Source organism: Corapipo altera, unplaced genomic scaffold (genome assembly GCF_003945725.1).
Source record: "Corapipo altera isolate COAL_440 unplaced genomic scaffold, ASM394572v1 60, whole genome shotgun sequence".
Taxonomy (NCBI): domain Eukaryota; kingdom Metazoa; phylum Chordata; class Aves; order Passeriformes; family Pipridae; genus Corapipo; species Corapipo altera.
Window position 1 is genome coordinate 61,824 of NW_020884912.1, and position 144,179 is coordinate 206,002.

General features: G+C 41.8%; 1 protein-coding gene across 1 annotated transcript; it reads right to left on the reverse strand.

Annotated features, from left to right (window-relative positions):
* Window positions 1-33,962: 33,962 nt before the first annotated feature.
* Window positions 33,963-95,103, reverse strand: F13A1 (coagulation factor XIII A chain). The gene is made up of 15 exons (XM_027654093.1): window positions 95,057-95,103; window positions 93,965-94,113; window positions 88,069-88,257; window positions 76,644-76,895; window positions 69,980-70,098; window positions 64,269-64,376; window positions 61,629-61,803; window positions 56,617-56,755; window positions 50,253-50,356; window positions 49,361-49,449; window positions 48,365-48,518; window positions 47,505-47,792; window positions 43,367-43,527; window positions 40,246-40,382; window positions 33,963-36,283 (listed from the first exon to the last, which is right to left on the reverse strand). The coding sequence occupies exons 2-15, from the start codon at window positions 94,110-94,112 to the stop codon at window positions 36,139-36,141; spliced, it is 2,208 nt and encodes a 735-aa protein (XP_027509894.1). The 5' UTR covers window position 94,113; window positions 95,057-95,103; the 3' UTR covers window positions 33,963-36,138.
* Between the last annotated feature and the right edge of the window lie 49,076 nt (window positions 95,104-144,179).

The window sequence follows — 144,179 nt, forward strand, 5'->3', positions numbered from 1 at the left end:
AAAGGAACCCATAAGGATTATCGAGTCCAACTCTTAGCCCTGCACAGAACTATCCCCAAGAGTCACACCACATGCCTGAGAGTATCATTCAAAAGCTGCTTGGACTCTGGCAGGTTGGTGCTGTGACCACTTCCCTGGGGAGCCTGTTCCAGTGCCCAACCACCCTCTGGGTGGGGAACCTTTTTCTAATATCCAACCTAAACCTTCACTGGCACAACTTCAGGCCATTCCCTCAGGTTCTGTCACTGGTCACCAGAGAGAAGAGATCAGTGCCCACCCCTTTGCTTCCCCTCACGCAGAATTTGTAGACTGCAATGAAGTCTCCCCTCAGTCTCCTCCAGGCTGAACAGACCAAGTGACCTCAGCCACTCCTCATACGGCTTCCCCTCAAGGCCCTTCACCATCTTCATTGCCCTCCTTTGGACCCTCTCTAACAGCTTAATATCTTTCTTATATTGTGGTGCCCAAAACCGCCACAATATTCAAGGTGAGGCCACCCCAGTGCAGAGCAGAGTGGGACAATCCCCTCCCTTGACTGGCTGGTGATGCTTTGCCTGATGCCTCCCCAGACATGGTTGGCCCTCCTGGCTGCCAGGGCACTGCTCACTCATATTACACTTGCCATTGACCAGGACTCCCAGGTCCCTTTCTGTGGTACTGCTCTCCAGTATCTCATTCCCCAGTCTGTTTGTACATCCGGGGTTGCCCCATCCCAGGTGCAGAATCTGGCACTTTCCCTTGTTGAACTTGATATGGTTGGTGATTGCTCAGCACTCTGAGGACCTGTTGAGGTCTCTCTGCAGGGCCTCCCTGCCTTTGAGAGAGTCAACAGCTCCTCCCAGTTTTGTGTAAGAGGTGCTTATATCCTTTCCAGTCCTGCATCCAAGTAATTTATGAAGATGTTGAAGAGCACAGGGCTCATGATGGAGCCCTGTAGGGACAGTATCGAATGCTTTACTGAAATCCTAACAGATTACATCAACTACCTCTTGATCATCTAGTTACCTTAACTTGTCATAAAAGGAAATTAGGTTTGATAAGCAGGACTTTCATGAAGCCATGCTGGTTGTGACCAATGACAGTGTTGTCTTTCATTGTTTTTCAATACTTCCCAGAATAATCTTCTCCATAACTTTACCAGGCACTGAAGCGAGACTGACAGGCCTATAGTTTCTGGGGTCCTCCTTCTTGCCCTTCTTGAAAATCAGGACAATGTTTGCCAGCTTCCAGTCACCTGGATTCCCAAGACAGGTCAAAAATCATCAAGAGAGGTTTTGACGTTACATCAGCCAGCTCTTTGAGAATTTTGGGATGAATTCCATCAGGCCCCATACATTTGTAGGGATCCAGCTGAAGCAGCAGACCCCACACAATTTCAGGGTCCACTGAGAGTTGATGATTCCTGCAGTCATGGTCCTCCAGCTCAGGGCACTGAGATCCCCTTAGTCCATCATCTGTGTTGAAGACAGAGGCAAAGAAAGCATTAAACATCTCTGCCTTATCTCTGTCCCTGTTTGTGAGGTGACCATCCTCATCCTGGAATGAGATGATATTTCTATACTGCCTATTGCCATTAATTTATTTGAAAAAACTTTTTTTATTGTCCCCCACATTTCTGGCAGCTTCAACTCCAGTTGAGCTTTGGCTGCATGAATTTTCTCCCTACAGTGCAAGTAGCATCTCTGAATTCCTCCCATGTCACTTGACCTTGCTTCCATTGGGCATACAACTTCCTTTTTTGCCTTATTTCCAAGAGAAGATCCCTGCTCAGCCAAGCCAACCTTCTGCCTCACCTGCTTGAGTTCCAACATTTGGGAATTGCCTGAGCCTGTGCCTTGGGAGGTGGTGTTTGAAAAGTGGCCAGCACTGATGGACTGCAGCACCCAGGGGACCTTACTTACTAATTCCCTGAGCAGCCTAAAGTCTGCTCTCCTCATGTCCAGAGTTGAGGTTTTGCTGGCACTTTTCTTCCCATCAACAGAGATTTTAAACTTTATCCCTTTATGGTCACCGTGGCCAAGACTACCCCTAGTCTCCACTCAGGAGAGGCTCTCTGTTGACAAGCAGCAGATCAAGGAGGGCATCTTTTCAAGTTGGCTCCCTTAAGACCTGTTTCATAAAGTTGTCATCCATTTTTTTTAGGAATCTTCTGGCCCTGATTGTACCAGATATGTGGTCCTCCCAAAATCCTTCTAGAAAATCCATATGTTTTCTTTCTCTTGCTAATTTCTGCAGTTTAATGCTAGTTAAACAGGTTGCTAGATGTGCTTGTATGGCTGCTGTTGCTAAATGTGGGGGTACAGGTGGCCTCCAATGGCTGGAAGCCTTGGTGATGTGTGTCCAGTGAGGGACTGTGCCAGATGAGAGGCACAGGGGAGATGCTGGTGGTTTCAGGGTTGCTGCTGATGAGATGATGACAGCCAGCAAGGGCTATTTGTCGTGATTGTCAGGAGGCCCCAAAACAGATTCAGCCCCTCCCTCCCACTCTGTGAAGAGACAACAGAGGAAATGTCATTGTCTCCTCTCTGTGGATGACTAAGGAAACTCTCCCTCCCCTCAGTCTTGTTAGGAACATTAGATGTGTCTTTGTGCTTCTGGGACATGGTTGAGAAGGGGAGTCGACTTGCCCAGCTCCTTTGGACAGTCAAAATAATCTTCATGCTGGACTTCCTAGTTAAAAAATAGAATTAAATTATATATTTTATGCAGTAAGGTATATAGTTTGTCTATTACTTTTCCAAATAATTAAGTTTTAAATTTTATTGATTAGCATACCTTTTGCTAGAAGCTTTTGATGCAGGCACAGTGCTGGGTTGCAGGCAGCTGGGCACTATTAGCACCAACATCACCTTATGGCTTGTTTCCTCTCAGTATCTGCTCAGGTGACCACACTCCCACCAGCTTTGGTGTGACTCAAGTCTGGCATTGAAAGCATATTTGGGCTCAAGAGCTGTAAGTTGTAGGAGCTTTGCCAGCTCTATTCAAGCAGAGAAATCCCAGATAAAATGAAAACCAAGCTGGCCTTTCCTTCTTGGTGTTCAGTTGTCTTACTGGCAGCAAACCACACCAGCATCTCCGGAGAGCTAAATAACTTTCTCTCTTACTGCTTGTTTTGGTAGGTAGGAAAGATTTCTATTTCACATCAGTGAGACTAAAATGCAGTACTGTGAAGTGGAAGATAAATCTGAAGTGCTATCAGATTTTTCAAATCCTAGCCCATGTTCTGCTCACTGGGGACCCCTCCAGCTCTACAGCTGGCCTACATTTAACCTTGTATTTCTTGGCTTTGCAGCTCCTGGGCTTAAAAAACAGATCTCCCTGGATATCATCCTGGTTCTTTCTTTTACTTTCTTCATCCCCAATTTCAGACTGTTGGAAGAATAGTAGATGGAGCTGGTTCTTTCTTTCATGTGATCCATTGTGGGAATATGTCTTGTTTTCCCTTGTACAGTAAGAATCCACCATCAAGAAATAATATTTCTGGTTTTCTTCTCTATGTTGTTTGTTTTTTTCCCACCCAGAAACTTACTTTAAAATAGTGGGGTTTGTTTACTTATGCCCCTTTCTCTCTTGTGCTTTTCTTCCAGTATTTATGACATCCTCTTCCTTTCCTCCTATTTTCTTGCTGCTTGTGTTCACAGACATGTACTTCATCACAATTCACTTTATAAAGCATTGCCAGCCACACCATGTGACTTTTCACTGGCCACGATGTGCAGCCTCTGTTTTGGGTGATGGTCCAGGTTGTTTCAGCTATCACTCTTCAAGATAGCTAAATCCAGTGTTACTTTCAGGCCAAGAGGTTATAATCTCACATCAATCACAGCAATGTTATTTAAATTGGTAGGGTTGAAAATTATGACTATACTTATGATTTATTGATTGGTTTTTAACCTTTACAGGTTTTTTAAGGAACCATCTTCAGGTTCACTCACTGTACTATGCTTCCTTACGGCAGCAGCTGCCTGAGCAACACCTGTCAGAGGTCTCTCATGTCCTTTCACATGTGAGTTGACTGGAACCAAACAGGGCATCTGCTGCCGTTAACAGGGATCCACGTGGTATCTCTCTCCATATTGGACTATGAAGTGGGCTGACCCTGGCTGGATGCCAGGTACTCACTACAGCCTCTCTCTCGCTCCCCTCCGCAACTGGACAGAGGAGAGAAAAAAACAGTGAAGGATTCATGACTTAAGAGTTGGGAGAGGTTCACTTACTGATCACCATCATGGGCAAAACAGACTCAAAGAGGGGTTATCAATTGAATTTATTACTAACAGGGTCAGAGCAAAAGAGTGAGAACTAAAATAATCTTAAAAACACCTTCCTCCCACCTCTCCCTCTTTCCGTGTTCTCCCTCCTCTACCCTCCAGTGGTGCAGGGGAATGGGGAATGGGGATTACAGTCAGTTGTTGTTTCTGCCCCTGCTCAGGGAGAGGAGTCCTTTCCCTGCTCCCATGGGGTCCCTCCCACAGGAGACAGTCCTTGATGGACCTCTCCAGCATGAGTTCACCCCATGGGCAACAGTTCTTCACAAACTGCTGTTCCGTGAGTCACTCCTCCACGGGGTGCAGTGCTTCATGAATGAGCTGTACTGGTGTGGGTCCCCCAAAAGTCCTACCTTGGAAAAACCTGCTTCAGCGTGGGCTCCTGTCTCCATGGGCTGCAGGTCCCCAGCAGGACTCTGCTGCATCTTGGGCCTCCCACGGCGTCACAGCCTCCTTCTTGCATCCACCTGCTCCAGTATGGGCTTCTCCATGGGCTGCAGGTGGATCTCTGCACCCTGATAGTCCTCCATGGGCTGCAGGGGCACAGCTGCTCCACCATGGTCCTCACCACAGGCTGCAGGGGCCTCAGCTCCGGTGCCTGGAGCACTTCCTGCCCCTCCTTCTGCGCTGACCTTGGTGTCTACTTTGTTGTTCCCATGTTCTCACTCCACTATTCCCTGGCTGGAATTCTTTCTATGCAATACCTTCTGTTCTTAAATATGTTACCACAGAGGCATTACTATTACTCCTAATTGGCCAGCAGCAGGAAGTCCATCCTGAAGCTGGTTAGCATTGGTTTTACCAGACAGGGGAAGCTTCTAGCAGCTTCTAACAGAAGCCACCCCTGTAGCCCCCCTAGCCACAGAAACCTATGAGAGACTACATTTCATTAAAAGCTCCCCTGATAGCTCATAGAATCATTTAATCATGGAATATCCTGGGAGCAAGGTCCTGCACTGGGGTTGGGGCAATCCCAAGCACAAAGAGAATGGACAGAGAATAGATTCAGAGCAACTCTTAGGGGACGGACTTGGAAGCGTTGGTGGATAAAAAGCTTGACATGACCCAGCAATGCATGCTTGCAGCCCAGAAAACCAACTGCATTCTGGGCTATATCAAAAGCAGTGTGGACAGCAGGCCAGAGCAGGTGATTCTGCCCCTCTACTCCACTCTTGTGAGACCCCACTTGAAGTACTGCATCCAGGTCTGGGGCCCCCAACATAAAGACATGGACCTCCTGGAGTGAGACCAGAGGAGGGCTGGGAAGATGATCAGGGGGCTGAAACATCTCTCCTATGCAGGTAGGCTGAGAGAGTTGGGGTTGTTCAGCCTGGAGAAGAGAAGGCTCTGGGGAGACCTTAAAGCATTATTCCAGTACAGAAAGGGGGCCTGCAAGAGAGCTGGAGAGGGATTTTTTACAAGGTGACAGGATGAGGGAGAATGACTTCAAACTGAAAGAGAGTAGGTTTAGATTAGATATTAGGAAGAATTTTTTTTATTGTGAGGGTGGTGAGGCACTGGAACAGGTTGCCTGGAGAAGTTATAGCTGCCCCATACCTGGAAGTGTTCAAGCCCATGTTGGATAGGGCCTTGAGCAACTTGGTCTAGTGGAAGGTGTCCCTGCTCATGGCAAGTGGGTTGAAATTGTGCGATCTTTAAGGTGCCTTCCAACCCAATCCATTCAATGATATGAATCTATGATCCTGAGTTAGAAGGGACTCACAAGGATCATCAGAGTCCAGCTCCTGACTCTGCGCAGGACCAGCCCCAAGAGTCACACCATGTGCCTGAGAGTATTGTCCAAACACTTCTTGAAATCTGTCAGGTTGGTGCTGTGACCACTTCTCTGGCAAGCCTGTTCCAGTGCCCAACCATCCTCTGGTGAAGAATCTTTTCTTAACATCCACCCTAAACCTCCACTGAAGCAGCTTCATGCTGTTTCCTTGGGTCCTGTCACTGGTCACCAGAGAGAAGAGATCAGTGCCTGCTCCTCTACTTCTCCTTGTGAGTAAGTTGTAGACTGCAATGAGGTCTCCCCTCAGTCTCCTCTTCTCCAGGCTGAACAGACCAAGTGACCTCAGCCACTCCTCATAAGGCTTCCCCTCAAGGCCCTTCACCATCTTCATTGCCCTCCTTTAGACACTCCCTAGTAGCTTTATATCTTATATTGTGGTGCCCAAAACTAGTAAAGCCTCACCAGTGCAGAGCAGACTGGGACAATCCCCTCCCTTGACCAGTTGGCAGTGTTTTCCTGATTCCCCCCAGGACACGGTTAGCCCTCCTGGCTGCCAGGGCACTGCTGATTCATATTACACTTGCCATTGACCAGGACTCCCAGTTCCCTTTCCGTGGTACTGCTTTCCGGCATCTCATTCCCCAGTCTGTACAAACATTCAGGGTTTCCCCATCCCAGATGTAGAATCTGGCACTTTCCCTTGTTGAACTTCATATGGTTAGTGATTGCTCAGCCCTCTAATTTGTCGAGGTCTTCATGAGGGGCCCTCTCCGCCTTCAAGAGAGTCAACACTCCTCCCAGCTTAGTATCATCAGCAAACTTATAATACTTTGAAGTTATATATGCAAGTTATTTATGAAAACATTAAGGAACATTTGCCCTAAATGGAGCACTGCAGAACCCCTCTAGTGAATGGTTGCCAGCCTGATGTTACCCCATCCACCAGAAACCTTTTTACCTGACCTGTCAGCCAGTTGTTAGCCCAAGAGAATCTGTTTTCCCACCATAGATCTGGAAGCGTCATACAGAAAGGACAGTAGTGAGAGCAGCAGAATGTTCACTTCATTATAGGAAAGGTCAAACAATTAATGTAATGAGCTCCACAAAGTGTATAAGGGTGCAGATTCTGTCGATGCACAGGCTTAGAAGTCAGCAGTGTAATAAATTCCTGGAGCAGTTTCACTAACTTAAGAAAATTCTGTGATGACACTTGTCACAAGAGGCAAAATCTCCTCCCCCAACAAACCGAAAACAGACATCTCTCCTGTGTATCCTGTTCCAGGACCTTGACTGTGGAGGACTGCTAGGCACAGAACTATTAGTCTTATTAGCTTGAAATTACATCTTGAGAAAGTGACTGAACTTGGAAAGCTGGAAAGAAGAATTCCACTGAGGACCCACAGAGCTGGTGGGGGACATAAAACTGTTCATTATTCTTCAGGTCTGGGGAAAGTTATGGCAGAAGTAAAGAATTTATTTTGAAATACATTCTGGTTATTTCAGACACTAAGTGAAATTTGCAGCAGCTGAATTGTTAACATACTGTTTTTTCTTAAAGGGAAGAAAATAGTGTAAAGTCATGGCACACATGGGTGCACTCTTTTTTTCTTTGGAGTGAGATCTGAATTAACGTGATTTGAATTAGTCTGATAAACTTAGGAGAAAACTAGTCTGGGCTTTTGTAACTGGGAGACATACCCTATACAATGCAGCAGACAACACACACGCCATCTCTCAGGAGCGGTGATTAAGGATGTGGGTAGTGGCTCATTCCTGTCCCAGAGCTGAGCCCACCAGGAGCTCAGAGAGTTAGGAAGGAAATGCTCTTAATTGATCCTGGGTTTCCATCAAGCTGATTTAATCGCTTGAGTTGAGAATTGCTCTGTCTTTGTCCCTAATTTCTTCAGGATATCTGGATGGCCTCAGGAGACAGAAAAGTAATATTTGCATGGAAGATCATAAAAGAAGAGCTACTCCAGGCTAAATTTTGCCCTTTGATGCATATTTTGATGACAAAGGAGTGTCCTGGGCTAAAGAAAGAATCGGGTTTACATCTCATGTAAAGACTTGGGTTTACTGCTGCAAGATTAAACAATCAGCTTTAAATCAGGAGTTTATAGCAAATGATTGTTGGTTTGTTTTTGTAGTAACAACCATCATTAAAGAACTATTCAGTTTCTTATTGAAGACACAAAAAGGGCGAGGCAAGCGGCTAAAGCACTTGATATATAAGGTAGTAAATTTTATTGTATGAACATCTTTTTTTTCTTCTCCCTTACCAATTAGAGGGGAAAATTTAAATGTTATTTTATTGTTGGTGAATGTAGGGTTGGTCTTACACTGTCCTACTCTGATAGAGGAAGAGTTGGGAATCCTTCTTGATCTATGGGAGTGGCTATTCATTCTGCTTGATCGTTTAAAGAGGCAACATGCAAACCGCATACAAAGTGAAAAAAGCAGACCAAATCCCATCTCAAAGATTACTGGCTTCCGCACTAATTTTTTTCCTAGCAACCTGTCTGGAAAAACACAGATTCATTGCAGCTGCTTCAGGAACTGGCAAGCTTCTACCTATGTTTCACTGCTACAGGTATTACTTTTAGGATGTTTTTTGGATCACATATGATAAAAGGCGACTTTGACTTAGCTGGTTATTAGCTAACAAGCACAAAAAGCAACATACAGAAGAAGAGAAATAAGGCAGTGAATGAAAATTATGTAGGAGGGAGAAAGTGACTGCAGGAATCATTGAGTCATATTCTAGCTGCTGCTGCTGCAGGTGGTGTTGCCAACCTGTTGTAGTAATATCTTGATGACTGCTGGAAGATGCAGTCAGGGTGGTGATATTTACTTCTTGGAGAAGGCCACACTGTACCTTTCAGTTGGCCTTGAAATAAAAAATACTCCTCTAAGAAGTATTGTGGCTTCATCCTGTTAATGTAATCAATCCATACAGTCAAAGTTTATGACTCATGTCAAGCCTTGATGTTGGCAAGCCTAGTAGTGTATTGTCTGATCTACGGTGTCTTTAAAAGAACACTTTACATGCGTGCATTTTCTCATTTTGTCTCCTCTTGTTTTGTTTTGGGTTTTTTTGGTTGGTTGGTTTCATGGGGATTGTTTGTTTGTTTGTGGTTTTGTGTTTTTTGTTTTGTTTTGTTTTTTAACCTTGTCAAGTATCAGACTTGATTTAACTTTGGTTACTTTCAGAACTGGCTTCTTTGCAAGCATGTACCCATGCCCCAAGAGCTCCACTGAGGACAGTGCTAGACACAGGCATGCATTAAGGCCCAGACTAGACACAAAGACACTGCATTGTAAGATGAGTTATGCCTCCACAGCCACCCCTTTTCAATTACATTGCTCTTCTTTTCGCCAGGTAATCCTGATGTCTGCAGGTGATGTCAGTCCTCCACGGCCTGAGGATTCATCTGATTTGTGTCCAACCAGTGCATGCTGCTCTTTCTTAAAGTTGAGGTCTCAGCCATCACCCTTGTGGGTTATGGTGATTGGGAGATTAGTGAGTTTACCCTTGAACACAGCAGTATCACAAGTATCCCAGAGAGAGAACACAGGCAGCTCCACAGTAAGCTTTCCATCATAAGTTTTGCCACAAAAAAAGCTTTGGATGACTTGCATACAAAAGTAATTGTCATCTCTGTGTGTGCAGCTGCCTTGAGCCTGTGTGGAAGCTCATACAGCTTGACCACCATGACAACATCAGTCTGAATTTGCAACTACAAATTAGCTGTCACTGTCAAGAGCTGGTGGCTCTTCCAGCCATGGGTCCAGTAGGCATCACGGTGGTGCTTTGCAGCAGCAGCTTGGCTAATATCTAATCCTCTGTTCCCTCAGGGGCTGCAGAACAGCCTTCTTTTGGTAACATCCTACTTAAAATTCCTTCATATAATCTTACAGTAAATTCGGACTTCTAAAGAAAACAATCCCTTAAGCAGCTGTCCATAGTTTGTTTCCATAAAGATTTCCATTTAGGAACTTGTCTCCTTGTTTATCTTACAGAAAATAGTTTTCCAGTGCTTCAAATTTTCAGGGGATCTTGAGAAGGTGAGGAGGAATTTTGCTTGTACACAAGCTGTGGGAGAACATTTGGCATTTCTCTTCCCACTGATGTGTTTCTGCCTCCAGTTGGGATCCATTAGAGTTTCTCCACTTGGCTGCTGCCCTGCTCTCTTTCACATATAAGCAGCAAGACATCCATTTTCACTCTTTTCTCCAGTTCAAATAATCTTGTAATCTGATAAAAAGGGCCATTATGGGGACTAAAAAACAAAAAGTGGCAAGTCTTGTCCCCTCCTGACTTCTCTGACATTACCTTTCACTCAAGCTGCCAGAAAGTAGCATCTGCTTCCCTTGTTACCCTGGCATTTCCTCTGCGTGATGAAGAAAAATCCTCTTCCTCATTACCAGCCATGCATTGCCTCCTACTTTGCACCTGCATCTTGTTTTCCCCAATTATTTTCTTCACTTTAGTTTACAAGTCTTGATTTAGAAAGGAGTGAGGAAATGTAATTCTTCCCGGACACAGTTATTCTCCTCCTTACCAATCCACTGAAATGCTGTAATAATTGGCTCCTTCCTCTTCTCTTTCTCTCTCCTCAGATTCCCTTCTTTTCCCAGCCTTTGCTATTTCACCTCTCTTCCCTCCTCTGCTTCCAGCTTGTCCCATCTGCTTTGTGTTTAGCAGTGGGATGATCAGCTCTGCTGTGTGGTGCAGGAAGGGCTTGAACCAGAGGCTCTGTTTGACACCAGGAGCTTGGGGTGCTGCAGGTATTGGCCAGGGATGCCAGCCAGCCCCAGACAGTGTTTGGCATTGCACTCAGTGTCCCCTTTGGGACTAACTTCTTTGTATTCCAGAAGAAACCAGTGGGTGACAGCTCACAGATTTGATGATGATGGGGGAGGGGGGGGAGAGGCCAGTGCAAATAACCAGCTCTGTTTTTAATTCCTAAAACCTGGAGGAAAGGATCATCACAGAAATTGCCTTTGGATCACTAGCAAAATGCTGTAAATTCAGAGTGAATTGTAAGCAATCTCAAATGCCTCCAACCCCTCATTCTGTGTACCTCCTCATAACATGCTGGTGACACACAGCTCTCATGTGACAGTGGCCCATTCCCTGTGAGAGTGGCCCATTCCCTGTGACAGCTTGTCCAGGCACTAATAACTGCAATTAAATTGGCTCAGAGCCCAAGGCAAATGTTTTCTTCAACATATACCAGCGCAACTTAATACAGATAAGCTGCCTGTGAAACACATAACTTTGAAGGAGTTGCCATTTCTATCTCAAAATTTCCCTTCAGTTGATGAGAATAGTTAGTGACAAGTAGGGCTCACTGTGGAGATTGGAGGAACAGGTACTGAAGTTCAACACTAGTGCAGGTGGTGAGGTTTGACCTCTAGCTTCTATCGAGTGCTCAGATTCATCTCCAGTCTTTGGCCTCTAAGTAAAAACCTGCCTGATGCGGCTGTGATTTAGGCAAGCACTGAATGCAAATGTGCCTTCCTATCAATTGAGCAGGAAGAAACATTCATTTGACTGCAAATATCCTGACTGTTAAAGCAAGCAGTTTAATTACTGAATCTTGCTGAAATTCAGCTTCATTGAGAAACAAAGTATAATTCTCTTCCAGTGGGGGGTGACTGCACTTCTGTTCCCTTAAGGAGTGTGATAATTTCTTGGTTGGTGTGGTCCTTATGGTTGGTTAAAATCAATTTTCTTTATCCTAATTCTATCCACATAAAATCCTACTCTGCACCAACTGCAGCCACCTCTTTGAGCCCAAATGGACACTGTGATGACTTTTCTTAGGTGAATTTTACCTCATAAGTGTTGTGTCATTATTTAACATGATCAAAAGCTAGTACAATGGGTCTGTACAATTAAAGTGATTAATTTAACTTATTACCTTTTTTATAAGGAAAACAGATATATGTAATAAAATAATGCTCTTGTCTTAATCTTCTCTTATTCCTCTACAAATTGAGCCTCCCACATGTGGACCTTTTTCTCATTTAGTAAAAATAGAATAAAGCAATTTAACAGGATCTAGAAATTCTCCAGGACATGTAATTAAGGGCTTGGTCTATTTGTCTGCCTAGCTTTCATAATCTGCCAAATATACTTATATTGCTGCTTCTGGTCTAAAAGCTGGGGGATGTACTCTACTAGAAGGTCTGTACTAGCTTGGATTGCTTTCGACTTAGCACACAGCAAAATGTCTCGTATGCAAAAATTTGGGATTTTGACACTTTACATGAAAGAATAATAGAGGTGGAACTTCTATTAAGGAAAACTATTTACTTGGTTTTCATTATTCACTCCACCTGTTGCCTCGAATGGTTCAAATCAAAATGTTTTGACACCCAAATCGTAACATCAACCTGTGATTGTAAAGTTAGTGCATTTTTTAGCTGTTAAGGAACAGTGTATTGTCAGTTCCTCACATGCTGTAAATTGGCACATCGTTATTGAAGCCAGTTGTACTGTCTTGACTTCATGCAAAATGAATAGCTGGTCCATTGTATTCTGAGTCTTCATCCAATTCTAATTCAAATCAAATAATTCTCTTGCCAGCTTCATAGAGAGCTAGATCAGACTCTAGGAAACAATGGGGAAAACTGTAATTTGAATGATTTTTAAATACCATACCCAAAGAGGATATTTATGCAAATGTCCTTGGCTAAAATCCAATAAACAGAGCTGGTGACTTCAAACGACCTTCATCCCCCCACCTTGAGGGTCCCAGAACCAATGCAAAGAACTCTATAAAATATTTAAATTTTAGGTCTGGGGTCACTAGTACTAAATGGCTCCAAATGCCAACCAGCTGACGAGAGAGAAAAATTTAATGATCCCAATCTCTGATAGGATAGGAAAACTCTAGTTTAAAAGTTTAAAATTAGTCCTTTAATCTTATCAGCAAGCCACAATGGATGAAAGTAACTTCCTACATGATTCCAGTTTGTGAGAAGAGGGGAAAGAAGTGTGACAATGAGTCATCTGGTACAAAGCATCAGAATTCAGTAAATAAAGTAATTTTTTTTCCAGGCAAACTGCCTTTCATCTGATAAGGTCTGCATGACAGCTGTGTATTTCCAAGAGTGCCATTCTCTAGAGGCAAGAGAGTTTAAGAATACCAGTAACTCATGGGTAACCTTCTTCTCTTGTGTATTACCTCACATGCTCCTTTTTTCGGAGCTTCTATCTCAGCAAACGAAGGGAATCACGGGCAGTGCACATACTTATAAAGCTGTTCACCTCCGAGACTGACCCCCAGACTCCAACACAAGTCCTTGGACTGCTCACTTACAGATTTACAATGCCCTCAATCAGTCCTACAAATAAAAACAAGGAACAGGGACTGTTGTTAATAAGAGGCTTTGAATTAGAAATCTTGTGATTTGCTGCTGGCACAGACAGACTGGCACAACCTTGTCAACCCTGTTAATAAACTTCTGTCACAGAGCTGACCTGCTGACAGGCTCCACAAGCTGATGACATCTTGCAGCTCTTGAGCAAAGATTGTTTCACAAGTCAATGTAGAAGGCTTCTCTATTATATTATTTTTAGATTAATGTTTTTTTTAGAGAACTAGAGTGAAAAGAGAAGAAGGGAGGGCTGTGACATCAACATTTTCAAATGCTTCCCCCTTTCCCCCTACCCTTAATCTATGCTGAATTCCCATTCAGTGGTTGAGCCTTTCAACTCCACTCATCTTCCAGCAAGAAAAGGACCACAACATGGCAGTACTGGACATTGAATGAAATACATTTCGTGGAAGGAGGTCCTAAGACCAGGAACCAGCTGTTTCAATAGAGGATGAAAGACAATATATGACTGTTGACAGGCAGGGAATAGTGAACTAAATGACTATGGGCTCAGCATAACCATCTTGGCACTGTTCTACACAGGGCTGCTCACTGACACCACTCTGTCAGTGTCCTCACCCCTCACGAGCTGTCTGTCCCAAGTGCATCCACACTGCACATCACAAGATACACCTGCTGAGGAGGCACCTGCCTTATGCTGCACCACCTCTGGAAAGATCATAGAATCAGAATCATGGAATATCCGGAGTTGGAAGGGATCCATAAGGATCATCGAAGTCCAACTCTTAGTCCTGCTCAGAACAGCCCCAAGAATCACACCATATGCCTGAGAGTGTTGTCCAAACGCTTCTTGAACTCGAGACAGGTTTGGTGCTGTGACCACTTCCCCTGTTCCAGTGCCCAGCCACCTAAGGTGAGGAAGCTTTACTTAACATCTACCCTAAACCTCCCCTGACAAAACTTCATGCCATTCCCTTGGTTCCTGTCACTGATCACTAGAGAACAAAGATCAGTGCCTGCCCCTCTGCTTCCCCTTGTGAGGAAGCTGTAGACTACAATGAGTCTCCCCTCAGTCCCCTCTTCTCCAGGCTGAACAGATTAAGTGTCCTCAACCACTCTTCATCTGGCTTCCCCTAAAGACCCTTCATAATCTTTATAGCCTTCCTTTGAACACTCTGTAATAGCTTAGTATCTTTCTTACATTGTGGCCCCCAAAACTGCACACAGGACTTGAGGTGAGGCTGCCCCAGTGCAGAGTAGAGTGGGACAATCACCTCCATCGACTAGCTGTTGATAATAGAGATGCTAGAACCCTCTAGTACTGAGCCTGGGTGCTGCCCCTCAGCACACCCACTGCTACCACTGCATTAGGACACGGCATCGGGATGGTGCCTGCCTGGCATTAGATGGCTGACACCCACTGTGTCTTGACAGATTTACACATCCATCATGCAGACCGTAGCTGACAGATGTGAGGGGGCACCAAAGAAACAGGTGGTAGCAAGAGTCAAACGAAGCAGTAGGGGCAGTTCTTAATGCAGCAGTGATTGGACCTGGAGGACTCTTTACCAAAGGAAACTGAAGCTCCTTAGATGGTTTATATGAATTCATTAAAAATTGAGGTAAGCATTTGATAACTGTTGGAGGTTGTTAAATATACATAGAAGCCTCAAGCTCAGAAAGGCCATGGCAAAAAGTAGTTGAATCCTGGAGAGATATCAGTAGAAAATATCATATACATTTGCCCTGGTCGTATACAATCCTTAGGCATCTGTGGATCACTGTCACTGGTCACCCACTGGAGATAGAATATGGAGGAATCTATACCTTTGTTACTACATGCTAGAGCACCCTGCATCTGCAGAAGCATCTGCAGTGGCCCATTGCTATCTGGATGTGAAAGGTTGCCTTCAGAGGTTCTTGTGGTCTGTACTTTGGGAAGTAAGTGTGTGTATTCATGCCCTCTTCTGGGTTCAAGGCAAGGTGAATTTTGCAGAGATCTGCAAAACTGTGCACTGACTGCCCAAGTCACATGTTGTGGCTGTTAAAGATGTCTCGAGTGGCCACTATAGCATGCAGGAGGTATGACTCCATCTATGCTTGGACCACCAGTGGGGCATGCTATTCTCTCCAGTGGTGATCACCACTCCATCACCCAGTGGGACAACACTGATGGGTGCATGAAATTTATTTGCACACCTTGGCCATACTGGTCATGTACAAGGTATCCTTGGGGTATCTCAGTGTTGTCTACCTTGGAGATAAACTTGATGCCAGGTTGGAGGAGGCCAGTAGTCTGCCTGAGGACATCCAGGTCCTTCACCCAAACTGTGCCAAGTTAGTAGTGAGCCTGAAAACCTACATCACTGTGATCCCCACATTGGTCAAGAAGCACATGTTATCTTTGCATACATCAGCAGAGTCCTCTGTCTCTATAACCTTCTATATCACTCTGCACCACGACTAGTAACACCTACGCTACTACCTGCCCTTGAGACGCCTCTTTCTCTTTCTATCATTTCCAACTCCATCCTTTCTTATAGTTTTCCTTGCTCTATCACCTCTCTTTTCACATGGCAGACTATTCTGTCCCAGCTCCACCAACCTGGCTGGATTTGCCAGCCTCTCTCACTGAAATTCTCTCTCTGTGAGAAAAAATGTTACTTCTCTTTTGGACTCTTCATTGTCTGAAGCAAGAGATGTACCTCTAAGCTGTGATGACCAGCTGCCCTCAAAAAATGCTCCAGTGTCATCTCGGAGGACACACATGGCAGTTTGCCACAATCTGGACGTATTTTCCTGACACATGAAAGTCCATGTTAAGAGGGACAGAATCTGCTTGAATCATCCAATCAATCAAATGTGATGTGACCTTCTATCTCAACCAAGTATGTTGTATCAGCTCTTAACTGAGCTTTTGGCTTGGTCAAGGCTGAATGTGGTGAGGGGAAAGAATAGCCAAGCACCAGTATAACAGAATACAAATTCCTCTCTCATATACCTCCTAGATTTTAAGGCCTGTCCAGCAGCCCTAGATAATGTGCTTTTCTACTTACTATTATCTTCTGAGCATCATCTGGAGACCTGTGCAAATTGTAGCAGAGTCTTCACAGCTTAACCCAAGTAGCAGCCTTGTAAATCTCATGTTCTGCTGACAGCTACAGCCTGACTACTCTAGAGTGCCTCAGGGTCCCTTGATCATGATTGATGATCCAACAGCACTCAGGCTTCTGTGCTACACAATGTCGGTGGTGCCTGGCACACAGGTGATGCTGTTCAATGAATCATTTATTGAACTGGACACAGCTGGACATTCATACAGATAAGCACAAGGTTTTGAAGAATACAGTGGTGCTGGGACTTGTGCAAAGGGTATGACAAAATATTTTCCCTTGAATTATCACAGAACTCCAAAATAATGAAATTTGTTCATTATTAAGGCCTGCATGGATGCCATGAGATATTTCTAAAGATCTGTACACTTGTAATGGTAGGAAGGTCCCTCCAGCAGTTGCAGGGCACAAAGAAAATGCTAGCTGCAACTATCTTGTTGGCACTCTCATTGCTCTGGGGCTAGGGGATCTCACATCACCTCATCTTTAGAAGATTCTTACTGTTGACTGACCAAGACATCCAAAGATACCTCTCCCCAGCCAACACTTCCAAACGTAGGTTTGGTTCCTTTCATGTAGATGGTCCATCATAACAGTGAGCAGGAAACCAGGCAGTTTGGCTACTTCATACAGCCTCCATCACTGGTGGGTAGCTGATTAGACAATTGCAGGAGTACCTGTATATATCTTCATACAGACATTTCTGGAATCCTAGGTAGCTTTACATCTAATTCACTCTCTCAGACCCTTATTGAAGTATTCCTTGTTTTGCTACAAGCTGAAGCCATGAGGAGAGTGTTTGCAGGGCCACCTCATGCTGCGGTGTAGAAGCCCTTCCTTAAAATGGACCCTTATGGGCCATAATGTCTACATGTTCTCCGATCTTTGGAGAAACTCCTGATAGGTGGTTGCCATTCTACCACGGAAACCAGATTTATGGCATGCCCAGCCAGAAAACCTGAACACTTGTTGACTGGTGCTGCAATATCCTTTACATTAAAGACAGCGTTGTGGTCTCAGTCCTGGTGTGACCATTTAGATTTGTGCAGTGAATGCCTCACCTCCCTCATTCCTCAGAGCTTGAACACTGTCCTGTTACACCAGGTTACTGGTGACTCACTATGGTTCACCAATCTGACTGGGTCAGGGCCCGATGGAGAGCAACAAGGAGGCTCTCCTGCCTGTTTAAAAGAGTGAAACAGGGAATGGTGGCTTGGGGTGCTTAGTTGGCGTTTGCCAAGCAGGGGTCTAGCCCTGCAGATTTTTACAGGTGCATCAAGACAAGTTGTTGTACTGGAAATAGAATAAGGAAGGCTCAAAAGAAATATTTACCTGGCAATATCCCTTTAAACCCATGACTCATTGTCGCTAGCACACTTCTGATTCTCTTTCCATTTATGTCTCAAGGACCAATACCTCAGTTCATGAAAATTTTAGGCAGTTGTTTTTCTGTGTGGTGTTTAAAACTCTGTCTAATGGATGTAGGTAGCACTGACTTTGTTATGAGGGAATGGTGGTCCAGTGAATAAGTCCATGCACTTCTCCAGCTCCTCATCAGAACATGTGAGGCTGTGAGTGGGTCTGACAGGGTCAGACTTCATCATCTGAAATGGAGCAATGATGGAGGAAATGCTGCTTCATATCTTCTCAACCATAGCCTCGGAAAGCAAAACAACTTAAATTTCAGGGCACTGTTTTAGGGAAGAACGTTTTGAATCAAGGTGCAGGTCTAGTAATAATACAAGGTCTCATCTCACATTATTGCATTGATTATTGTAATTATGTCCTTTCTGAACACTTTCAGGCTAGACTCTACCCAATTATAGGTGTTTTAAATATGTTTGTACTGTACATCGTGTGGTGATGGAGAAAGAAGACAGTATATGTATTTTATTTAGTTTCCTGTTCTTAGAATAAGGTTTTTTATGGATAAGATAGTTGGCATTACTAATATTCTTTATTTCACTGATGGCTATATATAAAGCTATCTTCCTGTGCATCATGCCAAAAAGGTACTTATGTGTGTTTCTGCAGTGCAGAGTGTCCAGGATGAACATGCTTCATCTGTTGGCATGTCTGTGATTACTTCATATGTACACATTATCAGGTGCTCTCATGCTTTACTGAACCAGACGTAGTTTTAAAACTGAAGCAACAAGTGTGCCTATCAGATCTAGTTTTACCTCTGCTTAAGCACCAGTAAGCTAATTCTGGGTGCTGCAAATTACTCTCCTCTGCTCTGATCTGTTATTCCTCCTTCCCAAACTGAGACCCTCTGACCCTTCTGCCCTGATCCTGGCAGTCTCCGGCAGCTCTGCCAGCCTCTCTGAACTGGGCCTCTTGGTTGCAAATGCCTGTAACCTCCTAGCTGCCAAGCAGCTGACTTGCCAGGCAGGTCTCCCACCATGGCACAGTTTGAGGTATTGATGGTTCCCACTGGGGCAGAGAGAGAAGAAGAAAAGTAGGCCTGTACTGTTTGGCAGCCTGCTGGGTCAAGCCTGCTGGTTTAACAAGGGAAAGAAAGGGAAAGAGATTATTATCCACCTTTTTTTCCCCTCAGTTTTCCCTGTGTGCTTTCAAAGAGTGAAGGTCAAAACTGAATGCCAATGTTTCCTGTGCATTTATCAACTGTCACCAGGAAAAGGAACCCCAGGTGAGGGTCTGCAGATGTCCCATGCTCCCTGCCGGTCCCACTGTTCAATTGTCAGCAGTTGTGGCCCACCATAGCTATTTTATGTAATGATTTCCCCCAACCATCCCAGACTTCAAATTGTGTTTGGGAGCATCAGTATCATGGTTTGTGTTGTTATGAGTTAATGTCTTCTGGTCTCTGAGTCACTGCTGATGAATATTCGGATGTTTGGAGCCTCATCTCTTGCACATATGAACATTTTCCAGCAATGTTAATGAGCTTTGCAACTAACTGTTGTTGACTAGAGGATACCCAGAGTCAACCACAGCAACGAAAGTAGGAACAAAGTAGCATACTGCCATAATCCAAACATCCTGATAGCTAAATTCTGACCTGCTGACCATAATGCTTCTAGAGTCAAGTACTTCAAAATTACATGAAGCTTTTATTTGTCCTACATAAAAATACTGATTTCTAGTCAAACCCAGAAAAACAAAAAGCCCTACAACATCCAAAACCTATTTCTGTACCATATCTGAAAAATATTCACTTAAGGCTTCTTATGCAGCATAAATTTAAAGTTTCAGTAATTCAGGAAGGGGATATATGATACTAAAATGTTCTAAATCCCTTGAATATGTTTCAATATGTTTTTTTTTTCAGAAAGTGACCTCAATTGTGATAGATTTTTATGTCTAAGCTCATACAGACCTACTAGTCTCAATAGCTCCTCTTCTTATAGTAGCAGGCACTGAGATCCTGCATGTAAATCATGTTGCAGACTCATTAGTGTTACTGCTGCTTGGTTGCTAGCTGAGACATCAGTTCTGATTTAGGGTATTTTGACACTTAGCAACAAACTAAGCTTTGTGAGCAGGTGGCTGAGCCAAAATAGTAGCAGAGTTCGCAGTTAGCTGAAATAATAACAAGGAATTGCTGGTCAGAATATGCTTTCTTTCTTGATTTATTAAAACAGCCTACGAAAAACTCGTTTGTGAAGGATCCACTCCCACGAGACACCTGCTTCTAAACCACCATAATACAGGTGTGCTGCTTTTGCACACAGAGGAACAGTTGCCACACTCAGATTGTCTAACCAATAGACCCATTCACCTGTGGTGGCCAAAGCAGTCAACAGTGTGTGTTTCTTGCCTACCCAGGAGATCTCTAACAGCTCAGTTCTAAGCTCTCTCAACAGATTCTTGCACCTGCAGCTCTAAATCTACCCTCCTTTCCAAATTGACATTACCATGTTCTCTGCCTGAAGAATTGGAAGTTGTCTCAATTGTTCTGTAGGACAGTCTCTCCCGGCTCTGGTGTGGCATTTCCCTTTCTCTCACTCCATTTGGGCTGTACAGAGAGGCTAAGGATATCCACTTCTTAGTGATACCTTGGAGCAAGGACCTCCTCTCACTGGTTTCCAGCCTGGCTGTCAAAGTTGACCATCACCTGCTCAACTTCACAGGTAAAACAACTTTCCAAGCACTGGAGACATCATGAAGCTGCCACTTCGCTGAACAGTGTCCACAAACTTTCCCCTTCTGAAAGGGAAGGATACAACTGTTCCTCACAGTAAGACCCTTTCAGTGTGTCAGACAGCCACATTAAAACAGAAGAAAATCAAAAAAAATCTACTCTTCACCAGCTCTCCACTTAGGACCACGCGTACTTGTACTCTCTGGTTGCTCTTTATTCCTTTATGCTGCATGTTTGCAGTCTAATGCAGGATTATGAAACCCATGGCTGACAGTCAGACACAACCTGAAAATTAATCTCTCATGGTCTGTGGCCACTTGGTTTTTAAAGGCATGACCACTGGCTCACCTGAAGGCCTGAGCTCCTGGGGTGGCTTGCCAGCAGTGGTTCAAAGAGCAGAAGAGCTCTTGTCAAGAAGGTGAGTCCCATCCTGGCCTTAAGACTGGAGGAAGGTGCTTGGGGAGGTCCGAGCATCCGTCTCTTCATTGCAGCTTGATGATTTCACTGCAAGGCTGTGAGCAAGTCTCTTCCAGAGTTCTTGTGTTCTGCAAAATGGGGCTAGAAATAGAAATTTGTCTTATGCGCGAGACTTGCCATCTGTTTGGGAACCTTGCTAGCAGGTTCACCAGCTGAAAGTTAAGTGTTGAAGGCTTTGTATGGGAGGATGAGAAGGTGTATGTGTGTGGGGGGGGCAGGTTGGGGTGGTAGCCTTGGAAAGACTCATACAGCAATTGTGTAAGCAGCAGAGGGGACTGGAGGCACAGCCTTGGTAGAGACAGCTGTGGGTTTTTCCAGTGTGCTGTGCTGGACACGAAGCTCCACGCTCAGGCTCATAGGCCACATAGTAAGTGGTGGTTAATGGGTAGCAGGCATCCATTTTTCTGGTCCCTTCATTATGGGCATCCAACCTGAACCACTTTAGAGGGCAAAACCTAGTTTCAGAAGGCAGAGGAAAAATAAGCTTTCTTGCAGCATCTCACTTTGAACTTGCAAAAATCGCTAGTCACTTTCTAAAATCCTGACAGTTTACATTTACAGATCCTTATGTATAAAGAACTAAGTTTTATTAACAGTTCCAGAAGAAATCAATGAAGATATTACAGAGAATTGTGATCCCAGTGAGGAAATTAGCTGCAGGAGAGGAGGAATTGTTGACAAGCAAGAAGCTTTTCCCAAAAAAATACCACTGCCATTATTAGGAAAGCATGAAATAAAAAGATATATATAACTCAAGACATGAGTGAGTTGTCTGGCTTAGGGGAGAAGGTAAAGGAGAATTGTTTTCTAAGAAGTTATTTTTAAGATGTAAGCAGGTCTTTAAAACACAGGCAAGAATTCTGCATATTACATTCACTAGCAGAGGGAATTCAGCAAATGAGAACCAAACCCAAAGGGTTCCATCCCAGATGATAATTTTCATGCAAGGGGTGTTTGAACATACCCTTGGAGCCACATGGAGAGATTGGGCAGGGACTTCTGCAGCAAGTGCACTGCAGAGAAAGAGGAAGAATGATGAGCAAAGGTCATGGTATAGACTGGAGTTACCAGAAAAAAAGTAACCCTGTAGTAAGAGGTCAGATCCTGTTACTGCTTTTATGAGCACATAGCCTGATTATTACCATGTGCTAAATTAGATTATTTCTTAACAGTAGCTCTTGAATAGCCCTTTACACTTTCACATCTGAGTGCTTCAAAGATGCCTGAATAGGAGTGTGCATGTGTATGTGTGTAATGCTTGTGTGTGGAGACCCTGAGGGCACTCTGGTTGATGTGCCAAGGTCTAAGCATGGACCATGGATACATGGTCCAAGCATTTAACTGGAATGACTTGAAAGACTTTCTAAGATAAAACAAAGGCAGGGAAAGAGTTCTGGCAATGGAGAAACAGCAAGTGAGAAGCATTGAACTTGCTTCTGGTGCTCTCACCTTTACATCTCAGTGCCTGATTTCTGAGTTGGGAAACTCAGAAATGTACTCAGTTTGGGAACTCAGTAATGTACTCAAGGCTACTGAGTCAAACAGACCGAGGCTCAGACCTCAAAGGTGTTACAAACCTTCCTGTCAAACCTCCAGGGGACCAGGCTAACATTCAAGCTACAGGATGTATTATGTACTTTACCACAAAGTTGATTCATTTTCACATCAGCAGTCTGTATACGTGCTAATATTTAAAAAATCAGTGGGTTAGTTTAAAGGCAAAACAATTGGTAATGCTTTAGAATCAATATCAGCTGAAGTGACTGACTCAAAGGCAATAGAAAACCATTAAGATTGTAGCAATAGAATGAAACAAGCTTTTACGGAGATAGAGCTAATTTTGAATGATAGGCGTCAAAACATGACTGGATGTTCTTCTAAGGTGCTAAAAATCGTGTTACTGTGCTGCTCCATATGACTCTGAGTGACTCTGGACCAGCCTTCAGTGTAATGATACACTTAAAATGACTTACAAATTTGAGAGAGAAAACAGGTGAAAAGCGTTTTCAAGGCTGATGCAGTAGAAAAAATGTTGGTCTCTGATAAAATGAGAAAACCTGGCTGGAGGATGGGGATGTTGTTTTACTGCACTTGTCACACAAAAATTCTCAATTGATGTACTCCTCAAGAGAAATTTCTAAGTCAAAGATGACACATCTATGGCATGTTCAGTATTTGCACTAGTATAAATTAAAAGTATCAAAAACTCATGGTACAAGCATCCAAACTGGGCTAATTAAAAGTAGATCTCGTTGCAATCAAAAAACCTCTTAGTCAATAAAGAGCACAAAGCCAAACCAAGGCGTGATGTAAGCCAGTCCAACTCTGACACAACAGCTGCTTTTGGTATTACTTTAACCTGTCTTTACAACACAACAAAACATAGTTAATATTGATTCTTTTAGAAGTTGGCACATTATCGATGCTTTTGTATGTGTTCTGGTAAGACACATCTCTTCCTGGGAGGGACCATGTGCTTTCACTGAAGACAGCAGGAGCCAAGAACTTTTTACTCAGTATCTTAAAAAACAGCCCTGTACCTCACTGCAAATCAGCCCTCACCAAAAGCAACCATCTGGGACATTTGTTGCTGAAGCTGTTACATGTGGAATAACTTTAATTCCTCTATCTACTTCTGTGTTACATATAGGATTTATAACAATCTGGAGTAGTAATACCATGTTTCTAATTTTTTTTTTAAAAATCCACAGTTCATGTTCAGTCTTTGGGAAAAAAACCCCAATATATAACTTTCTGATCGTCACGTGGTTTTTCATTTGAAGCTGAGTAAGAATTACCCTATACTATAAAAGTTTGTTTATTCTTATAATTTCTTCCCATTTTTTTGTTTCCCTGCAAGTGTGAAGTTTTTGTAAAAACAAAGACAGCAGTGGTCATTCTGAGGATCACTTTCTGGAGTCTGTGGCTCAGCATTGGTCCTTGGCTCCAATCAGTGCTTGCAAGAAGTATGAACCCTTTCCCGTTGTAAAACCAGGACATAAAATAGAGAGCAGACTTGCACAAGGATGCCCAAAAGTCAACTGCAGAGCTTATTTATCCTGAATCACCTTCCAGCTCTGTCTGGTTGGCATCATTGCCCCCTTGGCAAATGACTGATCATCAGAAATGTTTCCCCCTTTCTCTGGCTTCAGGAGTGGGTTTTGTTAATTCCTACAGTAGGGAGCTATGGTTCCTGTTCAGGTTCTCTGATTTTATTCCCACTATTCCCCTTGATTTTCTGGTTAATTTTTGGAAATCCCCTAAAGTCAATATATGTGACAACAAGAGAAGCAACAGCCAGACTTCTGAAGAAGATTTACCAGCTCCTCTTTGTGTTACTGTTTATCTTTTCTGGTGTACACTAGGAAGACCAGTGCTGTTCCTGGAGTGGACTTCATTGCCCATGTCCTTTACCAGGAACCTATTAGTGTGGATTGCAATAGTAAATAGATCTACTGGAACCCAGCCAGACATCAACAATATACATCAAAATTAATGAAGTATTGAAAATAAAAAGGAAGAGGAAAAACACTGTTGCCTTTTAATTATTTGGTGTTTCCCCATGTGTATTACTTTATTTTCAAGCTTGCAGTCCAGGTTGGAAAAATGCTGTTAACTGTGCTTCTGTCGAATGTTCATAGCATCAGAACCTTTGGGACAGTAGGAGATATACAGGTGGGCACAACACCGCAGAGTGCAGTGCCACCAAAGCAGATAAGTGAAATGCAACACTTTTCGTCCCCATACTCATTTTTATTCTATGAAGTCTTAGTTCATTCTTTCTTCCAATACCATTAAATGCTGCTTTTCATAACTGCATAATTGTTGAAGGTCTGATCAAGCAGCACCTTATTTGACAAATCAACCCACTGAGTTAACTGTGGAGTGACACCTTGATCAGCAGGCACAAGTCAGGTTCTCATCAGTTTCTTTGACATGATGGCAAAACCAGATCAGAAGCAGAAAACCCAGAAAAAAATCAGAAGCAGAAATTACACAATCTGATACAGGAGTTCCCAAACAAAGACCTAATAAGAATCATGAAAACCAGGTAAAGAAAAGCTATGTAAAACTTTTCTTTCCAAGGAAAGGCAGTTACATAGACAAAAGAAGAATAATAACTCCCCCTTACTTTTCTGTCTAGATTGGCCCATTGAGATGTGATACCATTGGTACTGCTACATGTGCTTCTTATTAATTGTATGGTGCTGCTCTTGCTCTAAAAGCCAGAGTGATCTCTCTTGGCAGTTTTTGCTCAGAGCTTGAGTAATATCCCTTCTGTGTTCAATACAGAAGATGTGATAGAATAAATTCACACTGCTCTAACATGCTACTCACTTCTGGCTGCAATGATCCCAACCAGCCCTTCCCAGGAGAGGGAAATACCTCTCTAGAGGAATCTGGGTACCTCCAATGACTGTAGAGCCATTGAAGCTAATCCCCACACCAATATCCAGAAATATGAATCCAATAAATTCCTTATATCAGAGTTTTTGTCCTGGTAGCTGCCTAGCAACTCTCCTGAGTACTAGGAGCCCCAGCTTTGACCAAGGAGAACGATAATGCCAGGGTGGATAACTTGCCAGGGATTTCCATAAGACTGGGAAAGAGTTTTTCATCATTCCCCAGTCGAAACATGTAATGTTGAAGCACTCGCTACAGCATTTTGATGAAAGTATGGACTGAACAGTACAGAAGGTAACAGAGATGTTCTTGTTACACAAGCAGGGGTGTGAGCCATAAGTCCCTTTCCTGTTCCAGGAAGAGAGATATTTAGCCGCTGTTTCTTTGAGTAGTGACATAAAGGAAACAAGATCTACTTGGTGACAGGAATTACAGATGTCAGAAAGAAAGCTACATGGCCACTTTGCCTGCTGGCATATCTGTGTTATTCTAGATATAGCCCCTCCTGCTCCTCTCCCTCACTATTGTCCCTAGTTGTTGTATTTGTTCTCTGGCAATCAATGTCTAATACCTAAAAATCATATGTAGAGATTCTCAACATTGTGCCCTAAAGGTTGTAACAGCCAAACTGCCAGGTATAAGAAACAGACATGTCAACAACTAACTGTTTTTTGAAACTTTAAAAATTGGCTGATCATGGAATGATCTGTTTGGGATTATAGGTTAGCATATGGTGACAGTCAGAAACGGATCTCTAATAAAAAGGCACTGAGAAAGATCTTCTAAGAAGCATTGAGGCCATGCTTCTCTAACAATAGCTGTAAAACATGTGAGGCGTTGTAGGTAGGTGCACTATCACACAGGACGCCCTCAACCTACTGTGCTCCAGGGTAAACATGGCACCGGCTGCATAATACTGGAGTGGCCTGAGGGCCACACTAAAGTGGCAAACCACAGATGGAGGAAGCTGTGAAAAATATGATGATGGAAAGAGAAGCAGCTGGCATCTTTGTCTGCAGTAGTAAGGAGCTGAAGAACTGCAAACATGAATGCAGTGTCATGATCTGGTCCATTTGATCAGTGTGGTTTCAGAAGTTCAGCTAACAAAAAGCTGAACAAAATAAATGCCATTTCCCAGAAAAACTAAAGTCTTACAAAAACCTCCTGATGTTACACAGCTTCCTTAGAAAGTCAGCAGTAAGACACTTAAGATTTTACTTTCTTATATTCTGACAAACCCCAGTCTGAAATCTGCTCCTTTTCCCCCTTTTCCTCAAAATGAGGGCCTTTCCCATTCACTGAACCTCTCATCTTTGGTTGTAACCAGTGTAAGTTAGCTTGCAATTTGATGTTGACACTTCCCTGATGCTCAGTGTCTCTGAATGCAAAGGTATTTTTTTTCTTAGGCACCAGTAATGCTGATGAGGTCAACAGAGCTTTGGGAATAGGTTTTATTACTTAAAAACTCTTCCAGAACTAGCTGACCAGAGCACAAAGTATTGTTTTATATTGCAAAAACTGTGGCTACCTAACTTAACCAGTTGCAATGCAGAAAATAATTCATCAGCATGTTGCAGTGGGGTTTATAATGGCCCTGTGCAAAGCTTAACTTAGTAGGGAAAATGTCTTCCTACAAATTAAAATGTTTAGGCAGCAAAGGCTTTGGAATATCATCTTTATAACAGTCCCTAAATTAGCTCAAGTTGTTTGTTTTATAAAGGACAATAAACTCAAAAACTTTTAAGCAAACAGCAGGGCAAACTTTTACAGCTGCAAAGGGGATTTGGAGCCTGTGTGCATCACTAGTGAAGAACACTGCATTTGGTTAAAAGAAGACCAGTTCCCAAAGCATGTATCTTGGTACAGGCACAGATACAGGTATATCAGCATAAAAATACTTCTGGGGATCACATGGGATCAGTGTGCCACTCTATATAGAGCACCAGCAATTCCTGCTGATAGGAAAGCAGACCTGCTGGAGACTAGATAAGCTTTTCCTTAAAGCTGGACTATTAAGTATTCATACTTCTTGAGGTGCACTTTGACTATGGCTTACAGTGGACAACCTACTTGCGCCTCCTATAGGAGTGCACACCACAGTAGTGGTGTGAGTACTTTTGTACCATTACACCTACACAGGGAAAAACTGAATGTTTCAGTGCTCTCAGATTGCATTGCCCAAGCAGATCTTTGCCATGCAGCTGTCACAGATGCTGAGATCTTGACCATCCCTCACATCTTCTGACTAGGAACATGTTTATGAAACAACAGCTTACAGTGTTTTAGTTCATGTCACAGAGATCTCAGAGTACACATTTTTTCTGCTCAGTTTTGTCTGAGGGGGAATTGAAGAGTGCATCAAAGGCTCTCGAAGCACTCATAGCCATTCAGATCAGAGACGGACACTACTATAAACCCTCCAAAATACAGTGTAGCTATTGGGTACTCAATACCAGCTGCTTTACTCTACAGATCTACTCCTGTAAAACTGACTAATGCAAATATAGCTAAAGAATATTAAAACTGAGCTACGGCTCATTAGATCTACCCCTTACTATGCGAGGTTTTTTCTGTACAGTTGTCTGAAGTTCACAGCAGAATTCCACTATTATTTTGCGGGCTATTTTCAAACAGAGGAATTTTGTAGTCAGATAAAACAACAGGAAGAGCACTGCATAACCACTGAGACTCTGAGACATATGTACTTTGAAGAAGAGCAGCATGCAGATAACATTAAAGAGCACCTCAGAACCCTATGAATCTACATAGTGATGAAAAAATTAGTTGGTTTTCAAATGTTAATGCCCTACTTATTATCAGTAAACTGTTGTAGAAAGATGATCCATAGTCTTTTCAAGGGCAGTCACAGTGGTGGTTGTAGGAGAGAGTAGAGGATTTCATGAAACAATACATGCAAAAGCACAAAAAGTGTTCAACCTTTACTGTACAGAACTTGTAAACAGGGCAGGTTTTGAATCTGTTTCAGCTGCAGCTGGACCCAGGTTTAACCTAATGAATCTGGATCCCAAGAGACCAACATTCGCCCTGCACAGGTAGGCCATTCACTCATGAGCAGTGTCCTTTCAAAATACAGATGCTTAAAACAGCTGTATTGGCTTTAGATGATACTTGCAGTGACATAATATTGGGAGGTGTTTAGAGGAGAGAAACAAGCATGGAAGAGTTTCTGTGGCTGAGCTACAACTTCTAGATCTGAAAAATATGTGATTTGGAGGAAACACAGTACAGAAATCTATGAAATTATAGTTCACATGTTATAGATTGAAGTTCTTCCTGTTTCTCCCAGTAGCAGAGATACATACTGTCAAAGAAGGTCAGTAGGAGAATGAGATTCAAAATAAGTATAAGATGTTTCATTATATCTCTTGCTAGCACACCGGGGGATCTCCTTGCAAAGCAGGTAATAGATGCTAAAATCTAACAAAGCCATTAAAAGTCACAAAAGAAAAAGCCATCAAAGCTACCAAACAGAGAGTCTACATTGCATTTATGCCCAACCAGGCTGCTCCTGTAGCATAAGCAAAATACTTGCATCTGCAACACAACTCATTTCTACTACAGCTTTAACTAGACTCATTGTTTCCCACTTCTTCAGTTAGGTGTCATGAGGCATTTGGATTGCTCAAATTTACAGGACAATGTAATTTAAACTTTAATTTATGAGCACACTAGGAAAGGAAACAGACACTTCAGACTTTGTACAAACTAGTCTAACGTGCCAATTCACTGATTCATTACGTAATTTGTGATGTTTCAAACTCGCAATTCTCTAATTCATAACTCACAACTCATGCAGCAATAAGCAAAACAGTTACCTAGTTGACAGTGAGAGTGCTCATTGTTCCTCCTTCATCACCTTTTGGGTGTCCCCTGTATCACACCTGTCAGCACAAAAACCTCAGCAGTCTGGCTGCTGTTAGATCTGCCTCAAAAGCTTTTTGGGTAAGCTCCTGTATTTATAACTCACAGCTTGGACATTTGATCTACACTTTTTCCTTAAGTTAGCGGATTCTGAAGAAACTGTCATACAATCAGTACACCAGGATTGTGGCTGCAGGACACAGCAAGCTGCAGGTGATAGCAGCTGCGTAATGACCTCTACCCCTTCCCGTCCATCATGTTCTGCCTGTGTGTAGCCCTAGCTTTGACCTAACAGTGCTGTATCAGGCCCTAGTGTCAACTCTGTGTTAGCCAAAATCCAAGCAGGAGTTCAGTGAGCAGTAACAAGGAGTCCCTGGATAATAATTCCCATAGTAATACTGCGGAGATCACGTGGGCACAACCACGTGTGAGTTGGGCTGCGGGTGACTTGAGGAAAAGGCCGAGTCCAGCCTGATCTCCTCATAGTGCACACTCAGCTGTGCAGTTGGTTTTCAACTTCTGACTGGCTCATAGTGCCAAGTTTTCCATCACCCAATTTAGCTTGTGACTTTCCCTTCCCCATGACTTGCCGGCCTTGCAGATGAAGCTTGCTCCTGAGCCTACCCGAGGTCCTCAGCACGGGCTTGCTCACCAATCTATGGAGGGGTTGAACACCTGTTCTGCCAGTACAGGTCCAGCCCCAGTGATGGCCAGGAGGTCTGCCTTTTGCCACCACTGCTAGTGTCTCCTGTCAGTTCTCTATGGCAGGCAAAACAGCCTTGAGGCCTTCCTCTCTTACAGCTTTCTCTTCCTCCCACCTCTCTCCACCAGGAGTCTTCCCTTTGCATCATTTTGGCCATCTTTTACCTCTTTAGCTTGCAGTCCTTGTTTTCTTTCTTCAATACTCAACTCAAGCTTTTCAACTTTGCCTTTAAGCACTGAGTAAATCCCTTTCACCTGCACATCAAAGCCTCTCAGTTTCTTTTAGTCACTGTCTTGCATTACAGGTACTACTCAAATATACATTTCTCTAACATGCATATCTCATCCTTACTCGTTATCAGCTATTGAAACAGAGCAAGGCCTGAAAAGTTAATGTAGTGTAGCAAAACAAGGCCTGAAGAGTTAACTCTGAATGCATAACCTGAGCGAAGAAATGAAGAACTAAAACTCAAGGACTAACAGAAAATAACACATACATAAATCTGACACACTGACACAAAGAGAACATAAAGTAAGGAAATAACAGAACATTAAAAATGCTAACATACAGATAAATAGATATATGGAAAGAACACAGGAAGATAAGAGGGAAAAGGAGGGCAAGGGTCCAGAAACTCTTGCCAAATATCAAGAAACCCCTGCCAAATACAGGTTAGAGTCAGCCAAATTAGAGGAAGTTCAAAAGTTTACTGAGGGAGACAAGTAAGAAAGAGGCCGAAGTAACCGGATGTACCATCGAGATTCTCCCCAAAATGAAGACCACGCCCCTGACTCCGCCCTAACTCCGCCTGTTATGAATATTATAACTAGATGCTGCAATACTATGAATATTCATGTAAAATGATGTAATCTCTCACAAGAATTGTATAAATAGTTCAGCTGTTCACTGCCTGCTTTGGAACTCTTTGTCCAGCGCAAGCTGGGAGTTCCCCAATGTTGCTTGAATAAACACCTTGTTGCTAAAAGACTAAAACTTTGTCTCTGAGCAGTTCCTCTGCGCCTTTTTTGGGGCACAAATTTGGCATCACTATCGTTCCAACTCCAATATACAAGACAATCCCTCTACTTCCATCAACACTCACAGTATACTTTTGACTTTCCTCTTTCATAACAGGACTATTAATTTTGGTTTGAATTAGCTCTGATAGTGTTCCCACACCCTCTGATCTGGTCATCTTTGTCTGTTGCGCCATCACTCAAGTTCAGAGGGTAGCACCAGCAACCACAGCCTCCTCCTGGGGAAAAACAAGAACAAACATGAAAGCAATATGCTGAGGAAAGGGTATAGCAGGAAATCAAGTCCCCAGTAGCAGAAAACTGCAAGGGGCCAGGCGTGCCACCCGTTTGGCAGAGCATTTATTGATTAGTTTCAGTTCAAACCAATTATCACTGGTAGTACCAGTCACTAGAAAAGCCAATGCTCAGTCACATTCTCTTTTTTTGGTCCACAAATCAGATGCTGCCGTTGCTTGTGAAAGGTCACAGCCTGATGATAAGCTACTATCACAGACACTGGGACTTGTTAGGCTTTTTAGCTGTAAGAGCAATTATCTAATGACCTGGTATCTACTACTGACTTTGTTTTAATTTTTACATTGCTTTATCCAATTGCACGGTGAAATGTTTGTTGTTGTATGTACTTTTTGTAACTAGTAGATGGTAATAGTAAATAGTTATTCTGAGTAGAATGAACTATTTATGACTGCAAAATAAAATGCAGCATGAAAGTTCACTAAGATGGTCTGATAACAGGGGCCCTGACAGTGTAGGTGTTGGATGCTGCTGGAGGCTGCAGACTACAAATAGCTCACCAGTGGTTAATTACCGGTTGTCAAAGGGTGCAACATTAGCAGGTAGGTAGGACAAATCCTAGGTGTAATAAAGGAGAACAAACAACGTATACCCAACACATGTAAATTGTTGGGTGGAGAACAATTACTTGGTGGAGAACCTGGGACACTGGTGACTTGGCGTTACACAGGCCCCCACCCAGACTGAAGACATCATAGGGGCAATATAGTGGTGCAGAAAAAGGCAGAGAAAGAGGAGTATGCTAGAAAGTTTATGTGTGCCAGTTTTACTTGACATAATTTCAACTGTACGTGTTGGTATCATTGTAATAAAAATATAAGAATATAATTCTATCCTAATTATTTCACCTAATAATAATTCTTTGATTAGACTATTTTTAGCAAGGGTAACAATATGTTCTTCCTAGATGTGCCTGTAAGGTGTGCTTTCTTTTGATCATAACAAGATTTCGAATGTCAGAAACTGATGGGTACTGAAGCAACCTGCCTTGCAGCTTGGATGCAACAAGTTGGTAAGAAATGAAGTGTGCTTTCAGGAATTCACACAGACTTTTTTTGTATTTGACTTCTCTGACCTGCTGGACTGTGGGATCTGTGGAGGAAAGGAGGTTGGTTTTGGACTGTATCCTCCCCAGTGCATCTCTGAGATGTGATGGTTGTACTGAGGACACAAGTTCAGCCAACTCGAAAAAGACCCTCAGCTGAAGAGTTTGAAATCAGAAACTTTTTCATGTTCGAAGTTCCTCCAGATCTGAAGTTGCCAATCTGACCTTATTATTGATTGATTATGTCCTATGTGTACATAAAGTGCAATCACAGCACTGTATTAGAGAGGGTTCAAGACATGCTGAATCTCGAAACCATGACACCATTAAAAGCTTAACAAAAACCAATATTTATTACCAAGAGGTGGTCAACAAAACAAACAAACCCAAAAGCGAGGAAGAAGGAGAGAAATAAGCCCCCAGCATGACCTCCCTAGTTACCCAGCTGTTGCCCATAAAGTTATCTTACCGACCTAGCATGCCTATAATTACCCATAGCAGAAGCTGCATCCTTGGAGAGTCAGTAAGTTCACAAACCGGCAGGCATTTCTGCCAAAAGGCAACGTTGTCCTTGAAGTAAAGCTAGCTCTCCTCCAAGAAAGCACTGTCTGCTTTTATACAATTAACTGAGTGACCACAACCTCCCAGGTGTGGCCAGCACCGCCCTGCCAGAGGCCCTCAGTCCCACCTCCCGGTTATGTAAGTGCATCTCTTCTGCGCATGCATGAGAACTTTGGAAATCCCCTCACACACGCTTGGGGGGTCTTTCTTAATTGAGGCTGGGGGTGCTACTTCATCCTCCGCCTCCTCAAATTCTCCTTCAAGCGACCTTGGAGGACAATTAGCCAAACACAGAACACCAATTAAAACAGTTTATACAAGAAGCTCTCTTCAAGGACAACTTTCCCGTTTATCAGTGCTTGTTTTCCCATAACTTGGCAGGGAAAGAGTAAAACTTTCACAGGTGGTAGGGCCAAACACAGACCAAAAGAATCAGCATAATTAACCCCTGATACAAGCACTCACCGATTCTTCAGTCACGTTTTGCTCATGATTCATGTGACAGTCCATGCACAGGCTGACAAGAGGCTGAAATCTTAGAGGCTATCCTTATTTTGTCCTTAGGCTTTTGTGAGCTACTCTGTACAGAGTGAAAAGGTTGGTGATGCCAAGGTCTGTTGACATCCCTGGTCCCTATTCCCAGCCATCACTTCTTTTTGTTTTAATATACCCCTCTATAAAATATAAATAAAAATACTTCCCGTTTCTTGGTAAATGTCACTTTAGAACTGGGATGTAGGTAAGGTTTCATTAGGGGTAAAATAGCCTCTTAATGGGCTCTGACCTGTTAAAGCAATTTCCAGAGAAATCTAGGGATTCTCTTTGCTGGTACTAGTGATGTGCTCTGGAAACTATCACCTTCTCCAATGCATTAGGTAGTCAGTTGTTGAAATGGAAGGAAAACCAAAGGAAAATAGTTAAACTGAGCCTGTAATTTTATTTTACGTTTAAATAAATATAGGTTTTTCTCATTAGCAGCAAAGAAAACACTTTTATTAGCGAGGCTCAGAAGTGAATTTTCTAATTTTTACAATTAAAATGCAGCAGCTGGTATCTATAGTGTCACTAGGTAGAAGAAGTATTTGACCAAAATACAGAACACAAGAGACAAGTGCAAACAGACACACTTTATTTTAAATTCTTATTACACTGTATTTATAAAATGTTTGGAATGGAAAGCAGCTTAATATGCAAGAGCAAATGGATAATTTTATTAGAAGATGTAGACCCTGGTAAAACTGCTTAATTACTTAATATAGATTGTCACCTTGCACTTACAATAGTCTCTTGTACCCCAGAGGACTTATATGGGAGGCTTCGACATTGCAAAGTTTCTAATGCGGTCACATAAGCTGTATAAAATGAGAGCGTGCCCAGGCCTGACATGAAAGCCCCAAAAAGTCTGATTTTCCTGGATCCAGGGGTACTCCCTGAGTATACGAGGTGTTATAAATTTTTGCTTTGTTCCACACACTTTAGTAAAATAACAGCCTGCAGTTCTCCCCTCTCCAGGACTTGCTTATTTTTAACAGCTGGTCACAGGTTTTGCAGGAGGCAATGTGGGCAACGTTTGGCAACAAGGGAGCTTTTCACCGAGACCATCAAATGCCATGGGTCATACATGGTACAATAACCCCCCCGATGTTTAAAGAGCAAGAGGTTCCTTTTGGCTTCTTTAGAAATTCAGTTAGCTCACCCGTGCTGTTAGTACAGGATATGCTCTTACACACTGTGCCCAGTGGAGAGTAGTTGCACCTTTGTCTCATGGGAAAAAGATCCCAAAAAGTATTTTAGGGAAGATGAGAAATGAACACCCACCCCCACCCCTGGTGCCCTAGCACAGTGGGGTACATGGCTTAGTATGGAGCAGTACTCTGAATGGAAAACTACTGGAAATGACAGATTCAGAGTAGTTTCTGGGCAAGAAGGTCCTCAAGGGAGGAGTGATGCCTTAGGAGGCCCCACTGCACCTCACAGAGAAATATGCCATGAGAAAGGCAGGAAGCAGATCCAGCTTGTGGAATTTCTGACTCTCAGGATACATCTTTTTTCCTTTTCCAGCTGAGCTATGTATTTCTGGGGTTACTCTTGTAACAGGACTTCACTTTGAAGTAGCCATGATTCCTGGGAACTTTCAGGCACTTTTTAATCTAAACTCATCTCCAAATTTTTAGTCTAAACTCACACCCAGCTCCAGTGCAGGATATTTGTTAGGGTTGTGGGACTGGCAGGAGAAGACTCGCAGGCTTCCCCCTCCACTCCTCTCTTCTTCACCTCATTTACCAATCTGAACTGCTCTGGGGTGATGAACACCCCCAAAATACATGCTCATGAGGGGAAATGGGTTTACAGGGTGGGTTCGGGGGAGGTAAAAAGACAGAAAAGGGTGAAGAAGGGAGAACACATCATACACAAGAGATGTGATACACCAGGAAATGCAAGTTTGGTGTGATGAATTCTGAGCAGGGATTTTCACCAAGCAAAGAAGAGGAACAGCATATCAACAGCACATGGGGTGGGATGAGGGTATGGAATACAGAAGTGAGTATGTGTGGGTGGCTGCACACATGCAAGAGTAGAAGAAAAAGCATAGGGAAGCTGCAAGAGGAAACAAGAGGCTGAGAATATTCTGGAGATAACACATCCTGAGATACTTTCAGCAAAGCCAGCTCTCTGTGAACCTGAACATTATTACATTGTAAGATAAAGTAGATCCTTTATCTAGAAATACCTGTTTCTACTGCAGCCTGAATGATCTACCATAATGTTGTGTAATTCAGTCTAAGAATTTATAATATTGGGTTCTTTTTTTTTTATTCCCTTCTCAGTGAAATATCAGGCCTTAATTAAAACCTGAATGAAGCTGAATGGAGCTTTTCAAATTCTCTTGAAGCAGTATTGCAAAAGACCATAAATACAGGTGAACTATAGGAATAATATGACCTAGAATTGCCTTTAATTACATGTATCTAATTTTAAATCATTCACTATCCAGGTGCTTTTTCATGCTCTCCCCAGCCTTGCCAATTAGTTTTCTATATCATTTTTTTTTCAATGCAAGGATGACCAAAATAACACTAAGCATTTACACCTCTTCCTCTGCCACGCCCCTACCGTGTTTTGAAATACAGCTAAATGGGTGAAGAAGACAGCACCTTGGTTCATGGTTTCTGAATCTGGACATTCAGCTCACCATATACATGCCTCAAAGCATCACAATTCAGGCTTGCAATCAGCTTTCGTAACCCTGGTCGCATTGGGATGCATTTTACTTCCCAGGTCAATGTAGAATTCATTGGGATACTCCTGCAGAAAAAAAAGAAAAGTTACAATATTGTGATCAGTTGGCCAGTGCTCTCAACATGCCACACAACAGAGAAGCTGAAGGTGGATAGTATAACATGTCCCAAATTTTTTGTTTCACTCAGTCTCATAAACGTCCAATAAATTACTCCCTCTGTCTTCTATTCCTCTAATAACTGACTCTGTCAAAGCCTTTTCTAGCCTTTCCTCCAGGCTAATTTTAAATTTCCAAAATTAATCCATTTTCTTCTGCCTCCTGTCACTTCTGTCTCTTCATCATCTTCAGAATGACCTTCTTTATATCTAACATATATTTTTCTACTTTATAATTCCATTTTTCCTGGTTTTTATAGCCTATAACCTGTTGCTGAGTCCTTAAATGGTTAAACAAATTCTTTTTATGAAGTGTTCAGGGCATTCCCATGCAAGCCTAATGCAGCACTGATGAGATGTTGAACCCCTCTGCCAGCTCCTGCTCTGAACCACCCTGCACCAGTTGTAATATCAACAGATCTCCTCACTGGCCACTTCAGATGACTCCTTCAAGTCCATACAAGTAAGTAAAAGTGTTCTTGGGACTCCTGCTGTTAACAGTTACTCTTGCATTTTACATTTTACATTATGTATGACTGTCAATAACTCATACTATAAAGCAACTGTATTCTGCACTGCTTTTGATTTTCTATTTTTTGCTATGATTAAGATGCATGGAGAGCCTCAAGTATTGGGGTTTTGTGTGTTCTCAGTGCCTTCACTAAGTTCTGTGCAAGGATTTTGAAGTCTGATATTGATTGATTGTGTTTGGGAGGTGTCAGGATACAACTGCTCCAAAGGAACCAGTGCAGAAGGTAGTGTTGTGGGGAGCTCTTTATTAAAATGAATGTTCTTTTCCTCATCATTAAATAAGAGGATTATAAATTTAGGCAGTGTTCTCATCTCATACGACTATAGTATTATGCAAACAACTGAACAAAGTGAGAGCAAAGTAAGCCTATACTTCAGTCACTGTTTAAAATTCTCATCTGATAGGATTTGGTTCTCAGGTTCCATATCCTATGCCAGGGTCAGGACAGAAATGACTGCCCAGTCTTAGCACAAGCTGCCACAAGACAAGAAACCTTAATTAGCTCTAAATGAGCTAGCCTGGAATCCTCCCACCTGAATATTTGTCTCAGTGCAAGTCTGCCCCTGGTAAAACGAGAGGTATTCTAGCTCCTTGGAGGTTAGGTTAGCATGGCACTGCACTGCATTTTACATATATGCTCATAGGTACCTTGGGGCATGTACCCAGTTTTAGGAAAAAAAAGCAAAGGCAGATCATATTTTTGGTAAGAGCATGTGCAGAGTGCTTCCAGAAGGTGTTTATCCTCTCTTTATCTTTGTTATTAATGAGAGGTATTCTGTTCCCCTTGGCTGGCCTGCCTGCATCCACCAGATGCCCAGTAAAACAGTAGCATGAAAATGCAGTGACTTCAATTGCTGCAGAAGGTTAAATATATTTTAATATGTAGATTTTATGGGAATTATCTGCAAGGGATTATCTGTATGGAAAGTGAAGAAGATATTACGCAAGTCTGCTGTGCAGACTACACTTCTTGAGCAGTTGCGGGGGGCCAGATTCTCTAGGGATGAAGGTTTTTGGGCTGCATCTTTACAGTGCTTCAGTGAGAGAGGGTGGCACTTCTATCCTTGTTTTATGGTGCTATCCTCTCTGTGTATATATATACACATATATATATATATACATATGTGTGTGTGTGTGTGTATGCGTGCGGGAAGACAACAGTTGTGCTGGGAAACCAAACCCACCTTTTCCTGTCTCTCTACTGTCCTATTTCTAAAAAAAACTTGCTTCCCTCTACAAATGCTAATACTAGCTGAGCTTTGATGTGTAGAAACACCCAACGTGACTTACCTGCTAGTGTGAAAGCATGCTTGGCTGTAATCCTTTTAACACTATCCATCATGGCCTGGTTAGTTCTCATTTGTCAAGCAAAGACTATGCCCCGTGTAGGGATTGCTGCTGCCAAAGGCTTTTTCATGTCATGCTCCTCATTTGTCTGAGGCTAATAGCTAAATATTAATATCTATATCTATACATAGATTTTATGAATGGTCAAAATTGAAGCCCCCAGGCCACTACATTCCCAGAACAATGTGATATCTGCTGGATCACACGCGACATGTTTTGTGGAGTCGCACAAGTGGTACAGAAAAGCTACCTTAAAAATACAGAGGTCAAAAGCCTTATCCTCACAAAGAACTGGAATAAGCTACATTCCTTATAAATATAAATAAAAATATATAAATATTCCCAGATAAACAGGGAAGTGATGGAAGCATGGGGAAAGTGTAGAATGTGTTTAATTCTCCTTGCAAATGGAGTAAAGCCACTCTGATCTGATTTTTCCAGGGAGAGAACTCAGTGATGAATGGTTCTGCATAATATGCTGAGCCATCACCACACCAGAACCATTTATCACTTCGAATGCATGGAGACAAATGTGATTATTATTTAAATAAACTACAACTGCCCCCTGCTCTGTCCTCTGTGTGTATCACCTGCATCCTACATTCATCTGAGAGAAGTTAAATCTTAAAATGACTAAGCTGATCCATTTCCATTTTAAATGATGCCAAGGGCATTACTGAAAAGGGGAAAACATGGTGACAAAGGAAAATGACGTCTGTTCCATGAGTCATTTTGGACTGTGCCTTTGATGCACCTGACAATTTTTGCATCCTTGAAGATGAGAGCAGCCCATATCAGGTTTTGGATTGAGAAGGATGCAGAACAACAGGGGGGGCTGGAATGGCTGGGCAGCAGTGAAGGCTATTGCTTCAACTTGTGTAACTCTTGTGGACCATGCTGAGTCATGTTCAGCAGTGCCTGTGACATACCACGTGCACAAAGCAAGCACAGTATGATGCCCTTTCACAGTCATTTTTCTATCAGCTCCACTCTGGAGACCGGTTTTGATCTTTTTATTCCTGTCCCACGTGCAGTCAGGCCCAGACCTCCCCTACCAGCTGCAGAGGATGCTGACAATTTATGCAGGTCCTGAACACAGGCAATTTTTCAAACTCATTTTGCACACACCTGTGGGGACCATCAGCTCAGGTAATGATAGATAACACTGCTTTGGCTGCCCAAGACTAAGCAATGGCCACAAAATTTTCCAAGGATCTCCATTATATACCCTGGAACTAGCTAATGCTAAGCTTATAGCACTCAACTCAAATGGAGAGAGGATTTAGGAAACAACTTGCTTAGTATACAGGTACCATGGCGTCAGCATGTGGTGTGACTGAGAAAAATGAATGTAGTTTTCCTTTTCCTCAGGCCTAGGAGCACCCTGTGCTGGGAATGCTCCTCTGTGCCAGGGCAGCCCTGTGCAGTGGTGCTACTCGGGGGGAGCTGTGTGCTCACATACACACCACAGCTATACCAGCAGGCTTTGCATCCAGTGCACATTTTGTGTCTTGACATAAGCTTGAAAAGATCATCTGAGGTACCTGAACATCTTGTATAATCATGATTAACATGAGCAGAGAAAAGCCCTTTTTGAAAAACAGCACAGGACTTGATTTGCACATACTGAGCGAGTGGCAGTAAACACTTCATGTGTAGGATAGCAGCTGTGATAGCGGCTTGTAGGTGCTATTGTCAAGTGCTAAAAATAATGTAATACAGGGAAAAAGTAAACTTCAGCTGCACTAGCAACTACCCACAATCACTACCTTTCCTCCAACCCTGGTACTGAACAGAAGAAATGCTGTTTCTCTGGACAACCTGACCTCTTTCAACTATTGAGGCCTATAGCTCCCCTGTGCATTGAATTTTAAAGTACAGAGAGAGTGTTTGAATTAAATAACTCAGCACAGCATTAGTTAGACGTCTCGTGAACTTCCTCCTGTGAGTAAGCAGGGGATGAATTCCCAGCTAGTTGTGCTTTCTTCCCTACCTGAACTCCTTTTTTATCGTTCTCAGAACACCAGGTCCCTCGAGGCGGAGTGTGACATTCTCCAAAGTTTGTTTCAGAGGATTGGTGAATTCCACAATCACAGACATTTCTTTACCAGCTACCAGCTCACCTCTGGTCTGCAAGACAAGGAAATGACAATTCTCCACAAACTGATAGTAACAAAATGTACCATAGTGAAATCTGCAGGGTTAAATACGCAGTACTTGCAAGGCAGAAGAGGAAAGGCAATGGAGCACCCAGCAAAACAGCATGAGGCAAAAAAGACTAGTCAGAAGAAAATTGTTGCATGAGCTCACAGGTACCACTGCACATTTTTCTACCCACTGCAATTTTCCCTAAAGCTCCATGGCAGTCAGGAGGCAGGCCCTCATTTCCATAGAAAATCAGAAGTCTACATGTTGACAGTTCTGGAGCTGAGGTCCAACAGAGGGTGAGTCCAGCTAAGGGGGTCTCTCTCCCAGACTCTGCCCCACTCTTTAGGCTCCCCGCTGAAGTGAAGAGACCTGAAGCACTGAAGTTCATGGTCTGCTCAGGCTCCCCGCCAGCACTGAAGAGCATGATCTGCTCAGGACATAAGCTCCAGAGAAGGGCAGGTCTTACTATCCTAAATTAGAAACACCAGGCTACATTGCCTACACCTCTCAAAAGCGTTGTGCCCATCTTCCCCTTGCTTTGCAACCTCTTCTCATGCTCTGAAGGGTTTCTAACTCTGCACATGTTCTCTACAGAGACATGAGGGCCAGTTTTCCTCCAAATGCCTATGGAAGCAAAAAAGCAACACATTTTGCACTGGAAAATATTAAACTGTGAGACTAATGAACAGTGATCACATTGACTTCCTTGTGTATTACAGTACATAGCTGAAGGGATCTGTCTGTCCCTTTGGATCAGTGCCGGTAGTACAGCTGTCTGGAAAACATCTCCAAATGAATGTGGTTTTAAACAAAGGCTCCATGTGTAGGGATTTGGGGTTTTTTTCCCCATGGAAATACAGCACTTCTCACAGAATATGTGTACTTGTTTTGCTCAGGCATGGGTTTTCAGCTGGTGGCTGGCAGATCTGTCAGCCCAGTTCATGGTCCATGAACTGATTTGAAGGGCCTTGAGAAAGGCAACTAAGAAGAACAAGTATCCTGTCAATAAATTTAAATTGCTCTTTTATAGGAGTATGACAGTTGCAAAAAGCTGCAAAGACTCTGGTCTAAGGGATCGCTGTGCACCAAATACTAATACATTGACTGGAATAAAGGAGGGGATACAGCTAAGCTCTCAACAGCATTTGGGCACCTGAATTTGCAAATGACATCAGCGGCATCAGTCCTAGTCCAATTAGAGATCTTACATCCTCCTTGTTTCAACTGACTATTTAAGAGCACTGTTACTTGGAGGGGATTCAAAATCATCTTGAAGTCTCACATATGCAACTGAGACCATGGTATCTATTTGCTGAGCTGATTTTTGTAATCTGCTCTCAAACTATATTAGAATGTGGTGTAATTTCTTCAGCTGTTAAGTCTGACAATCTCCTTAGACCAACAGAGAAAGCTCAAAGGTATATTCAAAGACGTGAGGGGAAATACGTTTTTTCATTCTTCTCTCTCACTCTCACATTAAGAAATCTAGCCTGTCAGTCACATTCAGTGAAGAAATCTGACAAGAAAACTTGGGAGATAAACTTTCTCAGATTTCTTTAAAAAGCAATAAAGGGTTTCCTCTATCAATACATGGATATATACACATGCACACACACAATTAAAAAAATGCAGCTATTAAAATTTCAGCATATTTTCACACATCACAAGGAAAGAGTGAAGAGACAAACTCACTTTTACTAGAAAACATGGTTATTGGACAACAGCCTATCCTATATACTAAACATCCTTCCTTCATATCAGCAGGGAGGATAAACTATTTGGAAGCTGAAATTTGAAATGCTGTATAAGATGTTCTGTTTAAGTATTGAATTGAATATTTAAATTTAAAATATGGCTATTGAAGACAGCTATTTGAAGTAACGTTTGTCTGTCTTGTTTACCTCCTCTCTAGAATGCTCAGTAGACCAAAAATATTTTGTTTGAAAATAAAATTATCTGATCAGAACACTGTGACATTTCTGAAGACCACGAAATGGAATGGATTTTTTTGCAAATTTCACTGTAATTTTGATCTACATTTTTAAAAGCCTTTTTCTGCAGGCGGTTGCAGTTTCTACATACATTATTACATGGAAACTTGAACATTGGTTCAAATAAATATGTAGGGGAGAAAAGGTACATAAACTTTTCTTTCAAGGTCACTCATTCATGCTTCCTGAACAGGTATTTTAATTTCTTTTTAGTATTTGAAAAAGCAGATCCAGTTTCCAACACTCAAAGCAGATGAAGGCTTGGTGCTTTTGAAAATGAGACAATTTGTTTGCATGCTCAGTTATACATGGAGGAGTCTAAGTCTCAACCCTGTCTTTGCAGTGCAACATAGGCTCCTTATCCTATCACAATCATTACACTTCTACATTTTCATAGGCACCATGTAGAAGTGCTTCAGCTTTCAGGGAACACCACTGACATTCACAGAGTGGCAGCAAAGCACTGAAATACAAAAAACATTGTCCTTAATCAGTGCTGCCCATCCAAGTTTGGAGAAACTTTCCACTTTCCTGCAGAAGCTCTCCAAGCAAAATCACTTTAACTGCAGTGTTCTTCATTCTTCAGCAAGAGACCTCTGTTCTATGTGCTTTAAATATAATAGACTTTTAAAGACTTGAGTGACTTGAGTGAGTTCTTTCTCTTAGAGTTTCTCCAGCTTTTTCAGATCTTTCCCCCTCCTTCCTCCACTGAGATCATTTCAGCTCTTTACTGCCAGCGCTGCTGTCAGCCTCCGTCTTCAATGTAGGGATACTCAACACAATATATAACATACCTATAAACCCTCATATACTTCAGGCAGATGCTGTTTTATAAGGTCCACGTTAGACTGACAGTCTAATGTGCACACACACACACATACACTCCCCCATCCCAGAAGTCAATGTGACAGCCTTGTAGAGAATAGCCTGTGTGCAACATGGTGGTCATTCACTTCCACCACAACCTTGAGTTACCTTGATCCGCAGGGTGGGAATTTCCAGGATAGTCGCCTTCTGCATGGCCAGAATCTTCCCTGTTTCATTGATCCGTGCAGTCACAAAGAAATGAAAGGAGGCTTGCTCCAGCAGATCACTCATGTACTCACTGGATTTGATCACAACATCGAAAGAGCTAGCTGAGGGGAGAAACAGGAAAGAAAAAAGGCATCTGAAGCAGTCTAATCACTAATTGCTCCTCCCCATCATGGCCTGTGCTAGTTATGTAAATGCCTTGGAAAAAAGGTTTATACAGGGTTTATACACAGCCTCTGCCCAGTACCCTCAGCATGGGCCCAGATCACTGTTGAAAGTTTCTAGGCTCTACTACAAAATAAGTGAGAAGCAAGACTGGCAATACATATCTACTGGGCATAAAGGTCCAAACCAGCTTTTAAATGTAACTCCTGTAAATGTTTGCTTTTTCCCTTTATTCCTGGGCTTCTTTTGCCTCTATTCCTGGAACAGGGATGCCACCAGAGCAGCAACTGTGGGTTGAGCCCATGCAGGCTAGATGAGAGACCACTTGCTCTCCAGGGCATCTCTCGATATCTGCCTTTGTTCTACACTGGACTTGTCTGCAAAATTTAGCAAGAAGGTCTTCCTGTCACTAGCGTGCCCTCCAGAGAGCTTTCACGTGCTCCCTGACAAAAATTATTGGAAGGAACAAGTCCCTATAGGCTAGACAGTTGATATGCAGGGAATCATTAATCTTAACTATATTGAACTGCAATTCCCAGGCCAACAATGGTGTGAGAATGTGATGCAGAGAAGCAGATCTGCTAACAAAGTGACCAGGCAGAATATATAGACGTGAAGCTCTTGTCTCTATAAACATTCATTATAACCCTAGAAACACATTGAGATCTCCCATCTGTTACCTACGATGATTACTGTTGTCTGTTATTTGTATTGTATTTGTGACATACACTGTAAACACTGAGATAATTGAACTCAGTTGGGTAAATGACATTCACCCCTTTTTACTCTTTTGATCTGCTCAGTTCCTTGATTTGGTTTCAAAGCTATTCCCTTGATGACCACCTGACCTGGATTTACTAGGCCAGCCTTAAATTTACTTGATGTGCTCCTGCTCCCTCCCTCTCACTCTGTATCTTGTGTAAAAGAATTTCCCTTAATGCCCTTAACTGTAAATTATAAATCAGTCAAGGTATTTCTCTTCTGAGAAGTAAATAAGTAAACAAATTAGTTACAATCTAAGAGAGATTTACTTTACAGTGGAAGAAAAGACAAACTTTTCTGTTTAAATTTAATCACAACGGGAAAAAAAAGAATAGACTTCTATTTCCTTAGCACTGGTTGTGCTGGTAAGTTGCCAGTGCCACTTACTGCACCTGGGAAACCCAAGGAAAACACAACATTGAGCCTTACAGCCTTTCAAAAAAAACAGAGAAAACTAAATATAACTGAGTAGATGCGAGAGCACCTTTGAAGGTACTGGAAGGTTTAAGCTATTCAAATCCTCAAAGAGGTTTTCAACCCACACGATTCTTTTAATCATTATTCTGAAAATCATTTATTTGTTTCCTGTTTGAAAACTTAGTTTCCTTTATACTTTCAGCAGCATGTGCTGGAAGAATGCCTTTCACACATCTTTATTGTATTGTAATGTTTTTGTTACATATATATATATCTGTATATATAAAGCATATATATATATACACACGCGCTTCTTGCCATGAACAAAGCCTACAAATCCTGATTGAGTGCCTCAGAAGGTATTCTCCCATTACACCCTTGACAGAACGTTCTCATACACTTGGAAATAACCATGCTGCCTCCCTTCACACTGCCCATCTGGTCAGACATTATTCCTGATTGCACATGTACTCCTTTCTGAGGCAAAGGAGAAAGAATTTAGGCTTGAGTTTCATGTATCACCTTCAGAGATGGTGTAATTTGTGAGGGGGTTTTGTCCTGTTGCAGGACAAAGTGCCCCACAGGTCAATGACTGTAGCTCAGGTATAAGTTAATTTCCACCTTGAAAGAAGGGAATACCTTAAAAAATGTCTCATTGGCCAGAAGCAGTGATGGGGACATGCTCTTGGTACATATGCATAAAAATTCATGTTCCGTTCTCTCAGGTGCCTCTTTCCAGTCTGCGTTCACTCGCCATCATTCAATTCAGAGTTTCCAGCATGATTTCAAGAAGCTTTTTACAAACCATTTACTTAACTTAGAAAAAATTAATTATGGGGCTAAGTGAATGCTTAAACATCTATTCATTTAATTTCTTGCAAAGAGGAGATAGGTGAGCCTCAAAGCACTGCAGAAGCTGTAATTTAGATAATAATACCTTACACAGACTTTTGATGCAAGAGCAGACATAAATAAGTCCTGGAGCTAAGCAGAAATCACAGCCAGAAAGTGTAGCAGATATTTGCACCTCTCCTACAAGATGACTGAATTTTTCCTCATCAAAGAAGTGGCAAAGCATTTAGCCAAGACCATTGAAAATTATTTTTTTACTGTACCTGGCCAAGTCTCTCAAAGTTTTGAAGCATTTCAGATCAAATATTTAGTAACTGATGAAAGCCACTATAAACCACTATAAAGCACTGTGTTTTGATAGGCTGTGTTGGAACAACCCAGTGATCATTTCCAGAACCCCTGCAAATGATCCAGGGAGTTAAGAAGAACCAGTGAGCAGCTGTCAGGGTTTTGTTACAGACCAGAGGTAGATGTTTTATTAACCTTCACCTGTAGATCCCTATAAAGTGGACTTCTACTTTATGGAGATTAATTGGCTCCAAATAAAACATGCAGTTTTAGATGATGTTCAAAGCGAGGAAGAAAGAGGATAATTTTTTCATGGCATGACAGGAACTGTGGTCCCATGGAGGCTTCTCATTGAGACAAAACTCCGAGGAAAACTGAGGAAAGAGGGCTCACAGTGTCCCTTGGGCTGGGATGTGGTCGACAAGACAGATGAGAAAGGTCAGAGGTCAGCTAGGGTTGCTGTGATCCAGCAGCAGACCCAGATCAGGAGGCCCATCCTTCGGGCTCCCAAAGTCCCGCCACTCCTGCTGTGCTCAGAAAGGTTGCTTTTGCCCAGTAGCAGTGTCAAGAAGGAAAAATCATTGCTCCTGACAGTCTCAGCAGCAAACTCAAGTGGAGGATCCTCTGACTTAGCCTCATAAGAGGACATTTTCATCACTTTGCTGACCTGAAGGCACTGACCAAGGACACTAGCCTGTCAGGAGAACAAGTGATTGGCAGTCACTTGTTACTAGAGGAACCAAGGATCTACAGCCAGCCTGCTTGATAGGACTTCTGAGTACAGTATGTCCCTCAGTCCTTGCTGTTTTCTTACTGGAGCTGTGACAGCTGACAGGAAATAGGTTAGTTATGTGCAAATTAAAAAAGGAGAATGTCCCACTCCCCTACTTTGAGAAGTGCAAAATACTGCCTTCAGCTTCCTGAGTTAGCCTGCCAGGAACCACTTTTCTGATGAGAAGGGGGAGGCAGGCTGTCCCAGGTTCAGAGGGCACTTTACAGGAAAAGTAAATGCTGTCTCTGTAAAGATAACTCACCTTTGGTGTTCTTCCTCCCCAGCTGACAGATGTCCCTCCTCTATAATGACACATTTTAGTTACATATAAACTTTATAGATCACTGTAAATACAAAATCCTGAACCACCCAGTCCTCCAAAGCCAGATATCCACTTGAATCTGCTCAGAGCTTGTCAGCTTCTACCAGCTAAGATGAAGTATTCACTTTTTTGTCTCTGTATATGATACCCTGTAGAACCAGACCTTCTCCTTTGCCTGCTAAGATGCTGTTAGGAGAATGAAAAACAACAACTTGCAGCTTAATATCTGTGCTCCTTTGCTTTCTTTTGTACTAAATAAGAAAAATAAACAATTCCCAGACATGAGGCTTGGTGTAAGAGAGCATTATGCAGGGAGCAACAACCTGAAGAAAACAGCCTCAGCTCTAAATGACCATGATATATGGGCCATAGCTAGGAGTGGGACCTTCTGATACCAAATACAGTATCCTACCTCTAGCTACTAGAATTGCCTCTACCATGGGTGAAAGCACTGGTGACAGAAAAAAAGCTAGCAGTTTTGAAAACAACTATGCAAGTCTTACATGAAGAGGGTTCCAGTTTTGCACTGAAAGAGTGTTTCTTGAATTCACTTTTTGGGACTCCTGTATAAAACACTATGTTGCCTGAAAGGTAGGTAGTAGCAGTGTAGGAGTTGCGACTTCTGTTCCTGAAAGTTATAGTGACTTTAAAGTCATTGCCAAGGACTGCCTTTTGCACTTGGAAGTCCATGTCAATATCTGTTTGCGGCTGATACGTGGTATCTCGGGTAGTTTGCTTTTTAACTCCATACATCACAGCAGTCTCAAGAGCCAGTCTCTCCTCATCTGAGCCTAGAAATAAATGAAAATCAGATTTAGAAAAGAAACAGGAATACTGCATTAGCCCACCTACTGTTCAGAAGGGTGCATTTTCCATAGCTTGTAGTAGCTGAAATGACTGAATGAGGACAGCGAACCTTCCTGGGGTAATGTTATTATTAAGAGAACTTCACAGCTTCCAAGTGAGTTGGTATTTAAGTCATGTCAGACAAATCGGTGTAGCTGAATTCCTATCAATATGGCCACACTGATTTACTCTTTGCAAACATCTGGCCTGAGTAAGAAGTGTCTAAACAGCTGTACAGAAAAAAAACCTTGAATTGTTTTGAATGCTGTGAGTTGCTCCATGACTACAGCTTACTCAGTACAAAGCATTTCTGAGTGGCAAAGTTTGTGCTCTCTTTGTGCCTTGTGATCAAGTCATCTACGGTGTTTCTGGGATGGACTTACAAAAAAAGAGTTCCAGAGGGCACTTTTGCACCTTCTCATGAAGATCCCTTGGTGCCAGACATTTGCAAATCCATTATGCAAGATCTGACCAAGGTACATGTACACTGGTATGGTCCCACCCCATTTCAGGTTACCTTCTTGGAACTTGTACTCCTCAGTAATCTCCACCATTCCATCACCTCCAACTTCCTTGGTCACAATCAACTGCCCAATATGGGTTGTGTCAATTTTTTCTATCACTTGGGTTCCATTTTTCTCCATTCTTGAGAAAATAATGTCACTATTCACCTATGAAATTAAATGAAAAAGACTGAGATACATGGAAGTAGAGAGAGGTACAGAAGTTAGCCTATCTCACCTCAAAACAATGACATGTTGACTTGACAGTCCATTGGTTACCCACATTGAAGTTTCACGTTTAAAAGTAGTCCTATGCTAAGATGCATTTTACTATCCACAGCTTCAGAAGAACAGAGAGTGTAAACTTGAGTAGGCTAGAGAGATATAAATTTGCGGAACATGATTACACATTTCTTGTACCAAGAAGCTTTAGAAATAAAGAGGGGAATGCTTAATAGATAAAATAACTTTATTCTTTTCTGTCCTAAGCTATATACAATTCAATTAGAGAGAAACATGTCCTGCAGCTGATGTAATTCTAGGCACACCACCTCTGGTGATGCAAGAGGTTCAAACTCCAGACCAGGCCCTCTAGCTCCTTATTGAGATATTTCCCTCTCAGATCTGAGTCAAATAACCCATGTGAACTCTCCATTACCCATAGCAGCCAAAAGGAATGTGGTGAACAAAGATGAGCAGCTAGATCTAGTAACCCATTTGCCAGCATAGCTGAATCTTGGAAGGAAAAATGACCATAGCCTGAAGTTCCAATTGTGTCAGAGTAGCTTTTTCTACTTATTACATTGGTGAGCAGAGATCAGAGAAATCTCTGTCATTCATTAGAGCATATCACACCTACTGGCCTGCATGTCAAAATATGAGATTGTTCTGTCATATGAAGCATACGTGAAGTAACTTCTCAATCCATAAATGGTGGTGGAGCCCTATCTTCTGTCTCACTTTGGTCTCACTGATATCATTCATTGCAATAAAAATTTTCATGTATATACCTCAGCATAGACAAAAGGAGCATCAAATTGGAAGCAAACATGACCATGTTTAATGGCTTGAACTGAGGCTGGACCACACCTGTACATACCTATGGGGAGAAGAGAGATAATATCAGAGACTAAATTAATTAAAAACATGTCAGAATGCTATATTTTCTCAAATAAAAGGAATTCTTGGGATTTAGCTTACTCTTTTAATAGTTTACAGGAACTATGATCAAGAAACAAGAAGCTTAATTTCTGTTACCAGCCCTCTGGACAGCACAGACTCAAGTCTGGAACAACCTGATGGTTCAGTACCTTTAATGCCACCATAAAGTCCACTGTAAGTCTCAAGTGCTTGAAACACACTTATAGCTGATTTTGGTTAAAGCAGATACTTTTGGGAGGACTCAGTTACACCATAGGTTGAGAAAGATCTCACTGCAAATTTGCGAAGCATGTATTTTAAGGACTGGAAAATAAAGGACTGGGATGAAATAGCAGTGGCTTTTCACTTTTTCTCTCCTGACTACTGTCTGCTCAGGAAGTTTAGCTAGGGTTGCATAAAATGAAGGAGAACTAATTTGATCAGGATCTTGTATAGATGCTCTAAAATTTTTGAAGCCATCTTTGGCAACAAGATAACGTCTCTTCTGTACCAAGCAGGACCTTTGTCATGCAGAATTTTATGCCCATGCATCATGATCAGTGTTATAATAAGGACAGATTTCTTTTAGAGCTCAAAACATATCAGGATAAGGCTCTTAGCACAGGTGACTGTGGTTAATCTGGTTCAAGATGTTGTCACTGGCCATATGGTGCCACTGGCTCAGCTATCATCAGCTCATTGTTTGCCACAAAGAACCCAAACATTAGAAAGTGAGCTAAGGAGGACTTCAAGCAATATTACCATCACTGGTTTCTTGAGGTGTCCCATCAACAACCTGCCATCCTCCAAAACCAACAGGAAGATCAGGTCTGGTCATCCAAGCTTCATTCCAGCAATGATAATTCCTTAGACAAGAGATGGGACCAAAATATTAAATTACTGTAAAGAAGCATACAGACCAAACAAACCTGTGTATTTATGCCCTGCCATTTTTTCAATAACAAAGTTTGCCAATTCAAGGACAACATAGTTGACTCTTGTAAGAGAACAGGTTTTTAGGTCTAAAAGATTGATACCTATTTGTAAAAATCTGAAATTCACAATCCTTCATTGTAGTTTCTTCACTGCAAGTTGAAGAAGCTTTTTTACGTCTTCTAATGTATTCTGAATGTGAATGTCTCAGAAAATATGCCAGTGTTTGGAGACTGTTGGGGTAGATGTAGAGCTACACAAACTAGAATCCCTTTCCAGCCAGACACCTCCACTTAAATCTGCCTGCAAACTTCGAATCTTCAAACCAATGAAGCACAGTCTGCTTTATAATTATTAAGACTGAAGCTTGGGTATCTCTTACTCCATGATGTGCAGTGTGCATGGCTCAAAAAAACCATGCTTAGCTTTTTTTCTTAGCTTGAGAAAAAGACCATGCATAGCCCTTCTAAGACTATTCTCACTGTGTGTTCCTTATAAGGTTTTCCCAGTGTGTCTTGCCAATGAGGGCATTGTCCTGAAACACACAGTTTTTCATAAAACCCACCTAGAACCACTGTGGGCCAAGTCTTGCCTTTAGGGCCCAGGACAGTATGCTAAAAGGTGAAATTCTGAAAGTAGTTCATCTAGGTGCTCAGGCTTGAAATGCTCCCACCTGGGTGCTCAGGAAAAGAAAAAAGCACCACAGGACCATCACAGTCTACCCAGGATGTTTCAAAGATGAGCAGAAAAGAAAGACAGATCTTGTAACTTTCTGCAATGATACTGGCACTCAAGGTAGAACACAAGCAAGAAGATCTAGGAAAAGATCTTGTAGTAAAGCCAGCAAAGGGTTTGAATTTTACTACTGCAAAAAAAACAAAAGAAGGAAGGAATAGAGAAAGGCACAATTTTGCTTGCAAATTATATATATCCTACAGCAGTTCTGAATAAAATTACATCTGTATAGCTGCTGATATAGCCCCTAGTACATGCAATGATATTAGCAACCAAAATGTGGATTGTTAAACTCTGACCATGTCATTAATAATACGTGAAAACCAGCCATGGAGTCAGAAGGATCTGAGGCTTGTCTAACAAGGCATTTCAAAGTGGAAATGAAAGCTTGGATCAGGGTAAAACTTGTCAGTTAGGAGAGTTAATGAAGCAGCACTACAGAAAAAGGAATTATTCAAGGAAAATGACACACACACAGAGAATTTTTGATGCTGCTGAGAGCAGGCAGTGCTGAATCATGCTCACAGAGCTTTGCTGAGGGCTACCAGAGGATGGAATGGCACTTCATGGTAGGTGAGTATTTGAATACTGCTATGCCAACATGTGAGAAAGCCAATCCCTGCCGCGAAGCCTTTACTGGTTCGCTTTGAATCAGTCAGATGTGTCTTTGGCTTTGTGTTCTGCAAAAGAAGAACCTGGAGAGCAGAAGAAAAGGATGATAAAAGCAAGGGGTTGGGTTTAACAGTATGGAAAATGGGAGATCTACTTCAATTCTGTAATTAGGCAATGTAGCTTTTTCTATATTTTTTTCTATATTCATCTTAGGGACAGGACCTTTCTTTCTGGTTTCTGTTGGTGTAGTGCTGGACACAACCAGATGGCAATTTCTTTAGGTCTGCTGCCATGCAAATAACAAATACACTTTAGGATATCAAATGTGAATGGATAGAAAGACATTGCTTGTAAAACAGTGAACATTAAGGAGAGCAGAGATGAGGGGAACATTTGCTTCTCCAAAATGTAGCAGAAACTTCTTTAGTAGAAATGAGCACAGCTGAAGAGGTGGTTCTGCAACCATAATTTGTTAAACTGATCCTGTAATTCTTGTATTCTACAGCAAGCCTGAGACATTAAAGAAAGCAAGAATGGCAATACAGATCAATGTAGTGACCATTAAATATTTACAGAGATAATTACAAATAGACTAAACAAAGCAATGGGGAAATTAATAAAAGATGACCAGGTGGGTTTTATGCCTGGAAGACAGTTCAAGAAGGGCAGTTCGTACTGTTTATGGGACAGACACATGATGGAAAAAGCTGCTGTCCTTTTACTAGCTAACAGGTTCAGGCATTGAGGTCAAGAGGGGTACTGATACCACTGCTGAGAAATTAGAGCAAAGGTATCTGGAACTGAATGGGAAAGCAGAGGCCTCAGAAAGGCTTTCTACACAGGCCTGGGCATGGGTGGGGTGACAGGAAGCAAGTTTCTGTTGAGGTACTGATGTCGATTTGCTTGGACCTCACAGTAAGAGTGAGTCTTGATTCCCATCCAAAAGAAATATTCTATAAGTGTCTTTATATCATCATTAAGAAAGACAAGGAGAACAAAGTAAGGGGACAGAGACAGTACTGATGGGCCCAAATCCGGCCAGCTTTATAAAAATAACTTTTTGCAAAGTCTGTGTAATTTTGTATATGTGTTTTGTTGGTGGTGTTGTTGTTTCCTATCCTGAGGGAGAAAATGATTTTTAATAAAAATAAATAAATGTCAAATAACATTCAGAGGGAGCCCCACACTGAGATTGATTGGACTAAAAATTCTGGCTCCAAATATCCCTGAAGTCTGAGAGTATTTAAAACCTGAAGATAGATCAGCTTCAGCAGTACAAGGCTGGAGTACAAGAACAAAAAAAATGATATATTAATAGAGAAAAAGAGCTTTGCTTCCAGTTTTCAGGAGATTATAAATAAAATTGAGAAATGCATTTAAAAAAACCCATTATAAATACCTTGAGCTTGTCCTCTTAAAAAAAGAAATAAAATAGACATTAAAAATAAAATCAAGGTTAAGACACAAGCCAATAAAAGTCGGCACGTGGGCTACCATGGAGTGTTACAGAGTAATGAAAAGAAAGGACACAGAGGAGAAATGAAAAGAGGTATATATATTAAGTTGTGCCCAAAGGGTTATGTGCACCATGTACTAATAAATGCACCAGGTGGATAAAAGGATGAACAAGGTGGTTCAAAAAGTATTCAAGCCAAAGAAAAGCAAATGTGGGATGAGAGGATGAAATGCCAGTGTAAAGGTCTGTATGGATTTCAGTGGAGCTAGGATGATTTTGGATGATCTGACCTTGTCCCAAAAGAATGGAAAAAACCAGGATTGAATTAAGAAGTCTTGGGAAACATCTGGGAAAAAGAGATGTAGGGAATTAAAAGGAAACGTCGAAAGTGAGTGAGAGGTGTTATATACACCAGGTTAGGAGAAGGAGAGAAGAAGAGATGAGACAGTGAAAATTTTGAAGCATAGCAATGATCCATTACTGGGTGTGTATGGACTGAGCAGTGAAGCAGCCAGTCACTAAGTCTTGTTTCACATCATTTATAGGCAGAGGAGGTTTCAGCTCTCTGAGTCATAGAAGGACTAGCCCCATGAGACCTACTGAGGTCCTGCTGTCTCATAGACCAGATGTAAAGGATCCTAAGAGGACGAAACAAGGCAAATAGCAGGACCACAGCTCTGGATTTCAGGAGAATAGGCTAAGACCTGTTTAAGGTCTTGCTTGGAAGAATCCCATGGAAGGTAGTTCTGGGTAGAAGATGGATCCAGGAGAGCTGGTTGTTTTTCAAGGGTCATCTCCTCCAAGCTTAGGAATCATACATCCTTGTGTGCAGGAAATCAACCAAAAGTGGTACAAGTCCACAAGGTGGTCCCAAAAGTGGTACAAGTCCACAAGGTGGTCCCAGTTAAACTCAAACATTTAAAAAAAAGGTGCTAAGAAAGAGGGAGAAGTGACCAGAAGGAATACAGAGTCACTGTTTGAGCATGCAGGGACAGGTTTAGGAAAGCCAAAATACAGATCAAACAGAGTATGTCAAGAAATGTGAACAGCAGTAAAAAAGACAAGTACATCAGTATCAAAAGGAAGACTACAGAAAATGCGGGGCTGCTGCTGAACAGGGCAGGTGTTCTGCTGACAAAGCATTAAGAGAAGACCAAAATATTCAATGTCTTCTTTATCTTGGTTTTTACTGCTAAGGTTTGCCTTCAGCAATCACAGCCCCTACAACCAATGTGAAAGTTTGGAGTAACGAAAACTTACCATCTGTAGATGAGCAACAAGTTAGAACTAGTTAAACACACTGGATACACACAAGTCCAATGCACCTGATGGAATGAACCCAAAAATGCTGAGGGAGCTGGCCAGTGTTACTGTAAGACAACTCATATCTATCTTTGAAAGATCATTGCAATTGGAGGAGGTTCCTGAGGACTGGAATGAAATGAATATCACTCCATTCTTCAAGAAAGGGAAGGAGTATCCAGGGAGCTACAGACTTGTGAGCCTCACCTTGAGCCCTGGCAAGGTTATAGAGCAAGTTCTGGAAAACATTTCCAAACATATTAAGGACTAGGTAATTGGCAGTAGTCAGCATGGATTTACAGGCAGCCAGGTTTGTCAGCTGTGCCTGACAAACCTGATAGCTTTCACTGACGAAGTGAATGACTGAAAGGACAAGGGGAGAAGAATGCATGGAGATTGACCCTTTTGACTTCAGCACCATCTTCTAGAACATTCTCATAGACCAACCCTTGAACTATAGACTAGACAAGTGAACAGTAAAATACATTGAAAACTGACGGAACTGCTGGGATCAGAAGGTTGTGATTAGTGGTGTGAACTCCAGCCAGAGCCTAGTCATTAGCTGTGTACCCCAGAGGTCAATACAGGGTCCAATACTATTTAACAGCTTCATTAATGACTTGGATTACAAGACCCACTGCACCCTCAGCAAGTTTGCTGATATAGAAAACTGGAAGCAGTAGATGATACAACAGAGACTGCACACAAGGAGAAGGTAAAGCAGCTGGGACTGTTCAGCCTGAAGATGAGAGGGCTCAATAGGACCTTATCCATGCACATAAATGCTGGATTAGGGAGTTGAGGGAAAGAAGACAGAGTCAGACTCTTCTCAGCAGCCCAGTGACAGGACAAGAAGCAACAGGCACATATTGAAACACAGAAAATTTTGTTTGAAGATCAGGAAACACTTTTACACTGTGAGAATGGTTGAGCCCTGGCATGAGCTTCCCCGAGGAGTTATGGAGTATCCATCCTTGGAGACACTCAAAGCCCAACTAGATATGGCCCTGAGCAACCAGCTCTAGTTAACCCTGCTGTGAGCAGGAGGATTGAATGACTTCCATGGGTCCCTTCCAGTCTCAACTACTCTATGATGCTGTGATACAAGCTTCAGATGTAAATGAACTTAATTGTTTTCCTTAGATTTCCTCTTGATTATGGAAATCACATAAAAGAGGTTACAATAGGTTCAGTCATTTCCTCCACCACATAATGGGTTTATTACAGTTTTAATATAAAGACTTCCACAGATTAATGAAGCATGCTGATGAGCAGCTATACTAATGATTGAAGATATCATTGACGCAAATCAAGTATATTAACATTGAATAGGATGAGTATCTCCTGAATATAGGAATATAGAGGTCATATTCACTGCTTCACTCTGAGGAGGAGGGGCTTGAGGGCCAATAACCCACACAGAGCATACAATCGATAAATGCTACACTTCTCCTGCCAGACAACAGACAGTAAGAATTTGAAAAGCCAGTTAGAGGACTGCCTTCTGCAAAAGAATGTGTAAACTCTATTTATTGGTCCTAGGGAGTTTTCTTCTTATAAATTTGGTGATAGAATTTCAGTATCTTGTATGATACCTTAACTTGTTTCACTTTTTCAGCTGAAATGGATTTATTTTGGAAGGTACCTATGCAACAATAATTGCATGTACAGAATGTAAAACCAGTCTATAAATGTGGAAACTGGGAACAGGCAAAACAAGAAGAATATTTTTCCATATAGATTGAGGTACACCTTTGAGCCTGGCTCCAGAAGGATGGAAGTGCCCATCGTACCCCTTTCCATTTTTAGAAATAGCTTGGCCTGAAGGAGCACCAGCCCATTCCAGCTCTCCTCTGGTGTGCTTAAATGTACACTGTATGGTAACAGTACTAGCAGGATCCCCCAGGGTTTGCTTACTCAACAAGCACTTCATATTAGTCAGCCCACTAACAATCCATTCATTCTGTTTTACATAAGCTAGCAGTGTTCTTCAATGCACAGAGAAATAAATAAAACGTAGGCATTGCCATCATGTTTTTTACTACTTATATCATTGACACATTAAAGGCATTTTCCAGGAAGACTCACCAGACAGAGTCTTTTGTAAGTTTGGTGTCCACTTTTCCTTCCTCATCCAGAAAGAAGTCCAACCGTAAATTGGCATTGTTATCATGGGCAGAAGAGTAGTTGGTGATGAGTCTTGCAGGTATCCCCAAGCATCTCAGGACTGCGGCAAAGACAAAAGTGTGATGAGGAGGACAAATATGAAGGCTGTGTTCATGGATGACAGGATAAGAGGAGAGAAACTATTAATAACTAGAATAAAATGGGAAAACACAGTCAAAACAACCCAAATAATTCCTCCTATCTGTCTTTATATAGCACTTGGTAAATATTTTATTTGGTCCCAAAATGATGAGCATTCAGGGACTGTGGTGGTACAATGGTTATAACCTAAGCAGCTAATTACCAATAGCTTTAAAGCAGCCTTCCATAGCAACCACACTGCAGCCTTTCAGGACAAAGCTGGTGCAGTGGGTCAACTGCATGACCAAATATGGTACAAAGAAAAATAAGTCTGAATTTGCAAGAAATGCAAAATATGTCAGGTCTCTTAGTACGAGTAACTCAGGAGAATCATGAGATTATGCTAAAAAGAAAATTAACAGAAAGTATCTCCTTTTGATTGATTTGGAGTTTTCCTGTTTCACATCTGCTGACAGGAGGGATCAGGAGAACACAAAGAATAAAGCAGAAAATTAGTGCAAGCAATGCTGAAAAGCTGCATTGTTTCCAACTGAAATGACAGAGCTTGAGAGTCTGAATAAAATGCATTACATAATTCATAATTAATATCGAATACTAAGTAATAGTATTTGAGAGCTAACAGTCCCTTCCCATAAAGGATCTTAAAAGGAGGACCAAAGAAAAAAGCCCCTGGCCCTAAATCTCAGACCATCACAATGTAACACTGGTGACTCTTCTCACCATTTGACAAGTGGTAGATTTGGGAAATGTGGAAATGCTACAGCTATGTCTGTAGTCTGCAGTAGTACATCAGTAGGTTTCTGTGTTTGTGTGCACCCTGCCTGATAAATAGGCATGGAGCACAGCCTTGAGAGGGGAGTAGGGTTGCAGGGTGACACATCATCTCAGCTTCTCCAGATGACATATTTTGTTTCTCAGCCAAAAAAAAGTTCCTTTTTTTTCCAATTTAGGAGCCAACATGGTTCTGCAGAAAACTGAGGGTGTTTGTTGGGTTTTTTTTTCCCCCTTCTTTTTTTTTTTTAAGGGGAAAGATTTTTATTGAAAATCCCATTTAAAAATAGTTCCAATGCTGCAAAGTTGAACAGCTCTTCCTACTACTGCTGGGTTTTGTATATTCATTAGTGTCACTACTGTGACTCCCAATAAAGTGTAACACTGCACATTCATTTCAAGTTCCTGGATGACAAATTACCTGGATGCATCCAATACCATATGTACCTATTGATTAAACTTAATTCAAGTGCCCTCCAAGGCTTCCAGTGCATGAGCCATCAGGGCTCATTGAAAATAATTTGTCTGACAATTTCAAGATTAATGACCATTTCTCGAATGTTTTAGCATTTTTAACGGATGAATATCCAGAGTGTACATTATAGTAACCTTGGAAAGCTGGACTGGTCACAGTGATAAAACATTGGCAGCTGAGAGAGACTCAAAATCACCTCAAAACAACCCTGTTAGTTACATATGACTGTTCGGACCTTCGCTGTCCTCTCTGTAGTGATCAGCAGCTGGATATATCAGTGGCTATCATCAGATTAGCCACTGGACATTTCCATTTCATAATTCTCAACAAACTTTGTACTTCAGCAATCCTTGCAGCAGTACAAAGTGCCAGGTCTCTGACTTGACTAACTTAGTCAGCAAACCAAGTCTAGTTTTACCCCAGATAAATACGCCTCTCCATTTAACACAGCAGGCTCCAGGCCTCTGCTGCATCGCCCCAGTTTCACAGTGGCCTGCAGGCAAAATATTGCGTAGTGGTGATTCAGGGCCATTGCAGGGGGAAGGTGGGAGAACTGGTGTATGTGTCTGTCTGTGATCTATAGAAATCCAGATAAGGCAACAGGCAGAGAAGACAAAGTGGGCCATGGAAGCCACTGCGAGGAATTCCCCCATGGGAAACATTTGCATGAGCCTTTTTAAACCCATTATGTTGTGCAGAGGCTGAGGAGCATCAAGTACAGACCTCGTAGCCTCAGACAGTGAAGGAAGTAGATATCTCTCAGGTTCTTTGGATGTGGGTGATTGCTCATTATCCCACTGCTCCAGGAATAAAATTAAGCATTTCATGTGTGAAGGACATAGCATCTGCCAGCACCTTCCCAAATCAAAACAGGAGCCTCTTCAAATACATGAAAGAATCTGGACTTGCACAAAACAGCTGACATTGTCCCATGCAACATCCTTGTCTCTGAACTGGAGAAACATGGATTTAATTGATGGACCAATTGGTGGATAAAGAATTGACGGGATGATTGCACTCAAGAAGTCGCTGTCAATGGTTCAATGTCCAAGTGGAGATCGGTAACGAGTGGCATTCCTCAGGTGTTGGTGCCATTTAACATCTTTGTCGGTGACAGAGACAGTGGGATTGAGTGCACTGTCGGCAAGTTTGCTGATGACCCCAAGCTGTGTAGTGCAGTTGACACACTGGAGGGAAGGGATGGCATCCAGAGGGATCTTGAGAGGCTTTAGAGGTGGGCCTGTGTGAACCTCATGAAGTTCTATAACGCCAAGTGTAAAGTCCTGCACATGGGTCAAGGCAATCCCAAGCAAAAATATGGCCCGGGGAGAAGTGACTGAGAGCGGCTCTGAGGAGAAGGACTTGGGAGTGCTGGTTGACAAGAAGCTCAACACAACCAGGCAATGTGTGCCTGCAGTCCAGAAAGCCAACTGCATCCTGGGCTACATCAAAAGCAATGTGGCCAAGAGGTTGAGGGTTGTGATTCTGCCCCTCTACTCTGCTCTCATGAGACCCCACCTGGAGTGCTGCATCCAGCCCTGAGGTACCCAACATAAGAAGGTCACGGACCTGTTGAAGCAAATCCAGAGCAGGGCCACGAAGATGATCAGAGGGCTGGAGTACCTATCCTATGAAGACAAAACTGAGAGAGTTGGGCTGTTCTGCCAGGAGAAGAGAAGGCTCTGTGGAGACCTTATAGCACGTTGCAGCACATAAAGGGGCCCTGTAAGAGAGCTGGAGACGAACTTTTTACAAGGTCATGTAGTGATAGGACAAGGGGGAATGGCTTTAAACTGAGAGAGGTGGGGTTTAGATTGGATATTAGAAAGAAACTCTTCACTATGAGAGTGGTGAGGCACTGGAACAGGTTGCCCAGGGAAGTTGTGGATGCCTCATCCCTGGAAGTGTTCAAGCCCAGACTGGTTGGGGCTTTGAGCAACCTGGTCTAGTGGAAGGTGTTCCTGCTAACAGCAGGAAAGTTGGGACTAGATGATCTTTAAGGTCCCTCCCAACCCAGATCATTCTATGATTCTGTGCAAAGCAGAGAAATCTGAAACTCCATCCCACACTGCAGCTGTGAGAAGCATGTGCCAGCAGTAGGCTAGGTGGTCAGAAGACAGCTTTATTTCTGAGGTCCTTACTCCTTTGAATAGTTTTTGAACCACCTCAGGTAACCAGAATGAGTTATGACATTTAGTTATTCAGACAGGAGGAAAACTATGTACAAAATGAAACATATACAGAACAGGGAAAAATAAAGTGAAAACACAGAGATGCCCAAAGCTGCCTGGGGGTGAAGAACCACTCTTTCAACTTATCATTCATTATTCAATTTTCACATTTCCTGTGGAAGATGGGTGATTAATTGTCCTCATTTTTTATAAAAGTATAATGTGAAGAGAAATATAATGTGATTCCTTGAGAAAGCAACATGTGACAGTACTAAGGTACATAAAAAAGGGAAAGGTTTCACAGAAAAATTTTCTCTAATTTCCTTTTCACATCTTAAAGACATGGACCAAATCTTGGCTTCAGCTGTGGCTGAAAAGTACTTGATGCAATGTAGGCTCCAAGCCTGCAGAAATACACATTGTGTCTCCCTGCAATACGCTGATCTAGTCTTCCCCACAGTCTGATGCTTAAATGCATATATTGTAAGTGCTTCTCAGGATTATCATCTCATCTTAAGACACTTACTTTTAGTCTCTGTTCAACTTCTTCTATTGGCCAGTACCATAAGCATAGGAATGGTTTAACTGGTTTTATATTGATGCTTGACATAAGCATTGCCTCTAATGTCTGGTCCCTATTATCTGTATAAAGCACATTTGCTACACTCTCATAGTCTTTCCTGACTGCTAATACGCTGCAGTGTGTTCCTGTGTATTAGCAGATGATGTTGCTAGAAAGTGCTAGATAGTAAAAAAATGGGACCAATTCAATGCCACTTTCCTCACTGGGTTTTATGACCCGAGACACTCTGTAGCAACACTAGAACTCTAGTTTGACCAACTGTGTTTAGACTTAACCTTGTAGTGCTAGACAATTAATAAACTAGGCCAGCACTGTCTTCATTCTTCTGGCTCATAAACTCTGTAGAAAATGTTAACAGTGCTTAGTAGACAGGTGTAGGGACAGTTCCTCTCAATTTTTCTAGGAACAACCCTCAGTAGGTGAGATTTGGCCTTTCTGCAGCAGAAACACGATTGCATATCCCATATTGGATACTAATTTAATGTTTCAGGTCTAGATGACAAGCACCCTGTTCATCTAAGATTTCCTGACAGAAATGTGGACCATGCCAAAAGACTTTACTTTCTCTCTCAGAAACTTACCCTTGTGAGTCACTAAATACATTTTACCGAACCCAGAAATAGTTAACAGATTTTTGTGAAAGAGTAGCTGAACTGAAGTACACACCAAAGTTTTATTTGAAGACCATCTATTTTAGCCATGTATTTTTAAGCCTCTGTGCTATTTATTCCTGAACAACACAGAGTCAGGAAATATTTTAGTTAGTTTTACCTAAGAACTCTGTTAAGTAAGAATTGCATGACAGCATGGAGATTTTCTCACTGATACCTACATGTGTTGAAGACACCAGCAAAGACCCAGCACTGGCCGTATCGCACAGGTTGCTTAGAACTGTAATACTCCAAGAGAATGTCCACACTTCCTGTCCAGGTCGAAGGTGCAACACCATAATCATATGAATTGTTCCAGGATCCAGCAATCACACCATTATCGTCCCTGGAGTTGATCTAAAGTCAAAGAAAACGAGCGTTAGGGATGTCAGAGACTGAATAATAAAAAGCTCCTTAACTCAGCAGACAGATAAGATAGGAGAGACTGAACATAGCCAGTTTATGCTAGAAGTAAGATAAAAATATTTCATTATGAAGGTAGGGGATAAATAGAACAATCTTGCTAAGGACCTTGGATTCGCCATCACTGAACAATTTTGAATGAAGGTCAGACACTTAAAAATAATGCTGAAATTAAATCACCACACTGAGTTTTCATGTTGCCTGTTTAGTAAGTTTTATTAACATTAAACATGCTTACTGATATGTATTTTAAATAAACACAATCAGTTATACACTGATAAGCAAGCCTCAGAAATATTAAGCTGTATTCTTCCTAACACCATTTGGTTTTCTGTCCATATCAGTCCATATTTTAATAAAATCACTCCTGATTTACAGCAGATTGAGAGGAAAACCAGTTCACTGTTATTTTTAGAGCAGAAACTAACTCTTTTGGTCCAGCACACATGAAAACTTGCTGTGTAAGTTTTTCTCTGGTAAGATTATACAAAGCAGAGAGTTTTGCTGACTAATGGCTATACTGATAGGCATTAACGAGCAATACATCTCCTAGCTGCAATTTGAACCAAACCAGTTGAGGCTGTGCAAAAAGCTCATTCGCTCTGTACCTTTTAATTATGCAAATGTGGAACAGCTACACACCAGCCAAATAAATCACAATTCTCATTTGAAAGCTTTTGGCTGCATTAACTACTGTTTTATAATTAGAAAATTGACTTCCTGTGAACTCTAGGACTGAATAAAGATAAGTATTCAGAGCCATAACCAAAGGATTAAGAGGTTGTGCCCATGTCACTGGTGTGGGAAACATGCCAAGAAAAGAACTCTTGAAGGACAGGGCAACATGTTGATCTTCTGGCTCTCCTATGGCTGTAAAGGATGGAAGAAGAGAAGGACTCTACCTGCTTTGCAACACAAGGAAGCCTCAGAAGGAATCCAGCATGGGAGAATGTCCTCAGACTAGCTCAGCTCTACCACATTTCAACTTGAGCAAGAATGAGGGTAGGGAACACAGGCTGAACTTTAGCACCTCTTGACCACTTCTTACTCAGGTCCAGATTTCAGATGACCACACCCCCAACCCAGCTATGGCCTAATTCTGCAGTATAGGCCTAAAGTACATAGGCTCCTGGATTTCCAATGGTGAGCTTCTCTACCTCTCTAAAATGATTGAGTGGCTCAAAACTTAACTAATATCCAAACCATCTTTGGGTTCTTAAACTTTGTGCTATTCTGTCTTGAGGGCCTCCATGGTCCCTACATGAGGGACCTTTTATATCTACCAGCCCAGAGATGAGGGAACCACATTCAATTCTTGCCTCTATTTCTAGTGTCTGGAGTGAAATAACTAACTAAAATGTTAAAAGAGAAAGAGAAATGAAGGTTTTCTCAATACTTCTTGCTGAAGCTATTGTATGTAACGTGATGCTATGCAAGATTGAGGGGCTGGAGATCCCCCTTCAATGTCATCTAAGACAAAGAGCTCATTTTCTTAAAGCCTGGGCAAATGCTATAACAAATGGGTTAAAGGATCATCCATCTCCAGCAGCCACGTTTTGTGGACAGTCTATTTTAGTAGCTGGCTCGAGAGAACATCTCATTAACTAGCTCTATGACTAGAGTATTATTCTGGGAAGCAGAAAGCATCAGTTCAGACCTCGAATAAGACAAAGGAGAGGACTCAGCCTTTGTCTTCCACATTCTGGATGAGCCTAGCATATTGAATATTAGGGATGGGACTGCTCTTGCACCCACAGCATGATTTCTGATGCCTAGCAACTGGAAAGAAAGGAGGTCTAGAAAGTCTTCTGTCTTCTCCTTGATTATTTTAGGTACTTTTGTTCTGAATGTGGCATGTTTTGTGGACCCCATGTTTAAGAGGACAGTTCTCACACTGTTATCATCTGGGGCCAAAGTAGCACACATATATGTTTGTTCTCAGCCTGATTAGGTCATTTGGGGCTTAAATCAGACACCCACCGTTGCAGACCCCACTGAGGTTAGCACTGGAGTCCACATAAAGTCTCTCAGTTCCCCATTCAAAGTTCCACCCATCAGGCCACCTTATTGTCCACAGCAGAAATAGCTTTCTCAGTTATATCAGCTACTGGAAAATGAGCATAGTGTCACAAGAAATACTTATGTCTGGAGTGCAAGGTCTAAAAGTGCCTTTCCCACACTGAGGCACCATTCTCAGGAAAAGGCCATGAGCCAACATAAGTTGCTTCAGCTTTAGTGGAGCAAAATAATATGCCAGACCCCAGAATGGACAATTGTCAGAATGGACAATTGATCTGTTGTATGTTGGAGTGAGCACATCAGGGCATGAGGGCCAGTTAAATCGGCCTGGCTTTGATTTATGAGTCACTTCTGACACATATTATGCATCCATTACATACCACTGCGGAGGCAACACGACAGATTTTGATTGGGTTTCCACGCCCAGAGAGCTCCAGTTCTGCCTTATCCATCAGGAACAGGCAAGCATCCAGAATGTTTTCTTCAAACTAGACAAAAGAAAATAAAATGGGAAAGAGAGGTAAAATTCTGGAAAGCACAGGCAAGGTTATTTTCTCCTGTTGTTGTAATAGCTAATCAGCTTCAAAATTAGCTGGTCAAGTCAAATTTCTATGTTTCACAATACAAGTTTTCTTCTGTAATAATCACCCATGTGTGGAAAAAAAAACCCGTGAGAGGCTGTAAGGGAAGGGAGTGTAATTTTCAATTCAACCTCAGTCCAGTTTCCAGAAGGTTGAAATGACAACACACCTTTTCTGACAGGGCATAAAATTTTAAGTGCTAACAAGTATATAATAGGAGGATATTATAATAATAACTACAAGAAACTGGTCTACTTGTGAAGGACTTCATGTCCTTCACAGATTCCAAACCTGTTAATTTCAGGACTTCTCTGACACAGCCAGTGCATTGTTGAGAAGCTGAACAATAAATGGTTTGCCAGTGTTAGTTTAAAGACACTTACCTTTTAAAGTTATTTTTTAATTCTGTTTAAAATTGACAAGACAAAAGCTGATTATATAGATTAATCCTGATCTACAAAACTTAGACGTCAAAAACACCAAGTGACCTAAAGTAGTCTTCTTCAAAAATAGAGTGAAAAGGTACGGGTTTTTTCAATCCAGCATGAACAAGCACAAGAATGAATTGAGGGCAGAGGTGCCTAAATAGACCAGAAACCATTTGTCACAGGACTTGCCCTGCAATGTATTTCATTTTCCTTGGGAGAAACTGCATACCAAAGGAAAATTCCTCTGTCCCCTGGTAAAAGGTAGGAGGCAGGGAAATGCACATTAATAAAACAACTATCTTCTACATACACAAACTTATATTAACATTCAAGGCTGTGATAGGAACTGCATGAAGCTTGTCCTCTTGCCATGTTAGATTTTACATTCTATGCTTGCATCCTGAAAGATATCATTCATACCAATATGATTTTTGCTCTCATGATATTACTAGAGTTGATAGATTTTGTAACTGTCTCCTGCCTGGCTTAGGACTCCTTGGCAGATGAGGCTGACCTGAGTTTTGCCTCCTGAAGAAAGTGAGCAAGAGCCCAGACCAAGCTGCTAATTTGGCAACCTGGGGAAAGGCAGAAGAGAATGAAGAGCGAGGTCAGAGAGATGAAAAGGAAGCTCCAAGGAATAAAGATTGCTGCTGATACTGCAAGGAAGATGGGAGGGATAGTGGTGACATTCCAGGCAGCAGATGAACTCTGGCATAAGCCAAGAAAGAGGAAGCACCATTATGTTCCACCACTTTCAGCCATTTCCTGGCCAAAGGAAGTCCTTTTCTTTGCCTCTGCCTTGAGCCTACATGGGTCTTATTGCTCAAGGTACCACTGCTGTATGGATCATTTTCAGCAAATGTCCCCCAAGGCAACATATCTCTCTCATCATCACCCACATCAGCATTGAAGCAGGCATTTTTCTCTGAAGCAAGTATTCACTAGTGAGTAATGCCTTATAGTCTAAGCCAAACTGAATTCATGGTGTTTGGGAATAGGGAAAGAGGGATTAGTGTTTCTCAGAGACCTACTCCTAATCATTCCTGGGAAACTCCATAATTGCATGACAGACTTTCCAGTCCACTCCACTGGATGTGATGTAAATAATATTGGTTGAATGACTGTGTTTTGGAGACCCTCCTTCCCAAGAGAAAAACAGATTAGGTAAACTCTGGACCCTCATAACCATTTTTCCTGCTTCAAGTTCACTTTTCTTCAGGTCTGGCCCAATGATTTATCACTTTCGCCAGGATCAAAATCTGCTTTCTGCACTTCAAGTCATCAGACTAGAGTTAAATCAATAAGAAGTTTACCCTGCAAATTAAACCTTTCTCATGTACAGTTTATGAGACACTGTCAATCTTGCCAGCATACACAGAAAGAATAAAGAGGAAATAAATTGCTGTCAGGGTTGCTGCCTTCCACCTTAGCATTTACAAAACAACATGAATACTTGTGAAGTAACTGGATTAACAGAAGAAAGAGGACAAGCTGCAAAGTCTAGCTGCCTTACACTGTTGCAGTAGCTTAGGATGCAGAGTAGCCTTAACACTATAGCCAGTTTTTCCCTTTTTGACTATTCAGGGATTTAAAAACATTAAATCAAACTAAATCAGTTTCCTGCTCTCACTCTTGGCATGAAAGTACTATCTAGAGAGGAGTGGAATAGAAACATAGCAGTTGTAAGGCTGAACACCTCTGAAATGTCAGAGGAACTAGAGTAGCAGCAGGAAGACAAGACAGGGGAGTGAACCTGGGCCAGGCATGGGCACTACTTGCTCCATACAAAATAAATCAATGTCAGGACCAAAGAACTTTAGCAGAGCCACTTGGGAAAAACTGCAGATGGACAATAAGGCATGAGAAATCACACAAGCAAAGGGATTTTGTCTTCACACAGAAGTGCCTTGTGTTACACTTAGTCATGCTGGACTCCTTCATGCTAATCTGTTTCTAATAGATGACCTTCCATTTAAATCAAAGTAAGAGGGGCTGTATCACCTTTTGCACTGGCTGAGTTAGGGCTATGTTTCTCATAGACAGTTGCAGGCAGATGTGATCTCGTTGCCTGTGGTCTGACCTGGACAAATGCATGTGCCATAAAATTACATTGGCACAGTGGGTTTCAAAGCTAAAGCAGATCAATGTGTGAACATGAGAGAAGTCACAATGGAAACAAAACTTTGTGCCCACCTGTTTTATGTTATTCTTCTCACCAAAAAAAAAAAAAAAAAATCAACATTAAATGATCAGTATAGCAATCCAACTTCTGAAGTTTTTCAGCTAGAGAATTCCTATGTGTCTAGATTTCTTCCAAAACCATATTTTCCCTGAATCCCCTGTGGAATTTCTTGAGTGATTGGCTATTTACAGTTTCTTAGAAGGGATCGTAATCATGTTACAAGGAACACCTCCATCCTCATTCATTACAGCCATGTTTCAACTGTTGTGTTGTTTTTTCTTCCTCGGTCCATTTTTCTTGCCTTTCCTCCTTTCATGTTGACGTTGCTCATTGCAGAAAGCAGCTGTGAGAATCATCTCCCACTAGTAACCCAGTTTTGAACTGTATGTTCCTTTTTAATTTACAAGTTGAGTTACAGCTTCCAGTTGTCACTGTTCAAAGCAATTTTTTAGTCTAAGACCATTACCATGCACAAGTCTATCTGTATTTTTATATATGACCATATACTTTTCACCTTAATGTGGCCTTATGCATTTTACTTACATGTAAAGGGCTATATATCACAAATATAAAAAGCATACTTGTATGATATATACATAATACAGGCCTTGCTGCCAGTACTTTTACTCACTCAGAGCAATGTTCTTATTCTTAACATCTAGGATTGCCAAAAACGAGGGAGATACGTGTTTTTAATGGTTGGAAATGGGCAGGGTAAGATCGGGAACATCATGATCTTCATTTCACTGAAAGTAAGGTGACCAGAAGAATATTTCTCAGTTGCTTTGCAGATTGATGTCTACTACACCCATACAAAATGATCTAATTGAAGCTCTTGGCTTGGGCTTGCTGAGATGCATCTGCCACACTCAGCTTTCACAAGGGCAAGCAATAGCAAAAGGTGCACCACAGCACACAGTGGAAATCAGGTCCTCTAATTTCAGCCAACACAGGAATGAAAGTACATGGCAAAGGACTATGGAAGAGTCCTAACCTCCCAGACAGAACTACCTCCTAGCAAAACCAAACAAATAATGCAGTTTCTCAAGATAAGGCCCAGTTTGTGTCAGGAAGGTGCCAGATTTGCAGAATATAAGCATCTTGGGCCAAGCCACCATAGGCCATAAATTTAGCATCTTAGGACATAAATCCAGTATGTGGTTTAAGCAGCACTTTCCTCCTCCAGCCACTCATTCCCCTCTCTCCCTCCCCCTTACATCTGTCAAGGAGTGAATCCCAAATCTAGGAACAGGGAGAGCCCAAGAAATAACCCAGGGAAAAAAAATCAACCAGATGCTTATTCAGCTAGATCAGCTCTCCAGTCTGAGTCACTGCACTGCTGCACAAGTGCTTGCAGGGGGAAGGAAGGGCCAGGAGGGGGCATTTTTGGTCAACTTAAATGCATGCCCAGCTTTGGCCTCAGGATCTGGTTCTATCAGCTTATGGAACTTCTTCTCACTCCTTATTTAAGAGTTGTTTTTATCTCAGTCAGGAAGACAGACTCTGCAAACAACAGCACTGACAAAACTAAAGATTGGTGCAAAGGCAGGAACTCCCTAGGGCTGTGCTGCCACAGGAAAAAAGATGAAATTGTACCCTTAAATAAGGAAACAAGAGAGATGTGAGTTCAAAGAGTACTCCAGGGCAAGCACACTGGCAATCCATCCAGCTCAAGCTTTGAGATCATATTTAGCTGAGGGAAAGAAAGCAAGGGGTAATGCCCCTTGTGCAAGGCTGTGCTAAGGAGGTGCCACAAAATCTCAATGAATCTATCACGACAGTATTAAGGAATATTAATTGTGCCGTTGGGAAAGTCCAGGAAGTGAGATGAGCAGAGTTTACCTCGTCCAGTATCAGTCCACTGGAGCCCCTCTGAGTGACAGTTAGGGTTATCTTTGCTCTCGTTTTGATCCTGCTTGATAATGCCTTTTTCCCATTCTCACACAAAAACTTAATTCTTTCATCCCGTAGGGATTTTCAGGCTGGTTAGTTCTTACAAGAAAGTTGAGGTAAAATAGATAAGTCTGAGACAAGGAGTAGTTGTTTCTGAAGTAAAAGAGGGATGATTTAAATTAGATATAAGGAAACAATTTCTAATAACTAGGGTGTTAAAATGCTGGAACAAGTTGCCCCAGAGAAGCCGTGGATGCCACATCCCTAGAAGTGTTCCAGGCCAGGTAGGACAGGACGCTGAGCACCTGATCTACTGGAAGGTGTCCTTGTCTCTGGCAGGATGGTGGAACTAAATGACCTTTAAAATCCCCTCCAACCCAAATTGTTCCACGATTCTATGCTATTGAAGGCACACCAATACCCCATACCAGCCTAGTAGGGGGTGTTTCCCCCAGACTGCAAGAGGCCATTGCACACTGATGTTGTCCAGTCCAGGCAGCAAAGGGAAAGGTTCCTGGTTTGTCATAGGAATCCTGTAACTAGCTGACCTCTGAGAAGATCAGAATTATTTCCACCAAGCTGCTAAAACTAAAACAAAAAGTCAAAAAGCAATACAACCTATTGTTGAAAAATAAAAAGAAAAACGTCAAACCCAAACAACTCTACTTTTCACAAATCTATTTGATCCTGAAGCAGCAATAATGCAGCAGCAGAAATACTGCTGTACTGTGGAAACCTCAGCTAATGATTATAACTTTCAACAGGCAGCCTCTTAGTATCTGAAATAGGCCCCTAAAACAAGGTCTTTAAATATCAGCAATAATAACACTGTTTTTCTGGATTAAGCATATACACACTTCATACAATTTTAAAATTATAACCCTTATCTTTATGAAGCAGAGACCAATAATGCACTCCAGAGCCCACAGTCTCAACCACTGTCTGGTGTCAATTAAACTCACTTGATATCCTACTGGGAGCAGCCAGAGAAGGTCTAAATAGCTTACCTGACCATAACTCCAGCTTCTTGATTTTACATCTTCAACGTTTCCATGGAAAACAATACCAACATCATTCAGGACATATTCTTCCCTTTCTTTCTCATCATCCAGATACACGGCATCCTCTGGATCAGTTTACCAAAAATAAATGTTAGCACAGGTGCTTAATTTTCACATAGGACAGATAAAACATCTTAGCATATCATACAGTCATCTTTGACAAAAAGTACCCCTGTTCCATCAAACAAAGTGTTACTTGCTTCAAGAGAGTACAAGAATAAGGAGATAGTGACCCTAGTTAGGAATATGATACACAACTTAAAAGCATGCAAGATGGAAAAATGCTGACAACTCCTGCCTGTTTTCTAAGGATCTGTAAAGTATGGTTAAAATGTCACATCTTATCAAGAATGTTATGATTATTGTATGCAACTAATTTAAGAGCTGGAGCACCATGACGCAATTCTGCATCTGTACAAACAGATCAAAGAACACTTTCAAACTTATTAATGTTAATGGAAAACAGCTCAAGTCAAGAGTTCTAAAGAAAAATCTGTAGTGCACAGAAAAAAAAAACAAACAACCACAATAAGCTTTTTATGTCATATTAACAGAGGGGTTTGGTTGCTTTTTCTGTACATTAGTTATTGACTGGACTATCCCTCCCCCACGTAGCTTGACTGACCAGCTAATATGAGGAGAAATTCAAGTGTCCAAATGAAAACTAGAAGTAATTGGAAGAGTTCTTTATCAACACATATACAAAGGGTATATTCTAGATTGGACTTATATCAAAAGTCAAGAGCATATGCATGGATCTTCAACCTGCAAACACGATTCAAATACATAAATTACTCATTTTTAACATTCATAATGAACCCTGAATGATGTGAAACTATTCAGACATTCACAGGTAAGTATCACACAGGTCATGATTCTGTGATGCTAGAATACTTGAAGATTTCTTTCCTGTGCCAATGCTTGTATTTTGAGACTAATAGATACAGCTTAACATTTAATAGCATGGGAATTAATTAATTTGAGGAAATCAGTAATGTGGTACCAGGTAGCAAATTAAAGGGAAGCAATAACTTCTGACAGTTTGATATGAGCAAGTACAAAACTACCACTCACTACTGCCATAGTAGATTTCTTCGGCATCTCACTACAAATTACTAGAGGATCATTTAACTTTTAAAAGCCTATTGATTTGTTGTGTTTTGTTGAAATGCAAATCAGATTCGTACTTCCTTGTAAACGTCATTCCCAAAAGCGTCTTCATTTACCCATAAAACTGCAATTTGGCTGAAAATAAGCTAAAATCTAGGCCCTCCAAAAAAATTAAACGCAAAACTCACATAGGCTTGAGCTAGGTGAAGGGCTTTGCCAATCTACACACTTGACCCTGCTGGAAGGTTTTTTTCTCTGAAGATATATTTATATCTCTATGTCTATACATACATAAGAAAGTATGCGTAGATATGTAACATAAAGATCTCTTCACCGATGGGCAAAGAGCAATAGAGAAGCAGGTATTGAATACAAGAAGCCTTTAGTGCGTTTGAGGAGATCACAGCTTTCTTTATGCTTTTGACAGTTGCTGTACAGGCTCTGACTGACTCCGAGCAAGCAGAGGAATAGCAGGTTTTATGGAGCTTTACCTGAGGCAGGCAGGTCTGAGACCCACTCTTATGTTTGGCAGGGTGGTGGCATTCACCTGGTTTCTAAAGGCTAGGCCGTTAAGAAGTTTCTTTATGGGTTTGTCACTACCCATGACCTAGTCAACCTGCACCCAGGTACCCAGTGGATGATCAAGGGTATATTATATTCAGAGTCTATGAGCTGAAAGAGAGTGTTAAAACTTGACAACTGCAGTCATTTATGCAAGCATCGCCTTTTTTGTGGTCCAATAAGTTCTGCATAGGATCCCACTAAAAAATATTGCAGATGTTACAGATCATCTAGGTTCTGTTTCATTAGGGTGGATCTGCCCGATTTGTTCATTGAATGATTATTTGCATTCTCTCACTGAGCTTTGGATTTTATTAAAACTTGTCCACACAAATAGCACAGAGAATGCATTTAAAGAACTAGAGCTAACACCTTCTTCTGTGCAGTTACACATTCAGTGGAGAGTGTGCATATGCCTTCTTGACAGCTGTTGTTTTCTTTAGGGGATTAAAAATATCAACATTGATCTCGTTGGTATCAATTGAGATGCTTATGTTATTTTGAGACTGCATGATCTTTGCTAAATCAGATGAAAATTGATTAACTTCTCTGTCGATTATTTTAAATATTTGTGTTTTTGATAAGGTAAAAAGGTCTTCTGTGTTTCACAGAGATGCCAGCTGCTTTGATTTTTGACAGCTTTCACTACCCCTGAGACTGTTTAGAAGAAAATATGAGGCATTTGTGACTACTTTGATGCTAAGTATGCTCTACATAGTACAACTCCTAATTATTTTGTGCAAGTGGAGGCTCACATCTGACAAACAGAGGAATTCCATGGAAATGTGCTAGGTTTGTTTGTTGTTCTTTATCAGTTTAAGAGGTTTTTTACTCACTTCTTTTATCCTGGGAATTTACTAAGACACTAGCAATGCTACAAAGAAGCAAATTAGCTTCTATGCTTCTCTATTTGAACTTGGATAAGGTGAAAATACACTTCACATGAAGACAGCACTGCAGGCGAGGATTCCTACTGAACACTGGCTCTCTGTAAAAGATATGAGGAGTGCAGAGCAGTCCTTTCAATTTGGGAAGGTGAATGAACATGAGAGGACTCAACCCAGTATGGGAGGACACCAATCCCAGAACGGCAACCTTCTGGAGTTGGAAAAGCCATTTCTTCATGCAGACAGCGACGGCTGAGCACAGCAGCACCAGCAGATGGGTAGAGGTGGAAGCAGCAGCCGTGCCCTGGGCTCCCAGTCTCCCTTCAACATGCTCTCATAGGAATCCAGGCGTGCAAGGCTGGGCCTCACTGGAAACACAAATCTGCCAGGGGTCATGCTGGGAAGAGGACAGTGCTGTGGCAAACCCAGAGCTGCAAGAGCTAAACACAGTTATCTACAAAAAACACTCTACCCAGGATCAAGATTATTTTGCTGCCTTAGATAGTGCTTGCCTAGGTTAATGTAGCAAAAGGATGAAGCTCTGTGTGAATTTCACCCACATGGAATCTATGACACAAGAGATCAAATTTAAGATTTAGCTATAAATGCAAGAAAATATTATTAGGCCAAATTTGGATGACCAGTAACATGAGAAGAGTCCAAAAGTCAACCACATGTTACAAATCCTTAAACAGTATTAGGACATTTAAGCACAAGAAATGTGCAACTGACTCAATAAAGTTGCAATATATTTAATTGCTTAAATACAATACACTTTGCATGAGACTTGGGTGAGGGACCCACAGAGTTTGCAACTTACTCAGCTACACTATACATCTCCACCTGTGAGAGAGCCACAGAAGTCAACACAGGGTCTTTTCCTGATAAGCACTAAATGTTCCCCAGCAGAAAGTTTCTGGGACTCAGTATCTCCTTGGAAAGAGCTTGCAGTATCCAGATCAAAGGAGTTCTTCTCTGCTTTCATGTAGTCTGATATTGCCAAGAGTTTAGTTAAACTCGAAGAAGATATTCTTAACTACTTGCCATTTGTGTCTTCTGTTCCTCAACTGAAGAGGGCTCTGCATGCCCAAAAGCACATTGGTTTTATCCAACTATGTCAGCTGGCTGAAGAAAGCTGGCTGTCTTCAGCTGGCTAAAGAAAGCTGGCTGTCTTCAGCTGGCTGAAGAAAGAATGCTGCCTTTCCTCTCAGACTTTATGTTGCTTATTAAGTAATGAAAATTTCACTGAGGTTTGGGGCCAGTGTATTTAATTTTTCAGGATCAAGCCCTGCATCTTTAAGGTATTCTTGGTGATCAACCTTAAATGTAGCTAAGGGGATTAAAATATATAAAAGCATCTCATGATTTTGGAAGCAAAGTACTCTGTAGCTTGACTTGGTATTCAAACTTATTCTGAAATAGCAGAAAAAACCCCAACATCCCTGTCTGGGAAGATATGTCAAAACTGAACCATAGTGAGAAAAGAAGTAATAAGAAAGGGCACAAATGCTTCTGTCTTAAAGAAAAGCTCATACCGACATATTGATGTTTCTCCAAAATGATGAGTTGGAAAGCTGCACTAGGCAGTTGAGCCTGTACTCTGCTCCCTGCTATAACAATCCCCATTCATTTCTGGCATCAGTCTTCTCTCTTTTTAATGAGGCTTTTCACTCACACTTTTCTGCTTGGCTATTAACCCAGCAAACTAGTCTAGAAGATTTTCAAACTATTGTTTTCTCTGTGCTTTAACTGCCTGAATTTTTTTACCCTTTTGTCATTACACTGAAAAATCTTTTCCAGCCAGAGGATAAAGCGTGGAGAAACAGTCCTTGGTTTTTTAACACAAGGCAAGGGGAAAAAGACAGATACAGGAACTAATTAGCCCAAACTACCTAGGAGTAAAAGCAGGAACAAGAAATGAGAATAAATCCAAATCGAAATGAAACATGCAGGAAATAAAAACTACAATAGTCAGCAAGGGATAGCACCTGAAGCCATTGAGACACACCTTAAAATGTAAGCTGCAGATGAAAATGTGGTCCCTGACTTGCCTCCCCTGGATCTGGGGTCACACAGCAGTCCTTGCTGCCCAGAGACTCTGTTTTGCTTTCCTAAAGCAGAGTTTTTCCACTGGCCTTGGCAACGCCTGCCGCTGGAGGTAACTCCTGCATATCTTGCTCCCTTTGGGTTTGCTCCCTTGTTTTAACCTTGCTGGCTTTCGACCCCATTCAGCTCAGGTGAAGGAGGGAGGGCATAGGAGAGCGAAGTGCCTGTGTGCCATGGACAGAGGTGGATCACTCAGCGCACAGAGCTGGTGGGGAAGGAGTTGTGAAGGAGGGATTGATTTTCCCTTTTTTTCTGTCTGACTAACACCTCAAATCAGCCTCTGTGGTCTCAGTCACACCACAGTGGGGTAGCCAACCCCCACACACCACATTTTTTCTCCATATAAGGCTGCATGCAGCCCGAGCTGGTTGTCTGCTAATCATGAGGCAAACTGAGGCAATTTAAGAAGCTTTATCTTTGGGGTTTATCCCTTTCCAAAGAGGTGCTGAACCACTGCAGAATCACCATACAGGCTAACAAACTGACTGTTACAACATCCAGGACTACAACCAAGTGATGCTCTACATTGAGGTGGAAAATTGCACCTCCCTGGCTGAAGCTGTGAGAGGCTGATGACGCCAACACAAACCTAGAGCAGTTTTGTCTCCTCACAGTGGATCATAATTTGGCAGTGATTCCTCTCTTTCTGTTGCACACTCTCCCTCCTCTCCCAGAACAAACTGTTAGCATGCTGCTCTAAGGTATCTTACCTCTACACTGCTTTCAGGAATATCTTACAGTGTCATGGCACACCGGGCCCTGCCCTTCCCTCCTGTTCCCACTTAACTAACTCCTCTTTATTCAGCATTAACATATATGTTCTTAAATAATGCATAAGCTAATTATTGCTTCTATTCCCTTGGACTAGGGGAAAGTAATGAATGCAGCACAAATCATTCCATGTAATGGACTCTATTTATAATGCTAAACTTACTTGTCACTTGGTAGGATGGCCCTTGTTTGGTATGGGATTATTTGATGCGAATATTCTGGTAAAAAATTGAAAGATGAAGGAAAGGTGGCAGAAGAATATTAAAGTTAGCTGGTGACCTAAATATATTGCAATACATATGACTTGGAGCCTTACAAGTGTCAGAAGCTGAGACACAGTGCTACAGCCTGTAAGAAGGCTGAATCAAACCTCTCTGGTCTTTCTTGCCCTCTCCTTAAAGCCACACATGGAGTTCATTGGGTAAAATACAATCTTGTCAGCATAAGGCCTGATGTTTTCCCCATGATCCTGGAAGATTTCAAAAAAATTAATTGTTCTTCAACCCACTGTACTATAAAAAATGGCTCATTTGCAAAATGTTCTGTTCCTCACAGAGACCATGGTTGCTAATTAGTCACCAATAAAGGGCAAATGTCATGTAGCAGTAGGAAGGTACTATCAGTGATGCCACAGCAAGCCGACTCCACCCAGCCTGTGCAGAAGGAGCAGCTGCCATTGAATTCCTGCAATTTGGCTTCAGATGTTCAGTCCTAAGTGTGGCAATCTATGATGTAAGTCAACAAAGTACGGGAGGCTGCCACATCTTGCCCTACACCAAATCCTCAAAAAAGACATGCCCATATTGACTTGTCAGTTTAAAGCACACACAGGCAGGCAGGAGGCTCATGCTGTAGCCTATTCAAGTCAGAGTGAAGCCTTGGGGTATGTTTACTATAATAAATGGAGCCCAAACTGGTAAACACAGGCTTGGCCTCATAAAACTGCAGACTGCAGATACAGCACAGGCACTGGTCTCCAGCCTGGAGCCCTGCTCACACAGGGCTATTCTCCAGCCTTAAACTCTTGACTCTTGGCAGAGTTTATGTAAAATTTCCAGACCCAAACTGTCGTGTCTCCAAACTCCTTAGTACCAAGCTGTCCTTCCTGGACCACCCCCTCCCAAAACCTGATGAGCTCAGCAGCAGAAAGTGTGAACCCTTGGTAAGGTACTTACGCTGGCACCAGGGATTGAACAGGATGTACGTGTCGGTTGCAGGGTTTCTGCGTGTCCGAAGGATGGCAAAGGGAGTCCAGACAGCAACATACAGGCGGAACTTCCCAATGATGCAGGTGGCAGAAGACATGATGGACAGGCGAATGGAGTTGTTCTCCCTGTGAATAATCTTGGCTCCCCACTCACCCGGTTTCAGCACATTACCTACTATGATTGGGATGTAGGTGCCTTTGTTTTGCTGTGGATAGCGACCTGGAGAGAAAAGTGAAGAGGTTTGCCTTGTTTTAACAGTTTTTCTAAACTCTCTAGGAGTCCTTTGTCCCTTTGTCCTTATTTTCAGTGGAGTTGGCAAGTTTGTTTGGGCAGAAATCACCTACCTCCCTTATTGCCTAACACAGCACTTGGTCACTTGGCAGTACAGCCACACCTCCCCCCAGGCAGCCTGTGCAGACACACCCACCCATCTCACTCCAGCAAGCTTCAATCTTGCTGGTTCAAACACTGTCAGACATGTAGCCCTGGCACCATGAGCCGGGGCTATCCAAGACTTCTCTTGCTCACCATTGTTTATGCTAGTGCAGCAAACTGCCCTCCAGCAGCTTGGTGTCAGCTAGACTGTTAAGTTTAGGAGTTTAGGTAAGAACCCCTTCCCCAGTTCAGATGCACCCACCACCGTTTTTACTAGCATGCAAGTGCGCTCTGGGGCACAGACATCCACTTTGGGGCTCTTCAGCGGGGCAGAACCTTGTTCTTCTCACTGCACTGCTGTGCTGACAAGCAGAAACCAAACACACTTTCATGAAGTCCACACAAACAGAGGAAACACAAGTGAGTCCACCTGCAGACACCCAGCACTCAGTTCCCCCCAACAACCCGCTCCTCATGGACATAGTGGGAATCAACTCTGGACGACCAGAATATAAATCACTGTATCCGTGCTGAGTTACCAAACTTTCTCTGCTAGAAATGGGTCCCAAAGTATGACAGACCTTCAAAGTAACACACATGATAGCCTACCTCACAGTAAGACAACACCCCCCCCCGAGAAGTCTATTTTACTCTGCCAACTACATGCAAACGTACACTGCCAGGATTCAAAGTTGTGTGAGGCTCCACCCTTTGAGGCTGAGGTAGAGCCAAACTGTATCTGGAAGCCAACCAACACCACAGACAGAAGAGACACTTGTGAGAAGGCTGAGTTCCCTATCTCATTCTCAAATCTATTTTTCATTTCATATTTTAGGCTGAAAGTAAGACACTCTCATTCAAAAATAGGGTAACGAAAAGCAACGATGGCAGACAGAGGGACAGACTTCTATATTTTTCATTCCTACTATTTAAGAACTTCAAAATTAAACTTACAAGGGCGTTGATTTTCTTGCTTGCTTATTTTTATACTGCTGATGTAGAGATAATCCCAGATCTGAACACTGGTACATTTGGGAAAGGACAACTCCAGCTTTGAATCTGAAGCTCGCAAGCTGCCACGAGATTTGTGTTTCTGAAAAATCTGGGGCTACTGTGCTTCATCCAAGAGATTATTCAGAGCACATGTATTTCCATTTTGCAGATATTCAGTGCACATAAATAGCCCTGCTGGCCAGGGATGCTGTAACACATGAAACTCATTCAGATCAGTGAGGGACGCAATGGAAGGAAAAGACCCACAGGAGAATAAAGGACTCGAACAAGAGAGCAAAATCAATAGAAAATACGAGAAGATAGAGCGTTGGACACTTCAAATATAAGCCATCAAAGGAAAGCCAGTCTAGAGAGAAGAGCCTACAGAGGTAACAGAGATGCGAATCCTGTTTCTGCTAACAATTGCGATCTGAGAGCTGAACACATTCATGTTCTTTGTAGTGCAACTGGGTATGACCCATCATGCCTCTACAGTTAATATTTGGTTCTAGTTTTGACATAATCTTTTTCTAAAAAAAAACAGTCCAGGCAAACAAAGCAGCAGAGCAAAACAAGTAGTAGAACTGATATCTTTGAAAACCGTTAACAAGTGCTACTTTTAAAAATACCTCCCTTACCTCCTTCAGAAGGGTGGGAGGGGGAAGAGATGATTATTTTAGCGTGATTAGGAACTGACATCGTTATCTTCACTGGAAGCCGCATGTCAGTGTAGCAGCCTACTGGGGACAGAAGAAGCCATGCTGTGGTGGTGGCTTTGCACCACCATGTCTGTGTACACCACGTACATGGGGAGGCTGCAGAATCACTCCCCATTAAATCTGCCTATGGGAACCAGATAGGATCACAAAGAGGCCAGGAAACCTTTTCAAGACATCCTTATGGAAACACTGGCACTGGCACCTCATAAGCAGGTTCAGCGAAGTACTGAGCCTCTGGTATTCTCACTTTCTCTGAAAACCTCGACATATGAAATTCCATTCTCTCTTCCAAATAAAGGTCCTTCTTGCAAGCAAAGCCACAAGACACCCTCATACACCTGTTGCTTGACAAGGAAGCACCTGTAGTTGCTGTTGAGGAGTATTCAAGTTCCTTTCACCCCAGAGCCTCACACAGCTGCTCCCACACGGTAAGAGGTCATTGTATGTTCTTACTCACGCATGAGGAGAAGGTGCTCTGGGGTATTGCCTACATCCCTACAGGCATAGCAGAGATGCCAGGGAAGGGATATCCTAGAAGTCAGGACACTTCACAGATATTGTAGATAGTAAATACGAGAGAACACTGTTTGCTTCTGACAGATGATCAGAATTTGGTGCTTGCTAATGATTGCATAAATCCTGAACTCACAAGGAAGTTTGGAAAGATGGGCAGAGCCTTCCAGAGCACAGTGAGCAATTTCCAATGTTTTGTTTGAAGAGAGGACGGGTTCCCTAATCTTCTGAAACAAAAAACAGAATGCAAATGGAAGAATATGGTTTGCAAATGGAAGAGTAAGGGAATTGTTACTTCTGACACAAGCTTACAGAGCTGAATTGTAAACACACATCTAGACATCTGACAGCATCAGCCACACTAGTCTCATGTACACACATCTGCTGTCTTGACACTAGAGTGCTGTAAAGCTGAGTAACTTTGGCATTACATGGTAAGGTTGCTGGCAAAATAATCCTTATGTAGGTTCAGCACTATATTTATCAACTTTGTAGGCAAGGATTCTCAGGTTGGCCTGGGCATTTGACTGTTATCTACATCTTGAGCACACATTTCTGGGTGCAGTGGAAAAGTAGAGCCAACTTTGGCTCATAGTTGGGATATCTGTAATGTTGGCCCTTTCTCTGAAGGAATAACATGCAGTGGTGATTTCATTCTCTGGTTTAGTCTCCACGGAAGATTCGATGTTAACCAAAGACTCATTACCAAAAGCCTGTGAATGCCTGACAGACTACTCTCTGCAGGGTCTCTGGTGCTAACCCAACCCATAGAGAGGTTGGAGGGTGTTTGGGTGCATGTCAGGTCCAGGAGCCTTGTAGACAAGATAAACTGTTTTTATGCTGACAGGAGGGTGCTGACATTCTGCCAGCAGCATCAGCTGGCTCAGGATCTCTCCAGCTCTGGTTTGCTCCAGGAGTTGGCAGCCTGAACTGTGTTCCACAGCCAGTTCTTTGTGGTTGTCTCACTCCCCAGTGCTCACGTTTTCTTTGGGTGTAGGAGGCTCTGGCCCTCACATGAGGACATTTCACAGCCAATTGCTCTGTGACAGACAAAGTCGTTGTGTGACATCATGCTGTTGGGATGCCCCTGTCTGCTCGCTCTAACAGCACATGGAAATGGGAAAATCTAGCCTGAGAACTCAAAAAGCCTGGAGATTGCTGTGCTGGTTGAATTTCTTATAGGCTCCTTTTGCAGCTTAGAAGATATCATGCTGATACAGGGGCTGCTGACTGCCCTGCCGTCAAAGCAGAAGAGGACCGGAGAGAACTCACAGTGACCCTCTTTCTCGGGCCTACAACTCTCTGCATTTCAGTGCTAGGTACTGAGCCACAACACTGCCAGAAGATATTATTTTTACAGAAACCTCCCTTGTATGGAAGGTTTAACAGCACAACCAAATCTATTTCCCCTGATGCACAGTGCACAGGTCTACAACTCTTTTGATACTTCTTTCTTACCCTTTCTTATCCCACCTTGGTTTCTGTAACTATCCAAGCTGGTCTCCTAAAGCTCCTTCTCACTTCAGTTGCAGCTTAGCTCAACTCTACACTTCCTGGGGTTTCCAGGCACTCAGAAAAAGAGGAGCAAAATAGCTGCTGTCACTATTAAAGGAGCTCATAAAATAAATAAAAAACATGAGTAAAGGTCTAAGTGGCAAAAGGGACCATGAATGAAGCCTGTGTGGATGTGGGCATGTATGGGATGTCCCCTACCACACACAGACACTTTACAGAAGCAAAGAACAAAATGCAGTTTTTGTTAAATTTGCCGAAGTCTATTTATATAGCAGCAAAATAATGTGCTGTCTAAAACACAGAACTGTGGTCACGCACAGGCATTCAAAGTGAGTTATTTTCAACATATGCCTTAACTCCCTAGCACGTCAGCCCTGGGCCCATCAGACATGGAAGCAAGCTGTGTTAAATTCTGGGTAAAATTGCCACACCAGAGAGGGATTTACATCAACAGAGAGATGGTGAGATAGGTGCAGCAACTTCAGCCATCAAAACACAAGCACTCCTCTCTTGATGGACGTGGGTTACCTCAGGAGAGAGGGAGATGAACAAAGCTATTTCTCAGTAGTCTTTTTAGGAACCCTCCTTAGAAGATTAGCTTTTCAAGGAGTCAAGGAATCTGTCTCCCTTTGGGACACATTGCACACAATAATTAGCAATTTTCCTGTAGGTTCATTTTTTTGTTTCAATATACTCTTTCATATAAAGGGTAAAGAATCTATTTCAACGCCAGCCCTGGAATTCATAATAATTATGACAGGTTGACAAATAAGTTTGAGCTAGAAGCCACAAGTACAATAGCTGTGTAGCAGAGTTGATACTTATTGTAGCAAGCAGCCTGGAGATGGGTATTAGTATATGGGAACCATGACAGGAAACATAAAGTAAAACAAAGAAAAAAGAAACAGGAGAGGTGCTTTAATAAAATTCCAAACAATCAAAACAAACAAGAAGAAGAAACAATCTTTTTGTAAAAAACAGTAGTGTCTAAGTCACTGTTTTAACATCCCGTCTGGGTTCCTCCCACTCTCAAATTCTATTGCCTTCAGAAACGCTATATAAAACTTGGAAATGTAGGAAACCCAAATATCTTGAAATAAGTTTTGCTCACAGCTCCAGTTAGAAATCCTTAACATCTGGTCACTCTGTCCCAGGAGTGGATATTTCTAGTACTTTACAGTTGTAGAACAGACATTGGAGTCACGCACCTTAGCTATTAAAACAATTTAAAAATACAGCTAGATTTTATGTGCCACTTGATGCTGCTGCAGCAGTGCAAATGTGAGCATAATAAAGATTGCTTGGCATGAAATACTGCATTCATAGAGCACCAAGGGACTCCCTCCTCTCTGTTCCTCTGGGGCCTGACTGGGAAGTCCAGAGAGGAGGAAAAAAATATCCCAATACCTTTGTTCAGAAAGTGTTTAGGTTTGTTACTTGCTAAGAGCTGCCAAACAGGTCTCTTATCTGCCTAGAGTCAATCTCTAGGAAATGTGTTCCACTGCTAATAAATTATTTTTTTCTCCCACAAAATGGGACTTCAAGTTTAGACCATCAGGTGTTTCTGTATCTCTGCTCATTTTTTTGTAGTTCTTTGTGAAACAGAGATCTAGTGATTCATTAAACTCTCAGCATTAAGTATCAACACCAATGCAGTTTGACTCCTGCACCAGTTAGTTGCTGTTGTGTGGTGCAAAGAACGTTCCTAAAAACATCAGGATCCAAAATTTTCCAAAGAGTAACTTTTACCCAAAGGCAGAACTCAGCTTGACATCCCATTCCAGGTGCTGGGGATCATCTCATGTTCCAGCCCCTCCACTACCACATGCCCTGCCACAGAGCTGCTGAGGAGGACAGGTGACAGCAGGGGTAGCAATACTTTCCACTAAGTTCGAATTACTGCCTGACAAAATCATTAAAACCTCAAAACCCTGAAATAACACTTGGCCCAACTCTGCTGTGGACACTGTAGGACAGTATGAAGAGTTCCACTGATACTGGTGCATATACCTTGAATTTGACCTCTGGTTATTTAATTTAACTCAGCTATCCCTCTGACCATAAGTGGGAATTTGATGTCACCTAAACAAGCCATGCTCCAGGATCAATTCTAACATCTTTGTGTTCTTAGTTGCTTTTCTGTGTTATAACTATCCTTCTGGAGCAGGCCTGGGAAGACTTTGGAAAAAGGAGCAGTAAGTCTCTGCTCTCATCTCAGGCCAAAAGCCACTGATTTTTAGAAGCCTGATGAGAGCATATGGATGGGTGTGTGGGTGTCTACACATGCACACATGTAGAAAGGTGATAGTAACCTGGGGGACTAGAATTTATGATTGTTCCAGAAGTATGTCAATGAATAAAATGTCCATAATAATATTGAGGGCTAGACCAATATATATAGATTTATGAAGCCATTTAAGGAAAATCCAAATAGACAACAATTTATGAGGATGTGGGGAAATATATCATTAGAGTCAGGATGCACTGTATAAACTTATCAGCCCCTTAAAGATTTACAACCACATACTGGAAACTACTACTAAAAGCAAGATTGAAGGCTGTATAAGCCCATCTAATAATACGTCTGCTTTTCAGAGAAATCCCTGCCAGCGCAGCAGTGCTGGAGGAAACTTTGCAGCACTCATGACAAACGGGCTGCCCCAGGTGAGGGAGTCATGCTCAGCCTGGCTAAGCCTGCATCAGGGAAAGCTAGGAGAAGCACAAAGTATTCCCATCACCACAAAGACAGTAGTCTGGAGAGACCAAGATGGACGAGGGGGTCCATGGGCTGCTCTGGGCTCAGTGGGATTTCAAGTAAACTGAAATTGTTCCCACTGGGGGGAACTAGATGTAAGCACATCAACTACACTTGTGGCTCTTTCATCTCAACCCCAGACCAATAAAATGAGTATCACCCAAGTGGTGATGCTCACCTTTCCTCTTATAAAAGCCAGGAAGTTGATGGCAAGGTAGGAACTATGTGGTGATGGAGCAGCTCTCAAACCATAGGTACTGCAGCAGGGCTGTGGTTCAGCACAAGAACTGGAATAACATCCAATTACTCTTTATAAGTGGATATTTTTCCATGTGGATTTTTTGGCACATTTAAAGTTTTCCATACTTTGGCAGGCAAGTATGGTCCTAATTTAATGAAGGATTATGTGCAAAACTGAATTATAATAATTCACATGTTAGCATTTCAGTCAATTTCACCGATGATGAATCTACAGAAAACAGTCTGTTAAAGCAAGAACAACTTTGGTCATAAAGAACCATCACAGAAGAATATCTGTAAAAGTGACTTTCAAGATATTGGGGTGAATTATTTATATATTTACAAACACATATATATTTGCTTAAACAATTAACCCATGAATTCTAACCTCTGTGTGAATGGTGTTTAAATGGACTGTGGATTAAAAAAGATTGTTATTAAAGGTTGTTCTGTGAGTGTTTCAGACCTAGTTTTACTTGACACAAAAATCGTTTGTCCCAGGGACCCTTGATTCATTATCAATTAGAAGATTTAAGCAGTCTCTACTTGCTTTTCTTGCTTCATTAATCATCTTTTTAATGATGTAAAAGAAGCAAAAATAGGAGCAAAAAAAAGAGAAGGAAAGGTAAATTTTACAGAGTAATGGAAATAGAATAGTTCTGCGCACACAGAGAATCAATTCATTACCATTGTCACATTTTTCAGGAGCAAAATTAGTATTTAATGGATAAAAATTCTATGATGGATTAATGTCAATGTTAGGAAATTTCCCAGGGCTGGGAGCTAATAATTTCTGAATAGCTTCATACAACACTGTTGTATAAACAGCCCACACTGTAGGAAAAGCCCTGCAAAAATGGACTTTGAATTTTCCCAGCTCCAACTGAATTCTCTGAGAACCAAGGCCAGCCCTCCCCACGGAGTATCTTTGTACCTTATGAGAATAGAATCTCAAACCACTCATAATATTCTGCAGTTTTGGACAGCCTGGTCCACACTGCCTGGGGTAACATCCTCATCCTTGGAGCTACTGAAAACCTGTCCCTAGGGCAAGGCCCAAAGACACTGGATCAAGCTGGACCTGCTTTGAGCAAGGGCTAGAGATGAGACCTCTGGAGGCCCCTCCAATGTAGGTTGTTCTATTCTACAGTTCTGCTGCACCATTTGAAATCTACTGCTCAGACACACAGAGAGCTCCTTGGAAAGGTCATTTTACAAGAACCTGGCAATATTTCTGTGTGTCCATCACTTTAATCTCTCAAACTCAGCACTTTCTTAGGAGGTATAGTTTCATCACAAAAAGCTTCTCTGAGCTCAAGCTGTCTCTGCTGTACAGCTGTTGTCTGAGCCGCTCCCTAGGAGTAGCTTCTGCCTGACAGTGCCAAAGGGCAGGATTCACCTCCCCTGCTTTTAGTGTTCTTAAAGTCAGAGCCTAGTCTATGGGAGAGAGTCAATAGAGGAAGCAGAAGAGAGTTCATCCCATTTTAAAACAACAGGGTTAAACTATGCTTGGAGGTGCCTGCCTCTCTCTGCTGCTCACGGACAGCCTGGGTAAGAGCTTTTGGACTGGGCTTTGGTGTTCAGACAGCTGGCAGTAGAAGAGGTGAACGCTTGCCCTTCAGGAAGACAAACAGAAAAAAACTGGATGAAAATGGCCACGTCTTCCCATGACAAAAGGTTTGAGAGCACAGCACTAAGACCTTCAGCACTGAGTGCTCTTTACTAAATATGAGAAATATTTTCTTCTCAGCATTAAACATTGGACTTGCCACTAAAAGGAGAAGTAGCAAGAGTCAAGCACACAATATCTAAATTTTCCTTCCCCATTGTGAATTGTTTTTGTTTTGCTTTTTGTTGCTAGCCTCTGAGAATAAATATACTGTGTTTTCACCACATGTTCACAGAGAGAAACTTTTGTGGAGCACTGAGTGTTGAGCAATTCCTACAAGAGGAACCTGAACATCTCCCAGTTGAATCTTTGTGAGCTAAAGTCCTTGTAGCAAGAGGGCAGTGGTGCTCACAGAAGTGAACACAAAAAAGCAAGGGAGGGCAGTAGCGTTGTACACTATCCTGTATATGCAGCCCTTCCCTGCAGCCAGTTGTCAGCCACCACACATGGACGCTGGTCCCATTTCACAGAAAGGACAATAACAGTGAAGAACAGGGAGAGGAATTCCACCACAGAAGTGAGGCTGACCCAAAGGAATCATTCAGAGATGAGTTTGTTGCAGAGTCTCCCCTGGCTCAGGCTGCATTTAACCCCTTCCCTACTCTGTCTGAGGATGAGGGGACTTTTATCCATGCTTAGAGATTCAAGGTACAAACAGTGGATGAATGTATTATGAAAGAGCATCAGAAAAATAAATGAATGTGTTCTCTTAAGTGGACTGTGCAGTGTCAAAAGAAGTGTTAATTTTCATCTTCCAATATAGAATATCTGATTAAAACAAATGCAAACTGCATGAAGTGCAATAAAAAACAAATGTTCCATTTTCCACTTCTTCTTGATACAGCTGTTTGTTTTAAACATATAAAGAGTAAGGGAACAGTCTTGAATTTAATTAAATCCCAAAAGAACTAATGATATTTATGCATATTAAATTTTTAAAGGCACTTGTGGCTCTTCAGCCTATCACTCATTGGACTGTCATAACATGCCTCCCAACCCTAATTTAAATTAGAAAGAAGAGACCCATGAAAAAAAATGTACAGACAGTAACATTTTCACTGCACATATGTTTAAGAGATAAACGCCCATCTAGCTTTAAAAAGCAACAAATCTAATAAATGCCCACATCATCATAATTCAATGACGGAAAAGAATCAATGTTACAAATTTCAGAGCTGCTTCTCACAAGAAAGTAAATTAAAACATCAGTTATAAGCTACTTTATAGAGTTTATAAGGAAAACATTGATGTCTTAACACAAAAACCACCAGATCACTCTAGATGAAGCTGGGGATTTCCCAGAGTTGTGTTGTAGGGACCAGCATTTGGTGGGGCCATCTTTGGAGCATAGCAGGAAGCTCCACTCTGTCACTTGTTTCTCCCCTTCTCTAGTAAGGTCAGGCCCTTCTCTAGTCCTGTACCTTCAATGAGTCAACAGATGCATTAGGATATGGGTATCTGATGAAGACCTCACAGTGAGAAGAAAAAGCTTTCTTGCTCCTTCTGCAACAAAAGGAGAAAGTTTCTGATATTGTCCTGAGTAAGTCTCTCGGCTCTGGTGAGGCTGCAACTCAAATCCTATGTTCAGTTTTGTGCCCCACATTACACCAAAGATATTGAGTTGCTGGGGTGTGTCCAGAGAAGAGCAATGGAGCTTGTGAAAGAGTTGGAGCACAAGTCTTATGAGGAGTGGCTGAGTGAGTTGGTGTTGTTTAACCTGGAGAAAAGGAGGCTCAGTGGGGAGCTGAGCTTATCACTCTCTACAACTACTCAAAAGATGGGGGGGTGGTTAGTCTCTTTTCACGGGTAACAAGAAATAGGACAAGAGGAAATGGTCTCAAGTTGTACCAGGGGAGGTTTAGATTGGATATTAGGGAAAAAGTCTTCACTGTAAGGGTTGTCAGGCATTGGAATAGGCTGCCCGGGAAAATGGTGGAATCGCCACCCCTAGAAGAATTCAAAACACATGTGGATGTGGAACTTGGGGACATACTTTAATGGTGAACTTGGCAGTGCTGGGTTAACAGTCAGACTGAATGATCTTAGAGCTTTTACAACCTTAGTGATTCAATGATTCTATGGTTCTGATTTTGGTCCAAAGCTAAAGTCTTTGAACCTTCTCTGTTGTTACCAAGTTTGTAAATGCAGGCTGCAAAGTTGCAAGATTCTTCCACCCTGTATAATTTCCCTTGTTTTGTAATCAATATTTTGCTATCCCTGTTCATACTTTTCTCACCTGAAACATCAGAATCCTCCTCTCTGCATCTCCTAAATACTAATAAAAGATGTTTCCTGTTCCACTTACCTTTCAACGTTGCTACACAGCATTAACCAGATACGACTTTGAAAGATCAATAAAGTACAACTTCTTACTATACAGAAACCTCCAAATACTGCTTCTTCTTCTCTTACATGAAATTCTGCTGATTTTTTCAAGAAAGGATTCAGACTCTGTTTAGAAAAACACTTCCTTGCCTATGGTTAAACCTGTTTTTATGGTTTATCAGTCATAACAGGAAAAGACCCAGCCGTTAAGTGCTGCTATGTTCCTGTTTATGATAGATTCACCAACCTTCCATTGCTGATAAGACACAGCCTTTGCCAGGCGCTTACCCATTAAATACTCCAGCCAGAATTGGTCTGTCTCTGGCCTATAAGGTCGATTGAAGTCAATCTGGATTTGGAAAGACTGTCCTCGACGCACTATCAGCTTGGGATTGTAGTACTTATCAGTGTGGTGCTGCTGCTTGTTAATCTCATGGGGGTCCTTGAACATATAAATATCCACAACACGCAGGTAATCTGCAGAGACATGTAAATGAACAGAGGGGGAAGGAGTCAGTATGTTAGAAAATCAGTATTGGTATCAACATCACTAGAGGTCACGTCCTCTTCATCTCTGGGGAAGGAACACCACATAACAAGAGCACGCTGGATCTGTTTGGGTCTTACATCCCCCCAGCTGAGCAGAGACTTATGGACTAACACTTCTCTGTCCACCTGACATTTTCACGGAGGCTACAAGTCTTCTAGTGCACAGTGAAAGCAATCACAGTAAGAACTGCTTGATAGTCATGGGAAGCTGAGTTTCCCCAAGGAGAGTTTGGCTCCATCTGTCCTTTGGAATGGCCTTTCTGCAAGTCTAGGCCTTGCTGTCACAAGTTTACCAGTGCAATCAGTAGGCCTTTGACAGTTGCAGTTTCTTATTTCCCTTCTTGCAGCCCTCCATTTTTAAAACGCAAATTCACAGGGGTTTTGTGATGCTTAAATACATTAATGTCTGCAAAATGCTACCGGTATTGAGTGCTGAGGAGCCTGAGAGGCAGTTAATGATCTTGAATTCAACTGAGAGCTTGGATTGCCTGTATTAAATAAGATTTGGGTGTACTGTATGTGTCTAGACTCAGCTTCTCAGTACACCTCCACTGCTATTAGTGTCTTCTTATGAAAACTATATATACCATTATAGTATATAATTACAGCATAGAGTTACAGGCAAGCAGCAGTAGGTATCTGTAACATGCACAGGCAAAGCTTCACTCCCTTCAAATTAGAGCTATCTAAAGGCTTATAGCCTAACACTGCTAGGAGTAGTTTACTCAGCTAATGACCAGTGTGGGGTGGCACTGGGATAGCCAAAGGCACTTGCAGTCACCATAAGCTACATGACTTTATCATACCATAAATCTTCACAGTGGGAATCCTCTCTAGGATAACATAACAAGAAACCACATGAAAATGAACTGGACATTGTTCTTCTGCCTACATGCTTGGGCACATAATCATGAAACCTCTGCCAGGAGGAGGACCATTACTACTCACCATTAGGAGAGAGACAGAAACATAAAGCTAGATTTGCAGCTCTCAGCTTGTCTTCCCAGGTGCTGACAGTTAGAAACTAGCTAATTTCAGCATTTTATAGTGACAGTGACAGAGCCGAACTCATGCCTGGCAAAAAGAGGTGCAGATTTACAGCAGCTGGTGGAGCTGTGTATACTTTTGATGGTGGCTAATTTGGCCTGCAACTAAGTACACTGCGATCAGGAATGATGTGCTCACTGAATGAGTTGGATATTCAAGTCAATGAGGGCTGAATGTGGCCCCTTTCACAGAAGCTCAGACAACAGCTTTGCATGTTGCCTGTCTTTTAAGGCAGGGAGACACTGCAGAGCAGCCATCTGAGGACAAATGGCAGAGCCCTGCAGGCAACACCTTCCCTGGACACCCGCATTGTCCTTCTCCTACCCCAGCCAAGACACCCAGCCTGGGCTTTGGGCAGCAGCTAATGGGAGACAGGAGTAAGGGCAATAGGAATAAGTTCTGCTCCTGCTGGCATTATCACTGTCAGCTCTCTAACCCTGTCCTTCAGGAAACAGAAGAAGAGGAATATGTGTGAGGACAGAGCAAGATAAGGAGCCTTTCATGGAAAAGCCCTGGATAGCTGAACCCAAAACCATCTGCCCTCTGCTAACCCTAATCTGCTGAAAGGTTGGAATATCCTGTTCAATCATGAGTCAGGTCTAAAGTCCCATGGCAATGTCATTATTATTCTCTTTTCAATTCATGAGGCTTCTGGAGTAACTTCTGTAAAACCCCTCTGGCTTTAGCACTGAATGAAGTTACAGAGACACCTGTGTGAAACATTAAATGTATTTTACTCAGAAATCATTCTCATTGCCCCCCATGAAGTAGGTCATGTCTTCGCCTCCATCCCTGCAAAATTTACCAATGCTCACTCACAAAAATGCTGACAAAGCTTGCAATTAAATTACATGAGACAGGAATTTCCCAGGCAGAGATAAGGCAGGGACAGGAGAGAGTTTCTCCTTTTACATCTCCCAGTCCCTTCCAGTCTGAAAGCACTGCATGTAAAAGCTGTGTATCCTGGGGTTCTGTGAGGGGTGAAGCTATGAATAAAAATTTGACTCAGCTTCTCCCTCTTTCCAAGGAGGCATAAAAATGGAGTTGAGGGTTTGTTGTGTTTTCATCCTGTTCCGAAACAAAAGGCAACAGTAACCCTGCCCTTCCCTCTTACCTTAGCCCCTTCAGGGATCTGTCCCTTCAAGGAGCTGCAAAGCTAAGCCATCCTGGGCTGTCAGTTCAGCATTTGCTTTATTTTATCTCAGGACTTTACATGGCTCCTGTCAGAACACAGCCATACACATCTGCAGAAAACACTTTTCATTCTCAGTCTCAGTGTTAAAATATATGTTGAACTTGCCAGCTGAAGATAACCTGTGACTGAGCCTGTGCTAATTACAGTAAGAGAAATTACAGAGGAAAAAACATGAGCAGGGTAATGGGATGTGCTAACACCATCTCCAGGGTGCAATCCAAAGGAAGTCGATCCAAAGGAAGGCTCCAGGCAATACTCATCTGTTTGTGAGGGACAAGTGGCCACTGAGGCCTACTTTGAAGTCAGGTCCGTTTGAGGGTTTGCCTGTAGCCTGATCTACTGTTTAGTGCAAGCGGGTTTGCTGCAGGAGGGGCAGCAATGTGATGCTTTCTTAAAGCTTTTGCAATGTTAAGTTTGCATGGAAATAAATGAGCACAAACTTGAGCTGTTTTTCAAATAACAGGAATAGCCTTCAAACATCAGGTTTCCTTGAAGGACCAGAGGAAGGGCTCTGAATTGCAAAAAAAACCAACCAACCAAACAAACATGAATTTCCAAAGGAGGTGCCTATCATGCTGCTAGCAGGGGAAGCACGACTGCCTGGCGAGTCACCGGACTTTGCAAAGGAGGGTGCGTGGGGAGCTTGCAGACCATGGGGCTGCAGTGCTGTGTACTCCCACCGAGCGCCCTCATAACACATTGCAGTGAGATGAGCTGGCTAGGATGAGCCAGGGGGAGGACACGGCACAAGCGTGTTCAAGGAGACTCAAGCTTCTTGCTGAAGAAGCACTCGGGGGCTGCACATCCTCCTAACCGAGCATCTCCTCCTGCAAGCAAGCCGGCTCCAACAGCAGGCAGCCCACTGACCAGGCTGGGGAGGCAGCCATACCCGGCAGCCTCCGTGCTCTCTTCGGCTGTGATTCAGCGGAGTGGAAGTGGGTGTCAGCAGAGAGCTAGGCAAGCACAGGGTTTTACCTCATCCTAGAGTAGTAGTTAAAATAGGTCAAATGAATCACACCCTAAAAATGCCTGATTCTCTCTGTTGGCTGTCAAGGGAAACGAGGGTGACTAGCTCAGCTGTAGACTCCTACACTGCACAGATCAAGGGCAGAATTCAGTTAAATTTAGGCATCTAAATGATGTGAGTCTGGTATGTAACCTCTTATTATGGCCAGTTGGTGGCTGGTTGCTGCAGTCAGTGTAGCTGGGAAGAGTACAGATGACCCTGGAACTGACATCCATTGACTCTCTGGACTGCCTGTGCCCTCACCTCCGCTTGCTGGATGGCTCTGTGTTGACTACAATCCCTGAAGGTGACACAGGTGAAGACACAGACGTTTAGATGTTTATAGCAGGTGTCCAAAGGCTAGAAAACACCTCAGTTGTAATAAAAGAGAGAAAAGCATTTACATGCTTTTTTCAGTGTGTTATGGCAATAAAATCTGGGAATCACTACAGAAAAGTTTGACAACCCAAAAGTGTAGAGGTATGCAAGAGAAGGAGAAGTAGGTATCACAAGCAGTCCTCTCCAAGGATGTGTCCACAGCTCTAGAGCCCTATTGCACTCTGCCACAGACACTCACTTTATCCCACTAATACAACACTGATAGTGCTCTGGACCAAGCTTCTGAATGTAAGGCTGAGTTCCATTGGGCTATAAACCTTTAATGTGGTCTGACAGATGACTTAAGCATCCTACTCCAAACAGTATGTCCAGGAACCACACTTATATCAGCTGGTATCACAGGCTTAGGCCATAGCTGACATGCACCAAAACAGGAATGCTACTGTAGTCCTTCCCTTCAGGTCCCCCTTTGCATGTTGTTGCTACAAGCATTGGAAAGAACTGCACAGCAAAGCGGATTCAGCTGTACAATAAGAGTTTGCCTGTTATGCACAGACTTATTTTTCAGCTGAACCAGTCCCATAGCCAGGTTTACCCAATGGCCACACAAACCCTCACTTTGGAGATGGGATGTTTTTCTCAACAACAGCATCACCTTAAGCACATGTTCCTGCCTCAACTCACTTGACCCAACATTCCTAAGTTTCCTTGCATTTTTGAAAAGCAAGAGGCTGCCACCCACCAGCACCATACTTCATTCAAAGCCTGATGTGAAACACATCAAAAAGCAATAGGAATTTTTCTCCTGGTACTGGTGGGCTTTAGCTACAGGCTGCATTCCTTCTAAGGTATCCCACACTTACACTTTTCCAGCCTCTGTCAGCATATTTGGTTTGAAACGACATCTAGCCAGGACCTGTACTGCATTACATTTGATAATTTAAACAACAGACTTGCCCCAGAGCTACGGGGTTGTTTTAATAGGTTCAAGCAAAATTTCTGCAGTCTTAACATGACCACTGGTTGGCTAAGGTATTTTAAAAAAAAATGCTTTTTAAAGAAATGTGTGTGTATTAAAAGGGGGAGGAGGGGAGGAGGGAGAGGAATGTGTGGTTAAGGCACATGATTAGGATTACAGAAATAATGCTTTCCAACTTGTCACTTAAAATCTCTTTGCCTGCTTCCCAATGTGTAAAATGCAGTAATTATTGCTTGTCCACATTTATTAAGCACTCTTTCAATCGTGGATCAAGAGTCTCCTCTGAACATTAAGTATTATTACATCTGGCTACCCTGATCTGCGACATTCAACAAGTTCTGCCGTTCATTTCAAATAGGCAAACAATTTAACATCATTTAATTACTGATTCATTCAGGAGTTAATCCTGATTTCTTATAAGCCAAATTTTACCTATTTTTTTTTTCTGGTTTACTCCAAAGAGTTGGCACTGAGAACGTACTTTGGTTTGTCCATCCTCTACTATGATATTGTTTTGTTTCCCCATCCAAACAATTATAAAACATTTCACAGGAGAACAAATAAAAATATGGGTATTCCTTTTAGTTTCTTTTTTGTGAGTGAGCTGAACATCTAGCAAAAGTTTTCCCTACCAGACAACATTTTGCAGCAGTTTCACGGCCAGTTTAGAGCCACATAGATGAGAAGGGCCATTAAGAGGAGACAATCCTTCTGCCTCTTCACCCCAGTGCAGCCACCACCATGCTTGAAGCTGGCAGGTACTAAAAGTGATTCCGTGATTGTGATCAAACTGGGAAACCCCATTCTTGCCTTTTTTTAACCAATCCCACAGTTCAAGCAGAAAACTGCTCACTCAGCTTCTCCACTCCTCACGTTTCCTTCCCATAACCTGTGGTAACATTCTCATGCACATGGGTGTTTTTAGTAAGTTTATTCATGAACAGTAAGAAAAGCTATCTGAGATAGAAACATGTAAGGAAAAAAGTGGTTTGGATTTAGTTCACAGACCTGAGCTAAAGTGAGTAGAGAAGATATAAAAATAGACTTGTGGTTTAATTGTACACTGTACCTTTAGGATTAAATCCTCTAGGTATCAACCCAAAAGGATCCACCTCGGGGACCTCATTTTCTTCATCATTGGAGTTGTTTGGTGGGAGGGCTCTTCTCCCATTCAGAGGAGGTTTCTTCTCCTCTCTGGTGCTCGTTGTTTCAGACATCCTATTTTAAAAATGTTGTAATACCATGAAAGAAAGAAAGAGTGCAAGGAAAAAGCAAATATGAGCTGGCATGGTACATGTAAGATGGGAGAAACCAAAAGCAGTGTGGGGTGCTAGTGAGCTACATGTTTTTAGACTCACAAGAATAAAACCTGAATGGCAAGAAACATTGGTCTAATGATGAAGTACAACTCTCTAAGGACTGGAAGGCATTTTGTGTTTGTCAAAACACATGAATAAGAGAAGAAGGGCAGGCAGGAGAAGGAGAGGGAAGTCTAACACAGAATAATTTGCCTAGGAGAAGCAGGACACTAAAAACATTAGGAAGTTTCAGGTAAAAGAACTGGAAAATCATTCAGTCTCCCACCCTCCATAACAGCATTATTGAATCCAAACCAGCAAATTATATTTCCAGAAAGTGCATCAGACACTACCTTTCCCTAATAAAAATGACATTATAAGTTATACTGCAGTCAAGCCAAATACTGCAGCCTACAGCAGTCTGTGGATGATTAGTGGAGAATTGTATTTTTGTCCCTATGCACACCAACACCCAATATCTAAAGGGTTAACTCCTGCACCCAGACAATCCACTTTTGAGAAAAAGAGAGGGGAGTGGGGGGGAAGAGAGGAAGGGTAAAGGGAAAAAAGGGAAAAGAAAAAAAGCACTTATCCATTTATTTCTCTCCTACTAACGTCCTTAAGGGAAATCTTAGATGTAGGCTGATCAGAGACTTTTCTTTGAGCTACTCAAAACTGCTTTCACATCTATTTCAGTGTAAGGATATAGCAATGAAAAAGCCATGCCTCCCTTCTAAGAAAATATTAATGACTGAGAAGACAACTTCTTCCCAAAGTCCCTGAAAACAGCAATTTAAAACACAGCAATTATTTAATAGCAGTAACCTCTTAAAGGAAGGGGTTTTTTTAGTTAGCAAGAGTACCTTATTTTCAGATAGTCTTTTTTTTCCTTCTCCCTTGCAGAATTTCTGCACTGCAATAGAATCAGGGGAAAAGCTAGGGGCTTTTAAGTAACCTCTGTGTATCCTCCTCCTTCCTGTTGCAATAGGACAGTGCTGAAATGATTGCCAAGCCCTCCCCACGCCACCTTCAAGGAGCTGCCACCACTGCTGGCATGTCTTTTCTTCCTCTCTCCCTCTCCCTGCCTGTTTTATCCCAGTTCTGCTCAGCAGGAGCATTTCAGGGTACTTGGGCTAAGAAAAAAGCTTGGGCACTGAAGTTTCAGTATGTGAGACAAAGTAGGACTGCTCATAGCACTAGGGCATATGAAGGGGGAGATTGAAGGGGATTTTCTGAGGGACACAATCCAAGAAGCCATGCTTACCATGTTGCCAGTCTTTAAGGGTGTTTCTTCTTCAGGGTGCCTGCGATGCAACTTCAGGTGTTGGATTTCGGAGTACTCTCAGGCAGACACAGTGACAGTTCCCCTTACAGAGGACTGTGGGAAGCATGGACATGGAGAGCTCATTGGTGGCCCAGAGCAGCTTTCTCTAGAAACCCTGTGCAGTCCAGGACAGTGAAAGTATTTTGCACCAAACAGCTATGTTTGGGGCAAATTACCTTCAGCTCTCGCCCATGATAAAATGTGCATCACTTAACAACCAGGATCTGGGGTAGTTCCTGGTGGAAGTATTTTAGCTTCATATCAACTTTCTTCAGTTCCACCAAGCTCTAAGGTAGCTGGGGATTCAGTTCCACCAAGCTCTAAGGTAACTGGGGACTGTATGACACCTCCTCTGTGAGACAAATCTCTACAGGCTAGTGGAGCTGCATGGAGAAAAAAAAACAATGTTGAGGGAAGAATTCAGGCCTACTGTTCTGCCAGCCACTGTTGGTTGGCAGCAGAGGTAGAAACCACCTACTAAGGGCATGCATGGGCAGTGAAGAGGCCCTCTTACATACATGGGAACTGCCAAGGTCACTAGTTGCCTTGGTTGCAGAGTAGATGAAGGAACAGGAGACACAGTGAAGAGGACTCTGCTCTCAGGCAGTTATGACTTCCAGCCCCATAGCATCAGTGAAGCCTCAAAACTCTATTGGCTGAATACACCTGAAATCAAGCCAGAGGCTTGAAAAGGAGAGAATCAGGTCATATTCCTGTAATGGGAAGCAGCAAGTAAATAATCTGGAAGATAGGACCCCCATCCTACCTCCCTGGGGATTTCCCAGGCACAGCAAGGTAGCATTACATAAGTCAGGATACCTGCAGAGCCTGAAGCAGAGATCCCAGCTGGGGACCTGTGAGCAGCATGGTTGCACCAGCATGGCCTTGTAGCTGGGCTAAGGAGCCTGCTAGGGCTGATTGCCAAGGTGCAGCACCAGGCTGCAGCAGTTTTGGGGGCAGCATGAGAATCTGCACACGAGTGTTGCATTATGTTTTCTCATGGCCGAAGGGTAAGAGGTGACTGCCGAAGACTGTTCAGAGCATAGCACAAGCCTGGCTGAGGGACTCCCCTTCCCCTGTCCTGCTCCCCCAGGAGCACAAGCACCCTATGGGCACAGATCTGGTACCATCACAGGCATCCTGAGCTTCAATTTCCACTGAGTCACTTTTACACAGATGGGCCCTGCGGTAACCATCTGAAGGGCAACTGGCACCCCTGGCACCTGGGAACACAATGAGCTTTCTGTGGAGGAGACTGGTTGCTGATTTTTTTTCATTTTTTTTCCCCACTTCCATCCACATTTCTATGTGGCATGTTGTGCTTTGTGCCTCTCTCTCCCACTTCCAGCCAGCACTTCAGTTCCCAAAATTGCAGCTGCTGCGATGATGTTACAAAAACTGATATAAATATTGCCTCAGTGCCATGCCTGCTGGAGGCCTGCAACACAAATAAGAAACACCGTCTCCCAAGGAAGTCATGTGCTTCCCCAAGTGGCTGTGCTGCTGTCAGAGCCAGGAGGAAAACTTTCCGTCAGAGCAAGGACTGGAGCATGCGGATGCAGCAGAACAGATCCCACTCCAGACACTACGCTGCAGAGCCAGTGGTTGCAGGTGTCTCTCCGCACCCAAGCACATCTCCCTGGGGCTTTCAGCAGAAGCAATGATCATGCAGAAAGTGAGGAGGCCAAAATTTTGGGGGCAGCAGCAGGAGTGGAGCTTTGCATCCAGGGAGAGTAATGTTCTGCAGGCTGTAATTTATTTATTTTGTGGGGAGTGATGTAAATTTATGCTTATGACAGCTCCAGATGGCAGGTATTTTCTCATTACCTTGGCTTCTTAGCATTTGCTGCCCCTTGCCTATTAGACTGCACTGGCCTTAATTTAACTTCCGTAGTTTCAAACTACTGACGTCAGGGCTGATGCAGGAGGGGGTATGGAAAACACGAAACCCTGATTTTCCTGTAGGGCATTATATTTAATGAATGATGCACTGGGATGACCGGTGAAAGAGCACTCTCTCTTCCTGAAGCCGTTTCTGCACTGCACCCTGTGGGGAACTGTGAGCCCATACCCATTTCTCAGAGGCAGCCTTCAGATGCTCGTGGCCTGTGCCAAAGACCTTTGCAGTCATGGGCACCCTTCCCATAGCAATAGACTTTGGATAATGGACAGCCCTTCCTCCCGATCCCCACAGAAAAGCCCTTAAAGTTACAAAGCTTGCACTCTAAAGGGTTATCTAAAATGCACTTTCCTGTTGTTGCCAGAGCCAGCATCGCTCTGTTCCAAGTCCTTCCATGCCAGACAAGAGTTTGTGGGGAAAAAAATTCCCACAAAATGCACAAGTCAGTAAAGCTTTACAGCCAGAGGAGAGGGTGTGCCAAGATCTGTCAGAAGCAAACTGATCAACCAGGTGCTCACATAAATGGATTGCTGTGCTGTGTGCCAGAGCCTTAGATGGGAGGGATGTTTTGTCTACTGTAGCTACACCAAGCACTCCTTGGAAACAGATGAGCATTGTAAAGCTCTGCAAGAGGGTGGCTTCATTTCTTCCTCTGTTTTTAAAATATTACCCTCATGCCATTTGCAGTCTGGATGGGTATTTAGATGCACTGGAACATTACAGTACAGCATGTGCACAGGAGCACCTGGGAGGACATCATCCTTACTCTCCAGAAACCAGACCCTCTCAACTCTGATCTGCTATACATAGTAATACAACATTACCTCTCTCTTGTCTTCTCAGAGCTTCACTTGGGAACTTGCACACTTTCTTAGATGATCAAGTCTTGTCTTCCCCCTTCCTCTGCATCAGTTCTTGTTGCCCAAAAATTGATGTTCCTCTTCCTGTGATGCCCTGCCTCATCAAGGCTGCAGGTAGAGTAGAGCAGATTCTAGAAGGAAAAAAAAACAAACTAAAAAAATTTCTATTTTTAAATAGAAGCACATTTGAGAAATCTTCATTTGGTGATTTTGTTTGCATATTTTGCTTTGGTTTTTTTTTTAAAAAACCAGTTAATACATCTGTCTGTGTGTAACAGCAGCTCTGTTACAGGCTACCACATACAGAGGAATATATTTTGTGTTAATGCTGAAAATTCAGGAGGTCCAGCTCTGAAATACAGCATGTGTACACATGTCTGTATGTGTGAAAGAGGGGCCGAGGTAGAGTGAAATAAAATGGCAGCTCTTCCAACGGTAGAACATTTGGAGATGGGGATATAGGGCCAGTGTTCAAAAGATATTATTGCAAATGTTTCTGTTGCAGAAAGAAAAATACCATATATGCATATATTCATACGCACATTCTGCTAGGAAAACATGGCTTAGGAAATTTTACTCTTCTCTGAAAATTATTGTTCCAAACTGCAAGCTTAAATTGAAACTGTAGATCTTTACAAGCATCTACATCTGTGCTGGCCATCTTAGGCTCCCTTTATCCTCCGCAAAGATCTAGTCTAGGCAGTGATTCATCTCCTCCTACAACAGACATGTAAATAGGTCAGATGAATCATGGCCTAAAAGTGCCTGCACCCTGTATTGCCTGCAAAGGGAGCTTGGGGTGATGGGTTCTACCATATGTGTCTACACTATTGATGTCTACAGTGAGGTGAGATAAACCCTAGGCAAGGTACAGAATCAGAAAAGCATTTTATTTTTGTTTTGAGGCCTGACTTTCAAGTGCTAAATTAGTCTTTACTTTTATGGAAATACTGCTGCAAGTCATTGTCGGTGATACACAGTATATAGTTCAATACAGTCTTTTTTCTCTCAGAATATGTGGCTGCCACTGTCAATTATGTAAAATATATTCTTACAATAAGTGTCAGATGACAGTAAAGTACATACAAGCTCGTAAGTTCAGGCTTGGGAAAACATGCATCTTTTTGTACTTGTCTGTGAAGGCGTTCTGTTTCTTCAGACGGAAATATGACTGTACATGTAGTAACTGCAGTAAAATAAGAAAATAATCATTATGACTGCTATGAACATAGGATCCAGGTTCCCACTCTTGTTCTTACTCACATCTGAATCCAAAGAATTCTGTTTGTTGCGTACTAGGGGTTGCCCTAGTTTCTTACAGAAAGAGTAAGAGAGAAGCCAAGCAAGGGCAAAGGAGTCTGTCCTAAGAGGTGATATTCACAGGTTCCAGCTAAATTTACTAGTTCATGTTTTGCTGGAGTTGAAACCTTAAAGGATGACAGAACATCTCTCAAAAATGGGATTGGATAACTTCTCTGCTGGCCAGCTGACCCAGAAACTGATAGGGACACAAAGGCTGTGGACCACAGATATTTGTTTCAACCCCAAAAGAAAAGGAGAGGACATCAAAGCAAAGCCATAACTACCTAGAGACTTACTCAGGAAAGGCCATTTTAGATAAAACATTTGTCTGAATAAATTTCACCACATGTACAATATGCTTGGGCCATGGAAATATTCCCTTCTAAAGCAATTGTTTCAGTCTTCTTAAGCCCACATACCCAAAGAAGCTCTTGGCCTGGAGATCAACTCTCCTTGATCCATCAGGCAATGAGGCTGAGAAGAGAGACTAACTTGAAGAACAGAGGAAACAGAGGATTTGTATGATTCGTTTTCAGAGACTATTCATAGTTATCTAGTCCCTTTTGAACAGCCACTGTAACTAGAGACAGGCAGAACAAACAATATATTCAGTCTGGTAAGACTTTGTCTATCATTCTTGATATATACTCAGAGAGCTGCTTGAATTTTTTCCAATCCGTCAGTTTCCTTATAGTGAAGGCTGATTCCACAATACTGAAACTTCTTCAAGAAAATGACAATTGATTATGGTAAAACAGTCAGTAAGAAGTTACCAAAACATGTTTAGCTTTGATTTTGTCATTCTAGCTTTTAAGTTTAAAGCCAGGCTGCAGTCCACAGGTACTGGGATGTCTATGGCAGGACAGGCTTGGGGAGCTCAGGGAAGGGAACCTTAAGGTTTTTGTAAAGACCCAGCTTGCGCTGGAGTAGCTGCAGCTCAGTTCTGCACCCAGCCTGGCTTCTGCAGAGCTGCAGCCCTCAGCTCCAGAGGGGCTCAGTTGTCATGTACAACATCGGATGCAAATGAGTGTTCAGTGCCCAAATTACCATGGCTCCTGGACAGTGTGGAATCATCTTGGACAGATCTGAGCCAGCACCAATAAGCTGAGGAAGACCCAAACCACCTAGAAGCACAAGCACAGGGTCTATGCCCTACATTCCTGAAGCACTCACAACAAAGACTTGGTACAAGACACTTGCGATGTCCCTACCTAAATCTGTTTGGACTGAGCAGGGTTTAGTAGGTCCAGCACTACATTGTGCACAAATGAGTATCCTCGTTTTACTGCTAGCCTGAAAAACAGTGCTCATGGAACATTGCACCTCTGTGAAGAAGCTAGACCAGACCACAGATCTTTTCTGTATCTGGGGAGCGGTAATATACAACACAGGTGATCCCAGCATGCTTAGTTAGCAGTTGGTTCTAACTATTTTAGTGACATATGTGGACATGCAATATTTCAATTTTAATGTCAGAAAGCGTTTCAACATTACTGACACACAATGTTTCAAGTATGCTCAATAACAAGATTTTTGGAATTAAAAAATTCCTAAATTTCATTACAGGGCAAAACTTCCTGTTTCAGTTCAGGACAAGAATACATTTTAAAATGACTGAATGTCTTGTAGAACAGCTTTTCTTCTTAATACAAACACAGATGTAGTGTGTAGGCCCATGCACAACAAGACACTTATGCACATCTTAACTTCAGTCGTTTAATTCCATCTTTAGGCATATGCCTAAACCCTGTAATGGGCTCAACTCAAAAAAATCAAGGCTGTACAATATCTGTTTGTACAGAAACACTTAAACTGACTGTTGATGTTGCATTTCTGCAAGATGAAGTTGCAGTTTAACAAGTCTTTAGTGCAATTGTCTCTTGATTCATTTCGAAGATGAATGCCAAAGTGGGTTGTTGACCTGTTTTTCAGTCCCAATACTGACCTTATCTCTGTGCAAATGAGCTGAGTCACTGCCTACTTAAGGAAGTGTGCAATGTTTTGAGAAGTAGGTTCAAATGCGGATTGTAAAACATCACGACTGGTTGGTTTGTTAATGGTGGATGTTCTGGAGAGAGAAGGGAAATTGAATGGATGCATCATTATCCAGGATGAAGTTCAATAGCAATTTAAAATTCATTTCATAATCACATATGTATACCAAATAAACCCATCCAACACAAGCTGTAGACTTTGACTTTCGTGAATTGTGCAAGTTCTTCATTTGCTATTCCCACTATAACCTTTGTAGTGTGACTCAAAAAAAAAAGTAAGAAGAAATTAATGCCTTCTGAATGCTCCATATACCTGTCTCTTTCTACAGTGTTGTGCTGCATCCACAAAATTACTGTCAATGTGCGCAGTGGAATACAAATACTTTTCTCTTTGGGCTTGTGGTGAGCTCATGGTTGGAATAAAGATAAAAGTCACATCAGCTAAGAGACAGTGTATCAGAAGGGCAACGCCAGCATCCACCCACAGCAAGGTCCCTGGCTCCCCAGAAGATATTAAAACCCTATTACACAAAGAATAGGCATGCACAGTATTTCTCTTAACATGTCCAGAAGCTGTGTAAATCCTGTCAAAGCTGTACAAAGTCCAAGTAATAACCACAGTCAACTGGGGGGTCTCTCCATTTGGGGCCAATACATTCTCTTGCACAATATCACCTCTGTTTGTGTGCCCCTAACAGTTTGAACCTAGAAAGTTTTGGGCTGTGAGCCTGCAAGAAGCCATGCTAGGAAGAAGCTCTGCAGGCAGATATCTTCTCCTTGACCCCTTGACCTCTCTCTAGTCCATCTTTCTTTCAGCTGTAATCTTCACAAACTTTTGCAGCTTTCATAGGAATGGTGTGATCTTTCACTCTTTCCCTTTCAAGCCATTTTCTTCAACAACCTTACACTGCTTTTGATTTCCATTCAAAACATCAGTGGTCGGTTGCTGAGGAGCATTTACTGCTTCACTAATAAATTGGAAACTCATCCGGAAAACAGCAGCACACACAAAACAAGAATTGATCCATGTTTTATATTAAACAGTCAGTTTTTCAGAAAGGCCCTTGGAATTCTTAATCTTCAGACTTGTAAAAAATTATGGGTTTTTTTCAACTCAAACCCTTGAGTCTTGACCCGTCTTGACCCAACTGACTTGTTTGCCTGAAATTCTTCCTGATACTCTGTACTTCCTGTAAGTAATATGGATAATTCCTTGGAGATATGCATGAAACAGGAAATTATAAGAAAATAGGTGGAAAAGTTAGGTTGAAAAAGTAGTCAGTGGATTTTCAAGTAAGAGCATAAACCTACTTCAAAGGCATCCACTGGAATACACAGGTGGAAATGGGTTCATTCAAAGTTCTGTCCCCTAAAATGGTCCATATCACCATCTTACAGCCTGATTTCCCACCTCTTCCTTACAAGTCAGACAGCTAATCAATGAAAAGAAAACTAGTCAAATAACCAAGTAATGAGAATCAAGTAACCTGAACAAATGGGCCTTTGAATGACCAACAAGTTGAATTCGTTTGCATTATACCACAATAAATTTTAACCAAGAATATGCATACATTAAAAGCAAAGTTGATTTATGGACCTCTGAAGGAAAAGGTTGGGGCAAGTACACAAACTGTAATGACCTACTTGCTTAATCTTTCCCATTGGTAGGGTCACTGGCTGACTAATACTTCTGTACCTGCTGACAGTCAGTGTCCAAATGTTGAATCTATAGCTCACTGACACTAGTGTTGCTAACATTTTCTGCTGCATTAAATGGCAAATATAATTTTTTGTCTGTTACTTGAAAAGTCAGTAGCACCTCTTTAAGAAATGTGGCTCAAAATAAAATATAAGACTTTTGGATATAAAAATTATGAAAACTTTAAGGAGGTCAGTGTTGCAAGTGTTATCTAATGAACATGACTTTAAGGTTGTGTTTATTCTCAGAAAAACTACAGTTTTTCACAAAGGGAATTGAAATATATACGTAGAGCTTCAGCAATAGTGCAAATTATGGTCTAAACTCACTGTAGCCATGATATCTTTTAGAATGAACTCCTATCAGAACTCCTCATCTTCACAGCTCTGACGGTTGAAAACATGACACCTTTTCAAAACTTTAACCATACCAAAAAAAGAAGTGGTATCTCACTGTAATAATGCTGTCTTAATTATGTACAATACTTAGCACTGGTTTTACACCAGATGAGTCATAGTAGAAGCCTGTACTTTGCTGTTTGACTAAATCCCACATCACTTCGAACTATGTGAGTCTGCAGTGAGTGCTTATCAGCTTGTGCTCAGCTCTTCTCTCAGACCATGTCTGCTGGATCCTTCAGGGAAGGTTGGTTGGAAGGGCACTGCAATAGGATGAGCAGACACTGTGGTTGAAAATAAGGGCTTGGAGTCAGTGAGAGCATGCCAGAGAAATGTCTTGAAAGCTGGTCAGGTGTTAATTCTTTTCCAGTCATGTCCCTTTTAATTAATTTGGATTATAGAAATCATAGATCTGGGTTTCATTCCTTTCTTTTTAAAGGCAGTTTATCTCCTGAGTAGAAATGTTTATCTCCTGAGTAAAAGATTTTTTACCATCTTATGCTGTTAGTTGTAACAATTAAGACAATGCCAAACAGGCAACTGAAACATTTGCAGTTATTTACTGAATCCCTCTTCACTTGCCTTACGCTATGTATTCTCTTACTACTAAAAATAATCCCACAGAAGCAGATACCTATCATTTTACAGGAATTTTTTACCACTGAGTTCTCCAATGAGATAGCATGATCTGCTGGGCAACTCTTCATTTTTACAGATTTCTTCTCCTTCCTGTGTTTTGGGGCTTGGTGAACTCAGTGAAATTGCCTGGTAAACACAGGATATTTCCCCAGGTTCTTCTACATGTTGATATTTTGGAGAATATTGGCTATTCTCAAGTCAGTTGTTACTTTGACAGTTCAGCTCTCCTCGTCTGAAACACATGAGCAATACCACTTTTAAGCCTTCATGAATGGTGTTGGAAACTTCAAAGAAAAATGAGTCTTAGATTTTTTTAAAGGTATTTATAAAGTTAAAGAGCAGATGGACTTGTACCAGACTATACCACAGCCTTCATTCACAGTCAGCAGGAAAGGTAGGTTCCAGCCTCTTTGAATCTGTCTGGAAGACTAAGACTAAGAAAATTTAATGATAGACATCGTGAAAAATTGGTCCCATCTGCCTCCCCTCCTTCACCCAGTAGGTGTAAGGAGTGCCTAAGAACCTGGCTATCACAGAAGCCTCTGTCTATGCAGATGACAAATATTCTGCTCATTAAACATCACTGTAATGAATGCCCTGCTATGGCACCTTCCAAGAGACTCTTGATTAATTGAAAGAAGTAAAACACTTCATATTGAAGTAACAGCTGGTTATGGTATTCACCAGTATCAGCTGATAGTCTAAAGACATACACTTCACCAGGAAGCTTTCACTCCTACACATTATTTAAATAGAAGCTGTTTTTTGCAGACTTAGTACCTCTAAACTGAAGTCTATTACATTTGGTTTGTAGGATCTTTCTAGTTAACAGTCAGTGTGTTTTCAAAGTGCAATACCTGTCTTATCAAAAGCTTTACCCAGAAGAAACCCTGAGGAGTGATGTGCACTCCATATTACTGTGTCATGCGAAAAGGATGCACCCAAGTGAAAGGACAAACAAATCATTTTGCTCATGGAAACATTTCATTTCCATTTTAGCCAGGAATGCACTAAATAATGCATCATTCCTCGGCTACTCAAAAGGTCACCTTTTGGTCTACGAGCAGCTGCAGCAGCTGTGTTCCCTCAAGACTCTGCTCAGAGCACGGAACAAAGCGTGAGAGCTGACAACAAGCTTGGGGGATACAGGTATGGGACAGGCTTCTGGAAGCCCCCCAGCAGCTCCAGTTGAGAACCACTGCCGGATTTTCTCTCTCTCATTTTTTACTTTAATTCCAAATAACCTTCTTCTTTCCCCTGCCTTCCTAAGTAAATTAGTCATATGTAAAATATGAGAAAATAAACAGCCAACTCAGATTTTGACACCATGCAGAGACAAGTATCCATGGAGATTAGGATCCTCCTGTTCATCATTGATTTCCCATCACACTTGACAGGAAGGTGCAATGAAGGGAATAAACTAGCCTCCCAGAAAGGCACTCTATGAGGCCAAGTTCAGCTTACAGGCTGCTGAACCTCTTATTCCCAAACTAATTCTGTCACAAAAATGCATATGCAGTAGAAGCATCTGACCCACAGCTGGTTTAGATATATCCCTCACACTTGAGGCTTTCATGCAACAGATCTGGATGAAAGAAATTAGTGACTTCTTACATATTATCTCATTGTCAGGAACACAGATATGAGTTTTGCAGCTAGGAATTACTTTAGCTTTGTAGATTGGAGTGCTGGTTATAATATACAGACCTTAGTTTGGAGAGAGTGATTTTGAAGGGGAAAGAAAATCAGTGTCTGTTATCATCCAGTTCAGAATCTGTCCTTCTAAAAGGTAAGTCAAGGTGGTACAGAGGAGACATCCTGACCAGACCTGACTTTGATGGGTTGGTGGGTGAAGCAGTATGTTGTTCTTGTAGGATTTTCTCAGTGATGTTTTCCACATATCTAATCCTGTTCCATCTTCTGAATGCCTAAATCAAAATTGCCTACAACCAAAATAGCTTTTGTTTCAAATTAAATCAAACAAGCAAGGAGGGAAATAACAACTATGTGAGAGACAAACAAGAGCGTAACTCACTGCAAGGTCCATCTTGCATTGATGCATAGCAATCCCTCCTAGACTACAGCCTGGGGAACACTTTATTTTCAAAGGTCTCACACACAATAACAGAATCATATTAGACGTGCATCTAACCATATGCACCACTAATCTTTCCTTACCTTGAAAAACAAGAAAATCTTAAAAAGATATGTAAAAACCCACAAAAAATGCACAAGCACTGAAATAAGTACTAGAATTCCAGTGTTTATATATTCCTTAGCCCATCCAGATGTGCTTTCATCTCCTCCATTCACTTACACATCGAGATTGCAGCAGACCTTCAGGAAAGCCCTCTGAGCTCTGGGATTCCTGTCTTTGGTCCTGGGCGATGTAGGACTCATTAACTCCAGCTGCTGCTGTTAGCTATTCCCCACTGCAATGGGGAGTGTCACTGTCAACTATCCCAAAATCCATGCCATGTGGCAAGGTTCTATGGTTCAGCAGACTGCTGGCCTTGGAGTCATGGTGGGCATAACAAGGTAGCAGATATCAGAGGACAGAAAATAAAGCAGGATGAGTAGGCCCATAGGGCTCTTCAAATGAGTTGGCAACCAAATTTTAAAATTTACACTTTAAAAAACAAAAAGCAGAATACTTCAGAGCAACCAATTTTGCCATAAACTGCTCTTTACAAGGTGGAGGTAACAGCAGGAAGTTTCAGCCAGAGGGGCTCTGCAACCCTGATCAAACTGAGACCTCTTGCTTGTGTACCTCTCTACCACTGGCACATGAGGGCCCTGAACGGCATGTACTCCAAGTCAGGAGAGCCCCATATGCTCTGACAGCAGCTATCTTAACCATTTTATAGCCATGTTACCTCAGGTATGGGTAATTACTGGAATTCAGTCTTCATCAACATTGCAATATATACTGAGCCCAGCATTTGGTAGATACTTCAAATGGGGCCAGGATACTCTGGCATCACTTAGATCATCTGGCCAAGCCCAAATCTGGACTGGCCTACATTATAAAAAGGAAAAGCAAATCTGTTATCAGTAGGCTTAAATTTGTTTATCAGGAGAACACATCTCCTTTGCAAAACATCTACGAATCTGGAAAAGGCTAAAAACACAAGCAGTGGAGCACCATTTATTTAAAATGTGTGATCACAGAAAAACTGAGGATCCTTTCTAGGTCAAAATCCAAGACAGAAAACAATAGCAACCCACTGGCCAGCCAACAATCTAGGGTTTATTACTGGACTAACAAACAGCTAAACAAGTGCTTATCCTAATGGCAAGAGAATGGGAACACACAGCCTTTGCACTCCATATCTTATCTTCCAGTCCTCGAAAACCTTGTGCTTTTGAGCTTCCCTAACATGATTTTAGAGTCTTTAATGCATTATGAATTCACCAAAGAGCATGACATCATTACCACTATTCTAAGTTGTGTCCTTGGGCTGCCTCTAAAAAAGTCAACCTGTCTTTACTTCACATATGAGCAGCTGGTAAGAGGAGGTTTTCAGTGCAGACTCCTGCACAGGGTGCTTCAAGTCAAGTAGTGACATTACTGCTCCTCTTCCCCACCCTTCCATCCCTGTTCTTCCCTTCTTGCCTAACGAGGTGATTTCCTTTGGCAGAGCAATCTGTACCAAACACATACAAACGACTACCAAACTGGAGTACGAGTGCATCTGTGTACCCAAATCAAGGTGAGCAAAGCAATCATTTCCCAGCTTCACATTGACGCCAGACAAAGTGAGCATTTAATGTACTCCATCTCCAGGCTGCCACTGGCATGAGAGCCCAGCTCAGCAGTTGGACTGGAGTGCCCCAGTGCTGCAGTGAGCACTACATTGCATATGGTGTCTGCTGGCCAATTAAGGTACAAGCATGGTAATTTTTTTTTCTGAGGATATTTTCAGAGTTATCCCTTTTGACTTAAGTATTTACTAGGCTGCAACCCAGTTAATACATTTGTGCACACTCACAGGCACACACACTGAACATACAAAGTTGCTTACACATGGCTTTCCTCACAGTTCTGATAATCTGAGTAATTTATTCAGGTTGGCAAAGTTTGAGTGTTTTTCCACTTCCTCTGCAGAAGGGGAGAAATGTGATTGTTTTTGTGGTGATCCTTCCCTTCATATTTTTAGCCATAATCTGGCTTAAAGTCATGACTGACTCTGGAAAGTGTCATTTTATTAAGGCACAATGCCAAAACATAGGTGAATAGCCTTTTATTTTTCACACTGACTATTTTATATATATATATATATTCCTTGAAATTCATGTTTACAAACATAAACATGTAGATATTCCTTTAGCATAAACAGGCCTGTTCTGGGTCTTTCTTTTGTAACCCCCATTCTCCTCCATCCAGTCGGACTAAAGGTGCACAATCAGAACCTCTGCTCACCTGGGTTATGTTTTCTGGAGGGTACATACAGAAATATCAATACTGACATTACAAGTAGTTGCATGTGTAATCCCCCACAGGCATGGGGCTTAAAAAAGCTACCTCCTTCCCTGTTAGTGAGGTTCTGCTCTGCAGAAAGGAAGCAAGGCGATTTCATTTTTTATCTTCATTCAAGAGGTTGCAGAGCCAGCATTCCTCTCTATGCCAAGAGGACAGCAAATGTCAGTTCCCCACCTTCATTTATACCTTGATCAATGAAGCTGTTGGCAGAGAAAACTGTTACACATTGTGAGAAAAGAAACACAAACCTTGTCCCATGGATGAGAATGGCTGTTATTCTCATTTGCAGCGTGGACTGTAGACATATACCTGTAGGGCTCTACCAAAGTAAGAGTGGTAGCACCACCCCTCCCAAACCTAGAGCCCTGCCATTGCATGGCAGCAGTGCAGAGCACACAAGGAGGTGAAGTGGGGGTTCAGCCCTCAAGCATTGTCTCCTTGTCTGCTTCCCTTCATTCCGAATAGCAAACCCAAGTGTCTTGGGAATGGCTGTGTTTTTGAAGTTGCAAAACTACATTCATTCTCTGCTTTCCCATAACCTGTTTCACACTGAGTTATCATGTGGGATTAATCACGGAAATAGATGCCGTGCAGTATAGATGAAAATAAACTCAACTGGGCCAATGGAAAGCTGTCTTCTCATTTAGTTGCAGTTTTCTGAAAATTATCATTTGAGATGAAATTTTGTTCGTCATTTAAAATCCAGGATTAATCATTCGGGAAAGTTGACAATTGTATTTCTCCATTTTCTATCTCCTATGGGTGTTTTCCAGCATTTAAAACAATTTTCAGATTATTATTTTTTGAGGTGGGGAAAAACAATGGGCTGTTGATTTTCCATTCAGGCAAATAAAAAGTGACATTCCAAAAGATTGTATAACTTCCTTCGTTGCAACTAAATGTGTTTGGTGTATCTGAATAAACCAGATTCAGATATTTGTTCTTGAAATGCACTAACAGAAGCTATCACAAAACTTTTGTTCTACAATGGGATTGCAAATCTAGGTGATATAAAACTATATATTTTCTTCATTTTAATATGAAAAACTTCCAGAGTAATAAGTAGAGAAACTATTTAACAAACAGATGAAATTATACTTATTTACACACACACACACATACATTTATTATGAACTGCGTTAAACATGATGACAAAATACCACAGTGTGAATATGCCTGTATCTTTTGTATTTCTCTGCTCCTCTAGAAATTTAAAGATTTTTAGGACTTCGTCTGCAAGTTGTGCCTTCCAAAAAAGCAATTCAATCCTCTGTGATCTTAACACTCCCTAGATAGATTCTGGTATATTCAGCAGCCTGTTGATGCAGCAAATTACATTAGAGGTGCAAAAAAACAACCTGTACCACACTGGTGGAATTAGGAACTGCTTCCTACCACCTCTTCAGTACTTTTCCCACCATCAACAGCCTAGTGAGGGCACTTCCCACGGATCCCATCAGACACAGATGACATACATGTGGCTAGATTGTACCCTGTACGATATTTTGTGGACACTCTGGATCCCACACAGTGGCCGAGGAGTGATGCTGTGTTTGTGTTCATCTGCGCGATGCCAGCAGACCTCCCACATCTGCAGCCAGCATTATGACTCTCCTTGCCAATTCCCTCACCAGACCACACAGGGCATGATACAGCTAGGGATATTAATCATGCACTGGCATGGGAAAGGCAGGAATTGACAGCTGATTTGCTTTCACCTTGGTCCATTTAATGCTCTGTCCCACACTGTGGTCCCACCACTACCTATCTGCGGGCATGTGTTTTGTGTACATGTGTATTCTTGCCCACACTATGCCTTAGGAATGAAAGAAATCTGCAGAGAAAGTAAGGGACAGTCCTGGGAGCTGGGCATGCAGGTTCAGCTGAACCTCTTTTTGGGGTCATTTTAAAAGATTTCACTCCACAGACTCACTGTAATTTAAACCCAGTCCCACTGTAAGAGAAACAAAATCAAAGCCAAGCAAACTGGATGGAACCCTGCCTGCCTAGAGCTACTTTGACACCTTTCATTAGCCATAAACGCCAGGTTCTGCTTCCCATGGTCAGCCAAAGGTGCTGGATTTTGGCTCACTTCTCCTTAGTGTGCACCAAGCATGACCTAACTGCAGCTTCACTGCAGGACCAGACTAAACCTCCAAAGTCCCACTCTGCCACATTCATCTTCATTTCCATGCAAAGTCGTTGCATTAAGGCAACCTTCCACCTCATACTCCAGGCAACTAGAAGATTTCCTACCTGCAGGCTTATTTTGAGTATATATCACAACATAGCTTTATATGTGTTATTCCACACCCGGATTGCTGCCTCTGTTGGAAGGGGTTGAGCTACAGCCCCTGCAGAAGCTATGAATGGTGCATTTGCAAGCAGAATGTAGGTTTCTGTGCTATTTCTGAAGCTCTGCAATTCACTTCCTGCCTCACACGTGGACCACGGTTTTGCTTAGATGCAAAGCTGGGATTGAGTTCTCAGTCACAATATACTTCTCTTTTTCCCGTTTTAGAAAAGAGATTTATATCTGTAAAGGATGCCCTCAGCTCAAAACCCTGTAGCCTTATGTACATTGGCTCTGGAGAGAAACATCAAAGAGAGATGAAGGTATGTGAATTAAGCCTGTGCTATAAAACAAGCTTAATTTAGGTGCTAATCCCAGCCTTGCTGAAGTACAAGCAGCAGTCTCCTTTTCTGTACTGGACTTGGAATAAAATCCCCACAGAGCTTGATAAGAAGTTGTGTAGCTAAAAACAAGCGGATTTTTTTAACAGTGTATTTCCTGGCAATTCAATGATTCCTACTGACAGTTTAGTTTTAAGGACCAAATTCTGAGACAATAACTCATGACCTAATTCTGAAGTCAAGACAGCAATTCACAGATAATTTTCCCCATATATCCCTCAGCAATTCGGGAGAGAAAAGATGCTAAAAGAAGGCTGTAGTAAGCACAAAAGACAAACCAGTTAACCAGATATTTAAAACAGATAAGCTTTAGTACTGAATACACATTTTCAGCAGGAGTTTTTGCAAACCCATAGAGGGGAACTTAGCAGCTCCAAAGTCAAGGCAGGTAAGAAGTTGGAGAGTCTTAACTAGTTACTGCATTGCCACACACCACCCACTCACCTGACCCCATGTAAAGTGAAGGCAGAAGGTAATTCTCAGTTAAAACCAAACTGAATGCACCCTCCCCTCCTCCTCGCTACCGAAAGGTATTAAGATGTTTACGTAACTTTAGTCAAATCCATATTATAAAAGACAGAAAAAGCACTCAATTTTTAAAGAAAGGGGAAAAAAAACACACCAAAAAAGTCAGCAAGACCCAGGTGTTTACTCTCTCACTTATCTCCAGAGCTTAATTTTGTATTAGTTTTGCAGGTTGGCTTCCTAGTCTACACACTGGTATTTTAAAATCATGCATAATTTTTCCAGGTCCTTAGAATATAGGCTAAGTTCTAGTAACCACAGCTACTCAATGCTCTATCTTGTTAAAGCGTGTTTAATTTTTGAGACCCCAACTTCAAGCCTCCATTTCTGGGTACTTTTCAGAAGTTTGACACACATCTGTTAGGGATGTTGATATAGTTGCACTTGCCTTCAGAAGGAAAGATTTCTAAAGATCCTCTTCAGGGTTAATTTTCCATGACAGAGTCCAATCATAACACAACCTAATTGCACTAATTGAAGAGAAGGTTACCTCAGCACAGTGGCTCTCTACTGCCTGCTCCAGCTTCTTTTCCATTTCTATTTTAATAAATCCTTTCTCTGTAGTGTAGTTTGGAAAAGTAGAAAGCATATCTTTGAGAAACTATCCCTAGGCCAGACAGACAACTTGCAGATGACAGATAGAGAACCATCAGCTTTGTCTTTCTATTGTAGCATCGGTTGTATGTGACATGAGAAAATTCAATACTGTGACAAGAGAGGTAACACAGAGTCTCTCACCGAGGTTTCACAGTCACAGGCTCTAGGCTTCTCCACCAACAAACAGCTTGGCAGTAGAAGTTTGATTGGGGTAGCAGACTGCATTTCTATCAAGTTAGTCACAGTACCTGAGATACAGGTAAATTTGCTCCAGCACAAAATTTGTCATTGCTATTTCCAACCTTAGACAGTCTTCAGACATTTGAACCATACATGGAGACCTGTAAATGATATCTACGACACCAGTGCTCTGCACTGCGTGCCCACTGTATCTGTAAGAGACTTCTGGGGACCTTCTTGTTGGGTTTGCTCTACTGTCAGAGGTTGGTCCAAATAAATGTGAGCCTTGGCCTTCTGAAATTTCTGACAGACTTTTTGAGGCAGGTCCCATAAAAATTATGAAGCAGTTCACAACCCACATATGCATATTTTTTAAGCATAAAATGTTCCAGAAATTCCTGGTACATTCTCCACAATTTCCACCTTCTCTGTTGTTTTCCTCCTCCTTTTTTTTTTCATATTTCCATTCACTCACCACTTCAGTAAAGATCAAAAAGTCAGTATATTGTTCTGTTTGATGGATCAAATCCCTCTAGACTATCTGTATGCCTCTGCAATGGCATGCAGATCTGCAGAAGTATTTTTCTGGAAAAAGTTAAAAAGCATTTGAATATTGCTAAGTATATTATAATATTTTGTCTGTTCATTTTTAATTGCCTCTAGAGTGAAGTTTTATGCTTTTGATTTGAACACAAAGATTTCTTTTATGTCTGAGATTTAAATTGGCAAAGCAATTCCATAAAACGAAAAGGAGAGGGGTTGAACATTTCACCTTCCATCAAAAAACAATGCACCCAAAGTGAGCTACAGAGCATGTGCGCCCTGATCTGGGACCCCCCATCTTCCCAGCATTTGGTCCTGCGATTTGGTGCGGACTCAAGACTCCCCACCGCCACGTGAGACTCCCACTCAACTGCTCTGGCCCTGGAGAGACTTTGGAGACCAGCACAGAAGCTTTAAACCTCCTACACCGAAACTGAGTGTTTCCCTTTGCTTCTTTGCCAAAAACATCTGACAGGACTTCAACGGCACTCTTTTACAAACCCTGTTTCCTGAGCAGGGCTGTGCAGTGTGGCAAACCATGCTAGCAGGCAACTAAAGCCCTTCAAGTACCAGTGTTTGTCCCCAGAAGGGAGTACAGGCATGAGAGGAGGAGGAGAGCACTTGGCCTGAGTGGAGTTACCAGCGTTTCAGCAAACGCAGAGTGAACTGGAAGGGGACACTTGGTTTGTAGCCTGTTGACCAGTGGTGGGAGAAGGAACAGAAGATTTAGGAAGGAGTTCCTCAGCTACAGAAGAGGAAGAGCACTGGGTTATCAAAAGCATCTCAGGGAACCATCTGGACCTCTTTCTGAGTTTTGCAGCTGATCTCCAAATATTTAGTGGAATGCTGATCCCTGTTTTTGCTTATCCTTATGGGGGAAACAGTAACACACAAATAGAAGTATGTTTCATAATACTATTTTATTTACAAACACACTAACTGGGAAAGGATGAAAGTTGGTGCTTGTTTTAAGTGATTTTTTGTTTATATTTTAGTTTTCTGAAATTAACTATGGTAAACCTGACTGCATCTGAAGGCCAGATATAACAGATTCAAAACCTGCCTCTGAAACAAAAGTAGTAATCTGATTTCAGTTCTCTCCTTTGAAATCCTATGACATAATTGCCTTTGAGTCCTTAGATAATATGAAGGGTCTGATCCCCCACCATTGCCTGTACACAGTCCAAGGGACAGTATTTAAGACTATGGCATTTCTCCAAATGTATTTGAACAGCAACAAAATCTGGTTGTGTGACTTCAAAAAATCCTAGTGGGAGATCTGTACTGTAACCTGCTAGAGGGAACAGTAAATCTCTCTGCACTCTTTCGGTACAGCACATCCATTACACAGCCCCGGACAGATACATGTGATAGCACGGTGCTGAAACTGCGTACTACAGAGAAGATGTCAGAGATAGGTAAGAGGTAGTGGAGAATAACAATTTCCATTTTCTGATCCTCTGGCAGACGTACTATCAGGACTGAGCTTTCCTAACCCAAGGGGGGATCTACAACCAATACATGGCTGCCCTCCTACAAACTTGTCCTTTGGAGCAGAGCATGGTGGGAGCCAGCCCGTTCTCAACTCTCTTGCCATCCTCCTGCAGCATAGCTTTTTTAATTGGTAAGGTCTTAATGTGCTTTGTGCCCAGTCTCCCTTGTAAAGGCTCAATACTGTTCATGAGCATCATTTCATCAAGCATTTGTTCATCTATGCTGAGAAAACACATGCCACCGCCCCTCAAGGAGTTCAGTTTTGATCTGATGAGATATACCAGTGATGCTGCACTAATACACAGTCCTCACAGTAAGACCTTTGGTGTTGCTGGAGCATTACCTGGTTTACAATAAGACAACAGTCTCTCAGTTAATTTCTTAGGTACCACATCATTCTTCTATTTGAAAATATTATGTGATTTGTCAGAGTAAGGTTCTAATGCAAGTACATGCCCCTGTCTATTGGTTTTGTTCCAGTGTGAGGTGTTAGGTTTTTCCTAGCATAGCATTGGTCACACTACAAAACAACCTCACATGTCCCATCCTAAAGGCTGCAGTATTTTAAGGATGTTTGAAGTGATTGTGTCTGTAATACCATGCCTCCAAGGATCTGCTAATGGGTAGTAGTCTCTGCATTATTTTCCAAACTGTACACTGGTTAGGAAAAAAAAAGACACTACACATGAAGTGTTGTTGTTGTGAACTGGATTTATAACACTTAAAGAACTGAAAGGACCGGCAATATGACGTACTTAGATTCAGATGCTAACTTCTCATGAAATGAAGTACTTTCATTGAGTGCTAAAAACTGAACATGGTTATAGAAGAGCTCCTAATTGTATTCCAGACTGACCAAATATAAACCTTTGTCAAACAAGGGGTTACCGGATTTGACAAAGATATAAAGAAAGCCAGAGTTATCCTAGAAGCTGCAACAGGTAATCTAATGGAGAGTTTCAGCCTCACATCTAATGAAGAATCTGGCCTATACTATAACAAGAGAATGCTAGGCTGCTGTGGTCCCACAGCAGAGTCTGCCATTTAACAAAGCAGTTCTGGGAATCGCAGTCACATTCCCTGCCCTGGGATGCCCAAGTAGGTTGGTTCTCAACTACTTCTAAGTATTCAAAAACATTGGGGGATCTCAATTATAACCCTTACAATGAAAAAAAAAAATAGAAAAGAAAGAGAAAGAAAAAGAAAAAGATAAATCAAGTACCTTTTGATTGAGATGAAATTTGTTTTGACAGGGAACAGAGTATAGTATGGTTCAGCTGCAAATAAAACTAACTACTCTTAACAGCATCCTGCAAAGCTACTAAGGACCTATACATGGACAGCGGATCAATGTAAGCTACACTTGCATTTCACAGCTGAAATCAGAGCCACTTCATACTGACAAAATAATAAAACAGCAAAAGAACAATGAGACACTCTGGCATGTGTGTACATTTTCTAAAACCACACATAATGAAGCTTTAGCAATGCAGAACTCAACCTCCCATCTCAAAGTTTTATTGGCCATTTTCTTGCTGGATTTGGAACAGCGGTTCTGAATGCAGTAAAAGGCATTCATTTTTCACAATGTTTCCCCACATAACTGACAAATTTATTATTGTTATAAAAAAGGACACTGTTTTGAAATCCTTAGGGTGCTTGACTTGCAATGGTGCCAAACATCTTTCTCTTTTCATTGGCACTCAGGGATCACTATGGCCAAACCAACCTCATCTACTTTTTCCACTCACATCAATGCAGCTGATGTTGGATTACCAGCTATCTCGGTTCTGGTCCAAGGTAATAGTTTAGGACCAGAGTAATCAGATATACTGAGAGGCTGTTTCCAAATTAGAGTGGAGGCTGCTAGGCATCCCCAGCCCTATTCTTCACACTGCCCTATTTCAATACGGTGTGAACTCCAAAAATCTTGCGGCTACCTCACCTCACCTCACCTCACCTCACCTCACCTCACCTCACCTCACCTCACAGAATGAGTAAGGTTGGGAGGGACCACAGTGAGTCATCTGGTCCAAAATTCCCCCTGATTGGGAATTACAGACACTTCTCTCAGTTTGTAGAATGGTTCCAAAGGAACATATATTCAGAAATTAAAATGATAAAAAGCCTCTCAAGTGTTACCTAAACCTCTGGAATGCATGCATTCTTCAACAGATTTGCATTTTTTCCACCTCCACGGAAAAAAATGGACAAAATGGTAGCACAACATATTTTAAGTGGTAAGGGTCTGAAGAGGTCACAGGTAAAAAAAAAAAAAAGGACAGAAATTAACAGAACATTAAGGTACTTGGATAGCCAAATTTTGCTTCTCCCGAGGAGAACTACTGTCCTCCATTTATGTCATAACCCTTGTGAAGAAAGCAGGAATTCAAAGCCCAGAGACCTCCTGCCTTCTACCAGGGCTGCTCAGCTCTTTGGTGCTCAGCCTAATAACCTGGACACTGCAAAATTCTGAAATTATCTGTGGTATCTTGTCTCTCTCATTAATGAAGTCACTTTGGGGGCCTCATATAAGACATAAACATGGTTCCCCTCAGCTAGACATACCTACATTTCCCTACTGGAAGAAGGCTTCTTCAGGAGGGCTGAACTCTTTTCATTCCATGACTTCCTCACTCTACCATCTCTCATCCTGTCTTGGTCAGCACAGGCCTCTGTCTCCTCTTTGCCCGCAACTCCCCTTTTTCTCAGAGACCCATCCCAGAGCTCACTACATCCAGTGGCACCAGGGTGGTGGCCATTTATATAATCCTCTGCTAGCCCCTTGAGTAACTCTTGAGTTACTCAAGTAACTCTTGAGTAACCAGTTGTATCCCTGTCCTCTAGGATAGACAGGTTTCAGCAGGCAATGGTGTCAATGTTAACCCAGTCACATCCACAGATCACATTTTACATTACAGAGCCTGCAGTAAGGATTTGTCAGCTTTATTTCCACTTAGCTTCTTCTCACCCTTCACTGTATCACTCTTTTTTTCTTTGTCATATTTAGACCTAGCTCCAGTGAGCTAGAGCTGTATTCTTCTCCTCTCACCATAGCCAGCTAAGAGTTTGGTATAGCCTAAATCAAATCAGTTGTTTATGTTTTCTCTGCAGTTAATAGAGAGAGACAGCTCAAGAGGGCTCTTTATCCCACTGCATTCAGGTATGCCAGGGAGGAGGGGAATGCATCACCTTATACAGAGCAGGAGATCAGGCAGCAAACTCAATATTCACATGACTACAGTTCAGCAGTGCCAACCTTAGAGCACAAATAATAAAGATCAGAAAGACAGAGACTAACTGACTGACTGAGAGCTTCACTCCCCTGGAAGCCCAGATGTCCTCTCCATCCCATTATCACTTTCAAGTTGAGGGGTGGGGATGGTGTTTTCTGGTGTTGTCAGACTGTGAAGATCTTAAGGGTATATCCAACACGGATCTGTGGGGCTGACATCAGTTCTGTGCAACATCATGCTAAGTGTTAGGTTATCATTTGGGTCAACAGCCACAAATGTTTCTTTCAAACTTGTTTTCAGACTCTGCATCAAGGTTAAGATTAGTTCGCCAGGATCCACATTAACCTCCATTTAAGGAAGGGAAAACAAAGGAAACTGTTCCTTTGAAACTACTAACGATTGAAGCTTTTAATTCTTTTCCTGTTTGCCATTAATTTTTGCCCCCATGAGTCTCAGAGCTTGCTGCTTTATCTTCTAAGCTTTAGAAGCCTTGTTTTTCTCAAGGACACCTTGGATTTCTTTGTTCACCATGGCCTTCCAATTTTTTTTTCAGAATCAGGAACTCATTACAGCACCAGTTGATTCTCTCTCCTTGCCTAGTGAACCTTGAGTGCAGAAAGTGATTTCTGTATGCAGGGAATCCTTGCTTGATGATTTTCCAACTAATAGAGAATACCTATTATAGGAAAGAAGTCTCTGTGTATTCTTACAAAAACATAACATTAATAAAAAGAGATAAATCTAGACTGATCCTCAATTTCCTCACCTCAATCTTCAAAACAACTAAATAAATATTATATAGTATCTTCGTTCAGTGAAAAGATTGTCTCCTTTGTAAATCAACAAATTCACCTTTTCTCAATCTGGTTTCTCCTCAGTAGTGTCATACAAACTTTCCTCCTCACCTGGATTCTTCTCTCTCTGCTTATTATCATTAGGAGTCTTATTCTTACCAGGCATGTAAATGCAAATCTTGAAGACTTTACTGGTGCCCACAACCATGGTCTTATTTCTCCTTTATGACCTTACTTCTGAGTCCAACCAAAGACACGCACAGGGGCTGCATATCCTTATTGACAGTGAGTCCTACTTATAAACACAAAATTATACAATCTATTCTCCTGTTTTCACAAATCTGCCTAAATGGGTATCCCTTCAGTTTAGGATATATCCTGAAAATGGAGTTAAAAGTTATTTCAGGTCTCTTAATTCCCCTTGCCAATTTGTACACGCAACCATTTTCCAAAATACTGCTCAAAATAATAACAACCCCCAAACAAATCAATAAATGCCTCACCTGCTAGGTAAACATGAAAAAGAGTCTGACACCACCAAATATGTTGTCGGACTATCTATGCTGCCAGGGAAAGAGTAAGTACTGAAATAATGAACCAATGGCAGGCTGAGTTACTATAGGCGATTGTTATCAAAATCATGTAATCACTCATAAAATGAACAGAAGAAATGTGGAGAGTATTACAGAAATGTGGTTGATAGAGAGAGGACACGAGAAAGATGCTATAGTTCTGGTCCCACGGTAAGGGAAAACTATTAGAAGGTCACTGTATCTGTGAAACTGCATAAGTGACAGAAGAATAGAATAAAGCGGATGGGAAAGCAGAGCAAATAGCAAATAAGTAACTATAAGAGTATGAAACAAAACAGCATTCACACAGCATTTGCGCAAATATATTTTAGGTAATCAGGAGCCAATGATGAGCTTAGCTTTTGTAATATGTATGAGGCTAATTATTTATAAGCACAATGCACACAGCAATAAAGTGGGATAAGTTATGATCAATTCTGTGGTCATGTGTTTTTATCCCATCATCTACAACAAAGAAAGGCACCTTGTGCACCTTGCTGATGTGCTATGGAAGGTAACAGCAAAACAAAGGGCAGAGCCTGGCCACACGCATGAGAATGATGGCATCCCATTTGATCTGGAAGACCATGATCATTTCCCTGTTTGTGTCTCCTCTCAAGTATTCTTTGAGGTGATGATGAGGCGCAGGAAGGTTATAGCTTTCCTGAGAAGTTGGACTCAAGCCTGAGTTCACATAACTTATGAGAGCTAATACTCATAGTTCAAAAAAAGTACAGCGAACGAAGTCTGGACACCTCATCTTGCCCCCTCCTGGAGCTCTTCTTCCAAGTCACAACATCAATATTAAGTCAAAAGTTGTGAGACAAATTCACATCAGCTTCAAAGACTTGAAGACAGAAAAGTTGTGGAGGAAGTTGCCAACCCTGGAAAAGAGGCAGCCTATCTGAAATTAAATTTAAAAAAAAGAGCATAATGTATTGATCTGATCTTTGCCAGAATAAAATATTAATCATAAGACCCTTCCCTCACACCAACCACAACCATTATAATGATAAAAAGCCCAGGAAGATAATAAAGTCGTCTCACAAAAGAAGAAAGAAAATAACCCAGAGAGATATAGAACACCATTTGTCCCAAATATGTTTTCTTAAAATATTTTACCACAAATAAAAGCCTAAATAGAGCTTTTTTTTTGCTTACTAGAGCTTTACTTCCTTTTCTTCAGCAAATGTTTGTAAGTCAGAGAGGAAACTGTAACAGTAACAGTCACTTGCAGATTTTCAGGAACCTTTTAGTTGTATATCGCAGGACCCTAGCTACTATGTGAAGGTGATGTCCATCAGGTTAGCTGGTATCACCACACAGTAAATCACAGAGAATTTTAGTAAATTAATATGTCCTGCATATCCCCCGACCTCTGTCTAGTCATCTGTCTCTCTGTGATTAACGGGATAACACATCCTAATTCTACATGTAACTCCAAATAGCAGTAGGTTATAAATCAACCTGGTAAAGCTGCTTTTCTGCTTGCTCTAAATGAGCCCATGAAATATGACTTTTTCATAGTTTCTTCTCCTATCCTGCAAGCACTGAAATAAGAACTCTTTGACAAAGAATACAGGGGGAATTTCAGTTTTTCCAGGAGGCACAAAGGACTTAGTCAAAGCCCTGGAAAGTCCTGAGGTTTACATTTAGTGTAATGAGGTTATGTAAATTTTTCTGTGATTTTGTGGTCACTTTTTAACTCTAAAATTTAGAACTTCTAACTAAAGCACTTGCCTTTATGGACAAATAAAAACAGTTCCAAGATGTTTTCCTAATCTGTCTGAAATAGTGTTCAATGACGTCTACTGAGTTACGTTTTTGCAAAATCCACATAGTTTGTAAACCATACAACTGGGAAAACCACAGCCCAAATAATATGTATAATCCCACACCAACCGTGGCACCATGCAGTCCCTAAGTGACTGAGCCTGTTTGCATGAGCATACACCCACAGGACAAAAATACTCCAGCATCAATACTCTTTTCAGACACAGGAGAAACCACTTTTGGGAGGATGGGCAAGGACCATCAATACTGTTCCTAAGATAAGAAAGATCTTTTAAATACACTTGGTGAAAATCAAATGTAATTCCAGCTGTTGCCATTTTGGTGTGATGTGGTCCAGTACTCCCAGAAGAGAAAAGTCCACATGTATTTAATCTGGATCTGATTATCATGCTCCAAGGGTGGGAGTTGGGTCAAATGTGTCTAACAAGCAACACACCTTCTCTGACTATCTCTGCACTGAAAATATAAATTGCTTTATATTTAAAAGAAGTTTAATAAATGCAAACCTGCCTTTAACTCTTAAACTAGAAGTTAACTATTTGTCAGACAAATAAAACTTGCTCTATAGAACTAAAGAAAGCCTTACAATAAGTGGCCATTTTCCTTACTGCCAAATTATGTAAAAGTTCTTTCTACTACTCCCTGGGTCCTTTGAGACACCATGAAAACCCTAGTATGTTCAGGGTGGGCAGGGGTCAGCATCAGAGCTCAGGTTTTCTGTCTGGAAGGAGTTCCGTCATTTTTTTCAGAGAGATGATGTTGCTTCACTAACATGGGACCAGTAACAACAGTATTGAAAGAGTACCTTCATTTGGGTCATCAGTTATTAAGAGATTAATTTTGGCCTCTGAACTACATGGCTGCTTCTAGAGGAAAATTTTGGCTGATGCTGTGAAGAAATCTGTGACTGTCTGACCACACAAAGTGTTGGTGCCATCAAATATGATGGAAGGAATCGGGGAGTAGGCTGTTTGTAAGATCAGGCTCTCCGTAGTTGCGCATGTCTCAAATGAAATTTTCTAGGTGGAAACTCCATTAGAAATCTTCTGCTTTCTGCTTCTTTCTACCAAAAGGCTTATTGCTCAAGGGATCAACCAATCCAGTCAGCAGATCCACTCCAAACCTGTTTAGCCACAGCAGTAACCATTACAAAGCAGCTGAAATTTTCAGTGGAAATGTCTGTCTAATTTCCAAAATCTGTGGAAGAAGATCCTGACATGTATTTACAATGTTAGATTTCCCTTCAGATGATCTAGTTTCAGCATTGTGAATTTTCTGCTTACATCTTCAGATCCGGAGTTCTCACAGATCACCTTTGTTAAAGCCAGGTAGCTTGCCTGCCAGAACCAGAATTGAGAGCAGGCCTCAGCAATGACACAGCTCAACTGAATCTTGACCTCAGGCAGCAAATTTTTCTGGTACAGCTAGACATTTGCAAAATGAGTGATTATACAAGAGTTCTCAGAAGTCAGAGGAAGTTAAAGGAAAAATACAGCAGTATCTTCCAGAAAGACATAAACCCCATACCCTTGCTGGGATGCCAACCAAGAATTTTGACATCAGATAATATCTCCTTGTGCAGATAGGCTAAAATCTTGCAATTTCTTCATCACCCATTGAGTGCTTTGTCCTTTAGGATTTGGGGAAAGGAAATTATGGGTAGGTGTGAATGTGCATGTGTGATGAAAGTGAGGAAAAGACAGAGGGGATCATTTCCAAGACAGTGAAAGACATAATTTTTCTTAACTCACATAACATTTTCTCTTCCAATAGCTAAGTTTCTCTCTGCCTGTTTTTGTTATCAGCAGAGTACTGAAATATCACCACTTTGACATTGACATTCTCTTCAGAATGGAGAGGTGATTGTGAGTGTATTGCCTGTGACTTCAATTCATCCCTTTGAATGTTTGTTATTTCAAGCTCCATTATCCATTTAGTTCTGAATATTTCTGCTCTCTCCATCTCCTCCAAACATGATTTTATAAGTGTCTGCAAAATAAGCATCTTCAGCTGTGTCTGAGACACATCAGCAAAGTGATATGTAAAGTACAGGAGGTTTGGTCAGGTTTTCGGGTATCTAAAAGTTGACTAAGAATAATAACAAAATTGGAAGTCACCTTCAAGTCACAAAGCAGCCTTTACTCATGATTTTAATGTCTCTGGCATGGAACTCCATCACTGACAGGATGAAGAGTCCAACTCTATTCAGCTGCTGCTTTCCTACCTTTGAAGAGCTGGGTCTCCCTCTCCGTACTTTTTCTATTTCTCCCCAAAGACTTCCTATGTGAACTCTACAATTTGCTATATGAGTATTTCTATCACCAGTTCCAATGTTTTTTCTGGGGTACTTTCCTGAGTCCTACATCAGTGGTGCCTAGCAAGCCCTAACAGCTGCCATTCAGGCAAGGGTACGTTTGAAGAGTGCATCCCTTCAATTATGCTATTTCAGAGCAGGCAGAAACACTGCAGTATCATAGATCCCCCGCATAGATTAACTGACCTGATCTACTCTTTTTCTGGGCTTCTAGTCAAACTCTGGCTCTCCTCATTTCAACACTCTTTTGAGCTGCAACTACCTAAAAGGACATCTCGCTGGCAGCAAAGTTGTCTTCAGTTTACACCTGAAGTCTGGTTCTCTATTTTCCATCACAGTCTAAGGGCCTTTGAATCACTCTTTTTCCACTGGAGGGTTGCAGACACGTCTGTGATTTTCCAACCGCAGGATGTTCTGAACAGAGAAATTTCAGAAGACACATAGAAATAAGAAAGTGCTGATTCACAGGTACTCTACAGCAGAAAAAGTGGGAGCATTTCTTTAGCACACTACTGAATTGTCTCTTTTTTACCTCAAGATGAGTATGTAATTTTAAATATCATGTTATGCATCTGTGTGTATGTCATAAATTCCTTTCTGATCTCCTGGGCTGTGGCTATCTGATTGCCATTCTGCTACAAGCCACAGATTTTTCCCAGATGTCATTAGTCTGTGGAAGATCCTTCTTCTGTCCCTGTGAGATCAAGTTCCAAACCAGGTTGTTTTGATAGACCCTCATCCTGAAAAGAAGTGCACTGGGGAAGTGGGTACACAGTTTTTATTTTAAAGAGCCTAACTCAGGACATTCCATTACCATACATCTAATGTTATTGATATCTTGCTATGATTTAGAAGTAAATGCATACAGAATGAATAAAAGCACTGTAAAATAAGAAGGGCATTTGGCACTGTCATATCTAGAGATTTTAATTCCTGTTGCTTGAAAAGCAAGCAATTTTTGGTTTTCTTTTGAAATTCAGAAAAATGTGTTAGAAATAACAGAATTCTCCATGGAATTGATATTTCAGTTCCTAATAAATCTGGGGTTTATGTTTTGGATTTCTGTTTTGCTGTATTTTCTAATAAGACCAGGTACTATTTAGATAATATATGGTATAATAAGTAACTTTTTCTGAAACAAACAGTTAATACAACAAGAATAGAGCAATTTATAATGATTGTGAGGCCTTCTGAAGGAAACTGAATTTTATATATTAATCTCTAAGCAAAGATACCAAAAACCCAAAGATAAAATAAACCCAATTTTATCCCTTCAACTGTTCAATTTTCAAGAAATGTGGCCAAATTAACACTACCCAGTTCTTCAGAATTAGTAAAAATAAGCTTTTGCAAAAATCTCATTATAAAAATATTTCCTTTCACATTTTCACAAGCAGAACTTGAATTAATAAATGAAATACTCTTTTTTAACAATTTCTATTTTATTAAGGATCCTTTCAAATGGTTATCATTCCTTCAACTTGAAAAAAAAAGGTTGAAGCTTATTTTTCCATTTCTTATTTTCAAATATATATACGTATGTATGTATAAAGAGGAGTAAGGAAAAAAAAAGGCAAGGGAAAATGGGATTTAAAAGAGTTTTTCAAATTCTTTTTTATTTTAAGAATGAAGTAATTTTTAAATTATTCCAAATGCAAATACCTGAAGATATAGAATGGAAAACTCTTAAAAATAACTTCTTTTGTTTTTTATTAAAAAAAGCTATAGTCCAACATGAAAGAGCATGAAATGTTTTCACTTCACCCTGTCAAACACTTTTCTAAATTCTTTGTAAGATTCCCTATGTAGGCCATTACTGAAAATGGCTCCTTAATGTAAGGTGGGCTATGCCAAGCAAAAGTTCTACCCAGTGTGAACAAGAATATTAAAGGCTATGGCACACACACTGCTCAGCTTCAACTGCAACAGAAAGGTAAGAGGGTTCTGATATGTGGCACATTAGAGCTGAATGTATGGATTGACATGAAGGAAAGCAGTGACATACCATATTAAGAAAAGCATTTTAGGATAATACCTGGAATATGTAAAAAAAAAAAGAGTATAAGTTAAGAAAACAGAGACACTGGGGAAGCTACCTGGTCAGAAGCCAGGTAGCACACAGTGTGACAGGTCAAGAGGAGAGATGTGAGAAGGTACAAAGAGTTTTTGCTTATGCTGGCACCAGAAACACCCAGTCCAACAACTTGGCTGAGCAAAACCTTCAAGATGAGGGTTGCATCTGCTCTCGTAAGTACATTGGCTTCTGAAAAAAGACCAAGGTACCTTTTGATTTGCATGGTGTTACAGGTAATGGGAAGCCTGTTGTGGCTGCAGCTGTACTTAGTGTTGCACAGTCACCACTCAAAACAGATGTGAAGAGTGCAAACCTGCCTTCCTTCAGGAGAGGCACAATACAACCAGTAATACATTTATTGAGCCAGTAATGGGGTGTTGCCGAAGGAGACTTGGCAAATGGTGCTTAAAAATTGACACTTTAGACTGTTTCCACAGAATTCCAGAAAATGTAAGCCACCTTATTTCAACCAGCCACTTATTTTCTTTTAGCTTTTAGAGCCAAACAACTTTTCTACCTCTCTGAAATTTTATGAAAATGACTGTTTATCAGAAGAGGTCTGGGTGGCTTTTTTTTTTTTTAATACCACCAAACAATCACAGTCATTTTTCTCCAACTATGCAACACTGTAATATTAAGCAATGTGGTCTTGCACGTTATGATAGTTGAATTTTTTTGCCTCATCTTTGAAACCTGTTATTTTCCTCACTAAAAGGCCAAGAGATGCAATTTCTTTCAAGAAAACTCTTTCAATTAACAAAATATCACTTGGTTAACCAGAGACCTAGTCCTAGAAAGGTGGCCTTAACTAGCATCATTTGTATGAATAATGTGGAGCCTCTTACTAACGGCTCACAATAATAAATTTATCCTGTGACTATTGTTCTAATGTGTATTTACAAGAGATATGAGAAATAGAGCTCCAATTTGACCTATTACATAAACATATTTTCCTCACGTGGACCTCCAAGTATGATTGTTGTTGTCATTACAGACATCAGTGTTTGAAAGAGATGTTTGAAGAAGCACTTCAGTGGTCAGCATTGGGACTTCAGGCTAGTATGTTCTTATCAGACTAAGAATTGACTTAGTGGTGCTTTCTAACCTAGCTACAACTTTCAGGAAAAATAATAAATACTTCATACAAGAAGAGGAAATTGAATGGGATATGCTCAGACATTTCAGATTTAAAATTGAAAAAGAGTAATAAATGTGTTTTTAAATTTGTCTCCTCAGAGAAAATAACTCTACTTTAAATCTACTCCTCTCAAAATGATTTATAACCTTCATCTTCAATGATGCCAAGATCTTTAAAAGATTTGAAAGTTGAATAACAAACCAGTCACCATTGGATCATGGCTATTCCACGGGGCAATGCTGCATGATATTGTTTGAAGATACACTCAGACCTTTCATGGTTTCCATTAGTTAGACACACACTGCCATGGTGGAACAACAATTTGAGAAGGACAGCAATGGTCATTTTGCTTCAGAGGCGAGTAACTGTGAGGATTGCAAAGGTGTGCTTTGGAATGAGTACAAGGCATTTGCTTCTAACTTCTTCCAAAAGTACTGCAATCCATCCTCGCATCTCTCATCCCCTGGTACTATAGCTTGCATTCCAGTTATGGACCCTTTACACAAGCAATTCATGTGAGAGATTAGCAAAAGGTTCTTCAGAAGAGAATAACTGTTATTAGAATATACCAAACTGGTCAATGAAAACTATTCCAGAGAACAATGCCAGTTCTGAAAAAATCATCATCAAGATTTCTCACATGAGACTTTGTGATTTCTAGAGCAGAATTTATATGCTGATTTTTAAAGAACTCATCCAAGACACAAGAGAACAGCAGAACAGGAACTTTACCATGGGTCTCCCTCATGAATACTTTAGCCTAACAAGCCATTCTTTATCTGAAGAGGATTTAAGGGATGTTGGTTTCTCCTTTGGCACCGTGAGAAGTATCACTGTTGCATGTGAACTGAAAAGTAGCAGTGGAATGAAAAGTGCTTTTTCATCCAGCAATAACATATTTAAATATTTGATCAGTATAATTACATATAAGACTAAAAGACTGCCAATACAAAGAGTTTCTTGTAAAAGGTTAAAGACCTTGGAATATCTAGCAGAGGCCTCAGGTTTCAAGAAAACTTCAGACTGAGGAAATTTATATCACTGACTCCTAGAAATTAGACATCTTGAGAATGAGACCTTGCTTTATGAGCGGTGTGACCTGAAGATCTGGATACAAAAGAAGAAAATTCTGATATACTGAAGGACAGAAATCCCTCTTGTATGACTTCTGCCATTTAGGCTTCATTTTTGTAAGCTCTTCTTAAGTCTTTAAGTTGGTGGCTGAACTTCATTCTGACTTACGAAAGACCAAGGGAGACAAACTAGTGTGGTCAGAGGTTAGTGGGCCTTGTAACATGAAACTCCTTAATTAATGAATCACGTCTCTCCATTCTACTCATGTTCATCTTCTGTAACTCTTTTTACTCCATGGTTTACTTGCCCTAAAGACTTGATGCACTTTCCAAGTTCCCCACCAGCTTCATTTTCCTCTTCTCTCTTCTGGAATGTATTTACCTCAGCTAATACTGCAGAAACAGACACCGAGAGAGAGCACTATGGAGAAGTGAGTCATGAAACTGATTCAAAACAGCAGGTGCTAAGGTCATCCTCCTCCAGCAGAGATGATTAGCCAGAAATTCCCCCAAACAAAGGCATTTCTTGTTCCTATATCAACTTTTTGAAGATATTATCGAAAGAGGTAATTCAGCCCTGAAGGTATTGACTCCACTAACTAGGAATCTGCACATTATTGCTAGTGCTAGTTATGTGCTCCATTTTCATTATGACAGTTACAAAATAATTTGCCCCTGTATTTCAGCATCATGCCATTTTGGGAAAGGAGGATGGATAACCAAAATGGGAATTTGAATAGGACCTGAAGCTTACTGTAGCAGAGAGAATTAGAAGACGGTATATATTTCATAAAGGAAAATATCTCTCTTCATACATCTGTCATATCAATACACCTCAGAAAAAGCTACAGATTAATGTTAAGACTTAAACCATGTTTGTTTAGAGTTACTGACAGTCCTATCTTAAAATTCACCCCTTTTCTCACAAAAAAAATGTTAAGTGTTTCTGAGATACTGCAATAGTCTAACTGCTGAAAACCCCAGCACTGCAGATTAAAAAGAAAGCTGTACAGACACAGCAATGTGTTATACCACCCAGTGAGATCTTGGGTACACATCAAATGAGCCCGACCTTCAGCGTCTGGGTGTACTGAGATATTAAAGAGGTTTCCAGTCTAGGAGGAAGAGAAGTCTCCATTTAAGCTAAGTGCCACATTCTCCATGTGTTAAGCTAGACAAATTCCTGGATTTCAGGGAGCCTGTCTAAGAAGTAGTTAAGATATTTCAACAGATAAAATCCTGTCTCCACGCTGCATTTAAAACACAACTAGCTGAGAGACTGGCCTCCACTCTGCTTGTTGTTCTTGATATCAGTAACTTCCAGCACAGCAGAGAGACTACAAGGTGGAAAACCAAAGTAATGCAGGAAACCAGACACTACTTGTCACAGAGTAGCTGGAACAGCACTGCTGAAAGTAAGCTTTTTCATAGAATCATAGAATACCAACCACAACATACCTCAAGGATCATCTGGTCCAATTTTTCTCAGCAAAAGCATGGTCTGGGCATGATGGCCAAGCACTCTGTCCAGCTGCACCTTAAAAGTATCCAACACTAGAGAATACACCACTTCCAAAGGCTGTTTGTTTTCATTGTAAAAAATTTTCCTCTTGAGTTCAATCAGAATCTTCCTGGGAGTAACTTCTACTCCTTGTCTTTTCCATGTGACTCCTTGTAAATGGGAGTCTCCATCTTCTTTGCAGCCACCCTGTAAATATAGAATATGGTCATGAGGTCTCCCTAAGCTTTCTTTTTTCAAGGCTGAAAGTTCTCTCTCAGCCTTTCCTCACATGTCAGTTTGCCCAGGCCTTTGATCATCTTTGTGACCCTTTTCTGGACCCTTTCCAGCCTGTCCACATCTCTTTTACAGAGTGGGAACCAAAACTGAACACAGTATTCCAGATGCAGCCTGACAAGCACTGAACAGAGTGTGATAATGACTTCTCTATCTCTGCTGGTGATGCCCTCATGTTATAGGTCAGAAATCCGAGTGGGGGAATTTTCTCTTCCCCCTGCCCCCCGCTGTAGGAAAGATGGAGTTTGAATGGAAAGGGGGAAGGGAGTCAATTAGCCTTATGAAAAAACCAGCTGGCCAGGCCGCATTCCTACCTGATAGTCCATCAGAGGCTGGGGGGAGAGAGGAGGAGTTTTGGGAGGGGGTGGCGGGCTCTGCTCGGAGGGGAGGGGGCTGACTGTGGAGTTCGCTCTCTAGAAGGGAGACAGAGTCTATGTGCGGGTAGTTTGGGAGAGGGGAGCCTTGAGGTTGGTTTTCTTTCACTGGCCTCGGCTTCCTCGTAGGCTGCCTTTGCCTCCGGCCCGAGTTTTGGTGTGTTTTCATTGGAGAGGTCTTTCTGCTCACTGGGAGAAAAAAAGGAGGAACTCTGAGACACTGTCATCTGAGGACAACAGTGAGTTACGTGGGGGTGGACTGTTTTCCCTTTCCCCCTTCTTCCATTGGGGGAAGGGTCCCCATTTTCTTTTCAGCTTCTCCCATGATCCGAGACCACCCCCCAGGCCCCCTTCCTGCGTGGTGACCACCAGAGCCCAACAGTTCCCCCTGCAGACCAACAGAGAGAACTGCAGGCTCTGTACCTCCAGTGATCCAACAGCGACCCCAACAACTGTGATTAGAACTGCGCTAGAAGACAGAGAAGTATTCAGACTTTTCCTTTTGTTTGAAGGGAACTTCTGAGTACAGGACTATTGTTTAGTTGTTTTTATGTTCTGTTACTGTTCTTGCCAATATACATATACCTTTTAATAAAGGGTTGTTATTTCTTCCTTTTTCCCACACTTCCTCGATTAAAGCCCCTTAATTTTTGAATTTATAATTACTGAGAGAGAGGAGTTTGGTCTGTCTCATAACTCATCTGTTTTAGCAAACATTCCAGTCTCTTCAAACTGAGACACCTCGTTAATGCAGCCCAGCATCCCACTGGGCTTTCTTTACCACAGCAGTACACTGCTCACTCATATTGAGCTGCTTGTCCAGCAGGACCCCCAGGACCCCTTCCACAGAGATGTTCCCCAGGCCTTATTAATTTATTAAGCTCACGTCTAAATCCTGGTGCTCCGAGAAGCTCGACTTTTTGGCATACAGCCAGAGCCATGTCTGGGCTCCTGCTCACTTTCCTCCATGGCCTCCCAGAGAGCCACCACATCCACCCACTGTGCAGCAGTTGGTCACAGTTCCTCTGCATGCACAAATGAATGCACAGGCAGAGAAGGAAGGCATACATGGAAATCCTCAGACCTGGCTTGCTGCCCTGTGGCAACACGTTGCTTTGCCAGCTGAGACACCACACTGCTGCAAGGCTGGGAAAATCACCCTGCGTGCAACCTTCCAGTCCACAGGGAAACCCAGCCCTATCCTGCTGGGGAGACAAATGGCAAAGCATGGGTCTCAGCCTACTCATTTTTACACTTGAAGCTGAGATAGCTTTATAGTCCCAGTGAGAAAACAGGGACACTACTGGCCTCAGATCTGGGAGTCATGAAGATGCTTGATGGAAATCTTCCCTCATCTCAGGACCAAGTGAAACATAAGAAGTGTAAGTGCTTCCAGGCCTTCACCGACATACAAGTAGGGATGTAGCAAGCCTATTGATCTGTCAAAACTACCAAATTTTCCATTGTAAAACCAAATCAAATACCTTCTGAGGGCAAAATAAAGGCTATCTACTTCAGAAAGATTAGCCAAATGAGACTGATGTTTCAGGGTAGCACAGAGGTGTACTCGTGTGGCTTTAAAATAAAGTTGTTGATCTAACATGACAGAGAGTCAGGATCTTTTTCTCTAGGTACACATATTACCTTCTAAACAACGTTTTCTGAGTTCTCATTCGTGATTAACCAGTGCACCTGATCCAAAACACCAGTCAGAAAATATTTGTGGCCAACACTTATCTGACACTTGAACATCCCCCTTGACAGACATTACAGGTCTGTCCAACATCAGAATTTTTTGTGCCAATCTGTCTTTGATCTCATTTTATCACACAGAGTGTGATTAACCACCAGCTCTTCTCTTATCTGTTACAGTACACACACAGCTGTTGGGTTTCTTTTTACCTCAGAGTCAAAGGTTATAGACAGTACCTGATTTATTGTCAGGAAGTTGTAGTTTTTCACAGGCAGTGTTCAGGTGGGAATCAAATCAGTGCTGAGCAACTTCATCATTTGGGCCTCCTCCCTGTCCCCATATGGATGGCGTGTTGCTCGGGTCTTGTAAATACACAAGAAAGAGAGGGGACAGTCCCACTTCCCCACTCCTATAGCAGCTCCACCAACTCCTCCATTTCTCTGAGGGATTTTCCCCTCCAACCCAGCTCTCTGGTTGCCTTTATTTCCACATGCATTGAGGTACCTCCCCACCCACCTCAGAGATGAATGCTGAGCTAGCAAAAGACTGGGTACTGTTTTCTGGAACAACACGCTAAGCACAGGGCAACACATGAGAACATCATCTCCGGCACCTGCTGTTCCACCAGGTGACTGACATCAGGACACGCAATTGTGTCACAGCTTTTGCGAGGATGTGGAGAAAAACTGCCTATGGAGGAAAATCCTGAATCTAGAGCACATAAAAAATTGTACTTTTACCTGCTAATAGCAATGCACTAAAATCCTCTGAATTGAGGAACCTTGATAAACAGTAAATTGTTCTATTTTAACAGCCGTAAAAAAGAAAAGCTATTAAAAATCTTAGTCTAAGTAGTTTTGTAGAGATGTAAAATATGGCATACAAAACAATTAAAAATTACATTTGTTGCTTTACATCTTCATTTAACACTTATTTCAAAACCTCTAAAATTTAGACTGTAATATGAATTTAAGCACCACTTAATGACTTGGCTCCAGCTGAATATATCCTCATTAGGCAAATATGTCTTAATTTGTTCTGATTAAGCAACAATCATTGCTCTTTGCCACTGTTACTTGAAACAGTTCCTAGAAGGGTCCCCAGTAAAGCAGTCATTCCAGCTAAACATACGCCTCTCATATTGAACACAGGACCCTGTTCAGGCAGGGTCCTTCTTTATTGTACACTAAGTGTTTCATCTGATACCATGATTATTTATAAAAAACCCCACACTGCCAATGATAAAATCTCATACCCCCAAAAAATGGCCACAGATAAAACAAACAAAACTTCTCAAAACTTTTGACATTGTTCTGAGTAAAGACATTAGATTAGATCTTTTCAAGGCTGAGGAAGAGTTAATCCTCATAAGTCGTGTTAAAACCCTAAGCAAATCCCTATGAGGAATTTGAAAATTTCTTGTTGCTCTCACACAGGATAAGCCACAGACCGTGAGGGACAGCTCACTGTCACAGACAGGCACTCCTGCCAGCCCTTTATCCAGGAGGAGATGTACCACAGCTTCCACAATGCTGTTATTTGACACAATGATATTACTCAATGTGCAAGTTACATATGGGTAATACACTATGGTATGAAGGCCTTGTAATAAACTGTCCACAGAAGGAAACACCTCCTGCTGCATTTCCAGAGTACCATGTAATTTACAATGATTGCAGTGAGTTCTCTGTGAGAATATTAATGTCTCCATTTCTCAGCCAGAAATATTAGAATCATTATTACCAGCTGAGACTGTAGACTACAGGTTGGAAAGAAAGGAGGTTCTCTGAAAAGAACATTATTTCCTACCTGGAACCAGGAAAATTTAATCCAGAGTCTGCTTTACTAGAATACACTAAAACTAGGAACAGAAACATCTGCTTAAGTAAAGCATAGCTAAACATGAATTGGGTCTAGGACTATGCTTTTTTCTTCTATTTAGTAAGGTAACAATTTCAGATTCCCATTTGCTTCTATGAACCTTGGACAGCTTCATCAGCTAATACAAGAGGACTTTGTATTTCCGTTCAGACTTTTCTCTTAGTAAGTGTATTACCTCACAATTCAGACCATGCTTACATGATCAGCTAGTGTGATAATGGCAATCATTTGAGAGCATTATCAACAATAATGCTCTGTGCTTCTATGGTGTCACTGTCATGAAATGTGACAATGAGAAGATGTGCCCCCTGTGCGTCATGCAGCAACTCTATGCTGTTGATTAACTTGGACACAAACTCTTGCTAAGTGAAGAAGGATATTTTACTTCAGATTCTTAATTTCAGCTATGATCACACAGACATAAAATGGGAGAGCTAATTAGCCTAACACAGCAACAGACCTCTGCTCTGAAGAAACTTTGCCGTCTTGGTAATTCAACCATCCAATTGTTTTAAAAACAAAAGTGTTTTAATGAGGTCTTTGCATTTTATCATGGGTGCCAACATACTCATGTGGTGAGCTGGGAACCTAGTATGAAAAGAGAATTTTTAAGGTGATCCAAACAAAAAAAAAAATCCCAAACAACAACACCCAGAAAGAACTAAAACAAGTAAGTTTCATGAAAATTTTCAACTGATATTTCTATTAAAATACAAATCGACCATATGAACTTGAAATGTGGGGACATCCCAGTCCCAGAGCTAACTAATGTTTTACATTAGTGTGTTAATTTCTGTATTCTGTCACTAATAGACCAAGTTGAGAGAAAAAATGCTGGTCTCTTACATGACAAGGTGCTAACAACTAAGCAGGGAATTCTGACCCCAAAGTAATCAGACACAAAAACAGGTATTTGTAGGAAAAGCTAGAAGTACAGAGCAAGCCTGAAGCCTTGCTTGACCAGGGTGATAGCCTGTGAGTTCCGAGGAAAAAAATGGTGGAAGTAGGCAGCTGAGCAAAGCTCAGTGAACTGTTGAGCGTGTGCATGACCAAAGACAGCTTGTATGATTCAAAATGTCTTAGTCAAACTGTGATGGTTGATACAGTCTTGCGTGAAGATACTGGGATTTTCCAGAATTGCAAGAAGCCATAGCTAACAGCAAAAGACATATATTCTAGGAACCTAAGATCTTTACTGGAAGAATGGGTCACTTTGAGTGACTGACAGCAGCTTTGCATGAGAGACCCAAGCCATGATGTTAACTCAGAAAAGTAGAGGGGCACGCATACACAGACTGTCAAAGACTCCAGCTTTTCACTGCCCATGCTCCATGTTGGCTGGACTTGGAGTGGTGGGGAATATACATAACTCCCAGAGTTTGGGTAGAGAAGGTGGGGCTGTCAGCCCTAATTTATATAGGTGTGCCCTCAGACACCCTGCTTCATTCAGCATTTTACTCTCTGATTGTCAAAAAAATTGCATTAGAGAAACATGGAATGCTGTAGTCATCTGTCCTTTAAACTAAATGTATGTTCATAAATCATTCAGCACTTGGAGGTACTTGGGTCCTGATTCGTACATATGTCAAAACCCATTGTAGCATTCTTGAAAGGGTGAAGGACCTTTTCTGTTGCTGATGACACAAGTGCATAAAAAAGGTCTCTGGACAAATAAGAACTGAGTGTACAGCTTTTTAAGGTCAGTCTTGGTTCCTGACCAGTAGTGAATCACTATTTTTTACTATAGCAGTTGAAATATAAGAATATGGATTTATAATAGGTGATTATGGCTGTTCACAGCCATGCACTCAGAAGCTTGGGCAGAGGGTAAAGCTTCCCCAGCCAGAAGAATGGAGCATGTACTCTAAGTCTATCACTTCCAGGATGCGGAGATGCACCCTGTCAGAAATGCAAGTAGCAGCACTGGTACTCTGCAACAGGTTTGCACACCTTCAGGAAACACACACCCATACATAGCCCACAGACTGGTTGAAACTATTCTAGCTCTGTTTGCTGCTGCAACTAGCTTTGGTCCAACCAGGAATCCTTGAAGAAGTCTGAAGTCCTCAAATTCTGGACAGAAAAATGAATAGAGTAGAAATCCCCAGTGAGTTGCAGGGTAAATGGTAAAATCAAGGTTTCCACCGCTTGTAGTGGTTGAGGGCAGAAACACCAATAAATAAGAAATCAGAAAGTCTTAGAGCCTTTTGATGTCAAGTTGGCAGTATTTGGTGTTGCTGTTTTGAGGAGTCCTTTGTTGACCTCATATGGTGTAAGGTAAACAGCAAATATGTTTAAAAGGATTAAAACTCAGAAAAGCTCTACAACTAAGGTTTATCACCCTTAATGTTCATCTTTAAAGCGTCCCTGCAGTGCAGAAGGTGACTTTGTAAACACAGAATTTTTGTGCGACATGCATTTCCCTTTTCACTTTCATGTCAGCTTCGTTGCATTTTACACAGCTGCAATTCTAGGCAACCCTCAGCATAGCCAAGCCAGCCTGGCTTACAAAATACAATCTAGAAATACTTTTTTTTTTCTCAGAAGTATTCTTACCTTCTTTAGAGACTGTTTTGATAGCACAAGACAATTTCTAATTTGATATCTAAATATTCAACTTATTTATGTACAAAAGAGCAAAGATAGACTGCAAACAGTCAGCCAAGCAGAGTAAAAGGCTAAAAAAACACATTTGGAATAATTGCTTCAGGAAAAAGACTTTCCTGGTAAAAACATTAACCTCAGCAGCCAAAGGGACATTTTGCCTAAGCCTCAGGCTGTGAAATTTCATTTAGTTTTCACTCACCACTCTTATCACCTGTTTTCAAGGTTATGTGTTTGAAACCAGTAACCCAGCTCCCACATTTGGGCTCACAAATAATTGGGATGAATGACAGAAGCACTTAACCCCACCACATTTACGAAAGAGCCCATAGGGTTAGATACGATAAAAGTTGTAATAATAGATCTCAGCTGAAATATTCAAAAGTGAATTGAGGTACTTAATGACCATCTTTATTTTCTGTAAGTGTAGAGCATTTGCCTTAAGTAAAGCAGGCTCTTCTGAGAGCATAAGTTGAGCAACTGATATCACAGATGGTTTTTAACATGTTGGTCCATAGCCTGAAAAATGCAGATTATATTTTTAAAACACGGACGTATCTAATGAACTTGTTTAAATATTAGGCAGAATGGCAAACATGAGTTGGAAGTCACAGAAGAGAATATGATAGGATACAGACATAGAAGCCCATGGTGGGAACGTACTATGAGCCAACTCATGCACTTTAAGCCAAAATTTAGCATTACCTAGAACCAGAGTTTTTATTTAACCCATTAAAAAGATGCATCTACATCTAATGTTGTGAGAAGGGATGAACTTCCACCAGATTTAGGGAGAAACAGAATTTAGTTTTCAGTCCAAGTCTCTCACATAGACACATACAGTAAACACATATACAGTGTTACATGTTCACTTTTGACAATTTAAGCTGTACCTTAAAGTAGTAGGATGCTTTAAAAAATACATTAAGCTTGACAGTTGGAAAAAATAATAATAATAAGGCTGATCTAACATTTCAGAGTACAGGAGATTTTACTTCAACTTTAGAGAGATATCGAACTTCAATGAGAGGTTAAGAATGGAAAAGCTGGTGGACAAAAGCAGAGTGCTTTTGAAATATTGCTTGAGTATTAAAATGTTAACAATAGTTGACCCACATGCAAGGCTCAAACCTAGAATTATGAGCTGTGTTGGAATAACAGTATACTTTGCTTTAAACAGGGCTCAGTGTTACCCCTCTCTGTGGGCTGGTAAATTAGTCACACTGCCCCAGTCAGGAACTACTTATGACAAAAAAAAAAAAAAAAAAAAAAAAAAAAAAAAAAAAAGAATTCCTGCCAAACTGAGGTTTTGGTCTTGTTGTCATTTATGAAATCAGAAACCTGCTCTCCCACCCACTGTGAACTATGCCAGCCACATCACTCCTCAAGGTCACAGTGGTTTTTTGCTCTTCTGGGGGACAATGCTGCCAGGTTTTGCTGCTGTACAGTTAAGGCACATCTCAAGAACATAGAAATGTGCTGTGGCAGCACATCACAAAAGAATTACTCATTCCACAGGGCAAGTACTGACAGGTCTTTATCTCAGGAGTTAGGTCTACTAGGACCAAACTCTGGCAAGCAGGTTATTGTTTTATTCCCCCGCAAAGCAGAGAACATCTTTAGTAAATTTGTACCATCCCTCATCTGCTTGTCACAAAAGCTGAGCACAAGCTAGTACCCTTCAAATCTTCTGATGTTCAGACTGGAGATAAGAGATTCAGAAGCATGGCAGACAAAATTCAGATAGACAGAGCCTGAAAATGCATGCACGTAGCCTTTACCTTAGATGCACTCATTTCCAAAGCAAAATTTTCAATACTGCAGACACCAAACTCAAAACGTGCTTTGAAAACAATTCTAAATAGCAACATTATATCACTGCAGCTATTCCTGGGCTGTGAGATGTAAAAAAAGATAAGAGGCAGAAATATCGCTATCAAACCTCTTCATTAAAATGTCCTTTTCTTACCTCACCATGTTGTCCCACTTGGAACTCATAAAAACAGTGAGGTTGACAGGATTAGGACACTGCCTTGGAACACGACTACTTTGAGCAAACTCCATGCAGCGTTCATTCCTTTTACCTCACGCACAGTTTCTTGGCATGTGTCTGAAGTACAAGTCTGCTGCTCTTCACATAAGTGTAGACACATTGAAATGCAGTCATCCCATTTTCAGATCTCTAATCCATGTAAGACTCTCAAGACAGAGGCTCTATGTTGCTACTGTGACCTGCTGATTTCACATGCTACTGCACCTGCATGTAGCCCACAGATGCTCTGAAGCCATCAGCTCATGTAAAAGGAGGCGAGTTCCTTCTCAGCTTGATAATTGGCAGTTTGCCTTTAAACTGTTCAGTACCAAAGGAAATCACAGGTATATGCTAAAGGTATCCATCTTGACTCCTCAGAATGGTATTCAAAACACCACAAGTGACCAAGCCCACTAGAGGGCTTTTAAGATTTTTCATCAGACTTGGTGCAGGTGGTATGGCTGGTTACTGAAGTTCCATGGGGGACAGCAGCTTGCCACTGTGTGAAAACAAAATTCTTTTTGGTCATGTAATCACAACCTAACAGAGTCAGAAGAAGAAGCAGTGCTGACTGCTGGGAATGGCCAAAGCTCAGAGAGTTTGCTTACGTTCACACAGGTGATGGCTCTGGGTGTTGTTTGTGGGAGCAGCATACAGAGATAGAGTCAGTATTCCCTAAGCTACTGATCCAACCCTCACTGCCAGCCTGGGTTGAGTTTGAATGGGTGAGGAAGCCATACCATTCACCAGAGAGTTCTTTGGGTCTAATTGGAAAATTAGGTCTTACCTGCTTATGACTAGTAAGGCAGACATTTTCCCTAGAAAACACCTTCTGGTGGTGGGCAAACACCTTACTGCAGTCATCTGCATGAACTGACTTAAAACAGTGCGTGGGTACCTTCTAGTGTCACTATGATGCTTGGTCCCAGAGTTTGCTATTTAACAGGTCTCCAAGACACGACTTCTCTACATGTCTGTAACACATACGCTCCAGTTCCATATTTCTGTTTTCTTTCAGTTACCATCAAAGAGCCCTTTCTCCACACCTCCAAAGAAATAAAAATAACAAAGCCAACCCCACTTATCTTAAATGGCAACTTCATGCAAGGTTTCAACCCAAGGTTATTTTTTTCTACCAGTTGTTTCTTTGAAAACAGATGGCATTTGCAATGGTTGAGGATATATCCTATTTTTAAGTGTCATATGTTTTTACTCTTCTGCAGTGGACTTAGCAATCAGAGGAAAATGCCACAAGAGCTGGGTTCTTTACATGATATACAAACCATACTGTCTCATGCCACTCAGGAAATTATCTCCTATTGCAAGTGCCCAGCAGCCAGAGAGCCTGTGTCCTCCCTTCTGGTGCAACATTTCCTGACAGTACTTGATAAGGAACAACCTGCATCCGGTGATGCCAGCTCAGCAGAACACTCAAACATTGACACAACAAAACTGGCAGTGAGAAAGTTCAAATTAAAGTTACATACCATGCCATGATCTCTAGTACATGGGAACAGGGAACAGTCCCGCCTTTCACCACAGAATTCAATATAATGAGAATGTTCCATATGTTGCTTGATTTTCTTTTTGGTATTTTCTCCTGCACACATCATATTTTGACAAGGTAGCAGCTCCCCCAGAACAGGAGAAGCAATGAGAAATGTAGTCAGGAATTGACACGCTATTTAGGTTTGTTGTTTCTTATACTGCAAATTCATAGGATAAAGTCAGCCTTATTTTGCAAGTAACTGCAAGCTCAGACTGCCTTTATTTTGATCCATCTGCACAAGAACCCACTCCTATAATGGAAAGCCAACTAGAAAAATCTGAGCTTGAGCTTTTAAACCCTGCCAGAGAGATCATACCAAGTTTTGGATTGTGCTAACATGGCTAAAGGGCTGCTGGGTCAAACGTGGCTTCTACCCAGCAGAGGAGAGAAAGTTCATATAGATTTGCAAAAGCCTACATGGGTGTAACTGAAGTTGGTATTTGAAAGTACCCACATGAACAGGGAAAAATACTGTTGTGAATGCTTAAAAGGCATTTTAATCATTTAAGCACAGCCACAGTGACTCATTCAAGAAGGAAACTCTGTAAGTCTCTGCCAAAGGCCTCTGGGATGCCTCTGCCACTGGTACCAAAAGCACCTCCACTTTGGTTCATGCTCCTGAATAATTTCCATTTTGTTTCTCCGCCTGGCTGAGAACTGAAGTTCAAAGGCAGCGCTGTCTAAGGCAGCTCTGGTTGCCTCCCTCGCTGCCACCCCCTCAGGATTCAGCAAGCCCTGCAAGGAACTGCGCTGCCATGGCTGGTGTCAGCAGCTTGAGGAAGTGATAGTTGATTGCACCGGGATGGATTCCTCTCAAAAAGACTGAAATTCAGGAGAAAAGAAAACTAAATCAATCTGGGATCAAACTTAATGTGTGAATCCAAACAGGAGGAAACGAGGAAAGGGAACTCTCCACATGTATGCTTCACACCAAATTGGGGGGTGTGGGCATGAAAAGTCTCTTACTGTTTTCCACTAGTTCCAGCAACTAAGGTATTCATCTAGGACACTGAAGACCAGAGTATTCCTTTCTAATAAAACAGGAGCAGGATTTGATCTTCTTAACAGAATTTCTCACCTGCTAGACTACTCTGAAGTCAAAGGCTAGGAACATTTTGAATCTCCCCTGACTCCTCTTCTCCAAACAAACTGGAGGTGTCTGTTCCCTGGCTGCTATAATAGCAAGTTATTCTCACTCTCTTTGGCCCCATGAATATGTACTGTTTGCCAAAACCCCAAACTGATCTTCAGCTCTGTTTTGCTATTACACAGAACAATATGAGATTTTTAGATGCCTGCAACATTTGAAAAAGAGAATGGAAACATTTCTGAGAATATTACTACTTGCTTACTTCTACATAGTTTTAAATGAAAACTTCTTATAACAGAGAAGACTCAGAAGGAAACAAAATAAGATGTATTCCTAGAAAACTAAAGCTGCTTCTCCATAAATACCATAGGCAAAAATAACAAAACCTCTTGGGTACCCTTCCAACCAACTTACACAGTCCACTCACTTAATGCCAAAGTTTAATGTTTCTGCCATTAGGCTGGGTCCTCAGAGTATGTCACTGTAACTTTGACTGAGCACATATGAGACTTGCTAGTAGGATAAATGGCCTTCTGGCTTCACATAACACTTATTTTCTTACTATTTTTCTACAGCATTTAAAACAGCCAGTCTTGCCAGATACTAATCTCCATACTAGTGCTATTTTGTAGCACGTTGCTTTGAATTTCTGAAGCTACTTGTCAGGAAGGTGCTCAAGTTCAGGAATAAAGTCAGTCTTAAGAAATCACATAACCACAGAGAGCAAAAGACTGAACAAAACACCCCATTTTCAGGAAACTTGAAGAAGCTAGTTCCTTCCCTTCAGAGAGACCAAGTGCATGGTCCATAACTCTCAGTTCGAAGAAATACAGTGCTGCAATTTCTAGCCTCCAAAAGTCAGTAGATGCTTGTGCAAACCCTAATTCTTTCCCATGGATTGTATATTCCGGGATCCAATGTTTAGTTATATAGTGTTTTCCCACAGTTTCCACACTCCTTCAGGATATAGAATAAATTCAGCTTTAGACACAATGGGGGTATGTTAAAGTGGACTTTGGTCTGACAGGGCTCACAATTGCAGAAGTTGGGAGATGTGTGGTGCTTCCCTATGATGATAAGGTAGCCTCCAAACAAAAGGTATCATGGATTGCTTTCCTGCATACCCACACAGGACCTGGAAGCTTCATAGGATAGAGCAAGAGACTCTCTTCTTGCCCTATATCACTTCTTCTAGGCCATTAGGAGAGTGTGGCAGAAGAAAGGAAAAAACACCTTTGTGCCAAGTCCTGCATATGGGAACCTCTGGGACTGTGAAAGGAGTCCATAGGAAAGATATGGAAATGCTTTAGGTTTTGCAGAGAAACTTCTCTTGTTCAGGCCCAGAGGCCCTCACCCTCAAGCTGAGAGGTGGAGAGAGGGGCTGACAGTAAAAAGTGCCCATGTGGTCAATACTGAAGAGGGGCACAGCCAAAACACCTGACTCAGAGGTGAGCTGTGATTCCAACAGTGAGTTTGACAAAGAGATTGAGCAGTTTCCCAAATTTCCTTGAAAGGATAGGTTTGTCGCAGTGGCAATTCTGTGCCACCCTGGAAAACAACATTTTCACCCTTTTCTGGGTACAGCTTTCCTACATCACCAAGTTGCCCAAAAGTCTTTCTAATCCAGCATCCTCAATGTACTCATGTTCCATTTTCCAGGTACCCATTTTGGGACATTTGGTACATGGATAATGCATAAGAATTCCCACCTCCCACTGATGGTCAATGTGGGTTGTGCTTTAAATACAAGAAGAGAACAAAATTGTAAGTACCTTGGTCCCCAGTATCCCAGATACAGAATCAAAAATTAGTGGGCACATCAGGCAATAACAGGTTTAACACCTGCATCTCAGAGGCTCACATACAGGGTGGGGCTAAGACTATCTCACCTCACTGGAGTGCTACCTGTGGGCAGAAATCCACTTGTGTTCATGAACAGCTTACAAACTATGATTAGAGCATTTGCAGTCCCTGGGAAGGACTGTATTCAGTGCAGGGTTCAGAGGATGTGTGTAAAATAATGTAAAGGAGAATAAAAGGAAATGAAAAGCACCACCTGTCTTGACCAAGGTGAGAAGTCCATAGTCAGAAAATACAGAGTGAACACCTACTTGAAAATTGGTTTAATTCAAACCTACACACAGAGCAGAGGAAAAGGATGGTGGGACAAATCAGGGGTTTGGATGGCTGAATTTAAATCAGGCACATCTAAATATTTAGCTTTTGGTGCACAGACGTACAAACACATACAACTGCCCAAACTGAAAATTTATCCAGACAACTCCTACTGCCATTAGATAAAAATATGCATTTACATGTTTGCAAATTTTCAGCCAGGTCTACTCTAACCTAAGCTTTTCTCCCCTGTGGATATAACTCATACATGGTACACTTAAACAGCCCTAGGCAGCAAATTAAAAATACTGTTTTATTTACAATTCTGTAGCAAATGATTCAGTGTAGATATACGTCAACCTTTTCATTAAATATTCATCATTCAGTGGTTTGCTCCTGCTGCCATAAGGCAATGCAGTGGCAGTACCAGTGCTTAGATAACAGCAACAACTGCCTTAGAATTACTGAGAGTAGTACCTTCTCTGCAATAAGGCAATAAATTGCAATTTAATTTGCAGGAATATGTATTTTGAAAATCACTTGATTTTCCTTTTAACTGGCACGTTGACCTAAAGTTCATCATCATGTACTGAAGCCTCTTCGACGCTACAGTCTTCCAGTTCACTCCTAGGATCGGTCAAGTTAAATGGGTAGATTGGCTGAGGTCAGTTTTATGACATTTAACAAGGTGAAATGCTGATTCCTGCATTCAGGTCACAACAATCCCATTCAAGGGCGCAGGCTTGGGGAATAGCAGCTGGAAAGCTGCCCAATGGAAAAGTACCTGGGAGTGCTGGTCGACAGCCACCTGAACGCGAGCCAGCAGTGTGCCCATGTGGCCAAGAAGGCCAATGGCATTGTGACATGGATCAGCAATAGTGCAGCCAGTAGGATGAGGGCAGTGATTGTCCCACTGTACTTGGCACTGGTGAGGCTGCACCTCGAGTCCTGTGTTCAGTTCTGGGCCCCTCACTAGAAGAAATTGGGACACAGACTACACTGAGGTGCTGGAGCATGTCCAGAGGGGGACAATGAAGCTGGTGAAGGGTCGGGAGCACAAGTCTTATGAGAAGCAGCTGAGGGAGCTAGGATTGTTCAGCCTGGAGAGAAGGAGTCTCAGGGGAGACCTCATCACTCTCTACAACTACTTGAAAGGAGGTTGTAGCCAGGTGGGAGTTGGTCCCTTCTCCCAGGTAACAAGTGACAAGAGGAGATGGCCTCAATTC

What these genes read in the sequence shown, in the direction of transcription:
- F13A1 (XM_027654093.1), bottom strand. Translation starts at nt 94,112, where the DNA reads ATGTCTGAAACAACGAGCACCAGAGAGGAGAAGAAACCTCCTCTGAAT. An exon ending in CTCCTTTTGTCTATGCTGAG is followed by an intron (nt 48,519 to 49,360) that starts GTATATACATGA and finishes TTAATTTCATAG; the next exon opens with GTGAATAGTGACATTATTTT. An exon ending in AAAACTGGAACCCTCTTCAT is followed by an intron (nt 43,528 to 47,504) that starts GTAAGACTTGCA and finishes TTCTCCCCTCAG; the next exon opens with CTAGCTCTTTCGATGTTGTG.